The 115,160-nt window shown below is 32.1% G+C and overlaps 8 protein-coding genes, 2 long non-coding RNA genes, 1 other non-coding gene and 1 pseudogene across 18 annotated transcripts; 3 read left to right on the top strand and 9 right to left on the bottom strand.

The window, feature by feature from the left end:
- The first annotated feature begins 536 nt into the window (after positions 1-536).
- Positions 537-19,775, top strand: MOR1 (ARM repeat superfamily protein). 3 transcript variants are annotated; one of them, XM_088097901.1, is made up of 54 exons: positions 537-903; positions 1,077-1,182; positions 1,295-1,418; positions 2,710-2,789; positions 2,874-3,051; positions 3,146-3,210; positions 3,744-3,826; positions 3,938-4,023; positions 4,142-4,255; positions 4,934-5,053; positions 5,512-5,614; positions 6,132-6,268; positions 6,565-6,630; positions 6,725-6,842; positions 7,022-7,062; positions 7,433-7,504; positions 7,603-7,713; positions 7,819-7,924; positions 8,432-8,544; positions 8,655-8,742; positions 8,828-8,928; positions 9,647-9,754; positions 9,843-9,948; positions 10,019-10,098; positions 10,178-10,327; positions 10,450-10,525; positions 10,621-10,745; positions 10,839-10,949; positions 11,022-11,171; positions 11,279-11,353; positions 11,440-11,521; positions 11,599-11,708; positions 11,785-11,883; positions 11,981-12,055; positions 12,142-12,237; positions 12,328-12,429; positions 12,536-12,637; positions 12,812-12,994; positions 13,068-13,179; positions 13,445-13,521; positions 13,598-13,677; positions 15,193-15,252; positions 15,439-15,496; positions 15,626-15,748; positions 15,829-15,906; positions 15,998-16,156; positions 16,261-16,419; positions 17,051-17,148; positions 17,235-17,391; positions 17,473-17,589; positions 18,208-18,303; positions 18,492-18,563; positions 18,672-18,954; positions 19,058-19,775. In XM_088097901.1, exons 1-54 carry the CDS (start codon positions 744-746, stop codon positions 19,330-19,332), a joined length of 6,006 nt encoding a protein of 2,001 aa, XP_087954027.1. In that variant the 5' UTR covers positions 537-743; the 3' UTR covers positions 19,333-19,775. The 3 variants fall into 3 exon arrangements, with proteins under 3 accessions (XP_087954027.1, XP_087954026.1, XP_047149304.2); XM_088097900.1 differs by having other exon boundaries at positions 538-903; positions 11,629-11,708; positions 15,370-15,496; XM_047293348.2 differs by having other exon boundaries at positions 538-903; positions 15,370-15,496.
- Positions 19,776-20,526: 751 nt separating this feature from the next.
- LOC124821462 (vacuolar acid trehalase) lies at positions 20,527-23,629 on the bottom strand. The gene is made up of 8 exons (XM_047293351.2): positions 23,432-23,629; positions 23,108-23,181; positions 22,757-22,798; positions 22,360-22,401; positions 21,630-21,713; positions 21,135-21,222; positions 20,911-21,008; positions 20,527-20,828 (listed from the first exon to the last, which is right to left on the bottom strand). Exons 1-8 carry the CDS (start codon positions 23,583-23,585, stop codon positions 20,811-20,813), a joined length of 600 nt encoding a protein of 199 aa, XP_047149307.1. The 5' UTR covers positions 23,586-23,629; the 3' UTR covers positions 20,527-20,810.
- Positions 23,630-24,148: 519 nt separating this feature from the next.
- On the bottom strand, positions 24,149-27,928 carry LOC124821455 (serine carboxypeptidase-like). Its single transcript, XM_047293332.2, has 9 exons — positions 27,599-27,928; positions 26,876-27,044; positions 26,657-26,776; positions 26,253-26,396; positions 26,003-26,156; positions 25,294-25,382; positions 24,768-25,026; positions 24,540-24,673; positions 24,149-24,468 (listed from the first exon to the last, which is right to left on the bottom strand). Exons 1-9 carry the CDS (start codon positions 27,889-27,891, stop codon positions 24,340-24,342), a joined length of 1,491 nt encoding a protein of 496 aa, XP_047149288.2. The 5' UTR covers positions 27,892-27,928; the 3' UTR covers positions 24,149-24,339.
- Positions 27,929-31,830: 3,902 nt separating this feature from the next.
- On the bottom strand, positions 31,831-38,973 carry LOC124821456 (uncharacterized). Of its 4 annotated transcripts, none has more exons than XM_047293340.2 (6): positions 38,695-38,973; positions 38,412-38,492; positions 36,965-37,282; positions 36,383-36,470; positions 32,937-33,003; positions 31,831-32,125 (listed from the first exon to the last, which is right to left on the bottom strand). In XM_047293340.2, the coding sequence occupies exons 3-6, from the start codon at positions 37,125-37,127 to the stop codon at positions 32,030-32,032; spliced, it is 414 nt and encodes a 137-aa protein (XP_047149296.1). In that variant the 5' UTR covers positions 37,128-37,282; positions 38,412-38,492; positions 38,695-38,973; the 3' UTR covers positions 31,831-32,029. The 4 variants fall into 4 exon arrangements, with proteins under 4 accessions (XP_047149296.1, XP_087953440.1, XP_047149292.1 ...); XM_088097314.1 differs by lacking the exon at positions 38,412-38,492 and adding an exon at positions 37,527-37,770; XM_047293336.2 differs by lacking the exon at positions 38,412-38,492.
- A 4,015-nt stretch (positions 38,974-42,988) lies between these two features.
- On the top strand, positions 42,989-43,061 carry TRNAE-CUC (transfer RNA glutamic acid (anticodon CUC)). The gene has a single exon. It is a non-coding gene; the product is annotated as a tRNA-Glu (tRNA).
- A 55-nt stretch (positions 43,062-43,116) lies between these two features.
- LOC124821457 (Papain family cysteine protease) lies at positions 43,117-45,221 on the bottom strand. The gene is made up of 4 exons (XM_047293345.2): positions 44,692-45,221; positions 44,135-44,254; positions 43,717-43,960; positions 43,117-43,632 (listed from the first exon to the last, which is right to left on the bottom strand). The coding sequence occupies exons 1-4, from the start codon at positions 45,157-45,159 to the stop codon at positions 43,331-43,333; spliced, it is 1,134 nt and encodes a 377-aa protein (XP_047149301.2). The 5' UTR covers positions 45,160-45,221; the 3' UTR covers positions 43,117-43,330.
- A 1,414-nt stretch (positions 45,222-46,635) lies between these two features.
- LOC124821463 (uncharacterized) lies at positions 46,636-47,754 on the bottom strand. Its single transcript, XM_088096028.1, has 2 exons — positions 47,001-47,754; positions 46,636-46,887 (listed from the first exon to the last, which is right to left on the bottom strand). Exon 1 carries the CDS (start codon positions 47,720-47,722, stop codon positions 47,018-47,020), a length of 705 nt encoding a protein of 234 aa, XP_087952154.1. The 5' UTR covers positions 47,723-47,754; the 3' UTR covers positions 46,636-46,887; positions 47,001-47,017.
- Positions 47,755-51,741: 3,987 nt separating this feature from the next.
- LOC148194655 (uncharacterized) lies at positions 51,742-54,776 on the top strand. The gene is made up of 2 exons (XR_015781333.1): positions 51,742-52,053; positions 54,573-54,776. It is a non-coding gene; the product is annotated as an uncharacterized LOC148194655 (long non-coding RNA).
- A 637-nt stretch (positions 54,777-55,413) lies between these two features.
- Positions 55,414-58,595, bottom strand: LOC148194654 (uncharacterized). 2 transcript variants are annotated; one of them, XR_015781331.1, is made up of 6 exons: positions 58,451-58,595; positions 57,452-57,787; positions 56,822-56,892; positions 56,696-56,738; positions 56,402-56,479; positions 55,414-55,970 (listed from the first exon to the last, which is right to left on the bottom strand). It is a non-coding gene; the product is annotated as an uncharacterized LOC148194654 (long non-coding RNA). The 2 variants fall into 2 exon arrangements; XR_015781332.1 differs by lacking the exon at positions 58,451-58,595 and having other exon boundaries at positions 57,452-57,476; positions 57,661-57,694.
- Positions 58,596-70,969: 12,374 nt separating this feature from the next.
- LOC124839866 (uncharacterized) lies at positions 70,970-71,924 on the bottom strand. Its single transcript, XM_047315802.2, has 2 exons — positions 71,384-71,924; positions 70,970-71,096 (listed from the first exon to the last, which is right to left on the bottom strand). The coding sequence occupies exon 1, from the start codon at positions 71,898-71,900 to the stop codon at positions 71,415-71,417; it is 486 nt and encodes a 161-aa protein (XP_047171758.1). The 5' UTR covers positions 71,901-71,924; the 3' UTR covers positions 70,970-71,096; positions 71,384-71,414.
- Positions 71,925-93,794: 21,870 nt separating this feature from the next.
- LOC124830978 (protein indeterminate-domain 4, chloroplastic-like) lies at positions 93,795-97,760 on the bottom strand (annotated as a pseudogene). The gene is made up of 4 exons (XR_015781634.1): positions 97,604-97,760; positions 97,290-97,456; positions 96,485-96,881; positions 93,795-95,049 (listed from the first exon to the last, which is right to left on the bottom strand). The product of XR_015781634.1 is annotated as a protein indeterminate-domain 4, chloroplastic-like (transcript).
- Positions 97,761-103,603: 5,843 nt separating this feature from the next.
- LOC124830980 (transcription factor MYB1-like) lies at positions 103,604-104,869 on the bottom strand. The gene is made up of 3 exons (XM_047304864.2): positions 104,712-104,869; positions 104,510-104,639; positions 103,604-104,414 (listed from the first exon to the last, which is right to left on the bottom strand). Exons 1-3 carry the CDS (start codon positions 104,845-104,847, stop codon positions 103,841-103,843), a joined length of 840 nt encoding a protein of 279 aa, XP_047160820.1. The 5' UTR covers positions 104,848-104,869; the 3' UTR covers positions 103,604-103,840.
- Between the last annotated feature and the right edge of the window lie 10,291 nt (positions 104,870-115,160).

Genomic DNA, 115,160 nt, shown 5'->3' with positions numbered 1-115,160 from the left:
TTTAATTAATTGAAAGACTTTTAAGTTCTTATATGACCTTTTATTATAACAAAGGTGAAAAAAATGTATAGCAGGAACAGTTACAAAAATCAATAGGTTATAAATCATTAATCTTATATATTTATATTATATATATACATATATATATATATATATATATATATATATATGTATTTGACTGTTGATTTGAAAAAAAATAAAAAATAAAAACCTTTTTAATGATTAAAGAGAACGGAATGAAAATATGAAAGAGGATGACGGTAAGATATAACTGCCAAAATTTCACTAATAGAGAACAACTAAAAACAAACTCTCCTTGTGTGATGCTGATGTGTGACTTATGAGGGAGATCTCAATTCAAAATTGGCGTTGAGTCGACACGCGCACGAAAGGAATGTGGGTAAGGAAAAACGTAAATACCAATATACCACCATCCCCGTCCCAAGTGCCCAAGGAAAACCAATTAAATAAATATATAAATAAGAAAAAAATCCAAAACAAAAATCCCCTCTTTCTCTCTCTGTTGTGTTTTTGAAGCAAATATACAAAAGCCTTTGCACGCTCATTCACCGTTTCTTCTACATTCCCCACCCCCCTTCCCTCGCCGGCACTCTCCCAAATCCAAAATATCACCAAACACACACGGAAACAATCACGAACACTCTTCTTTCTCTCTATAGGATTCGGCGGAGATCGATAGGTTTGAGACCTGAGGATTGTAGTTTGATAGGAGAGAAACAACAATGTCGGAGGAAGAGAAGTTGTTGAAGGAGGCCAAAAAATTGCCGTGGGAGGATCGCCTCTTTCACAAGAATTGGAAAGTGCGCAACGAGGCGAACATCGATTTGGCCTCGCTCTGCGACTCCATCACCGATCCTAAGGACTCTCGCATCCGCGAATTCGGTAGGTGTTTTTTTCCTCTTCGGTTAGGGTTTTTAAGTTTTCGATTCGTTTTTCGATCTCCCTATGGTGGATCTGGATGCGGTTCTCTGCCGAGTTATTATTTGCTAAGGTGCATTTTCGTTTGGATCTTGATGCTTGGTTTTGTTCCTTGTTTTTTTTTTTGAATTTGGCAGGACATTTTTTCAAAAAGACAGTGGCGGATTCAAATGCGCCGGTGCAGGAGAAGGCGCTGGATGCTTTGATTGCTTACCTGCGAGCTGCGGATGCCGATGCCGGGAGGTGAGGATTTCGCTGCTTTTGGTTTTTGGATTTTAATTTGTTTGCATGTTTTTGTTTCAAAGAAGTTACCGTTCGTGTTTAAATTTAAATTTGAATTTGAATTTCGGAGTAGGTACGGGAAGGAGGTCTGCGATGCGGTTGTGGCTAAATGTCTGACGGGAAGGCCAAAGACAGTGGAGAAGGCTCAGGCAGTGTTTTTGTTATGGGTGGAATTGGAGGCCGTGGATGCGTTTCTGGTACCATTTATTTAGCTTCTTTGCTATTAAACGGCCTTCTCCTTTTTGTTTGTGAGGGAGGGGTTTGTCTTGTGTCTAGCCGAGTTGAGATTGGTCATGCATTTTTGTTTCAGTTGTGATGTGTGTTCTGTTTATGTCATTATTTTAAACTTGTGTTGGCAATGATCGCGGACATGAAAGTAGTATTCACGAAGTCCTAATCGCAGTGCTTATTCTTTTATGCTTTTTCAAGTTCTTTCGAATGCGATTTTTATCTTGCTTGCTTTCTGCCAGTTATAGCATTCATGAGCGGACAATTTTTGAAGTTAATGGGTACTATATTGCCTCTCAGTTTGTTGGTGATGAAGAGACCGAAGTTTATGTGTTCATCTATTTGATTCTTTCGAATTTTGTCTTTCTTTGGAGCCGCTGGGCAGTGACACAACTTTCCCCCTCTATCTCTCAGTAATTGGTTGTTTTCTGGTGCTGTTTTAACAGTAACCGACACCAGGGATTTAGTTACAGTTTTCATATTGAGATTGTATTCTTGATGTTTTCCTTTAGTTTTGATTGAATGGATGATTTACATTGTTTTTTTTTTTTTTTTCTTTTTTGCAAAATACTGTATTCTGAATGTCATCATGTCTACTAAAATAATATTTTGAATTTTACTGGTTAGTGTTATTTATTACTTTTATCAAGGGTTTGATGTATGGAAAAAATGTCATCAACTAATAATAGGTAAAATCCTTTTTAAAAATAATATATTATTTATGGGTCCGTTTTCTTTTATATTTTCATGGTTTTATCCTTGAAACTATTTTATTTTTTATTTTTTATTTCACTTAGCTTTGTTTTACAATTTCTTTATCACCAATTCTGGAAATGTTTTACATGGTGAGTTCTGTTTGGATTTGACTAGTCAATAGCAGTGCATTTACTAGTCATATTCTTCCTGTTTCTGTTTCTTTCTCTTAGCTGTTGGTAATTTTATCATACACTACGTTACATATGCCCCCTCAATTATTAGGATCTATCGAAATTTTAATTTATATAAAAATAAATTAAGATATGGTACATTAAAAAAGTGCAAATTGTTAGTAGGAAAACCCTTTATAATTTAATTATGTTCTATGGGTCCAAATATACATTTTAACATTTGTTTTAATTCCAACGTTTGGTGCCTCAAACAATTAATTTCAAATTTGGTTTCCAATGTGGTGAATTATTTGGGGTTTATACATTAATAATTCAGGTCTACTTATGATATTATTCCTTTCCAATAATTTTTGAAGGCTTTTGGTAATTTTAGGATGCGATGGAGAAAGCAATAAAAAACAAAGTTGCTAAAGCGGTGGTACCTGCAATAGATGTTATGTTTCAAGCTTTAAGGTTTGGAATCTTTGTTGCAATATCTATTATAGGTGTTTTCTTTTACAGATTTTATAGAATTATTATTATTTTTTATGCTGCTAGTGAATTTGGAGCAAAAATTGTGCCCCCCAAAAGACTTTTGAAGATGCTTCCAGAACTCTTTGATCATCAAGATCAAAATGTTCGTGCATCCTCTAAAGGGTTGACCCTCGAGCTTTGCCGTTGGATTGGTAAAGATAGTGTAAAGTCAATTTTGTTTGAGAAAATGAGAGATACAATGGTAAGTTAGAATGGTTGTATATTTTTTCTAGTTTTATTTTATTATTTTCTCCTCCATAAAGAAATCATACACTCCCTTTTTCCCATTCTTGTAGAAAAAAGAGCTAGAAGCAGAACTTGTAAATGTTACTGGAACAGCAAAGCCAACCCGTAAAATAAGGTGGATGCTTGATTTTAATACTTTTGCTTTGAATTTCTCCTTACTGAGTGTTCAGTACAATGATAGGTTCTTTCCGTACTTACTGGGACACGCATGACTTATGTCCATATTCTTTTTACTTCATTTTATTTTTGTATTTATTTTTTTCTATTTGAATGTGATAAGTGATGTGTTGAAGAGTGAGTAATCGAAACTTAAATTAAGAGGGCATCTTACATAAATTTAGTACCATAAAAAAGTATGGAGCATTTTTGAGTTCTACAAAGCGCTTTTGTTGCATCCATATCAAATTTTGAAGTCAAATATTTGATGTAAGTCTAGGTTGTAGTTCCTTCCTTTTCTAACTTTACTTCATAAGGTTTTACCAACAACAGATGGCGTTAGCCACTGGTCTGTGACCAACTTTCATCAAACACAACCTTTTGCTTATACCACTGGTGTTGATCTTTTTTAGTTAAATATGTTGATGTGAAACATTTATTGGCTTAACTGTATTAATGCCATCCTAATCAAATATTCCGTCATGTTTTTAGATCTGAGCAAGACAAGGAACCTGAACAGGAAGCTGTGTCAGAGATTGTGGGTCCTGGCCCTACTGAAGATTCTGGGAATGATGGTATGCAAAATTTTGTATCTGGAGTATGTTTTTCTTATTTTTAGACATTGTTGTCTTTCCTCTGTAATACTGATTTATGCCTTTTTTTGTTGTAAATGCTTTCATAATTAGCTCCTCAAGAAATTGATGAATATGAACTTGTTGATCCTGTTGATATATTGACTCCTTTGGAGAAGTCAGGATTTTGGGATGGAGTGGTCAGTTATCTGCCCTTTCTCTTAGATTTTGTGCTCATTAACTATTGTACCTTTACTTTTGTTACATGCTTTGAATCTGCCTAAGTTTGTTGTTTACTTTTGTCTCGGTAATGTTCAGAAAGCCACCAAATGGTCTGAAAGGAAGGAAGCTGTTGCTGAGCTAACAAAGCTTGCATCAACTAAAAGAATTTCTCCTGGTGATTTCTCTGAAGTTTGTCGGACCTTAAAGAAGGTATCTTGTACATGTTTGTGTTTTATAGAAATGATGCATCGTGGCTTTTTCTGTACAAAGCTTTGACATTGTTTGGGTCTACATTTTCACTCAAATATTTGTATGTTTCCTAGAGACTTTTAGGATATCTCATGTGTTGATGCATAGTTGACTTTCAGAAGTTAAAATGACTGGGTTTGGTTTTTAGTTTTGCCACTGACATGAATTTAAAAGTATTGGGGCATAATTTTCAGTTAAAGTTCGTCTACTGAAGAGTTACCACTTCTATTAGTTTGTGCCCTCTTTCATTGAAATTTCTTTCTGTTTATTGCTGGGCAATTTCTTCCAGGCTTTCTCCCTGTTTTGTGGAGGTTAGGATTTGCTTATGTAAATGTAAAGTCCAATATTTTTTAAACATCTTTGTGCTCAAAGATGCATTTGCCTGTTTGTATTGTATCATATGACTATGACTATATTGTAAAGGGCAAATGTTGCTTTATATTTGTGAAGTTGGTAGTGGTGCATTTTGTTCTTTTCTTACTCTGAAGTTTAATTGTTTATGTGAATCATGGTCATTTTTGTGACCAGGGACATAGTTGACTTGATATTGATTTTATTTTATTTATTTATTTATGTATTTTCTTTGTTACTGATGTATTTTTGTTTGCTAAAAGTTTAACTGGTCGTTCTTGCTTGCAGCTGATTACAGATGTGAATATTGCTGTTGCAGTTGAAGCTGTTCAGGCTATTGGCAATCTTGCTCGTGGATTAAGAACTCATTTTTCCGCGAGTTCTCGCTTTTTATTGCCTGTTTTGCTTGTAAGTACTATCCTACAGCCAAATGTACGAGGGGTTAACAAATGAATGCTTTTTACTTTTCGGTCCATTTACTTCATATTCTTCATTGGTTATTTGTTACATGTAGCAGCAGTAGTTAATCTGTATTCCTTCCATTTAATTCCAATAAAGTCATTATCTGTTTTATTTAAATTGGTTTATCTGCAGAAATGGTAGAGAGTGTGATCTTTCTCATTTTGACTTGCTCATCACCTTAAATTTCTGTTACTGCTGTGTCTTTTGAGGAAGTCATTGATTTTGTTTAGGAGAAGGTTGATTGTCTTCTGTTTTGTATGCTGTTAGAGGTGTTAACATCAGAAAGGTGCTTCTAGTTTGCAAGGAAATTCCTGTTAAAGTAAATAGTGAATTGTATTTATACACAAATTAATAATTCACTCTTCAAATATTGCTTGCTTATTATGTTTCTTTGTGATGAACAGGAAAAGTTGAAGGAAAAAAAACCTGCTTTGGCTGAGGCATTGATACAGACTCTTCAAGCGATGCATAAAGCTGGATGCATCAGCCTCATAGATATCATTGAAGGCATGTTTTACATCCTTGATTTTTTTATTCAACTTGATAGTCTTTTGTTTGAAAGGTTATAGGTTAAATAATTTAGTTGCTTGTTTTAAAGAATCTCATCTCTAGCATTATTTTTTGTAAATACTCAACTTCTGTGGCCTTGCCCTGCACTGTTTAGTGCTTTTCCTGGTGAAGTTTATTAGTCCCAAACTGACTATTATGATATTTATCTTGCATCACTAACCACAGATGTCAGAACAAAGGATTTTTGGTGTTATTTTCCCCTTAGATTCCGTATCCTCTGCAAGACATGATGTAAAAGTCATTCAATATTTTCTTGTTGTTATTTATTTAGCTGTAGATTCACATCACTTTTTTAACTACCCTTATTAAACACCCCATGATTTAGATCGGTATGTTGTTTTTGTAGTCTGTTGTAAGTTATTGTTTGTATTTCTGTATGTTGACCTTAAATAATCGTGTCATTAGTGTTTTATGTTTGCTTCTTCTTTAATGTATTATGTGTAATCTGTTGCAGATGTTAAGACAGCCACAAAAAACAAAGTCCCTCTTGTGCGATCGTTATCCTTGACCTGGGTGACATTTTGTATTGAAACAAGTAACAAGAGTGTTGTTACAAAGGTGCACAAGGATTATGTTCCAATCTGTATGGAGGTCAGTTTGCTCTTACTGTTTAATTTTATTTAGCGGGCTTGTTTTTGTTTTTTTGGTGGATTTTAAAAGTTATTTTAGAGTCTTTGGCTCAGCAGTTTTAGATATTTTTAATTAAATATCACTCAAAACACGATTTAATAAACTGCATGACAACAGTTGTGATTATTTGCCTTGTGTTTAGTTCTCAAGTTCTGAGCTGCTGTTTATTCTAGAATACGATTTATTTCAATTCTGTAAAAAATACACTGTAAATGTATGTCTTACTTTTTTTAAATGCTAAAATATGGATATTTCAGTGCCTAAACGATGGCACTCCTGAAGTCAGGGACGCTGCCTTTTCAGCATTGGCTGCAATAGCTAAGGTAAAACTTGTTTCAACTACATCTTTCTCTTTGCTTTAGAATATGTTTTTGCTGTTGAGGTTCTGAACATTATTTCCTTCACTCTGTTAAATAGTTGGTTGGCATGAGACCTCTTGAGCGGTCATTGGAGAAACTTGATGATGTTAGAAGAAAGAAGCTTTCTGAAATGATTTCAGGTTCTGAGGATGCTGTGCCTGTTGGTTCTTCTGCAGGTTTGTACTTTTTATTTATTATAAAAAAAAATAAATGTGAAGAGAAAAAGCAAGTTTTGGGCTTTTTTTGAAAGACTAGGGCTTTCCTAATTTGAGTCATTCTCTAATTTGTGATTTATTGATGTTTAATGTGTAAATATGTTTGTTTTATGCTGTGACACTTGGTAATGATGTTCCAGCTTCTGTGCAAAATACCCGGGCAAGTGCATCTTCTGCGGAGGTGGGTTTACTTTTCTTCAATTTAGTTTTTAGCTCAAGAAATCTGACTTCAGTTTCATTTCATTCATGTGTTGCTCCAAGATTTAGTTGGATTATTTGTAGTTTGGAAGTTTTCCCTGCCCAGTTTCCCTTTCATGGATCAATCCATCTCCCTCCCATAGGTTTTGAGCAATCATTAAAAAAAATGCGATTCCAATTTTTACCTTAAATATCACATGTAATATGAATGCTAAATTGCTAGAATAGGTTTTGGACATGAATTTGAGAACCATGTTAAGTATTAGAGAATACAAACTTGTGAATGATTTAATTTCAAAGTTGAATGTATATATTGGAGAACAACATTTATATGTCACTTGATTTGCTTACAGACCTCTGAAAGTGCATTTGTCAAAAGGTCAGCAGCCAGCATGCTTAGTGGAAAGAGACCTGTTCAGTCAGCTGTAAGATTGTATCTTGCTATTTATTTAAAATATGATGATATTATTATTGTATTTCTGATGAATGCAAGTTGATTTGTTAAATATTTTGCACATTCTAGCCTGTCACTAAGAAAGGAGGAGGGGCTGTAAAGTCTGGCACAAACAAAAAAACTGATGGAGTTGCACAGGTGAAGGCTTCAAAATCAATTGAACCACCTGAAGATGTTGAGGTAAATTGATGTCTGTCTGTTCTCTTTCTATTTGATCTGAATATTATTTCTGTTTCTTTGATAACTAATTATATTTATTTAATCTGTGTGTCTAACATTATGCAGCCTACTGAGATGAGTCTTGAAGAGATTGAAAGTCGAATAGGTTCTCTTATACAGTCAGATACTATTGCTCTATTGAAAAGTGCAGTGTGGAAAGAGCGTCTAGAAGGTTGGCAGTCCCCTACTTGTAGTGACTTTGTTTATTTTTTATTATTCATATTGGGAGGAAGCATGTTGGTAAACAGGGTGGGGGTGGGTTGTCTGGTCGATGATTTAACCTCTGAATCATTATAACAATGTCTATTATGACGAGTTGCTCTTTTGATGGATCGGTTTTATCCTGTAACATAAGTTTTATTCTGAGCATAGAACTAAATTGCTAGTAACTAATCTGTTGTATTTTAAATGGAGTCTCAGTTTAAATTTTTGTATAAAGTGTAATTGTTTTATTTTTAGATTGTCCATTTGGTAATGTGAAATTGGGCCTGCCATATCCGCACTTGAATAAAATCTATCCTGCTTTCCTTGTAATTTGAAATATGGCCTGCCATTCTCTCTGGTCAGAAGAGATGGGAATGAAAGATAACAAAATATTGTCTGTTTTCCTTGTAATTTTCTGCTTTTGCCTTTATGAAGCGCTTGATAAAATAAGGCTGCTGAAGTTAGATTTTTGCAGCCATTTCTTCACTGAAACAGCAGGTAGAAAGCTTACAGGACCTCAACCAATCAGCAGAAATTTTGATTCGTTTACTCTGCACTTTACCTGGATGGGGCGAGAAAAATGTTCAGGTTCTAAAATAGTTTCTTTGGAATTTAAAATGTTCTATTTTTTATGGTTTGTTGTGAAACATAGGAAGGAGATTTTAAGAGGGCCCCTTAGCTTGTGTTTCCTTGTGCAGGTTCAGCAGCAGGTTATTGAAGTGGTCAATCATATAGGTTCGACTGCAGCGAAATTTCCAAAGAAGTGTGCAGTACTTTGTCTTTCAGGTGGGTAGTTTAGCTATTACCATTAATAAACTGTGTTTACTTTAGGAATGACTATTCTGATTTGCGACTTGTTTTTCAATTTTAGGACTAAGTGAACGTGTGGCAGATATTAAGACACGTGCACATGCTATGAAATGCCTGAGTACTTTGTGTGAAGCTGTTGGTCCAGGATTCATTTTGGAAAGAGTAAGCATGGGTTGCCCGTGATAAGCATATATTTTAGTTGTTAGGGCAAGAGTGTGCTCCTAGCCATTGAATCCTATAAACATACGAGTTGTTAGGGCATAAGTGTACTTTTGTTTTTTTGTTTTGAATATGGTAAATAAAATTATGTTCTATCAGCAACTCTTTTTGTGTTACACTGTTGAGTGTCGTTGTTTGCACTGTTGTCTGTGACTAGTGTTAACAGTATAAACATATATACAAGGTGAATTTAGTCAATTATGCTTGTTTTTGTGAAAGATGGTTCGCTTAGCAAAATGATATCACATGTATATTTTTTTTTATACCAAATTCTTTACTATCTGGTTAATCAAGTTAAGTTATATATTTCAAAGTTGAATCTCATAATTTCTTAGTAATCTTAAATAATATAATTTTTTCGAGAAGCAAGACAAAATTTTAGAGTTAAAAATGATGGTTGTGCGTAGTTTTAAAATATTGTAAGTTTGTGACTGTAATACCAGTCAAATACCAGTAATTAGCTTACGGTAGAACAGTTTTAGTGTAGCGGTTTAATTTTTGTAATTAATTCCCGTTATTAAGATGGTGCCTGAGTCTGGATTCAATTGAAGTTCAGTTTTTTTATCTTGCATATTATTGATTTTGGATGCATATTATTGATTTTGTTTATCTTGCGTATTAAAACATAATGTTTTGAAAACTTTGTTTTTTTTAATTGTAGCTTTACAAGATCATGAAGGAGCATAAGAATCCTAAGGTTCTCAGTGAGGGAATTTTGTGGATGGTTTCTGCTGTCGAGGATTTTGGTGTCTCTCATATTAAGCTTAAGGTGCATTATAGATGTTTTATTTTTTGTATTTTTTGTGGAATGTTTTGCTTAAAGTTTCCAACTTTTTAATGCAAATCTTATTATGCAGGATTTAATTGATTTTCTTAAAGACACTGGGCTGCAGTCAAGTACTGCTGCTACTAGAAATGCATCAATTAAGCTCTTGGGTGTTCTGCATAGATTTGTTGGTCCAGGTAAATTTGTGTTTAATATTTTCTTCTCAAGTATGTTTTGAAGGCTCTAAGGAGCTTTCTCTTCTTGCAGACATTAAAGGGTTTCTTACTGATGTAAAGCCTGCACTGCTTAGTGCCCTTGATACGGAGTATGAGAAGAATCCTTTTGAGGTATGTTGTGTTTGGTGAGGTATGTTGTAAGTTACGTCTTGGTTTTCCTAGTGTTGTCATATAATTTCGACTGCTTCAGGGAGCATCTGTAGTTACCAAGAGAACTGTCAGGACTTCGGATTCCTCTTCATCTGTTGTTGCTGGTGGACTTGATGGCTTGCCTCGTGAAGACATCAGTGGAAAGATCACTCAAACTCTTCTGAAGAGCTTGGAAAGCCCTGATTGGAAGGTTTGTTTGATAAGAGCATGCAGTTTGCTTTTAATTTTGTATTTATGGTTGTTTTGGGTTTTCAGTTATTAAGGAAGTATTTTGTTGCATTGTTGCTTCTAATTTTGCTGTGCATACTATAGGTTCGTATGGAGTCTGTTGATGCTGTAAACAAAATATTGGAAGAGGCTAATAAGCGCATTCAAGCAACTGGAACTGGTATTTCATCAACCTTTAGCCCATTAAATAAGATGTGTGATATATTTTCGACTTGGTTTGTCATTTTATTTGTTTTTAACTGGCTTTTTTACCAGGTGAGTTATTTGGAGCTCTCAGGGGACGACTCTTTGATAGCAACAAAAACATCGTCATGGCTACCTTGACAACAATTGGCAATGTTGCATCTGCAATGGGGCAAGTTGTAGAGAAGGCCAGCAAGGTATGAGGATTCTGTTATGCCTTCATATTTTTAAATAATTGGTACTGTTCTTTTGCTGTTTGCTACGTGACTTAATTTCAACGGTTTGTCCAGGGTATTCTGTCTGATATATTGAAATGTCTTGGTGACAACAAGAAGCACATGAGAGAATGTGTACTGAATACATTAGATTCTTGGCTGGCTGCTGTTCATCTTGATAAAATGGTCTGTCGTTATCCTATGTTCTGTTGTTCTGTGTCCATAGTATCAATGTCCTGAGTATGGTTTTTGTTTTAGGTTCCATACATTGCAATTGCTTTGGTGGACTCTAAAATTGGTGCAGATGGGCGTAAGGATCTTTTTGATTGGTTATCTAAGCAACTTTCTGGGTTAAGTAGTTTTGCTGAAGCTGCACAACTGCTGAAGCCTGCCTCTTCTGCAATGACAGTACAGTCTGGTTACTCAACTTTCTGATTTTGTGGCTATAATATTTCTCAAATTAGTTCTAATTTATACTATTCTTTTGAACAAAATTTATGATGGCTTATTCTTAGGATAAATCTTCTGATGTTCGCAAGGCAGCAGAAGCTTGCATTAATGAGATACTGAGAGTTAGTGGACATGAAATGGTATTTGTTTTAAAAGACTGCTTTTTTCTTCCCTTGCTTCCTTAGTATTAATGTGGTACCCAAGCATCTTTAATTTGTTTTTCCAGATTGAAAAAATAGTTAAAGACATTCATGGACCAGCACTGACTCTGGTTCTTGAGAAGTTGAAACCATATGGAGCTTTTCAAGGTATGTTCTCATTCTTCTTTGTTAATCATGGTGAGTCTGTTCTTATTTTTATCTTACCTACACAGTTATTTTTTTAGAGTCATCTGTGGTGTCCAAATCGGTTTCAGTGGGTGCACCAGCAAAATTGAAGGGGGGGAAATCAACTGCTAATGGTGTTTCAAAACATGGAAATAGAGCTGCATCTTCGGTAGTTTTTTCTTCTTTTTTGTTAATTTCTTAGATTTGTTTGGATTTTCTAACTATTTATTTCTACATCTCAACAGAGAGCTGTGGCAACAAAGGGCACTAAATCTGAACCAATATCTGTTCAAGATATAGTGGTTCAGTCTCAAGCTTTGTTAAATATCAAGGATTCAAATAAGGTAATGTTGTTTGAGGTTGGGTTTACCAAACTTTACTTGAGATCTTAAATTTATACGTGCTGCTGGACTGTGATCTTCATGATTGTCTTACATGCAGGAAGATAGGGAGAGAATGGTGGTTCGAAGGTGTAAGTTTGAGGACCCACGTCCTGAGCAAATTCAAGATCTTGAGGTGGGACTGTTTGTTGAGGAATACGTATACATAACTCCAACTTTCTATAACTATTGAATTATATTAAAAGTGACTGTAATTTGCAGAATGATATGATGAAGTATTTCCGAGAGGATTTACATAGGAGACTCTTAAGTGCAGATTTTAAGAAGCAAGTTGATGGACTTCAAATGCTACAGAAGGTGTTGTTCTTATAACATTCTCAATAACTTCCATGCTTTTGCAGTGTTTTTTATTTACCGGAACTTACAAACTGCAATTGCACTTTTCAGGCCCTTCCTTCCATTGCTAAGGAAGTAATAGAAGTTTTGGACATTCTTCTGAGGTGGTTTGTGTTACAGTTTTGCAAATCAAACACAACATGTCTATTGAAGGTTTCTATTATTTTTAATTTTGTTGTGATGCCAGTTTCCTTCTTTTTTTCCTTTAATTTGAAGATGTATGGTGTCAGTTGTAACTTTATTCAATTTAATTGCTCAGGTGCTGGAATTTCTTCCAGAACTGCTTGACACCTTGAAGGAGGAGGGTTACACTCTGACAGAATCTGAAGTGGCAGTGTTTCTTCCATGCCTTGTAGAGAAGGTTAATATTAGCAACTATATTTGTAGAATGTTATTATTCCTGCTAATCTTTCTAATGGTTTAGTTGATTTCATCTAACTTTTGTTTTAAACTAAGGTACTAGGTTATATTAGTGTGCTTACTTTGGTGTTATAGATGGAAAAGTAGAAGTTAATTTCTTATTTTAATGTTGCAGTTAGGGCATAACATTGAGAAAGTACGAGAAAAAATGCGCGAGCTGACCAAACAATTTGTTGCCATATATTCAGCTTCTAAATGTTTCCCCTATATATTAGAGGGTTTGCGTTCCAAGAATAATCGAACTCGAATTGAATGTGTTGATTTGGTTGGATTTATTATTGATCATCATGTTGCTGAGGTATTGTTTCTATTTTTTAATTATTTTCTACTCTTACTGTTTTCCTTGAATACTACTGACATTCTGTGGACAGATTGGTGGGCAGCTAAAATCATTGCAAGCTGTTGCTAGTTTGACAGCAGAACGGGATGGTGAAACTAGGAAAGCTGCATTAAATACACTAGCTACTTGTTATAAGATTCTAGGTATGCCACACCCTTTAGAACTATCTCTCTATTTCTCAACGTTCTTGGGAAATAGCCGTGCCTTCTGCCTCGTGATATAAAGCACATCTGTTGTATTTTGTTAGATTGGGTTGTTTTTCCACTAGTGTGTAAATTGCATGTGCGGCATGTCCTCCATGTGTGAAGTGATCCACTTTTTCAGTCGCTGAACTTAGATGCTGAATTTTTATTCTTTTCTTCACACCTCCTATAACTTGCTGAGTTATTTTTCAATTTTGGTATGCAGGTAATGACATCTGGGATTTTGTTGGAAACCTTTCAGATGCTCAAAGAAGCATGTTAGATGATAGATTCAAGTGGAAGGTCCGTACATCCTTTAGTCATTTGTCTCCCTGTTATATACTGAGTTCTTGATGATTTTGGTTGTGTACTTTACTAGGTACGGGAGATGGAAAAGAAGAAGGAAGGGAAGCCTGGTGAAGCAAGGGCCATTTTAAGACGCTCAGTCAGGGAAAATGGGTGTGTCCATTCTTTCCAATCTGTTCTGTATTTTATGCTGTTCAGTCAATGCATTTTTTCCTTCTAATTTGTTCTATGATGTCTTGATCCTGATTATTGTTTAGAAATGAAAATATAAACATGACTTAATTCCTTTTTGTGGGCATTTGCTTGTTGTTGATATCTTTTGATAATTTTATCTACTAAATGAGGCTGGGTTCCTATTTGGTGTAGCATAAATATTTTGGGGGAAGGTGCACTATGATTACGGCTGTTGATATTTTAGGATTTGATGATTTGTTTTGGTAAAAACATCGAAAAAATATCTTATTTATATTGAAAATGTTATGATGGATGTGCGTGATACAGTTCCTTTCAAGGAAGTATAAATGAACATAGTAACTACACAATGACTTTCACATCGGTCCTATCAGTTGTTTTGAGATACCTCTTTCATGATTTTACAGTTCTAGTTAAGCAAAACAATTTAACTTTTGTACAAACGCTCAAGTCAAGGTGTTTGAACTTAACTGTAAATTTTTTTCCCATTCAGCTCACAAGGACTGTTTTATACCTTGACTCAATCCGTTTAATATGAAGTTAACTCCTTTATAAAATGTTTTCATGAATCTATATATATATTTTGTACATTTAGTAGTTTGAGGTTATTTAGTACTAATGTATTGCACTTTATTAATTTGAAATGTTGAATTATTTTGTTAGTAATATTTGGCTATGCCTATATGTTATTAATAGGGTTCTTAATATTATTTTTTGTATTACCTAAGAGTTTGAGTCAACTCTATGCGATGAGCTTATGGAAGCTTCACAAGTTATGTAAATTCAAGTTGGACAATCTTGAATTGAGTCCTATTATCCTAGCTTATTATTGTAATATATATAATGCTTTTCGTGACCTTAGAGCTTGTCAACTGCCAACTGATCTACCAATTTAATAAAGTTAGCACTGTACATCCGGATAGAATTTTCTCATAGAATGATGGTTGTGCAAGTGGCTATCAATATCCATAGTGCTTTTGCACCATGTGTAGGATTACGAGTGCTTTCGAAAGAAGATTTTTGAGAATACATGGATGGTTTGGTTGGTTCAAGGCTTTCCATTAGCGAATAAAATTCTGGTAGATGGGAGTTCTAAGTTGGCATGTTGGTATTTGAAACAAGGCAATTTATAGGAGCTATGAGGAAGTATAATTTATTTGTGATTTATGAGAAACATGATGGGTGGGTGTTAAACTGGTTTCTTGTTGTACTTCTTTTTCACCTTGAGCCCTATGTATAGACTTTTTATTTCTTCCCTTCATATCTCTGATGTAAGAACTCACATGTGTATACGCAACATGAATAAGCTAAGAGATAATTATGGCTTAAGTATCCTTTCTCATTCTCAAGTGTGGGATTAGTTAACCTATTTCCTGACCTGGACTGAAGAGTTTCTTTTGTCGGGATTATTAAACATAAAAAGTTAAATACAGATGTTTGACAGTGAATGTTTCCTGTTATTGCTTCCATTACCAGGTCTGATGTTGCAGAACAAAGTGGAGAGATGTCTAGATCTCTTGCTGGTCCTATATTGAGGTATGGTAAAAGTTTTACCGACATTCATTCATTTTCTCCTCCTTATTAATGGGAAATTAACCCTGCCCCAAATTATCCCTATTTTTTATTATTCCATATCACTCATGTTGATTTCAGGAAAAATTATGGTCAACCTGATAGTAACATAGAGAGACAATTGATTTCCCGTTCTTCTGCTGTTGCTAGTGGACCCCCAGATTGGAATGAAGCACTTGATATAATTTCTTTTGGATCTCCTGAACAGGTGAAATAAACTAAATAATATGCTATACATACATACATATATATACACACATCTTTTGAGATACACCTTTCGCTTTCTACTCTTTTGAAATTGAAGGTTGAGCTCTGATTTTTTATTTTCTTGTTGCAGTCTGTTGATGGAATGAAAGTTATTTGTTATGAGTTAGGTCAGGTCTCTAATGACCCAGAAGGTATTGTTATGGATGAACTTGTGAAAGATGCAGATAGATTAGTTTCATGCCTTGCAAATAAGGTGAGATAACTTTCCAGACTACTTTTCTCATTCAGGGAATGATTTTCATGTTTTTTATATTTTCTTATTATTTTAAATAGGTTGCAAGAACCTTTGACTTCAATTTGACTGGGGCTTCGTCACGATCTTGTAAATATGTGCTTAACACTCTCATGCAGGTACTTTTTTTATTTTGGCGTTATAATTTGTATCATCTGATGTCTTTTAATATAGCTATTTGTGATTGCTAATTTGTTTTGGGAAATACAGACTTTTCAGAATAAAAGATTAGCACATGCTGTAAATGAGAGCACTCTTGACAGTCTCATTACTGAGCTGCTTCTGTGGCTCTTGGATGACAGGGTTCCTCATATGGAAGATGGAAGTCAATTGTTGAAAGCATTGAATGTGTTGATGCTTAAGATTCTGGTTAGGAACTTTATCTCCCCCCATCTGTTGATCTGCAATGGGAGGCATATTATGCTGATGTATTATAGTGCAGGTCTTTTAGTAACTAGTTATTGTCAAAACAGGATAATGCAGATCGTACTTCTTCCTTTGTTGTCTTAATCAATCTTTTACGGCCGTTAGATCCATCCAGATGGCCTTCACCAGCATCAAACGAGTCACTTGCTTCCAGAAATCAGAAGTTTTCTGATCTAGTTGTAAAATGCCTTATCAAGCTTACAAAGGTAACATGTGCAGCCATCGGCAAAATGGTAAAGGATATGAACATAAAACAAACTATTTTGGTTTTATGAAGATAATTAGGCTAATGTAACATAACTTATTAGGCAAGGTTTCTGGACCGAGCAATTTGTTATTTACTCTAGGGTCTATATAAGGTTATTATATTTCCTTTTTTATTTAAACTTCCACAGGTAGCATGAATCAATGATGAATAGGAATTTAAAGTACTTTTGACTTTAAACTTTTACTTATGTTTCTAATAGAGACTACTACGCAATTTGTGGTGATAGCATATCTAAGATTGGCTACTATGCTTTTTAATATGATAACCTTGTGAAGAAATTTTGACCCTAAATTTTACCATTCACCATTCCCCATATAATTGTTATAATATTTTATTTGGTTGATGATTTAACAGTATTAGTTTTTGGATGATTATATAATGGGCCCAAATATGTAGTTAATATATATTGAATATTCAATCATTAACAAATCCATTAACCAATCTATTGTTCTTCCATGTGATTCTATTGATATTTATTTACGCTCTTTGAACTTATATAATTTGTCTTGAATAGTTATTAATTTAAGTTTTTTGGTTCAGCATTAACATGTATTTTGTTTGTGCTGCAGGTCCTTCAGAGTACTATATATGATGTTGACCTTGATCGCATTCTTCAAAGTATCCATTTGTACCTGCAAGACTTGGGAATGGAAGAAATTAGAAGAAGGTATTGATTGATTGGTTAAGTTGTTATTTTTTTCTTATAAAATAATTCTTGAATCATTTCTATTTGCTAATGTTACTTTTGTACAGGGCTGGTGCTGATGACAAACCTTTACGAATGGTAAAAACTGTTCTGCATGAACTTGTCAAGCTTCGTGGTGCAGCGATAAAGGGTCATCTTTCAATGGTTCCTATTGATGCAAAACCTCAACCCATCATCCTTGCATACATTGAACTTAATCTTGAGGTATGAACTGAAACAAATTAATCTGATTTATTGTTGAAGTAGACCCATTTATACTCTATTTCTACTACCTTTTACTTTTAGACTTTGGCTGCGGCAAGAATGTTGACTGCATCTGGACCTGGGGGACAAAACCATTGGGGAGATTCAGCAACCAATAATTCAGCCTCTGGGACCCATTCTGCTGATGCCCAGTTAAAGGTATAGTTATGCTTTATTTCTCGGTATCTTGTGTACTATAACTTCATCCAATGTTGTAAACTTGAAATTCTACCTAGAATTGTTATTTGAAGTTATAAAACGCAAATACATTATAATACAATATATTAATAAGTAGGACATGGAGCAACAGATGTAATTGTTCTTGAAGGAGAAGAGAAATGTGAGGTGTTTTTAAAAAATTGGGTGATAAGGCAAGAATGATCTGTGTGAATCTGTCTGCTTGCCTCACAAGGGATCGATAATACCATTACTTCTATTTAACTCCCACTTGCCATATATTCCGTTGGTGAGGCAGCACAGATGATTCTCAACTTGTACTTATTATCCTAAAATTTAACTTGCAATCCTGGCAGTAACGGATATATCTAAGTGTTTCTAATTTATTCTGTTTTTTCTTGTGTTGTCATGTTCTAATATCCTATTTTGCTGCTACTTAACTTAAAAGCCTATATTTCACAGTTGACTCTGTTTGTCTTCAAAATTTTATAATTTATACTGTTTTTTCTTGTGTTGTCATGTTCTAATATCCTATTTTGCTGCAATTTAACTTAAAAGCCTATATTTCACGTTGACTCTGTTTGTCAAATAAAATTGCAGCAAGAGTTGGCTGCTATATTTAAGAAGATCGGGGAGAAGCAAACTTGCACAATTGGTCTATATGAGCTATATCGGATTACCCAATTGTACCCTAAGGTAAGAGTTAAGGGTATTTTGATTAAGAGTAAAGATAACAGAAATAGCGATATATTTTTCTGGTTTAGAGTGAAAATGGATGATAATAATAATAATTTTCAGATAGGATGTAATGTGATGGATTTAAGTAAATGTTCAGCCTATACGATTTTTGCGTATTTGATTAAGGTTCTTGTGCTTTATCTTAGGTTGACATATTTGCTCAGCTTCAAAATGCTAGTGAGGCCTTTCGAACTTACATTAGAGATGGTCTTGCTCAGGTTGAGATTATTTACTTTTTATTCACATGTTAATTGAGCTTCATTTTGTATTTCTATGAGAAATTCGGAGTATTTGACGATTGGCAATTGAATTTAACGTTTTGGCAGATGGAAAAGAATGCTGCAGCTGGAAGAACTCCCTCGAGTTTACCTATGCCTACTCCTCCACCAGCATCTTTAAACATATCTTCCCCTGATTTTGCACCTCTCTCACCTGTAAATGCAAATCCATTGGGTGATGCTAAATTAAATGTGAAACCTGACCCAACAAATTTTAATTTACCCCCATCATACAGTGAGGAGAATAGGCCTGTGAATGCCATTACGTCTAGAGCATTAAATTCTGACTATACATTAGGTGACCAAAGAAATGATAGATTTATGACAGGAGGTATTTTAACATAATTTTACTTTAACATAATTTTACTTGTTTTGCACCAATTTTTACATTGAAGAAATGATATTGACTAAGAGAAGTTACATATGAACTGCAGTAACCAGTGGTACGTTGGATGCAATCAGAGAGAGGATGAAGAGTATGCAATTAGCAGCTGCTGCTGGGAGTACAGAATCTGGTGGTAGGCACTTGACGAGTGCAAATGACAACTTGAATCATGGAGTTCCTCCTAGTCAGATTCCTCACACGGTAGAGCATGTTGGTACGGAGAATACTTTGCACGGTGGGGTACTTCCTATGGATGAGAAGGCACTGTCTGGCCTTCAAGCGCGGATGGAAAGATTGAAAAGTGGTTCCCTTGAACCTCTTTGATGGTAAAGAGAAAACATTCCTCACTATTATCAGATTTCATTGATGCACTGGCGTACAGCGTGTCGTCATATAATTTTCAATACGGTATAGATGAATATGTATAATCCTTCAAACTATTGAACATTGACGTTGCAGAGCATAGCAGGATTAAGTTGCCGTCCATTTACCGCCCTTGCAATTATTTCACCTCATGCTTTGCCCTCTTGCTCGTTGTATATTGTAGTGGAGCTTTGTTTTTCTAACAGGAGTTAATGTAGATTGCGTCAATTTAATGCAATTTTACAGATCATTCCTTACTGATGCTGAGATTTGCTTGGTGTTTCGCATTAGCTTGTTTCAGCAAATTTTGACACTGGTGTTTCAATTCAATTATGCAAAATGAATTGTAGGACATCACGTTCAATGTCCTTGAATTTGTTCATTAATAGTTTGTGCTTGCGAAAGTTGCTGTGCTATTTTTTAATAAATGTGAATGCATATTTTTTAATAAATTTAGTCTGCCAGTTTTATTTTACAGTAAATTTAATGAAATGTGAACAACTCTATTATTTGTTGCGATGAAGACATTATTTATCATTGAATTGGGCCCAAGTAAATAAAGTGCTAAAATATTTTACAAAACCTAGAAAATGAACTATCAATGTGGGAAGTGGAGAACCTTCAAAATTCATTTTAACTCCTATGATCGCTGCCAATAAATAAAGCCAAAATCTTCATGGTCGTCTTATACATGTATTCTGGAACGTTTAATTTATATTTCTAATTATACATTTTAGATTGAATATTTCAATCTGGAACAGAAAATGAAAAACAAAGATTCACCGAACATGCAATGCAAGAGCACCTTCCACCAGCCACCCACAAATCACTAGCAACCATCACTAAGCATTACAAGCTCAGACTCTGATTGGTCACAACACAATAAAACCACTACAACACCCACCAATGCCTAATTTCTGAAGGGTGTAGTTGGGGAATATGAAGGTGCAGGAAGAAGTTGCCTATGTTGTGTTGTGAAAGTTAACTCTCTTTATTTCAGATTCGAGAAATTGTTGGTTCAAATATTGAATGATATCTTCTTGAGCAAAGTTTCCCGATTGAATTTTGTGGATGAGAAACATTTAATTTTTACAAGTTCAGAATATTCTCTTAACACGACTAAATACTTTTTCAACTCTTATTGGTCAAACGTCATCCAAAAATTGCTTAAAATTTTGTTCTGCCTTATGGCTCAACTTTCAGTACAAATTTATGAGTTTTAGAATATACAATTTACCACAGAATAAGATTCCATCCATATTTTCCAGAAGTTACTACTAACGACAGAATATCCAATTAAGTACTATGTAAAACAGTTGGGAACAATAACAAATTTTCTACACTTAAATTCCTATCGTGATTGAGATTTATTAGTGTAGATTTATCAGACCAGGTTGCTTTTCCCATTGCTTCCTTGGATTAAATGGGAATTCAGATTTTCATAACTCTTCTCCAGTCTGCAGTCATAAAATATTTGTTCCTGTTGATCATAAGCTCATTGAAAATGATAAAGAATTGTTCCGAAAAAAAAATACATACCAACGTCTCATGGTCCCCCTTTACTTCTTCTATCAATTCCTGCAGGGGTTTATTAGCACTGTTAGGAACAAGTGCAGCAAATGCAGCTGGTTTTAGTCCTGCATAACAAACATTTCAAAACCATAGTGAACGTGTGAAAAATCTGCCGAGGATGTTCAGAAAGAAAGATTTCATCTTCAACAAACGCTAAGGAACAATTGAGGGTGTGATCATATTTTTGTTACCAGTTTCCGGAAAAGAATCTATGAACATCATCATCTCCTCTCCGCTTAAACCAGACAAGAAACATATCCGGGGAAGTGACTTGGCTATCTGCAGGGTACAAAATACTGAACATGAAGAGATTTCAATGTAATTCATAAATTAAGGATTGCCATGACCGAATGAAATATCAATATGTGCCACCTTAATCCTTCAGTAAAAAGTATTTTGTCCAGGTGAAAGTTCCTTAGTGAATTAGAAGCATGTTTATTAACATATATAGAGCTGCAAGGTTCAAGATTCTTATGCTCACAAAATTAGAGGTGGTGAGTTCTCCAGTTTTGATACAATAAAGTCTACATGACAAACTGCAAATACATAATGAATATGTATGAAATGGTAGGCAGCGATAACAAAGGAAAAACTTTTTCTTGTTACTTATTATCACTTTATGAGTTCAAATTCTCGACGAGTGCACAGAAAGATGTTAGATGAAAGTAATACATAAATATTTATACCTTGACCTCTTCCAGACTCTGTTGTGTTGTATGCATTGCCTCCCAAAGTGAACTTGTAATCATGTCTTCTGTGCAATAGATGACCTGCAATGCAACACATTATACTCCCTATTTATTTTTTCAATTCTTCTTGAGATAGCTACGAATGCACCTTGTAGGTAAAAGAGGCACAGCATGGATTATATAGTTATGACTTTGAAACAATATTTGGCCATTTAAGTAGGTGTTTTAATCAGACCTCTCTTGGGGCCAGGTTTCTACCCATTACAAAATACTTTTCAATCTCAAATGACATATTCCCATGTTGCTTACTCGGATGTAACAAAAGAATAAAATTATAAAACTATTCGGTATCAGGTCGAGCACAAGCTAGTTATTCTGCATATGTATGAAAATTTTGCCTTCTGATCAAAATGGTCCTTTGTTTATCAAAAATTCATCTTTTACTAATTATTGATCCACAACATTCCCATCAACAAAAGGCTGAAAACTATTTGACTTTTACAAGAGCAGCCAGTTATATTATCCGTCCATTTTGTAGATTTGTTGTGTCAAGAAATTACTCATTAGAAAGAATGATCTTTTAGTCTACAGCAGGATAGTCTGGTGGAAACAATAATAAAATAATCAACCCCGCCCCCTTCCCCTCTTCATTTTCTTCCAGAATATTTACCCCATTGATTTTGGTTTAAAAAAAAATGGCCATGAAAGAGAAGAAATGAGATGTTACCTTGAGGAATTCACCATCTAACTCTTTTAAAAGCTGTTGGATCTGCTCAATATCAAGATGGACATTATACTATTAAATGACATTAATGCAAATATATCTAAAGTAACATATGACTGTATAATCATCGTAAGCTGATTGGCTATGTTACTATAGTAATTTACTGACAGCTGATAAATTAATGATACATTACAAGGTATATACAGGATTTTCAACAGTGGCAACAATATCAATAAAAGCTACTCATCGATGATATTTTGGATCATCAAATTGAAAGCACAAACAATAACCAGAGCAAAGGTTGATTAGAAATTCAAGTACACTGAATGGCCACTTAAGTAAAGAGATAGAAAGTAAAAGAAACAGAAGGCATCGTATATATTTCAAGACATGAATCTACCTTCAAAGCTTCATCTGCTTCAAAGCCCAACAACAATAAGGCCTGCAGAACAAAAGAAACGTGGGTTTGACTAAATATAAAGTCAGAGTCAGATTACAAAGTTCTGACCCAAGTCAAGATAGAGTGAAAAGAACATACACAAAACTCACTCGATTAAAATTTTCTAAGCCAAATAAATAGGAATCAAGGCTTATCAGAGACACTAGAAGATAACTTTTGATTTCAATGAAAAGTTCGTTACTAGGCATTTTTTATGAGTGTGTATGTTCAAAATTATTTTATCGTGGCAGTGACGTGAAAAGTTATAATAAGTGATTGAAAACATGTTATTCAAAACTAACCATGACTTACAGGTGGACCATATATAGGATCCTCTGCATTCAAAGGAACGAATTTGGAGTCCTCAACCACCTCATTAGGAAGACCTGCACGATAGAAAAACATTATATAAAAGACTTGTAGTTCGTAGCGCCCTCTGAATAAAATAATTTTTTCCCCTCAATATAGAAGTTACATAAGTAAGCTCGGAAGCTCGAAGTCCAAATCTATACTACGCGATATAGAAAGAAAAAACAAAAATTTAACATCACTGGTGGGTAGGAGTGTTGATTTGAAGAACTGCACAATGCCCCAATTGGGTATTAGAGAAGACAGTGATAAGATTGTAAATTTTACCTTCATAGGATGCTCTCCGAATATAATGGCAGAACTTAGAAGAGTTTGAAGAAGAAGAATAAGACACTGAAACTGGAAAACATGAAGGAGGCATTGATACGTGATAGCGCAACCACGAATTTGCTGATAATCCAATGGAAGTAGCAGATGACATGATTTTCCTCACTACTTTCCAATTTCTTCCACTATGACTCTTACACACACAGCTGATGATAACAAATATATATATATATATACTCAAAATAATAAGAAATTATTGATATATTTAAATTAATTTCTAATTGCAATAATTTAATTTAATTTTTATTAAATTTAATTTAATATATTAGTTATAAAGATAATAAAATTATTCCAAGAATAATTAAAAGAATAACTCTTCCTCTTATGTTTGATTTCTTTTTAATTAATCTATTATAATGAATAACTCACTGTTTAATCAGCTAAACCAAATAGATTTATAATTCAAATTGATACTAGTTTCTCTCAATTATTCAATTTACATATATTCCCATATTTACTTACTTGAACAAGTACCTAAAATTCGTGTAAATTATATCCAGCACGAAAACTTTTATAAATTGAAAGTAAAATTATATTATTCAAGCATTGAATTTCATTTTTTTATAATTCCCGATGAATGTTTGAGAACTAGATTCAGTTTCCCAAAACTGGATGAAATCTTAGTCTTTTCTTTAAATATATAATAATTTCATCATATAAAAGAAATGAAAGTTTTGCAATGGATTGGATCCGTGTGCCACTCGGCAATGTGTAAGCACTGAAAATCCCACGGATATGAAGTTTGAAGTGTAAACCGTTTAGATCTCAACATTTTACATCGCACGGCCTTGATTCACTCTCATTATTGCATCATATTTTTGTAGAACTAATTACAACATAAGTAGTGATTACATCTCTGCAACCAATTTGTCAGCATCATCTCCAGATTCTGTAAGTGTTCCCTGAGTCCACCTCTTGAGCATTTCTAAAGCAGCCTTTGGCTGATCCATCGGCACCATGTGACCAGCATCATGAACCTGTAAAATATCAAAGTGAGTAATCATTTTGTGCGTGTGGGGGGTTGGAGGTGGGGAAGAGAGATACATACCTTTAGGAAACTTAATGGTCCATAGGTCTTCAATAGTCCAGCTTCAGAGTCATCAACTGTGAAAGGAACTTCGGGTGAGGACACGAATTCTTTCTGCCCTGACCACTCCATCGCATGAACCCATTTTGAATTACCTAATCATTGAATTCATACCACAAGGAAAAAGAACATTACACATTGCATTGAAAACTCTATAATGTATGAAATTTTAAAGGCACAAGCACTTACCAAGCCAGTTGCAGATGAGATCATATTCCCCAGCGTACACAAGCATATTGATTCCTTCCTCAAGAAGGCAAGGAATACCAACTTCAAGATTCCTCATCCAATCCACTAGCATAGCCTGATAAACTGTGGAACTACAAGACACAAAAGAAATATCTCCAACTCCTAGTGCATCCCGAACAGATTTTATGCTTAAGAATTTTTCCAAGTTCGAAAAATCATAGCAGAGGCTCCCCTCACACTTCTTCCTGATGTCATAATACTGCAACACAAGAAAAACTTATGAAATTCGCTCAAGAAAATCAAAATACATCTTCCCTTCGAACTTGACAACAGACTTTGTAGATTGAGAGATATATTAACATGGTATCAGAATATCTATCAACAAAAAAGCCGGTATTTTGACCATGCTTCATGCTTAATGCCCTCCCAAGTAATTCAGTAGAGTTAATTATATTCCGCAAACAAGTAAACTAAGGTACTAAAAACATCTAAAACTCGCAGAAGAGGAAGCAACTTTGTTACCCACATTGATATTGTCAGCATGTGACACGATGGAATTGAATATTGTATTACAAACAAAATATGAAGCCATGCACGCAATTGTTCCATCAGTACCTGAAAGGATTTTTTAAGCAAGTGAGAACCACTTAATTCTTGGTTCATTGATCAGGATTATGAAACTTGCTTAAATGCCACATGATTGCTGAAAGTTAAAATCCACGAAAATATTATTATATGTTGAATTTTAAAAGTATTTCATACAAGGATAAAATCACATAAAGTGACATGAGTACTGTGGCTGTTGGTCTCCCATTAATCCATTGCATATTATTAACGTGAAACTCTAAATATGATTGGAGAACTTCCTTCTGATAATTCATAATAAAAAAGTAGTATGCACTTAAACAAACAACAACAAAGCCTTTATCCCACTAGGTGATTTTGGAAAAAAGTAATGCATTTATTGTCAAGATAGTTATTACATACTTCTGAAAATGATATGATTATCCAGTTTACAGTATTGTAGGATAAGCTGTGGACAATACACAATTCTAAAGCACAATTTTATATAACTGATTTACGGAAGTCTTTAGTATTCGTTAAAATAAATACATGAATATTTATGGCATTTCTCTCTGTTTAATTCAATTATAGCCTTAGCTTCTAATTACAAAATATAAGAAACACAAAATCCAGTGAAAGCAGAGCATGCAACAAAATCACATGTGAATTACCACATAATTTTATTGCCAATTCGCAGGCTGGGACCATCAATTTGTTGATGCGATCATAGTCAGTCTTCTGAATTATGCCCATGTCCAGTGCATAATCTGTGTATGCTTTATACTGAATCGCCGGATCAGTAAGCCCATTACCAATGGCAAATCCCTGTTTAACCACTTCCAGTTAGCCAAGCAAGTCTACTCACCTTTCATCGTATATCTAAAACTTAAGAAGAATAGCTCACATATCAATGTAACAGACCTTTAGGTTTATATGAATCCCTTCTTTAACTTTGTTTCCCCTATGGACTCGAGCTGCAAAAGCTGGAATATAATGTCCAGCATATGATTCACCGGTAATGAAAAAGTCATTCTCTGCATACTCAGGATGTTCAGCAAAGAAAGCCTGTAGGATAAACAGAAAACTTTGCTAAGACAAGACATTGCTGATGAAGCTAAGCGAGGTGTTTAAATCAAAATTCAAGATAACGACACATTGCTTAGTTTTGGTCTTCTAAGAAGAGCCATTAAGAAATGCTAGAGAATAAAAACATAGGAGATACAGTTTCTGTTCCAGAAAAGAAACAATAAATACAAGTCAGGCAACCAAATAAGTAGACACTGCATTAATGTTGTATAACGAGTGTTTTGAGCTAACACAAGTACCTGTAAAAAGTCATACAAGTCATTGCTCACTCCTACTTCATCATGACGAATGTCACGGTTGTCCGTACTGTAACTAAAGCCAGTTCCAGTTGGTTGGTCAACATAGAGAAGATTGGACACCTGAAAGGTCACCAGGCAATTTATCAAGACCTCATACAAGATAATCATAGGAAAGTAGGAAAGGCGCAGTTGAAAGGCAACAAATGATATGAGTATTACCTTGTCCCAACCATAATCATTCCACACAAGGGACATATTGTCAGCAATCTTAAAAGGGCCATTTTCATAAAACAAAGCCAATTCACTGCTACAACCAGGTCCCCCAGTCAACCAAATAACAACAGGATCCTTCTTGCTGTTCCGTGATTCAAAGAAAAAGTAGAACATCCTGCACCATTCAACCCAAACCCAAAAATAAATAATAAATGCATACCAAGGATTTGCAGCATTTTCCCCGGAACAATCATATTTCACCGACATAAAAGAATTAAGAATATTTAATTCAACCATTTTCTTTTCCCCTCTTCATCCTAATATAAAGTGCTCTAAAAAATAGTTTAGAATTATGTTCCAAAATTAATTTAATAAGCTCTCCAGAATAGCTCATGAAACTAATTAGAACTTATATGGAAACAACTAAAAACTTATCTACAAGTTCTCGAGGTAAAATGAATTAAGTTTTCTCCACAGGATAAAGCTAACCTATATAACAAACGTGTTTTTCGCGTATTAAATAAGTCGTTTAGACAAACGTAACCATAACTAAAAGGGTTAATGTTTTTCTTGTTTTGTTTTCCTGAAAAGAAAAATAAGGTTAAACAACAAATGATACTATCAACAATAAACTGGGGTTTTACCATTTAACTCAACATGCACGTAAGGTACAGTGAAAACATATACATTCAATCAATTTTTTATTTAAAAAAAAAAAAAGAAGCAAACCTGGCTGCATTAGAATGGGCAATAGGATAGTAACCAGCGGAATGAGCCAAATTGTCGAGTGAAACGCCAGACTGTAGAGTCAACAAGTTTGGGAATCTGAGGGGTTTCTCGACGAGTTTGTTGGCGTGAGAATTAGGGTGGCGAACGATGTTGACATCTTGTGAAGGTAAAAGGTTAAGGTCTCTGATCTTCGCCGGAAAATCAAATTGGAGATCCGCGCCGGAGGGAGAAGGAAGCAGCAGAAGAAGGAGAAGAGGGCACAGGGTGAAGAAGCAGCGGTTACAGTGTCCCATTTTCTTTCCCACACTTTGTTCTGCGAAACCCAAATTCAGGATTGTAATAAAATGTGCTTGCGTGCTGTGAAAGTTTCGCTTTCAAGGACATGTGGCATCATACAACCATACTTTACAACCACCCGTCTTTAAACGTGCCAAACTACACATGCATCTTACCTTTCTACTCCATTCAAGTATGTATAATTTTATTACTTTTATGAGTAATTAATTCAAATATATAAAAACAATAATTCAATATACATATATATATATATATATATAATTATACAGAAATAATATTAAAAAAATATGATAAGTTATAGAAGAAGTAATATTAAATGGAATTATAAAATTTCATATAACATAATTCATTTTTAAATCAAATATAAACATAAAAAAAAGTCTTTAGATTTTATTTTCAGATATATGTATTGATGTTAGACTATGGCAAGTTGTATATTTATAGTGGTAAAATAATTGTCCTCAAGCTATTACACAAAATTAATATGTCACTCATCTATGACAAAGAAAATCAAACTATAGACTAGAACCTTCTGCTACTCCTCATTACATAATCTCCTCCCCTGTTTGAGATGGAGTGATTATTAGAGTGTCAGGATAACTTCAAATGTTGAGTCCCAACATAATACATTACTCTCCTTGAAACAACCAACAAAAATTTCTCCTTAGAAACCCTTCTTAAACCATACTTTCATACATTCATAACCTCATACACTACCACTCACAACTCCACATGCATCTGCAACTCCCATCTAACCTTAATTGAACTCATTCAAGTGTTCATGACTCAACTTAAACTCTATTAGTCTTATTTTCACATGAACTTCTAACTATTCATTCATACTCATCCCTCATCACAATTTGATAAATTTAACCTCTAAACAAGTCCTAAATAGCCCAAGAATAGACTTTAAACATCAAGATTCTCCATTTAATCTTTATCTCAAAATCTCACGTATCAAAATTTCTATTTCTATTTAGCACTAAACTAGCCTACTACTCTTATCAATTTCTTACTCCCCAATTTAACATCCTTCCTTTTTGTTAACTAAAGTTTTATACAAATTTTAAATGACTCTAATATCGATCCCAAACATCAATTATTACTCCAACTTCGCTCCTCTAAAACCAAACTCTCAATTTAGAGTAAAACAACCCTAAAACACTTTCCTCTTCATTGCTATAAATTCTATAATGGATTATATCTTCTCTAACTTCAAACAATCAACATTAAAATTTAAACAGTTACCAATTCCCCATCAAATATACTCAACATCACTCAGAAATCTTCAATCAAGAACTTATTAAACAAAACATAAATCTCACAAACTATCAAACATACATTCATACTTCTTAACAAAAGATTAAAACAATATCAGCTTTCCTTACTTAGTTGGGAAACTCACACAACACTAAAAAGCAAAATACTCTTGTCTCAATTCAGATGACTCTATTTGTACCTACAGACCATAAAATTATAATCAGGATAAGTCTTTAAAATCACTAATCGACAAAGAACTAGAAAAAAAAAAGATTAAATGACACGTGTATAAATTCATTTACATGTGTCTTAAACTAAAAATAAAAGAAAAAGAGAGTAGAAATTGACTTACTTTATATAGAAGACGGATTGAATGACATTGTAGATATCACTGATCATCTAGATACTTTTAGATAGTAAAAAAAAATGATTCAAGAGTTAGAAATCTTAAATAAAAATAAAACTCTTTTTATATTATTAAAATTTTAAAATTAAAATAAGTTATCTCCTTATTTAAAACATCTATTAACTCTAATAGGTTCTTAAAATTAATAATATAAAAACATATTGAAAACGTCTTAAATGAAAACGTATTACTTTATCTTTTATTTATAACTTCAAAGTAAATTTATTAACAGTAAAATATTATTATGTTTTAGTTGAAAACGTACCTGCTATTCCAGATGGTTTGAAAGGTTAATATAACTTCTTTCTATCGTGTATGCAACTTCAAAGCATTCGTTTTAATGCATTTTTGTTTGATTAATATCTAATCGTGCTTTACCTTACTAATCTTCTTTGTTTAAGTTACGTCAATCAGATATTGATAACGATATTGACGTAACTTTTTATCTGCTGATGGCGTAACAAAATTTTTGTGATGTTTTGCAAAAAATGTTTGCCATGGTCCATGGGGACTGCAACTTGAGAAATTTTCTCTCTTCAGCAATGGAATGTGCAACATTTATTTAGAGTTAACGGAATAATTATAGTGTACTTAAAACCAGTGGACATATTTTTACTAAAATAATAAAACAGTTAGTATAAGTAAAAATAATTATTATGAAAGATAGTTAGGATTAAAATAGTAAAAATACATAAGAATTAATTGTTTTTACTATTTGTAATAAATAACAATTGCTAACAGTTTATTATTTTACCTTCCCTCAGACACAAATGGAGTTTTGAAACAAATAGAAAAAGAAACAACGACTTTAATTTCAGTATATAAAGATTTTTTAAAAACTACAAAAAGTCATTTTAGATATACTGTGCAAATCATCGTGTTGTACTGTAGATACCATCTGCTATTCTAATTAGATTCTCCCTGTTGTGAAAGTAGTAAAATGGTTTTTAAGTTTAGATGGGAAAATAAAATACCGGAATTTATCCATGGCTCTTTTATTGTGTGTTTTAATAAATATTTTAGCATTTATGTAGTCAGCTTCATCTGAATGATCTTAACTGTATAAAATCATTTATTTTACTAAAACTATGTTTAAAGTGAATTGATTTGTGTTTGATAATAAAAATTGTGTTCGGAATATATTGTTGATACTTTTTAAATAAATGTATTGGAAAACAACGATGGGAACGGATTAATAAAGTAACACCAAAAGTATAAATGTATTGTTTCTTAAATTATTAAAATGTTTTTAATTTATTGAATAGCCTAAAAAATTATATTAATTTTTATTTTTATTTTTAACTTATTTTTAAAGTAATTATTTTATTTTTTTTATAATTATTTAATTATCGTTTTATATTTTTATTATATATTTGTATAATTATAATTTATTTATTAATATTGGATATTAGAAAAATGTGTTGTTTTAATATTAAATATTTAACGATATTTATTTTCTAAAATACAAGGAAAAATAAAATTCTACTTTTTTCTTGATGAAAATGAAATAAAAATTTCATTTCACACCACTTAGATATAAGAGTGAAAATCTATGATGTGCAATATATGTTTCGAACACAACACGTATCTACTAAGATAGGTTTATTTTGAAAATAATAAAATAAAATTTGATATATACATTAAAAAATATATAATAATTCTTAAAAATATAATAAATATAAAATTATTATTATGTTAATTTAAATTAAAATCATATTTATTAAAGATGTTAACTTAAAAATTATAAATATAATCATAATAAAAATATTATTGTTTTATAGATTAAATACTACAGTAATAAATATTAATAAAGTATCATAAAATATTAGACCCAGATACATTTTGGACTATGTAACCCAAATTAAAGTATTAAGACATCGAGAATAAATATTTATTTGGAGAATGAAGTTGAAATACATAAACTCATACTCAGCCCACCCGGTTATCATCTCTAACTGCGAGCAATGATCGTCAAAAAAATGTATATATTTAACAATTATTTTTCTCCAATAAAGAATGTAGTATTGCTTACATAATTTTTTCCCTAAAATAATTGTAAAATGTTATAAGATGTAAATGTAAGAATAACTTAGTATTAATTTTATGATGCTACTACAATAAACAATAACAATTTTCAAATTGCATATATATATGTTAGATCTTTCTAATCATAATATTATGTGTTTTACAAAAGTTTAGATATTTCTTCTTTGCTTCCACAAAAAATTAATGATTCCACCATCAGAAATCCTATATCTGTCACCGGAAGTCACAACAAAACACAACTGTGGCACAATTGAATTTAGAAATCAAAAAGTAGCATTGATCAAACCATCTATTTAATGCATGGATTTGAACTTGTCTGTTTGCTGATGGATCATGAGATACAAATAATATATTTTTTTATGGTGGGTGTGTGTATATATAATGAAATTTGTCATTAGATAAATGATGCAAAATAATAACCATTAACCATTTCTACATATAAAAGGATTAGATGCTGAGGTTAACGCGGAGAACATAGATGGTCTCCTTCTACGATCATGATCAGTGCACGCGGACACCTACAAGAGCAATGGAAGTCATTGCATATTAGAGGCTTTACACAGTTCTTGTTTCATTGGACATTTAACCAAAACTTCCAACAATCTAGTCAAAGAAGCCTTCATCATCATGCCAAATATCGACTAAGAAATCTACCATCTCCTGCGTAAGTCACCACCAATCCACCAATTTTGTTTCAGTGCATGGAAGGTATATTATGCAACAAGTCTTTTTAGCTTCAAATGAATTACTATAAAATGGAATAGCTGGTAAAGCTACAAAACGAATGAACAAGTATTGAGTTAAAATTACTGATGCAGGTGTAAATTGGTTAAGAAAAATTGAGAGCATATCCAATGCAACAGTCTTATTAAACCTTCTCATGAGATCTTATTTTACCTTAAGTGGGTCTCTACATACTACATTTTTAAAACACTCTTACAATTTTTGTTCCAATGAAAAAATCTTATAAGATATGCCCTTTAATGTTTCTTTGAATTTCAAATTTTACACCTTACATTTTACCAGTCTTAAATTTATACCCCTCGCGATATCATATCAGCATGTTTGGATGAGAATTTCTAAGAAGGCCTAAATCTTAAATTTAAGACTCTAGCTAAGACCTGTGCATAAGAGATACTTTGAGAAATTGAAGTTCTTTGTGATTCAACAATTAAAACAGTGGCAAGAGAGCGTTAACTTGATTGTTGACATTATAGTTCAAGCTTCGAGATTTGCATGCTATAAATAGACTTTTACATTATGACATCCATTTGAACACATACATTTTTTATGCATTAGATTAGATTCTTTCAGGTAAAGGAATCTTACAGGTAAGGGAATTGGCTCTGCAAAAGGTTCGTTAGTTGAAAGCAGCTCTTCATAAGACGTTGACCAGCTGACATAAAGATGTTCAAAACTATTAGAGTTGTTTAAGAAGCTAAGTCAAAACTATTGAAGCGCACGTTATAGGGGTTTTACAAAGCAATTGGTAATAAAACACATTTTTTTTCTGTGTACATTTGTCCCTATTATAGGACTAAACATCCCTAACATGTATTGAAGAGAATTTATATGAAAAAAATATATTTGTACACAAAAGAAAGCATAAGAAAAGAAAGTGAAGGCACTCAAATTCAATAATTGATAGAGATAGTATATCTCTTCTTCAGTTTTTCTCATGTATAAACAAATTCTGTTAATTTTGTTTTTCTGTTGTTGGTTCGTTTCTTTTGCAATGCTTGAATATGCCTATATATTCAAGCTAATCTTTGTAAACAGTAACAAGATTGGAATATACGAATACTACTTCATTCTTCTCTTTTCTCTCTTTTCCAATACACTCACATGGTATCAGTTTAGCAAGCTTCCGCTATTCTTTCTCTTAAACCTTTCATGGCGACTCATCCTCTTGCTTGATCATCTAGTCAATCGTGCCACAGTTTCTTCCCCTAATACTACTCCTATTGACACTGTTTCTGATAATTCTCAAACTACAGCTCCTAATATCAGAAACCTCTACTCAGGTTAAAAACAAGCCAAGTTACTTAGAACATTACTATTGTGGTTCTGCTTCAAATTCGTTTTCTAATTCTTCTACTCCTTACCCTATACATCATTTTGTTTCTTATGATAAATGTTCCTCTAATCATGCTTCTTTTTGTCACAACATTTTTGCCCAAGTTGAACCTTTTTCTTTCAAGGAAGCTGCTCAAAGTGACTGCTGCAATGAGGCAATGGAATAGATGTTCTCAATCAAAACCATACTTGGACATTAGCTCCTCTTCCTCCTGACAAGAAAGCCATTGATTGTGGATGGGTTTATAGAGTCAAAGCAAAGCAGATGGTTTGGTAGATAGATACAAGGCTCGGCTCATTGCAAAGGGATTTACACAAACCAAAGGGATAGATTACTTTGAAACATTCTCTCCAATTGTCAAGTTGACTTATGTGAGACTTGTCCTCGCGCTAGCTGCTGCCAAACACTTGTTTATACAACAGCTAGATGTTGACAATGCATTTCTTCACGATGATTTGGACGAAAAAATCTACCTGGATTCTGATTCTGATTGGGCTTCCTAAGCCACCACTCAACGCTCTATCTCTAGCTTTTGCATTCTCCTTGGCACATCCTTGATTTCTTGGAAATCCAAGAAACAAACAACTGTCTCAAGGTCTTCATCAGAAGTTGAATACCGTGCTTAGGCCTCCCTCACTTGTGAATTTCAATGGCTTTAATACATCCTTCAAGATCTTCATCTCTCCATTACCACACCTTATACAACATTTTGTGATAGAAACTCTGCTATTCAAATAGCGAAGTCCCACTTTTCATGAGAACAAAACACGTTGAAATTGATTGCTATCTTATCAGACAGAAGCTTCCTGATGACCTTATACATCTCTTTTCATATTCCTTCAGCATGCCAGCTAGCTGATGTTTTCACAAAATCTCTCCCTCCTGCTCCTTTCCATGATGTTGTTTCCAAGCTTGGACATCAAAATCCTTACACCCAGCTTGAGGGGGGGCTGATATAGATAGTATATCTCTTCTTCAGTTTTGCTCATGTATAAACAGATTCTGTTAATTCTGTTTTTCTGTTGTTTGTTCCTTTCTTTTTTACAATGCTTGGATATGCCTGTATATTCAAGCTAATCTTTGTAGACAGTAACAAGATTGGAATATACGAATGATACTTCATTCTTCTCTTTCCAATACACTCACAATAAGTTCAGATTCCATGTGGATTCTCAGTTTACAACTTTAATTTCTTTTAATGATCCCCTTGGAGCAATCTAACCACTGGTATTTAGGTCTGATGCAATTTGGAAAATCAAGCCACATTCTTGGTATAACTCAGGTGGAATCGGACTATTGATTTATGCATGCATGTTTCTCGTTGCAGTATTAGCTATAGATGGCATGGTATAAGTGCTACATGAATGAATTACTAATAGCCCTAGCCAAATACTGGGTTTGAGTGTAATAAACTATTTGGACTGATATTTAAGTCTTGAGATTCTCCCAATTAATAGTGTTTGGAGTTGAACCCTCCTTTGGTGTTTAAGTTTTAATATCATGTTGTTTTTCTTCAATCCTCACTTTATCAAAGAGTATAAATGAAATTATGCCTTACAACTTTGTTAGTATTTTTTATTTGATTTCCTTTAGAGAGAAATTGTAGTTTTAGGGAAAATGTCCACAGATAAATCTAAGTTTTATTACCAATTGGTTTGTAAATTGCTATAATTAGATTATAGAAATTGTTAATAAATATATAATCAATTGTGATCTATATGAATGAATAATTAGATTGTATTTTCATGATTCTGAAAGTTTATACAAAGGTTGTATATTTCATCAATTCAATCTTTATGAGCGAGATATATAAAAAAAAAATCCATAATAGTCTTAAATTTAGTTCAATATAAATCAAGTAATAAGTATTTTTATTTCTTTCATGAGTTGCCTATATACTGTCAGTTATTCGTACATCAGATGATTTTTAATTATTAACCACTGAACTGCATTTCAGGCATGTAAAAACAAAAGGTACATTTCAGATTAAGTTATGTAAACTAATGTAAAAAATCACGTAAAATTGTGAATGGAATGTCTTAATGATTATTGTAGTAAAACCTATCCCAAAAGAAACAACATAATTTTTTATTTTTTTTAGAAACTCTATTCATGGATATTTGTTTTAGAATTAGTAACAGCTAGTTATGACATTCTAATAATGGGTGATGCTCATATAAGTCAACTTCAATCCACTTTGAAGTTTACATCCAATTTAGTAATTTAAAACTTATTATTACATGTGCCAGAAAAATATGTAAAACTTAATTACACGTGTCATTTATTGTTTATATATGAATTAGGTAAAATGTAAATGAATTATAATAGTGTAAGATCAGAAAAAGGGGATCAGCTTATATGAGTTCTTCTAATGCCAGAAACAAGACATATTGGAAAGGACAGGTGAGGAATAGGGTTCATCATGGAACGGGTATAAAAGATGACAAGGAAGAGAATAGTGATTTCCTGTTTCTTAAGAATGAATGAAGAAACTCTAGTTTTTAAATAAAATTGCAAATTATCTATAAGAAACTAGAAAAATGTGTGTGAAAAAACCCTCCTAACGCATTATTATTTCATTTCCTTTCATAAAAAACATAAGATAAAACACGTTCCAAAACTTTCATTATAACTATACTCTAATAACAATGATTGATCATTCTGTGAATGAAAAAAGGGAAGTTGGCTTTAGTTATACCTAATAATTTGATCTTTAGCTATTCTTGGTGGATGCTGAGACCTATCACCAACCCATTTTCTTCTATCCTCATGCCAAGCAATTGCAGCTGCAGATATATCAATCCATATTAGGTTTTAAGTTACAGTAAAAAATTAAAATATAAAAAGAAAATAGAAAAGTATATATAATAATGATTTGAAGAATTAAATAAATTAAAAAAAAAAACCTGACAAATTATGAGAAAGCTAGTACTATTTCATTATTTGCTTCTTTAATTCTTACTAGGCGAGAAAGGTATTTGAAGCTTGTTTTCTCTGATTACATATTTGGAGTCCTCATAGATATAGATCGGAAAGATATTTCATGGATCAATCTCCTTCCATATTCCTCAAGTTATGTTATTTCAGCTAATAAACAAAATTATTACATACCATCCTGGTAACTAGCATGAATAAAACAGCTACCAACAAGCTATATGGGATGTCTGGATAGTTTAATACTTTTCAAGTGGTAAACTAGAGCTGAATAGATGAACAAACAATGGTAAAGGAAAATGACCATTTATTTACTAGACTATGAACATTACAATGACAAGCTCACCATGATTAACAAAAATCGAAGTTTGCTTAAAATTTTGCTTTCCATTGGAATGAGAATTTCTGTGAGCCTTTTCACTGGATCTTTTCACTTCATCTGCAGGTTTAGAATGCTTCAAAGTTTGTTTCCCATTTGAATGGGAACTTTCAGCACAGAACTCCATCATATCCAAATTAAATGATATTCCACGCAATAATTATACGGTAAATATTAATACTTGTTTCCTTCAAAAGATTAGAGGTACATCCAAGCTTCCTAACAGTTATTGCAACTTTCATGTCACAGGTTTTGAAAAGAACTGGTGCTCATCTGTCACTGTTGCTGCATAATGACGAAACAACTTTCAAAGGAAAATCATTGGGAAAGTGTAATTTGTGTTTGTTGTACAACACTAATAAAACAGGAAAAAGGAAAAAAGAAATCAACATGTAAAAATGGATAAAATTGAATGAAGTGTAAATTTCACAATTTTTTTACAACAACATTCATAAATAACTTCCTTCAACAGTAGTTTTCCTCACCCATTGCTTTAAATTTGCACCAACATTCATAAAACTTATCTTACCCCAAACCTCATTTTCTCTGATTGGTTCCACATTATATCTCATCTCTAATGTGGCATCAATTGCCTGAAGATTATGATAATTTGGAGCATTATCAAGGAACCAATAGGTGACAAAACCTCTGCGTGATATGTAAAAGTTGAACACTACACATAGTAATGCTCTTTTACTATAATGTATAAAGTGAACCTTTCTGAGTCATCAATGGCGTGTAACAATTTTTAAACAAGCCAATTCACCCTGTACCTGCTTTGTTTTCCGATTTTAGTCAGTAATCGAAATGAACAAATGACAGAAAGTACAGTCTCAAAAATTCAAATATAATGTAAAACAACCTGAACATTCAATTCAAGTTATTCCAGATACATGAGCATCATTCCCGAAATCCAAAAGTAAAACAACCTGAAAATTCAGTGAACCAAGCATTCCCCCACTCTCCAACCTGATACCATACAAAACCTGATGCACGCTTTTCCTAATATTTCAACTTCAACTGGAATACAAGTTTGATACTCGGATCCTGATAAGTAACCCAAAAACTTAGAGAACCCACTTTTAGAAACTAACTATTAAAAGGGGAGAACCAGGCACCTAAATCCTTCAACGGGTATCCTATATTACTCTATGTGGGAATTAGTTAGCGCATAATACCCAAATTCCGATCAAAAACAATATCACGAAACGAAATATTTGTCCATTAATTCATTCCACTTCCCTTCCAGATCTGAAATAAAATACATTAGGTAAAGAACACATATATGCTACTTCTAGATCCCAAATCTTCCTGACTTGAAATACCCACATTGCTTTTATATAAACAAAAAGGAAACAGAAATTTAGACAAACCAAAAACCGTATATGGACAACATCCCGTAAATCAATTTTACCTTCATCACTGTATACCGCTCAAAACTTGTGTCGGTTTTAAATGGACAGTTAATACAGCTTCATCAAGAAAGCAACATAACCTACCAAGAACACAAATTACAAAGCTAACAACAACAAAAAAAAAAAGTAAGAGATTCCCTATAATTCTAATTAGGAGACAAAACCAAACAACATTGTCCCTCAATGAGGAATGCATTGAGGAAAAGAAAAACAGCACCAGATCTGAATAAAAAAACCAGCATATGAAACATTAAAAATAACAAAAACAAAAACAAAAAATACCCGTATGGTGGTTGAGTGACGGTAGGTGGTGGTCGCCGACCAAAGAAATTAATCGGAGAAGAATCAGAAGCTAAGATTTTCAAGGTCCAATTTAGAAACGTGGGTCTCAGACTCTACAGGCATTCAGCTACAACAATTAACAGAAGAACATGCATTTTCTCTACTCTCTACGTTGTCAATTTCTTCTTGCGGACATGTGTCTGTGGCGACATGCCACCAGTTTTTTTTTTTTCTTTTTACCATTGTAATTATTTATTATGATAAATTCTTAGAATATTTCTTTCAACACTGAATTTATGATAATTTCTCAGAATGTTAAAAATGAAAAACCTTTCTCTTTTAAAGTAGTAATTTTATTGCATGTATTATTTTTTTTATTTCTCTCCCAAATTAAAATGATTATTATAAATAATCAGAATTATCCCTTTACAATAACTTTGTTTTCACATGGTAGAGTTTGGATAAATTTTTGCTGTTTCTTATTTATACACGTGTAATACAATATGACTACAATACCCCTCCACCAACCATTGATGACATGAAGGTGGACAAGATTTGAAAAACCATTTGAGGGGCTTTTAGTCATTTGAGGTCATAACAATGAGGCAACAAGTTCAGCTCCTAAGAACCACACACGTTTCCTCTTGTTACGTCTTTAAAGTAAAATAAATACATGGAAAAGGATAATTTATATTAGTTTATCTTTTTAAATTCTGTGTCTATTGAATACATTTATGGTTTCTACAATTATAAACTATTCCTTTTACCTGTGATATAGTCGTTTTTATGTTGAATTATAATAATAGTTAATAATTAAACCATGTTGTTGGTAGATATATCAATCACCCATCATAACTATTTTATAGTGATATATTTTTTAGTTTATAAAATTTTACAGGAAAATATAATTTTTTAAGAGAATTTTGATATATTTTGACTTTTAAAAGCCTTAATCATTCAATTCCTAACAGGGAACAGTTTGACCTATAAAAAATTAAAATAATTAGTTTAAAACAATTATATTTATTTAATTTTATAAGTTTAAAAATTAAAATATATCAAAGTTTTTTTAGAGAAAATAAATTTTAATTTCGTATCAAAATTTAAGAGACTAAAAATATATTTAATTTTTTATATTAATATAATATATTAATTAAGTTTTTATATCAATTAAAATATATATTTAATAAATATAGACATGCGATAAAAAAGAATAAATATTCCAAAAGAATGTACTGCGAGCAAGTAATTATAAAATAACGTATAATAGGTTTGAGCGATAATAAATTAAAGATATAAAACGTATTACTTCTAAGTTTTATATAAAAAAAAAAAAAAAAAACAAGATAATGAGTATAAAAGATGGGCCAAAACTGTTAGTATTTATTGGATAAATAACTAAAGACTTAAGATTAAAATTACAATTGGTATATTTTAAAATAAAATAGCGATATTTTATAGAGTAATAGTATTTAAAATGTTTTTAAAATATAGGACAACATTCACTCGTTTAACAAAACTGGCAATGCCAAATACATATTTCAAAAGAATTTTTAATAATTAAAACTCAGTTGCATTAATTATTAGGGTAGAGGAACATAGTAATTAACTACAAAACTTTTTGCACAACTCAATGAACGATAAAATAGAGATTTGAAAAGGATCCAATTTCAATAACACATTAAATAACGTTGAAAATGAAATACATTTGTCATAAAACCAAACCTTTTCAATGACCCATCAAACACATTAAATACCTCTTTTTTATTAAAGAATTAATGAATCGACAAAATATTAGGAAAATGTCTTCCAACAATATTTTAATTAATTTTACGTAACAAAATATATTATTTTACTTTATTTTTCTACACCAAATGCTAGTTTCAAAAATAAAATTCATAAACATGATAAACTAATGCACGCATTCAAATACTTTTCAATAGTAAAAGAAATTAATTTTTATTTAGACCTTTAAATATTTCCATTTATTTTATATATTAATATGATATCTTATCTAAAAGTTAGATTTTAGGTTTAATCTCACTTTAAGTTCCTATTTTTGGTCCAGAATTTTAAATAGGTCATTTTTTTTTCGACATCTCAATTAGATCCTTATTTTTGTAAAATTAGATCAAATAAAGGTTTTTTGTCAAACTGTTCAAACACCGTTAAGTTGGATGTTTCGTGACATGCTGACACTGTAATTTTTTATTATGCGGCATTAAAAACGCGACTGAATTGTATTTTTAAAATTGAATTAAAAAATGAAGTGTACATAGTGGAAATATAATTTAAGTAAGGGCAAAATTGGAAAATCAAATTAAATTAAGTGTTGAATTGAAAAATCAAATTAAATTGGAAAATCTTCAACCGATTGGCTCCCTTGCTTCAGCCGTTGAGTGTCCTCCTTCTTCTTCACTGCTCGGCCTCGCTCGGTAGCCTCACCACCTTCAGTCGTTCGGTTCCCTTCTTCTTCTCCCTCACTGCTCGACGTCTTCCTACATTCCGCCGATCGGTTGACTACTAATAATATCTTATAACAAGCTGTCGACAAACCTTAATTCCCTGACCTAGTCAATGTCGCTGTCAACCACGTTGTTCCGTCACCATCATCCTCATCGAACCACAAGTCGTTGTCGCCAACCTCCATGGTCGCTGGACATTCATCTTCATCACCTCCAAACCTAGAAATCAGAAAATCCCAATTGCCATGTAATCCTAAATCACAGATCCCTTTCTTCTTCCTTGCTAGCTTCGCTACAACCACCGGTTAGTGACATCATCTCCTCCATCATCGCATCAGAAACCTGCATCAAATAGAACCACATCATCATCTTCGACTTCCCATCTGAACTACATCAGAACAACCCACCAAAACCTAAATTCATAGTCAGCCACCACACCGTTCAACCACAGCAGGAACACCATCAGTACCTCGTCAGTCCTCCGTTCACCTTCAATGCATCTCACAACAGCCACCAACACTGGAAAAACCATTGTGCGCTCGCATCATCCTCATTGAACCACCTCGCGAGCCACGCGTGAAGGCTCCATCACAATGCGAACTAGATTTCTACACCAGAGTCGCACCACCACGAAACAAAACAACACCATCGCGAGCCCCAAAACTCCTCCGCACAAACCCTAATCGCGAAAGATCACCACGCCAGAAAGGAGATCGAAATCGCAAGCCATCAAGGGAGCAACCCAAATCGCGACGAACAAAAACGCGAACACCTCAAAATCAAACTGTTCTCTACAATTGAAATCAGAGAAAGGAGCAACCTTTAATTTCTTTTTTCCAATTTACCTTCAATTTTTCAATTACAAAATACATGTGACAATTATGTATAAACGATACGTCATCTAAGTCGAAAAAAAAGAAGACCTATTTGTAACAAAATATAAAAATAACATAAAAACCTGTAAAATTAAAAATTCCATTGCCGGGACTTGAACCCGGGTCTCTCAAGCGAGAGCCGAGTATCTGACCAACTAGACTACAACGAATTGTCGAATGCTTTGAAATGCTATAAGTAAAACATAATTTAATAGCATCCTACAAGATTCTAAAACCAAATAATGGGATATATATATATATATATCTTTTTTTTTCATTTATAGGGAAATACACCAACTCATGTTAAATTACTCATTTACTTAGTTTCTAAAACACACTCACCTCCTCTATAGATTATATTAAGTGACAACTTTAAATTTTCTGATGTATTATATAATCTGAAATTCAACTCAACCTAATAAATCCACAATGTAGACGAAACTGACAAGTATACAAATGATTATTTTGATTTATTGAAGCGGTATGAATAATTATATTGAAGATTAAATGGCCCACTTTAAGTCCCTAAATTTATAAATATTTTGCTTCGAGGTATGATGAAAATAAAATAATGCAAGCGCAGTAGATGAAAAAGTTTATTTATTTAAGTAGTGCCAGTCCAGGAGATGAAAATGAAAACAGTGTTGGTGTGAAGTTTATCACCGTTAGTAATTGCAGATTCCATGTATAAGTCCTAGTCTCATACTCATTAAAACACAACTAAGTCATTAAAGTTTTTTCATTAATATTCAATTTAATTTAATGAAATTAGCAAATTTTCATCTAATTACGTCAATTTTCCAACCATGTTTGTTCTATCAGCTTGTACTTCAATCACACGAACACATTAACTAAAGTAATAAGATCAGATGTGAAGAGTAAGATGGTGTTGTTTCTATTAATAAATATAAATAAGTAATTAATATATTTTGAATATGGAAGCTAATTCATCAATCCGTTGTAGTCTAGTTGGTTAGGATACTCGGCTCTCACCCGAGAGACCCGGGTTCAAGTCCCGGCAACGGAATCTTTTTTTCTAATTTCCCGCACACATTTTAAAATTGCAGAATTTTCTCATCAACTCCAACCAAAATTCTTGTAACATAGCAGACAGATAACTCTTGACATGATATGCTCCATTTTCATCTTACAAAGATCTTATCATAGATAGAACACACATTATCATACATCACATGTCTATAAACTACAGTACATATGAAAGTTTTTTTAAAAAACTTTTATAGTAGTAAAAATAAACACTTTTTTGCATAAGTAATACGTAGCGAAAGTAGGCAGCTAATAGGAAGCATAACTCTGTGTAGTTGTTTGTGTTTGGGCAACCATTGCAGCAGACACCATTGTGTTCATTCCACAGATGGCATGCCCTCGGCAGAGCATGTAATACCCATCTACTCCCCATCTCTTCCCCCAGGAATTCTTGATGATCCAGTATGGTTTGTTGCCAAGCCTCAGAATTGAGAACCCTTTTGCTCTATATCCCACAAGCAACACACCATGGTTGAGCCATCTCTTGCTGCATATGAGAGGGCATGACACACCCCCAATGTATGTTTGCATGAAAATTGCGTTCAGACCAACTACACATCAAAGTTCATAAATGTTAAGACATACAGATATTACTAACATTAAACATTAAGGATTGTTTTATTAGGGGGACTTACTAGCAAGTGGACCGTGCTTGACTAAATATGCAGCAATTTGGTTCTCATCCACAGGAATGTTGGTGAAATTTGTGATCCTAACAGCTGCTTTCACCGGATCAAACTTGCATTCACCTTTTTCCCCTGTGTAGGGGTATGAAGACTCCTCCTCCAACCCTCCAGACTCCAGCAAATACTTGTAAGCATTTGTCATAAGACCTCCATTACAGCCATTGTCACATGTAGTCCTTTCTGTTATGTCGCACTTGGAAACAGAAATTGAACAAAAAGTTATCAGGGGCAAGATGGATTCATGTAAAGTAAAACCCCAGTTCAGAAATGAATCGGGATGCATAAAATTTGTGACATTCATTTATATGCATTGAAAAGTGTTGAAGAAAGCAAGTTACATAGAGATAAGCATCTAACAGTCCTTTACCTGGTTGTCACAGTCTACCAGCTGTTGTTCACTAAGATTGAGGAGCTTTCCGGTGGCAATAAAATTGGCTCCTTCTATAGATCCCGTGGTGCTGAAAGCCCAGCATGATCCACATTTACCCTGTTTTCAAATTATGCGAGCCACTTAAAAAATGGAATATTCGTAAGACAGATTAATTAAGTTTAAAAAAGACTTTCACTTAGAAACGGAAAATAGTCATACAAATCTGATCACAAATAATCATACAGTATTGTTAACTTAAGAATCTTCAGGCCCTACAAAACTTGTTTTAAGGTTAGACCTGGAAAAAATGTATGGGCATACCAATTTTTCTCCCATACACTTTTATTTTTGATGTAATTTTTAATAGTGACATTTTAACTAATTGTTCGTAGCTGGAATCAGTAAGCTAAAAATAAAATAAAATATTAAATACTTCTAATAATTAGTGAGTAGTGAAAAAAAAAATATACCACTTTAAAAAATCATAACAATGAAGAATTGTAGTTAGTCGTAGAAATTAAAGCTAAACTTGTCATGTATGTATGTATACGTACCTGCATTTTAACTTCGGTGACAGCCCCTTTTTCTCGCCAATCGAAATCCTCCGGAAGTCCATCCATCTCCAACGGCGGTGCCACACCGCCGGCGCCATTATTCAACAGGAATCCGCCATTGACACCGGTGTAGTGGCGTTGAAACTCGTCCTCGGTGAGATCGGAGAACTGCGTGACGCCGTGGATGGCAGTGGGGTCGAGCGCCTGGTTCTCCGCCGCTCTCAGCATATTTCCTGCGAAAATCTCCAAACGCTGTAAATACTCTTCCCGTGTGGAGTAGTTCCTCCCGTAATTCCCCATGAAGACTCTGAACCTCTTCTCCGTTCGCAGAAGTTGGTTGTCCTCGAGCTTCAACTTTCTGGCTATGTCTTGAACCGTGGTTTGGCGAGCAGAAGATAGGGTTAGAGCGAAGAGGAAGAGTGAAAGACGTGCGAAGCACGTGAGACCATGACCTCGCTTTGCCACCATGTCTGCGCGTGCTGCCTCTGCCTACTCTGCTACCACGGCTCTTCTTCTTCGCGTTTTTATGGGTCGTCCTCCGTGAATATGTAATTACATTTATAGCCTTCGAAGGGTGCTGTTGGAGAGTACACGGCGGTGTAGGACAGGGGTATAAGTGTAAATTGAAAACGCATGGAAAGGTGGCAGCATGCAGTAGTTAGGCTCAACATGCAACGTGACACGTGGATAGGGCTTAGAGTCTTAAACCGTGAGTAAGACAAAACATCATCTTTTTCTAAACGTGTTTCACTTGCACCTTCAATCTTTTCATCTCCACCTCCATTTTTTCAATATATCCTTCATTTTGAACAGTAATTATTAAGATAACGGATTTTCTATTCAAAACTTCAGTATAATAAAGTTTAAAGAATAAAAATGTATTTAATCTATTGTTTCATTATGCTATATAATTTTTATTGGTTTAAAATTGGAGACGATGTACATAAATTATTTTTTGAGCTATTCAAAACTCAGAATAAAGCCAAGATAACATACTATAATTCAAACAACTTATGATAAAAAAAAGTAAGTTAAAATATAAATTAAGTGAATTTCTTTGTGTATTAGCGACACTGTTCAAATATTGATTTTTAATAAATGAACCCTTGTCTTCGGACTTTGTTTTAAAATAAAGTTTTCTCCAGAAAAATAGTTGAAACAGATTTTTTATTCTCTTTCAATAAAGTTTGACGTATGCATTTATGTTTATGATTTTATCTCTCCCAATAAAGTTTATTGAGGAACTTCTATCATAATGGTTAAGGAACCCAACAATGTACTAGATTGTTCTGATGCCTTCAAAGATGTTTATTTGGTACACATGATGTAGTACTTTAGGGACAAGGAATTCACATACATAGCTAAATTTGCTGAATAATGATCTGAGACATGAGAAAATTGGCTGGGAATAAAAGACTGGAATGAAAACTTTGCTCAATCAATGTGGTTCGATCTTGAAGGCACAGAAGGGCCACTAAAAGAGATTGGGCCAGAACGCACGCAACAAAGAAGTTTGGTGGTGCTGTATCTGAGGGGATTTTGGTTTTACGTGAGATTCTGGCTTTATGTAGTACAAAAGCTCTTTATTAAAACTAATAAGATATTATAAATCTTATTTTTATTCACTAACTCATGCATAACTTAAACTTAAAACTAATTTTAACTTATATTAAATATGACGCAGAAGACGCAGACAGATTAAATTATTACACTCAGGCGAGGATTCCAGCGTTAATCACGGAGATTTTGTTCACGGATATATATATTTTCCTCACCAAAACGTTAACGTACGATGGGTATTATTTTACGTTTATTAAAAGTTCAAATTTTCCATTCAAATATGCTTCCGAACATAGCATTAGATACAATATTGGTAAACGATAATTAATTATAACCGTAAATTATTAATATAACGAGGAGTATAAAAAGGGTGAGAAACAGGGAAAAGTGAATCCCATGGGAAGGAATGATTTATTTGGTGAGGTTGATAAAGCAGACTTTGAAAATTACAAAAGATTCATACAAGTGCAGACACATGTAGAACACATGCCTTACAACTGTCTAATAATAGAAGAAAAGCATAATGACTATGGAAGTAAAGACGGTTCTTTAAACAATTGATGAACATTTATAATTCTCGGTGAATCTGCAGGCAAGAAGTGCAGCTTCCCGTCCATGGCTTTCAGATTTAAGATCCTACAGAAAACACGTATACAGTGTATGAGTCCACGTGACAGCTTACTGAGAAAAGATTTCACATACTGATGATAGAAAAGAGAAAGAAAATGTTGGAAGATGTTATTACGTACCATGTAGTGTGAAGTATCTAGTAGTGGTAAGGAGGAGGAGGGGATTTGTAGTAGTAGTGGGGTGGAGGTGGAGAATAGACTGGAGGAGGAGGAGGAGGAGGAGACTTGTACTTGTAAGGCTTCTTGTGAGGTGATGGTGGAGGAGAGTGGTAAACTGGGGAGGGGACATGGGGAGGGTAGGTGTGAACGGGAGGTGGAGGGGAGTGGTAGACTGGGTGTGGGTGAGGGTAGGGGTGTTTGTGCACCGGTGGAGGAGGGGAAGGGTATTTGTATGGCTTCTTAGGAGGAGGTGGAGGAGAGTGGTAGACTGGGTGTGGGTGAGGGTATGGCTTGTGCACTGGTGGTGGTGGAGATGGGTACTTGTATGGCGTCTTTGGTGGTGGAGGTGGTGGGGAGTGGTAGACTGGGTGTGGGTGAGGGTAAGGGTGTGGGTTAGGGTGAGGATGAGGGTGAGGGTGGGGGTGTGGATGAGGGTATGTGGGGGCTGGAGGGGGTGGTGAAGAGTACTTGTATGGCTTCTTTGGTGGTGGTGGTGGAGATGGGTAGTGGTAGGGTGGCGGTGGTGAAGGAGACGGTGGAGGTGGAGAAGGGTAGTGGTAAGGTTTCTTGGGAGGTGGAGGAGAGGAGTAGGAGTAGTGGTTGGCTGAGATTTCAGATGGGAGGCTGAAAAGGATTATGGCAAATGCAAGAGTGATAGTGGCAGAAGCCATTAGGGACCCCATTTTCCTCCAAGGGTTTTGGTTGCTCTAAAAGGACCTTCTGCATCTCCTTTTATACTTGTTTCGTTACCATTACCTCCGATCTTCACCTTAGTTAATTCTCAACTTTTTTCACTTTTAGACTCACCTTCTTGGAAACACGATCAATTATCTGCAATGCTCTGTCTTTGAACTCTTGCTTTCGTGACATTGACTTCAGATCCTTTCGCTTTTGGAATATTGATTCACTTTTCATACTTACGTGCCTTTTTTATGAATTTTTTTTTACAGATCTCTCGTCAAAATATCAACTTTTTCATAATCTATATTGTCTTTTTAATATATTCTTTCTATTATGTACGTTGTTGAAGTAAGACGGTGGTTAAATTTGGATATATTATGGCTTTGAATTAATTTTAGTCTTGTAGAAGTAAAAAAGAAAAGTAATTGAGTGCAGGGATGCCAGTCTGTATTAGTCAGAAAATGCTGACACGACCTTTATTTTTCATTTTGTGTGGCAATAAAAGACAAACAATTTGATTTAATTATTTATTGTTTCTAGCACCCAAACATCACTCGGTCCAACATGCACGATTTCTGGGTATATGTTTTCGCCAACTTTTTATTTCTTATATATTTCTTAAATTGTTTTTATTTGAAACAGTGAGATGGATTGATTGGGCTGTGTCACTTGAGAAACTTAAATAAAAATATGGACTTTTAAAATATTTTATATGGAAAATGATACTTAGACAACAGATTTTGACAACATTTCGACACAGTCCACGTGTCAGCGAATGAGAGGGCCACGTTTACAACGAAAAAAGCTGCTGCGTTCTGAGAAAATCTGATCAAACCTGCTTCAAATTTGACGTGGCGAGGACGGGCACGGGCAGCTTGCGTTTGTGCGTTTCAAATTTCAAATGGTTTTTTATCACTTGGTAGAGAGAGAAGAGGCGCGAACAACCAAAACCCCCATTTGTGTGACCTAGACGAGAGAGAAGCGCGAAAAGGGTGCACGAGCGAGAGAGAGAGAGAGAGAACGAGTCCTAGCCGGAGTGCCGTCGTGCACAGCCCGTTCCGTTTGACGGCGCCGCAGCTCCGACGTGGAACGCTGTTCGCGAAGACGGCATGGTGTTTCCTCCCTTCCGGCCCAGCGACCTAGGGAGGCGTTGAAGGTGTCGCTTCGTCCCAGGTGGTTCCGTCCCTGTCCCGGAGTGCCGCCGGAGGTTCGCCGGAGTCTCGCCGGAGTGTGGGCTGTGAGGCGGACCAAAAAGAGGGGTTTTCCGCACTGTGAGTTCCACGGACAGCTTAGGCAACCGTATCTGTTCCAACCGCCACACGTGGTCTTCACCCAAGGTTGGTTTGTTTTTGCATTTTTCACTGGAATGAAGGTTGAATACATGGATGATGTTGGAAAATGGATTGGATTTGGTTTTGTATGAAACGTCTCCCAAGTGGATGTTGTTCTGTTTCTAATGGTTATACAAGTTCTCTGCTTAATGTTACATTTTTGCTGTAATTGTGTTGGATTGGTAGTAATGGACCTAGTTGGCTTTGCTGTCAAAAAACTTCAACCCAATCACCCACTTCATTCGGGTTTCGTAGCAGTAATGTTGGTTTAGGGTTTACAAGTATGTCAAATGAGGGAAAACAAACAAGCCACCCCAAAATAACAGTCATGGACGTAGTTGGCCTTCGTGTGCAAAAAGTGAAACCCAGGTACCCAGTTATTATGCCTAAGGTACCAGTCCTGTTCCTGTAGCATGAGTGTTTGAAAATGTTGTATTGTGTGGCACGAATTACATGAAATAATGTTAACATGAGTGTTCCCAGATTACTCAGAAGTAGATAAAACGAGGGTAAACAAACAAGCCACCCCAAAATAACAGTCATGGACGTAGTTGGCGTTCGTGTGCAAAAAGTGGAACCCAGGTACCCAGTTATTATGCCTAAGGTACCAGTCCTGTTCCTGTAGCGTGAGTGTTTGAAAATGTTTTGTGTGGCACGAATTATATGAAATAATGTTAACATGAGTGTTCCCAGATTACTGAGAAGTAGTTAAAATGAGGGAAAACAAACAAGGTACCCCAAAATCAGAGTGATGGACGTTGTTGGCCTTGGTGTGCAAAAACTGGAACCCAGGTACCCAGTTATTATGCCTAAGGTACCAGTCCTGTTCCTGTACCGTGAGTGTTTGAAAATGTTGTTTTGTGTGCCACGAATTATATGAAATAATGTTAACATGAGTGTTCCCAGATTACTGAGAAGTAGATAAAATGAGGGAAAACAAACAAGCCACACCAAAATAAGAGTGATGGACGTAGTTGGCCTTGGTGTGCAAAAATTGGCACCCAGGTACCCACTTATTTTCCCTAAGGTACCAGTTCTGTTCCTGTGCCATTAGTGTTAGAAAATGTTGTTTTATGTGGCACGAATATGTTAAAAAAATGTTAAGAAATTGTTCCCAGATTACTTAGAAGTAGATAAAATGAGGGAAAACAAAGAAGACACCCCAAAATGAGAGTGATGGACGTAGTTGGCCTTGGTGTGCAAAAACTAGCACCCAGGTACCCACTTATTTTGCCTAAGGTACCAGTTCTGTTCCTGTGTCATTAGTGTTAGAAAATGTTGTTTTATGTGGCATGATTTATATGAATTAGTAAATGACTAATATTTTTTTGTTCTCTTTTTTTTCGTGGTTTAACAAATGCTGACAATGTTTGTTATGATTTCCAATTTGTTGTTTTAGTTGATTGTGTTGGTGTAGTGTTATTATACATTGAATTCTGTGTTATTTTGATTTGGGGATTACTGTCATGTTGGTCACCTCCTGTCTAGTTCAAATATCTGGCATTTCGTAAAGAGAGTTTAAATTAAATTCATTGTGCTTGAATATGAATACTATGTATTAAGTTTCCGTTTTCTGTTCATTCACACCCCATCCGTCTAGCAGTTCCAGCAGCACGCCCATGAGAAGCTTGGGAGCTGCAACGTTGGAAGCATTCACGTCCAGCTGCATCAAACAGCAGCAACGACAACACACACCGTCTTCAAGTCCAGCCGAATTGGATGCACATGTTGAGATGGGAGAGAAGTGGAAAGCTGACACAGACCTTGTTTATTCCAGCATGGGCAACGATGGTGTGCAGAACATGCAGAAGTGTAAACAAAATGGAGGGCCCCACATGGCTTTATCTGACAGAGAAGCAAAAGAGTGATGGAAGAAATTCATTAAAGGTTGCTAATGGGAGACAACAACATGGCAACCTGGCTGGAAACGCACGAGGCAGCACCAGAACGAGACTTGAGAATTTGGCTTTAAAAGAGTGAGAGGCCGTGAGTGAGAGGGTTACGCTTGGGAGGAGGCTCTCGGTTCTTCTCCTCCAAGTTCAGTAGATTAGTTTTGAACTCCAGATAATGTAATGTAGTGAGATTGTTGTATGAGAGTAGAGGTGCCGTGAGGTGCTGTGAGGGTCATAGGGAGTTCCAGCCGAGGAGAAGTCACGGCAGTAGGAGCTGTTGGTGATTGGCACAGTAGACGTTTACCATTTTGAGGTGTACGGTTCGAATTTAATTTTCTGTATTGTAATGAATTTTAATTTGAATGAACAATGTCATTTAATTTCCTGTTACTGAATTGTCAATTTTATTCTACTGATGCGATTAAATTTCTTCTGAAATCTGATCTGTGTTGTTGTGTGTCCGAGCGTCCAAATGAATGACCGAGCGTTCAAATGAAGAGTGTAAGACCCAAAATAATTACGATCAATATTATTTTGTTTATATATAATTTAGTTGTAAGAATCTCTTGTTGTGTGACAATATTCATAAAATCGTGTGTTATTATAGGATTATATTAGTTTAATTATTCGGCTATATTACATAGTAATGTTCAAAGTTCACAATGACATCCGAATAATTTATACCACTTGATTGAATATCTAAAAATTCGATTTTTTTTAAATTGAATATTCAAATAAGACATAACACAGAGACATCCAAACTTATAAACTTTCATTATTGATGCAAAACAATTTCTCCTTTCCCCACACACAGTAGGTAGTCTACTTTCCATCGTAGAGTTGAAATGTCTTTTGGCTTCATTATCAAATTTTCTTCGAGGCTATAAAGAAGCTACTTCAATAGGTTCCCTCTTTTGAAACCATCCGACATCGTAGGCTGCTGAGGACAAGCATAAAAACCTATCTTCCTCTTCACTGAAATGATAACAAAAGTACTAAGTAAATTAGGGAGAATCGTGAGGTTGAGTGGGGTTTCTTGGTTGAAGAAGAAAGGAGAATAGTTGGGGACTTAGAACACTCTGAAATTTCAAGATCTTTGCTGGAAAAGAGGTAGGGGCAGCTAAACCATCTCTTAGATATTACAATTTCATATTTCATGATCATGAATCTAAGCATATTGGAATTTATTAACAATAGCTATCTGTCTACTTTTGTGAATCTTAGTTTCCTATTGTTTTCTATTTTTCGAGTTACCTCAGTAAACTGTCCAATTCTACTTCCTTTACCGTTAGATGTAGCTAAATATTTGATATATGGGATATAAGACATATTAAATTGCTTTGACCGTTCGGATTATTATTTTATCATCTGTAGTTAGAGAATTAAATCCCGCATGTTGGATCAATTTGATGACTGCTTTATTTCTGCTACTAAGTCTCTACGGTAAAACATACATTCCCACCTAGTGAACCGTTAGATCGACCTTAAATTTTGATATATGGACCATAAGATATATTATTTTGCCTTGACCGTTCGGATCGTTATTTTGAGGCCTGTACTTAGAGGAATAAGTCTCGCATGATGGAATAAGTTAATAATCACCTTATTTTCTGCTACTAAGTTCCCTCAGGAAAACATAAATTCTTGTCAATTTAACCGTCGGATGGATCTGAAATTTTGATATGAGGTTCCTAAGACATAGATTTTGAATTTGACCGTTTGGATTATCAATCAAAGTTATAAAGTAATAGATATAGATTTCGAATTTTGAGGTAGCCAATTTTTCCAGCATGGTTTTATGCCTGGACCATCTAAGGAGAAATTAAGAGTTTCATCTCATCAACCGTGAGATTGATTTGAAATTTTTACTATAGGTTGTAGACATGTATAGGTAGGGAAGCTAAACCATTTTCTTTACTTCAACATGCATGATAGTGTAATTTCTTCACATGTAATTATAGTTTACCTCATGAACTTGGTTGAAATACACATCTTGACTTTGAAAGTGTGAACTAGATTATATTGAATGAATGATATAGCTTGATAGAAGTGTTGTTGACTTCAAAATGTGAAAGAAGAAAGAGATCTTGATTCTCAATATGTTGTATGCTGCAAATTCCTTTTTCTCTCTGTAATTGAGGTGTTGTGGGATACTCACGGTAAGCTTAAAAAAAAAAATAAGTGAAGGAAATTGTTTTCCTTTGAATTATTGATCCTCTCCTTTTCAATGAGTCATATCTTAATTTTAAATTATTTCCTTATAAAACTTGATTGTGTTTTTCTTTAAAATTTGACCTTTCTAACTTTGGATGACCAAACATTACGTAAATGTTCAGAAGAAGATAGGTATGGGAATGAATTTTTAATTCCCTTTTAATTAAACATGTCCAACCTTATCTCTCAATGTAGAAAATTTTGTAAGTTGTCAAAAGATGTGGGTCCTTAAGTGTAGAGTATAATACTCATTCAATTAGTAAAAATAGAATTGAGTTGCTAACTCATTCTGTAACGTAAACCATATGTTCAATCTTAATTAGAAGCTTGAATTAAAGAGAGATTGAAAGTAAACTCACCTTAGAAGATTAGAGAAACATCAATTTTGAAAATTTCACTGCAGTTAGTACAATGGTCCAAAAATTATGAATTTGGTGTCCAATGAAAGTTCTTTCAATCTAGATTCCAAACCGAAAAGAATCATCTCATTTGGAGTTATGTAAATAGAGTTATTACCAAAATAGTCAGCCAAGGTCATTGCTGAAACTACAGAAAAACGTAATTAAAATGTTGATGTTAAATATTTTACTGCAGCTAACCTTAAAACCCAAAAATTTCGATTTTGGTGTCCTATGAAAGATATTTGAATATAGAATCCAACAAAACAAGAATCAACTCATTTGGAGTTCTGTAGAAAGAGTTATGAGTAAAACACTGAGTAAAGGTCAGAATTTATAACAAACAGTCTTGAACAAGATTTTTGGATTTATCTTAAATTGTCATTTGGATAGTTTCGTAAGGTATTTAAAATAGTCTTGGATGATTATTTAGTTTCATATGGGGAAGATTTATGCTTATTCTCGGTAGTTAAAAGAAAGGAAATTTCCTTTTTGCCTGAGTAAGGCGATAGGAGGATTCGAGTCCTGTTATTTTCCTCTTACGAGGGAATATGGATGTCTTACCTTAAGTTTCTCTCTCGTGCTGAGTATTGTGCTTGGTGAATAGATGTTAATCACCAAAGTTTTTACTCGTAAGACCTTGAAGAACAAGGAAGATATGTCCGAAGTTGCGGGTGAAGGACAACTCTTATCCGCGGTTCATATGAGGAACCGGTGTTGATGAAGGATAGAGCCGAGATAGGTTCAATATCTGCGTGTGAAGGGCCAGTGTCCATTAGCTTTGTGTGAAGGATAATAAGTCTATTATTCATGTGTAAGGAATGGAAAAAGAAGTGAGACTTGTGAACATTTATTTGTATACGATATAATATCAGGAGATAACATTTAATGTTACTATTTGATATTTGAGCTATGAAAATAAGTTTATTTATAATGTATATCTATTTGTAATTGGTTAGCTCACCCTATTTATGTGTCTACGATGATTGTATAACTCGTAACGTTATACGAGAGTAGATGATGTTTCAGGTAAAGTTGAAGAAGTTTAGTGCGAGGATGCGATGGGAAAACCTCTATGGGATTTTAGAACATGTATTTTAAATTGTGAAATGTGTGGTTTGTAATTTTAAAGAGTTTTAATATTTAGTTTGTACTTCAATAAATACTCTTGAAACTTTGGCGATATTATTGTGTAATAATATTAAGTGTTGTGACTTCAAATGTGAATCAATGCTTTGTTTTTTAAAAAAAAAAAAAAAAAAAAATTACTGTAATACTCAAAAAAAGGGGTGTTACAAAGAGCGAACGCTCATTAAACAATATAACCGAACGCTCACTAACACATTACATGACCGAACGCTTCACATAACATGACCGAACGTTCACTAACACATAACATGACCGGACGTTCATATGAAGACCGAACGTTCATTAAAACATTATGACCGAACGGTTGACTCTCTGTATGAGCGAACGTCCTAAAGGTATGCATGGACGAACGTTGGAATAAGTACGAATGGTGGAGGACGAACGTTCGTGAAAGTTAAAGGACGAACGGTTGCATGCACAGTTGATGGCGAACGGTCGCGTACGATACAGGAAGAACGTTTGAAAGGGGAGAAAACGAACGCGCACGGTGCAGGACGAACGCTAATAGCCACGAACGGTCCGAAAGGCAGAGGACGAACGGTCCGAAATCGACCAACTAAAACGTTCGTTCCTAAAATTACAATCAAGGACGAACGCTCTTTTTTTTTTTTTTTTTAATTTTTATTTGACACTCATGATGAAAATAAAATAAAATCTATTGGTCAATCCGGACGAAATTGGGTGTTGACACTAGTCTATACTGCATTAATTCAAATCATCAATAACTCGTTAAATGGATTTAGAATCTTAAACAAAAGATGAACATTGGGGCACCTATTGCTGCACCAAATTCAATAAACTGGCCGTAAAAGGTTTTCATATGACGCTACAAAAGCGTACATTAACATAATTACAATTTGCTTCTTAGGAGGACCACGAAAGTCACTATTGACTCGGTGTTCAAGAATCCATATAACAATTCCAATCACAAAAAATGAGACAGTCGTAGCACACCACATATCTGCTGTAAATGGTTGATAGGACGAGCGTCCTATGCGCGCTGGACGAGCGTCCCCTCTGGGCGACAAGCGTCTGGGCGAGCGTTCTCCGCTAGCTGGCCGAACGATCTCCGCTCTCTGGACGAGCGTCCACTTTCTGGACGAGCGTCCTCTTCGCGCTGGACGAGCCTTCTCTGAGCGCTGGCCGAGCGTCCTCTGCGCTGCGCGCTGGACGACCGTCCTGGCTTGCTGTTGGATGGGCGTTCTCTTCTCGATGCTGACAGCCAAATGATGCGCTCCAAGTCTTTGACAGTATCCAATCCTTATTCTACTTCGAAATAAACAAACAAAAGCATCAAAAAATATTTAAACAGTCAAAATTATACTTATATCAACAATTATATACTTTTCATGAGAATTAACACTAAAACTTACTCAAAAGCACAACAATTTAAGCAACAAAAACAAGTAAAATTTACACCTATCACTCCTCTCAGCCAAAGGTGTTAATTATACAACTAATCACCCTGCATGTTTTTATGCCACCAAAGATCTATAAATTGACGTACACATATCACATCTCTTGATATAGTTTCCAACAAAAAATATCACAAATCAAAATTAAATTTTAACAAACAACTAAACACACATCCAAATCCACATCTATGTTTGGCACCACTTACTGTAAACAAAGGCTAAAAGATTTCAGGATAAAAATTGACAAACCACACGAAAAGATGATAAAGGAATGTGTTGTACCATTGTCCTGATGCTGCAGAGCAATAAAGCCTGGTATTTGGATCATAATAATAGCCCAAACTGCTGCTATAATAGTACCTGGACCATCAAATATTGATGTCAGAACAAGCTTATAACAGCTCTTTTTGGTAACAGAATTCATTAGAAGAAGAAGTGGGTACAAACCCTCAACTTTTGCCACCTCCTTAATACCATAATGATTTTTTTTTTGGTTTTGAAATTTACAACAAAGATAAATAATGTCATGTATATCAGACTATTTCCCAAAATTTACATGGAAGAGAAGAGCCATACCCAGAAGATTCATCATACACATAATCATTTTGCAATGCTCCACCTGAAAGAAAAGTAGAACAATGTTAAGTAAATACTAATCAAATAAAAATCAGTAACAAAGACTTTGGAGGCCAATTTACCTACCCTCAGTGCCAGAATTTATGGCGTCCGATGAAGATTGACTAACTGTATTATTTTCATCTGTAGATGGCTTACTGTTATCATCCTCGTCAGCAAACATATCATAATCACCTTCACCAGTGCTAGAGGCTTCTCCACTAGCCAAATGTTGATTTGATGGACCTTCTTTTGCCCGGGCTAACTTCTCATATCCTTCTGAAAAGGGGAGAATGTAGAAGGCATAAGCATTAAGCAGTTAATACCACGAAACTGGCACCCTTCACTCGTTCTCATAAACCTAAATATCGACAACATCATAGAAAGAAGAAAGAAGAGCCAAGGAAAAATTGACAATTAATAACCTGCCCCAAAATCCAACACTTAACTAATATGGAGGCCCAAAGATAGTTTCTCCAAACACTAAGAATAACCAAACACCATGTATGATATTGATAATAAAACAATAAATTCTATCTTGCATCATGACCATAATAACAACATAAGTTGAATAGTATTATAATAGTAAAACCAAGTAGTTAAATCAAATAAATTATAAAATCAAACAGCATATTACATCATGTTGTTAACAATGTAAACATAATGAAACAACAAAACATAATATAAGTAGAATAAAGCATAGTGTATAACACTAACCCGCTTCACGATCAAAAACCTCTCACTTTTCATGATAAACATATGCGAAAAAGGTCAAGGAGCCAAAGTTAAGCATAATGTAGGCATAGCAACTAAAGATACAGTGAATCAAAACAAGTCGCATGACATAGAGTCTCATCAGCCTATCTAAATGATTACATGTTTACACAATGCATAATATCTACAAAGCCCGGAGGGATTAACTCAACTGTATTCACCATTCTCCATCAGCTTCATAGCATCCTGAGTTAGCTGGTCAAATACAACCTTAGTCTCAGCAGACATTTTTGCCTTTCTGTCACTGTTACCTTTTAGCCTTCTCAAGGCTTGCAAAACCTATTGGAAGAATATCGGTTAATACTGCCCAACTAATGAACCTCAAAAAACTCTTAACGAAGTAGATATATGATATATAATTCCAGCCTAGTCAAGTATAAAGATTTACAAGATATAAAGAGAACATGTAAATGAACATGATATAAAATTAATAATTGCAGTTAGATACAAGCCAAATATAACTTTAAATATTGTTTCTTATATTTTTATCTTTATGAACACCATTAATCCTTTATTTTGAAAAAATGGCAATTAACAGGCTTTCTCTGATAACGGTTTAGGGTTGCCATACTCAACTCAAGTTAAAAGTAAATTTGCATACGCAACTATGGAGTCAACAGCAGATTCGGGTTCTCTTATTTTCTGTATTTATTTGTTCCAACTTGAAAAGCACAATGTCAAAATTACACATTCCTTACACGTTCAGATTTGAGAGTAAAATATTTTTAACTGGATAATATTTTTTAAGGATATGAACTACCCTTAGCAAGAAATTCCACAACTCCTTGGCCACATAAAAAACCAATGATTGCCTAAACAAATGGATGATCTACAACTACTCTGGAGTGAATTGGAAAATAAATATTGTATTTTACAATGATACTTCAGTAGAACAAAGAAATAAAAAATCAGAAAATTAAGAATGATAAAATACATACATACCGTTTCCCCAAGTTCAAGAACATTTGCAATCCGCCTCTTCATGACGGCAATATCTTTAGAAGAAAGGTCCGGCGGCACTCCGGGACAGGGACGGAAGCAGCTGGGACGAAGCGACACCTTCAACGCCTCCCTAAGTTGCTGGGCCGGAACGAACGGAACACGATGCCGTGTTCGCTTCGACCGGTCGACGTCGGACCTGCGGCGCCCCTGAAACGGAACGGGCTGGAGGCGTTCGATCTCTCCGACACGGCCTTCGACAGTGAACGGCGGCACTCCGGCAAGGACTCGGTCTCTCTCTCTGTTCGCTAGTGAACCCTTTCTCCAACTCTCTCGTCTAGGTCACACAAGTGGGTTTCTGTTGTTCGCGCTTCTCTGTCTACGAAGGTCGAATACCATTTGAAATTTGAAACGCACAAACGCAAGCTGCCCGTGCCCGTCCTCGCCACGTCAAATTTGAAGCAGGTTTGATCAGATTTTCTCAGAACGCAGCAGCTTTTTTCGTTGTAAACGTGGCCCTCTCATTCGCTGACACGTGGGCTGTGTCGAAATGTTGTCAAAATCTGTTGTCTAAGTATCATTTTCCTTAATTTTAGTCTTGTAGAAGTAAAAAAGAAAAGTAATTGAGTGCAGGGATGCCAGTCTGTATTAGTCAGAAAATGCTGACACGACCTTTATTTTTCATTTTGTGTGGCAATAAAGACAAACAATTTGATTTAATTATTTATTGTTTCTAGCACCCAAACATCACTCGGTCCAACATGCACGATTTCTGGGTATATGTTTTCGCCAACTTTTTATTTCTTATATATTTCTTAAATTGTTTTTATTTGAAACAGTGAGATGGATTGATTGGGCTGTGTCACTTGAGAAACTTAAATAAAAATATGGAGTTTTAAAATATTTTATAAAATTATTTTTTTAACTTGCTTTCCATCTTCATGCATAATTTCAGAATCTTGTACTTGTCTAAAGTGGTACTACATGGTATAGAGGCACACAAAAACTACCTATTTTTCATCCCTCCCTGTTATCAATTGAGTATTTATTTAAACTATTTCCGCTAAAAAAACTATAATAAGTTTAATCTTTACATGTTTTAATGATTTCAGAATTTTGTATGATTTAATAAATATTTTTAGAAAAAGTAAAATAAGAAACCCAAACATTTTTGTAGGCTAAACTTCTTTAGACAACTTTACAAAAAAAAAAATTATATATATACAAAAAAAAAGTTTTTAAAAATGTACAAACTAATTTGAAGGAACTCGTTTTAGTTTTTCCCTGAACATGGTAAGAAATTTGTTAAACAATTCCTAAGTACTTTTTTTAATCCATAGATTGTTAATTCACGGTTTGACAAGAAAAAAACATATCAGAAACGAATTTGTACGTTACATTTATATAATTTTTCACAATGAGAACGAAAAGAGAAATAGAAAAAAGAATAATATAATTTCAACTATATATTATCACACAATTTAACTCCTAATAACATGCTTAAAGAATCGATACGTTTATGAATTGTAATATGGATGAATATTTTCAGTTTGTTAATATCAGCAAATTAATTAATTATTATTTTGGTATAAGGTTTTTCATATTAATTTTAATATTCGTAATCCTTAAAACGGTTGTGGACTTTGGTAATATGGATATTTCTTCTATTATCATTTATTGTATATCTAAACTTACCTAAATTACTTAAGTTTGCCACACAAGCCACTTACTGCTACTGGGACTTGTCACTTGATATTAATTTTATTAAGAGTTTCTATTAGCAAGTACTTGTCATATTTAAGATATTTATACAATTTTATATTTGACATGAACAATCCTTTTTACTTTTAAATTATTTAAAATTATAGTAACACTTGTTGATATAAATCCATAAAACGCCACTACATAATTCCTAAACACTTGGTTTTAAACACGCACAATAAATAAACATATCCTAATTTGTATCTTTAATAGCCAATCTTTTATATAAAAATATACAAACTTGCGTTTATTACGAGGAGAACAAAAATTAAATTGTTTAAAATTTGACCAAAGTTCAATCTAGAAGTTAATTATGTAAAAAAATAAACATAAAAACTAAGCTAAATTTTAAATCAATTTTAAAAATAAACATAAAAGCTTAGAATAAGATTCCACAATTTTAAATCAATCTCACCCAAATTTTCTATTATTGGCCAAGTGGAAGTTCTTAAAATGTGCATTTTTATTTATTTATTTCTTGACATTGTGAATTATTCAATAGAAATGGTATTTTATGCTCCATTCCCGAAAGCACCAATTCACGTGCCATTGTTATGCATTTCTACCTATAACAGCTTACTGGAGTAGGCCAAGACTCATGAGTTATCCAATGTAATCACTGTTTTCTATTTTTCTCTTTATTAGGGAACTTCACAAGTTTTTACTAAATGTAATTAAATTAATTTTAAACTTATTTAATTGAAAAACGTTTGATAATAATCTTATCATTTCTTGCTTTTATTTAGGTAAAATATATATTTTTCTTTAATTCTTGGTCAAAACTATAGTCTCCTTTGAAAGTTTAAACTAATTTTGATATTTCATTTTAGATATGTTTCTAAATTAATATCAATAAAATATATATTAAAAATATAAACAATTTAAATACTACATCAGCCAAATTTCGCTAAAAAAAATTAAATCTACATATTTTAAAATTAAAAAAGAAAATGAAATTAAAAGTTTTAAAGAAAAATTAATTTTAATTTTTACCAAAAACAAAAATATATTTGATTATTTTATTTATAATAATAATATAATTAAGAAGAGTGTAAAGGTTTACCAAGTACACACGCATTTGAGAAAATATTTAACATATTAATAAGATTAAATTATGGTGCAATGACAAAACATTGGTCAGATCTACCTATCTATATACCTAGCCAACTTGATAAAATATTTAATCTATATTTACAATTTTTTCTTTTATCTTCATCCATGAATTAAATTTTAATGATTCCAAAAAATAAATTATTAATAGTTAAAGTAAGTTTATATTACAGTTAAAATTACTTACTGTGAATATAAAAATACATCTTATATATTTAAAAATATTTATTTGTTATAAAGTTTACTTACTATATTTTTTATTTTCCAATGCAAATTATAATTGTAAATTCATTTATATAGGAAAAATATTTTCTGTTATAGTTTCTACTTATTATAGAACAAAAAGTAAATATTTAATTGTGCAAAATAGACACGTGAAATTGCTGAACTTTCCCATTTATAAAGTGGTAATGCATGTGCATTTGTTCAGTCTGATGATCAGGGTAGGTTCTAGCTAAACGTCACATCTTACTGACAACCAAGTTTGATTGAGGAATATTATAATATAGTCACCTCTGAATTATTAAAATATTATGTATATATAATAATTTTTTAACTCTCTTTTTCCAAATTCTTATTGAGTTAAAACTAATAATTTCTTATTTGTTTGAATCAAGAGTGAAACGAAATAAATAAATAAAAGTTAAATTATTTTTATTAAAAGAAGTAAAAATAAATATAATTAATGTAATAAAATCAAATTTTGGTGCATAGATTTTAAAAAATGTGAAATTATTTGTTTTAAAGTAACTTCATGTAAAAGTAATTTGAAAATATAAATTAGAGTTAAATAAAAGTTTAAACTAAAATAAAAATGTTATAGAATCAAAATTCATATTAGAAACAATAAAGTAAAATAAATTATTTTAAAATATAAAAAGTAAAACAATTAATTGTATTTTATTTATTATTTCAGTATTTTTTATGTTACTTATTTATTTTTTTATGGTATCGAAAACAAATATATTAATAAAACATTAAGTTATTTTATTTTGATTTATTATTTTAATATTATTTATTCTAAATATTATTTTTTATAATATATGCTGTTATGTAGTAAGGATATTTATGTAATAACATAAATATCTTAGATATTTTAGACAGTTAAAATATCAGTCAAAGCCACTAACCACACTTTTAGGTAAGGTGGTTATTATTATTTTGCTTATAAATACAGTGACAGGACCCAAGTCCAGGTACGTTCTCTTTATGCTCTAGAGATCCTGAATAATATTTCAGAGCAGTATCCAATTGCTCTCTTCTGAGCTTCAGCCCCATAACTCATATCTGACTTGAGCGTCGGAGTATCTTTGCAGGTACCTCCCTCTCCTTTGACGAACATGAAGAACAACAATTGAAGAAATGCAAGCATCCCAGACAGCAGAACACGCGTCCTAGACAGCCAGGAGCAACGCAGGAAAATGTACACCGAAACATTTTGGCGCCCACCGTGGGGCCGAATGGCATCCCACTGAAACTGCAAGGAACGAAGACCAGCGTTCAATCTTTACATCATTGCTTCGGAGGAACATTAGGAATTTTCAGTAAAGCGAAAAATACATCATATGGTGATCTCTATGTGGAAGTTCATCAACAAGATAAGTATTATATACTGACGCACTTCTTTTATATTATAATAATATAATATATAATCTCACCCTCCCACGATTCCATAATAATATGATCAGGCAGCACGAAAAGCTCGCTTTGCATTTGTTTTATTCCATTTTATTATAGTTTATCATGCTTAAAAGGTTTAGAAGACATTCCTTTTAGATCAGGTGTGAAAAGCTGCAGCTTAGAAATTCAACATGGCTCACGCCGCGATTTCTGCAATTTAAGAGCTATCTTTCTGAAAAAGGCGGCAGAAGCAGGAACAATTCTCGGTGATTTTCTCCCACAGCAACGATGTTGAATGCGACGCTCATCTTCATCCGAAAGGAGTCTCTCTCCATTTGAAAATGCATCAATCTCTGCCCGTAGTCATCACGAACGAGAATCGGTGGCCCGAATATCGTCAGCGGAGGCTCGGCGTGGCGACATGACTTTCTCCGACGGTGTCTCTCAACTCCATCAACCTCCTAGTGCGGAAGCTTCTTCGACACAAATTTAGTGGCCCTCTGGTCACACTTCTCGCCCTCTCTTCCCTACATAAAGACGTCGCTGGCAAACCCTAGAGACATGCGGTCTTCGACCGCGGCTTGACAGCCATCACCCCGTTGTTGGGAGCTAAGCCACTCCTTGAAGGCTCCAACCGGATCCTTCTCATCATGGACTCTTGTTAGGGCTCTGATGAAATCCAGTCAATTATAACCTCGAAGAAGGGACCATCTTGAAATAGTCAAATGCATATTCAACAAACACTTGTTGGAAAAATTTCTGAACGGCCAGGCCCAACCAAAATTCCAGAGGTTCCTCGATCAGAAAAGAGTTTCCAACGCCGGCCACCGTGACGCCATTACAGTCCACACCAGCACCTTCATTGGTGCCACTCCTCAGATCCCAAAGCTGTGAACCCCCCATGCGGGTCTCGTAACAAAGCCACCAAACTCATCTTCCATCAGCAATCATGCACCTATGCCGTCATCACCATCTCCATGCCTTCAGCTTCTTCCTCACCAAACCACAATGTCACGATCCAATTATTCAAGAACGGGTTGAAGATTGCTGCAGGGACCATGACGCTTCGGAGCAGTATCTACTTTCACCGTCTCCTTTGTCGGTGAACGCAAGAAATCCTCATCGGAGAGGGCTGCTGCCTTCATCGTCGCCACTGCGAAGATCAAATCCACAATTCCAATCAATTCCAATCAATGAAAATCCATTTACAACAGAACCCCAAAATCCCCAACGAGAAAAAACTCTGACCAGGATTGCACAATCCGCAAATCAAAAACCCTAAATCCCCAAATTGATCTCGGTTACAGCCACATCAGCAGACTCGCCGTTTGCGCAGAAGATTCCCACACGAAAGATCGCATCGCAGACCCATTCTCCACTCTTCCGCAACAATTGCGCCATCCACGCGTGATTCGGTTCGGCCTCCACGTCATTCAATCCAAATTCTATTCCCCCAAATTCAACCGTTCGGCAACTGGGATCCACCAGCGTACGGTTATTCCACCAGACTGACGCTCGGTTACGAAACTTTCATGACGTTCGGCCCTACTCGTGATCAGACATTTGACCTAACGGACGTACGGCTTCACACATCCAGCAATCAGCTTTGCCAAGCGTTCTGCCTTTCGGCTTCAATGACGCTCGACCATCCATGGCCACGAGCGTTCCAGCGTTCGGCCGTTCGGCCACACCGACGTTCAACCAGCTCAGCCACGCGTACGCCATTTACGTTCGTTCTGGAACGTTCCTCATGGCGTTCGTCCTGGAACGCCCCCAAGCTCTGCCAAACGTACGCCAACTACGTTCGTCCTGGAACGTACGTCAATTACGTTCGTCCTGGAACGTACGCCAACTACGTTCGTCATGAAACGTCTTGTACTCAGCCTACGTCACTGACGTTCGTCCACGCACTCGGATTTGAACGCTCGACAACGCCATTGGACGAGCGTTCGAGCAATCAGACGTTCGTCCTCGCCCTTGGATTCGCACGCTCGACACTCAACGTGGACGAGCGTTCCAGTTGTCGGACGTTCGTCCTCGCCCTTGGATTCGCACGCTCGACACTCAACGTGGACAAGCGTTCAAACAGAAGACGTTCGTCCTCAACCTTAGGAGGCCAACGCTCGACATTCAACGTGGACAAGCGTTCCAGCTATCAGACGTTCGACCTCGCCTTCTTGAACGAACGCTCGACAATCATTATGTACGAACGTCAAACAGCCGGACGTTCGACCTCGCCTTCTGGAACGAACGCTCGACAATCAAAGAGTACGAGCATTCACACAGCCGGACGTGCCACCTAGCCTTCTGGACCGAACGCTCCACAATCAATATGGACGTTCGGCCTAGAGCGTTCGTTATTTCGCTGATCATCACCGCTCGGCCTCGCAGTTGGCCTCTACTGCACGAACATACCTCAAAACGAACGCTCTATCATTCGAACACCACGGTCATTCGACCCAACCCATGATCGGCCAGACGATGTCAATGGCGTTCGTCCTGAACGTCCATTACTCAGCCCCAGGTTTGTTCCGCAGTCCGTCGCCTCAACAGGTCGGCCATCAGACTCAACAACGTTCGTCCACTCGGATCTGCAAGCGCTCGTCCATTCAACTACAGCTGATGCTCGCTTTGGTCGTCATTAACGTTCGGTCCAGAACGTTCCACCGTTTGCTCGTCATTAACATCCAGACACTCCACTCCAATGACGTTCGTTATATTGGCATCAACGTTCGGCCATTACATTTCTCGGACGTTCGTCCTCAAGCGTACAGCATTCGGGCTAACGGACGTTCTGCCATCAGGTTTGCAATTTGACCAAACGGTCTCACTTATATACTCAATATTATTTCTTACAGTGCAGATAATCGTCTCTTGTGCATAAAAGCGGACACCTGAGAGCCGTCCATACTGAAGCACTTCTCAACCTGGTAGATATTCGCCCAAGAACACCCAGGTGCATAAAGGGATACATTCCCGCTGGCCGATGTTCGCCCTAGAACACCCAGGTGCATCGAACAACACATGCATAAAGGGATACACTCCCGCTGGCCGATGTTCGCCCTAGAACACCCAGGTGCATCGAACAACACGTGCATAAAGGGATACACTCCCGCTGGCCGATGTTCGCCCTAGAACACCCAGGTGCATCGAACAAAGGGACACACTCCCGTTGGTAGATGTTCGCCCCAGAACACCCAGAACATCAACCGCTCGACAATCCATGGACGAGCGTTCAAGCAGTCGGCCGTTCGGCCTCAAAGGTGTTCGCCCTTTGGTTTCAACCGCTCGACAATCCATGTACGAGCGTTCAAGCAGTCGGCCGTTCGGCCTCAAAGGTGTTCGCCCTTTGGTTTCAACCGCTCGACAATCCATGTACGAGCGTTCAAGCAGTCGGCCGTTCGGCCTCCCTTTGGTTTCAACCGCTCGCCAACTCATGTGTATGAGCGTCCATTCAGTCAGTCGTACAGCGTCAACGCTCGACATCAACGCTCTACAATCAAATGTCAACGAGCGTCCACTCAGTCAGCGTTCGACCTCAACGCTCGACAATCAAATGTCAACGAGCGTCCACTCAGTCAGCGTTCGACCTCAACGCTCGACAATCAAATGTCAACGATCGTCCACTCAGTCAATCGGTCGACCTCAACGCTCGACAATCAAATGCACGTCAACGAGCGTCCAAACATCGCTCGACATTCCGTTTCAACGAGCGTTCCATAAGCGCTCGCCAATCCGTATCAGCGAGCGTTCAAACATCGCTCGACATTCATGATTAACGAGCACTCAAGAAGTTGGCCGTTCGGCCTCAAATTTGTTCAACCTTTTGGTTTTTGCCGTTCGTCTTCGCCTCCTTTTTGTCCATCAAATTCCTTACTTGCACACGCTCTCTAATTACAGCGAAGACAGCCTCCATCAAACTCATAAGTCCTAGAGTTACCACGTTCATAAAACGGAACGGTTAACTCGGACTTGGGGGCATGTTATGTAGTAAGGATATTTATGTAATAACATAAATATCTTAGATATTTTAGACAGTTAAAATATCAGTCAAAGCCACTAACCACACTTTTAGGTAAGGTGGTTATTATTATTTTGCTTATAAATACAGTGACAGGACCCAAGTCCAGGTACGTTCTCTTTATGCTCTAGAGATCCTGAATAATATTTCAGAGCAGTATCCAATTGCTCTCTTCTGAGCTTCAGCCCCATAACTCATATCTGACTTGAGCGTCGGAGTATCTTTGCAGGTACCTCCCTCTCCTTTGACGAACATGAAGAACAACAATTGAAGAAATGCAAGCATCCCAGACAGCAGAACACGCGTCCCAGACAGCCAGGAGCAACGCAAGAAAATGTACACCGAAACATATGCGTATACTTATAAAATATTAAATTGATTTACTTTATTTTAAATTGTTGTAATCATTTATGTTATAATGTTATTAATAATATAAATATTAATAAATTATTTTGTTAATATTTTATTAATATTTACGTAAGAATTGGTTATATTAAAAATATAATTGATTATCTGAAAAAAGTTTAATATTTAATATTTTTTAATTTTTTGTTTTGTGTTTCGCTTTCCTTATTTTTCTTCAAATACATCTTCATAAACAAAAAAAGGTCATCCTAAACAAAAAGAGGCATATAAAACATTTTGTTGTGTCTGAGTTGTTAATTAGGTCTTTCTTTTTATCTACTTCTGGTTTTATTATTAGAATTGTGTGAACTAGATAACACAAGAAGAAGTAAAAGACACATTAATAAAAGAAGTTAAACATGCATACCAACATTAAAAAAATAAGTTATAATACAAATTTTAGTAGAATAACGCTAAAAACATTAGTAATATTGATTGCTTTCAGAAGAATTTAAGATGTACATGCTATATTTTTTAACTTGAGTTAAAAACTTTGTGAACTTAATAACAAATAAACTTTAAGTTTATTTTACAGATTGGCTTACATGTAATAATTTGATCACATTTTTAATTTTATTATATTAATATTGAATTTACTTGATTTTTTATGGAATTTATTTATTATTCTTACCATGGTTTAGAATTATGGAATTCGTATTTCTTAAATTTAGAAATATTTCTAAATCAAACATCTATGGAAAAAAATAAAATTGTCTGAAAAGATAAAAACGTAAAATCTTTTTAATAAATCGTTCCATTCAAATGTTTCAGGATGAAAAGAATTTTCAAAACCAGTTCAATGAGATGGGTTAGCAAATGTTACGGAAAAGTTCAATGCAATAACAAAGTTAAACTATTAGTAAAAGTTGAGTCAACCGTTAGATGAAAAGACAATGATATTATTACAAAATTCAACCATTAAACGTACATGGTGGTATCAGAGTATCATTTTTATTAACATAAAACCATATGATATTAACCCTCTCCTTATTTTAAAGATTGTATACTCATGTATAAGTTTATAGCCCTCGTTGTAAGCAATTTAAATATGTATTTGTTTTTTATAATCTTTGTATCTAAAAGTTTTTACTTATGGTCATTTTTCGATTTTATGAGTATTTATTTTTATTTTTTAGTTTTTATCTTAGATTCAAAGCTTTAGGTTTCTCAATCTTAGTTCCAGAATATGATAATAAATAGGATAAGAAATAATATATGTTTATAATATATTGGAATTGGTTACCTATCTTACTATTTTTATTTTACTACTTTTAATGAGTCTCTACTTGAATGAGTCTTAGGAACACATTAATGCCATTCTTAATCTTGCTTAAGTCGTTATTTAGTCAACGTGACTGGTTTTAAATGTTTATTATTGTTTGATTAGTTACATATACCTTTTGTTAAGGTGTTCTCGATTATTTCTAGTACTTATAGTTAATATTAGTACTTTTATAAAACCCTGCATTATACTTCTAACTTTGTCTGATATTTCTCAAAAAGAATGACACTTCTCGACTTTACATGATATTTCTTAACAATACTGGTATTTATGGGCAAGAGGAACCTCTCGATCTTGCTTGATATTTATCGACATTGTTTATAGTAGTGGGTCTTCAAAAAACATTAAGGGATGCTAAAATGTTATTTATAAAGACCAAATATAATAATTTAAAAAAAAACATTTTACTTTTTATACTAATTTTTATGTATGTAAGAGAAAATTAGGGGTGAAAGCCCCCTCAAGAAACATGAAGCTTAGTCAGTGATTGTCTAATACTGCTTAACAAGATCAATATGTTCATAATTTATTAATTCATATTTTGCTTTTGACTTTAACATAGTAACCTATCAAACTCAAGTGTATTACAATGAGTGTTGAAAAAAAAAATCTTTGTAAGCATGTCTTGATATAAATATGGCATAATTACATTTATATTATTTGAAGTATCTTTCTTATTTATGTATAACAATGAAGTTTTTTTGTCTATCTAGTAGTTTCCTGGTATGATCTTAAAAGTATTTTGAAATTTCTTCTTAATTTTAATCTTTTAATTAAACATAAGAAATAACCATTCATATAATCAACTTAAATGCAACATTAATAAGAGTCCATTTTTAGAATTAATATGAAATTTAAAAAATCTTGCCTAATTCATCATATAAAAAGTACTTGAATATAAATTTATAAACTTTTATAGTAAATCGAGCAAAATATATATTTTTTTCTTTATGAGAGTTTTTCGATGTTATAAGTTATAAGAAATCGATTTAGGTAACCTATAACAATGAACTAATAACTTATTATTCACCTTTCATGTATAAATATATTGAATTTCAGATTATTCAATCTTCTAGAAACACTTGACTATAAGTAATTTGTAAACATAGATATCTCTGTCCAAAAGAAAGATGTATCTTGTATCCTACATTTATATTAATATTTTATAAAGTACTGTTGATTATTAGACTAACTATATTTTTTATTCATGATTTGTGGACAACTATTAGTCATCGTTTCAAGACAATGCATAATTGTTAGGTTTTGTTCCTTCGTAAGAAGAATTAACTTCATATAAAATCAATGTTATAAATGTAAATGTTACTTTTTTTAAAATCATATACTTATTTATATTAATACTAACCTATATCTTCAATTTAATTAGAGTTAGAGGTAAGCCAAAAGCAACATAATACAAGTATTATATCCAAATATTTGAATTTGTTGATTTTAAAATCATTAAGATATGTTTTTTTTTGTCATATGTTCCTTAAGGAAAAAGATTCATCTAAACGTGACTATATATTATGTTATGTCTAAAATAAAAATAATCATTCAAGTTATAATTAAAGATAATTAAACAGTGATAATATATATATATATATATATATATATATATATTTATATTTATATATTTATATATTTATATACATGACGTTTAAAAATCACATCAAACTTAAGACAATAATATTCGTATATTATGAAGTTGTATTATTTTTTAATATATATTTATATATTTATATACATGACGTTTAAAAATCACATCAAACTTAAGACAATAATATTAGTACATTATGAAGTTGTATTATTTTTTAATAATTCAGAAATTCATTCTCTATAATAGATAACACTATAAAGAAAAAAGTATAGAAGTGATCACCTTATATACTGAAATAATAAAGTTAATTAATTTAATTATTTGAGTTATTTGATAATTAATAACTAAGCATATTCACTTATGATCGCCATAACTATCATCACATTGATTAGCAAAATAACCATTTATCATTATCAACACGCCCTCACTGCCATAATTAATATCACCATCATGACCCTTACAGTTCTCCATTATGATTTATGGATACATCTACGCAACATAAACACTTAATTGACACTTATTGTCATTTTTGTCATATCATTAATAATATTAATACTTTTTTTTTTTGTCAGTGTTCAAAGAGAATGTTCATAGAATATTTATTTTTTATATTGCATTGCCAGCCATACGCGAACAGACAACTTCAAAAATTACACTGATGCAGGCGAAATGAAGTAAATGCATGGAGGGAACAATACCTTATAATATGATAGAACACACTAAAAATAGAAAAAGAAAATTCATTCTGAACAATAATCAAACACCAATGAAAACATATGAAAAGTTTCCTCTTTTATTCTATTATAATTTGGAAGTGCTTCATCCAGTTCATGGTTTCCTCTGCTTTTAGATCCTGGAAAAAGACGTGTAGGGCTCTATCAGTTAATGTCTAAAACACAATCAAATAAGTAAAGATTTTAAATGAAAAGCTTAACAAAAAATCACAGAAAAGATCAAAGAATGCTTGATATCTATAACATGCAGAGGTATATATAGAGAGAAGAGAAATATTATACACAGAAGGAGGACAAATGATGAATCATGTGAAGAAAATATAAGAACGGGGTAAGGAAAGTATAAAAACAAACATGTTATGTTTGGCAGAAATGTTGAATTTGAACGTGGGCTATGAATGATTACCGTATCGTGTGGTGTAATAGGAAAGCAGTATTTAGTAGCGATAAGGTGGAGGAGGGGAAGGGTATTTGAATGGCTTAGGAGGTGGCGGAGATGAATATTTGTATGGCTTATTGTGTGGTGGTGGCGGCGGTGGTGGTGGAGAGTGGTGAACTGGGTAAGGCTTCTTTTTGGGTGGTGGTGGTGGTGGAGAAGGGTATTTGTAGGGTTTCTTTTTGGGTGGTGGTGGTGGTGAGTGGTGTGGGTGAGGTGGAGGGTACTTGTGCAGTGGTGGTGGGGGAGATGTGAACTTGTGTGGTTTGTTTGGCGGTGGAGGAGAGTGGCGGAGTGGATGAGGAGGGGGTGGGTGGTGGTGCAGTATTTGAGATGGTGGTGGTGGTGGATTGGGATGGTGATAGGGCTTCTTGTAAGGAGGTGGTGGGGGAGAGACATGCTGGTTTCCTGAAATTTGAAATGGGAGACTGAAGAATAATATTATGGCCATTGCAAGAATGAGAGAAGCAGAGGCCATTAGAGACATTATTTTCCTTTAAGATGGTTATGTTGAGAACCCTATTTTATACTGTCTTTGTATACCATTTACCTTTTATTTTTTTTCCTTCATACATAGTACATGCATGCATGAATTGCCATTCTTGTTATTGGTTTTTTAGGAGCAACTGTCCCAAAGATTTTTGAAACGGTTGTGACCCTAAGTGTTTTTGGAACGTTGGATTTAGATTTGGATTTCATAGGCTGCGTCTTAATTAAGAACGAAACCACATTTATTTTTTCTCTACCTCCCAATACATATATAGCATCGTATATTTAATTATCCTTGATTCTAAGCTTCTAGCATTGACAAATTTCATTCCCGAATTTATTTATTTTATATTTTCTTTTACCTCTTTTCACGCCTAATTTTAAAAAGTTAAAATAATTCCCATGTGAATTAAACTCATTTTTTATTATTGTAGTACATTTGGTGGATATTTTCAAAATAATCAGATTTTTTTTTACATAGGATGAAGCATTTACGTATTATTGTTTGTGTTCAACCGATTATGTCTTTCATAAATCACTAGTAAAAATATATGGATGAAGCAGATTTGGTATCGGTTATGTTGCTATCGAGGCATAAAATGATGCGGTGAGATTTTTGTAATTATCGTAAATATATTGTCTCAAATTACAGATAACCAATGCCTAAAAGGTCTATGACCTTAGTTGTTTAGAGAATCGAGACAATAGAGACATAAAATAATTGAAATATATATTTTTTAATTTTTTTGAAAGACTGTAGGCAGCGATTCCTAAAAGAACCGAGACCATAAAACTTTTATCGTCTCAGTTAATTTTACAATTGAGGTAATAACATGTATTTAGGGTTAAATGTCGCAAACAGAGTATCTTACACATTTGTAATATCTTTTGCACCGCTACTCTCTCTCCACGCTTTCTAGACCATCATCTTCCATTTCTTTTATTTTTTCTTTCATTTTTCGTTGATTAATTTTTCTACCATTGTCTTTCATTTTTATCGATTAATTTTATGCACAAGTGTTCTTTGGATGTTTATTTCGTTTTATTTCAGCATAGAAGCCGCCTTCAACCTTCAAGATTAGTTTCGTTTTAAATTTTTGATGTTTTCATTTTGCAAAGTTTGAAAACATACAATTTTTTTTTTCTCGTAAAAATAGAAAACAACGTTTTCTAAGATATTTGGAAGGATTAGCTTACTATACTTGCTACCAGGGTATCAGAAAACGGTTAATCGAAATAAAAGTTAGAATTTTTTAAGTTTTGTAATGCAAATATTTTTACAGGTTTATTTCTGGTTCTGTTTTATATACATGTTATGGAATGTTTTTATAAAGAAACAATTTTTTACTGGTCAACACAACCTTAACGTTTTATCATTAAAAAATGAGTTAATTATGTTATATGATTTATGTTTTATTACAACAAATCGTTAGTTAAAAAAACATAAGAATGATACGTTAAAAAAGTATAGTGATAATTTTAAAACAAAAGTAATTTGACTCTTTTTGTTAGATGTAATTTTATCCTTTTTTTTAGTCTGATGTAATGAGTTTCATTTATATCAGTAGTGTAGACAATCATGAGTGCGGTGAAGATTCTATTGGTCATTAAAATAATTTATTTTTTTCATTTTGTGGGGATGTTTTTTTTTTGAATAAAAATTATGTTTGATTGCATTTATATTCTGTTATTCATTAGTATAAAAATGAATTTTATAATGATTTATTATATTTATTATAATTCACTTATTATACTAAGTAAAATAATAATAAAATTGTAAATATGATAAAAAAAAATTGTCAATTTCAGTGATAATTGGCATAAAAAGACAAAATAATGACAATTTGTAATAAAATAAAATATATTTTATGTAGATTATTAGTGTAATTGTCATACTAAGTATGAGCGGTGATAATTTTGTATTAAAATACAAGTAATATTATATTTAATTTAGAAATATATTTATGTAAGTCTATATTTATAATTAGCATAATATTTTTAATTTTCTCTTTCTCGTTGCACTTCACCCTCTTCGTATTAGTTGTTTTCGTTTTTGCATTCTCCTTGTTGCTCTCTGTAAGACCCATAAAAAAAAAATCTATATATATATATTTATAGTAGTAAATTTTAGTATTTTATTAGTAATAATAATTTTAATGGATATAAAATTGTAAATTTTGGATATAAAATTATAGTAATTTTAGAAGGAGAGGTTCAAATTTTTGGTAACTTATTTAGTAAAATTTTTTTAAATGGAATAGTAAAAAGTAAATAGTAAATAGTAAAAAGTAAATAGTAAAAATAAATTTTCAGCATTAAGATTCCTTAGCATGGAAGAAAGTAGTAGGTAGAAATTAGGATCAGATTTGGTGAGAAAATGATTGAAATATTATTTTTAAATAATATTAAAATAATAAATAATATTAAAATATTAATGAATAGTAAATTTTTTTTTACTATAAATAGCCATGGGAGGGAAGGGTATTTTGCACCAAGAAAAGAGGAATCAAGTGAGAGCTTGAGAAATAGAGAAGAAAGAGTTAGGGAGAAATTTTTAGTTGCAAGAAGAGTAGAGGTTCTGAAGGGTTTCGGGGAAACAAATTCGGAGCAGGAGATTAAGTCTGGAATAGAGGTAGGGGAGCTAATCCTTCTTGTATATGATTTTTTTATCCATGTTATGATAATGAATATGAGTTATGAGTATGTTAAAATTTTGGTAATGGTAGTTATCTATTCACTTATATAAATTTAGTTTTCATTATTATAATTTCTTATTTTCGAGTTACTGTTGTGAAAATTTTCTATTAATTGTTTTCACCGTTGGATTTAGCTAAAATTTTAGTATGTGAATCCTAAGACCTATTATTAAACTTTGACCGTTCAGATTTGAAAATAGAAGTCTGTACTTGGAGAAATAAATACTGCAAGTTTGAGTAAATTAGTCACCCTGTAGTTCTGTTACTAAGTTGTCTCGGTAAAAATATAGATTTTGACCTATTTAACCGTTAGATCAACCTCAAAATTTGATATATGATTCTTAGGACATATTAATACAATTTGACCGATCGGATTTGTAATTGAAGGTCTATGTTTAGAGAAAGAAATTTCGAAAGTGTGAAACAATCGGATGAACACTGTATTGTTGTTCTTAAGCTATCATGGTACAAATTTCATATATATTTCATCTACCGTTAGATTGAGCCCAAAATTTAGTATGTAATTCATAAGACATATTAAGTCATTTTGACCGTTCAGATTTGTAATTAAATGTCTGTGATTAGGGAAATTAGTTCCGCATTTTGAGTATAACCGAAAACCACTTAAAATTCTGCACCTGAGTTACCTCGGTAAAAACCTCAATATCTATCTAGTTAACCGTTGGATCAACCTGAAATTTTAATATGTAGTTTATAACAAATAGTGAATTTTTGTGACCATTCAGATTTGAAATCGGAGTTACCGATTTAGAGATATTAATTTCGTATCTTCTCAGGGATCTCAATATTGCTAAATTTCTATTTTTTTGATATCTATATTAAATTTCGGTGTTAATATTATATGCTGTTGTTTAAAATCTGTAAATAAGAAATTTGTTAAAAACTAGTTGAGGAACACTTTGGCTAAGGAAAGACTTGGTACTTAAGTTGTCCATTGTGACGCACCTCTTTCCTGGAAGTCTACTCGACAAGTTTTTGACTTAAATCCTATTGAACAGATTTTGTACTGTTAAATTATTATGCAATATATGTTGTTGGAATGGAAATGTATGATTAATTCATGTTATTATGGTAGATATGAAATTATGAATTATAATTGTGATTATTGCATTTTATTATATTGCAATTGAGTTTATGCGTCTGAACATGATATGAGTATTATGGGGAGATTTTGTAAGGATATAATGTGAGTTGAGGAATATGAGTATGGTATGAGTCTTGTGGAGAGATTCAATAATGTTATGGTATTTGTGTATATGTTGATGTTGAGAGTCCCGTAGTTGGGGGTTATCCTGATACTCTAATAATTATCTAGTCTCAAGTAGAGAGGGATGAATTATGTGGTGAGAGGAGCAGGAGGTCCTGGTCTATGTGCCTGTTTTGGACATAGTGAGGGGACTATCCTTGTGGGTGGTATGGAGGGCAGGATGTCCTGGTCTATGTGCCGGTTTTGGACATAGTGAGGGGACTAACATTGTGGATGGTATGAAGGGCAGGATGTCCTGGTCTATGTGCCGGTTTTGGACATAGTGAGGGGACTAAGAATGGCATCACAAGTGGGGAAGCTTTCGTTGAATTACTCAACAACATATCGTCGGGGATAAGTGTATATTGGGTATTGTGAAATGAGTGTCTATTGGGTATTGTGGTGTCTATTGGGTATTGTGAGACGAGTGTCTAATAGGAACTGTGGTATGAGGGTGTCGAACATAATTATTATATGATGTTTATATCAAGGTAATTATACATGTTTTATAAATGATTTGTTGCATGTTAGCTCACCCTACTTGTTTGTGTTTTCTTTTGTGTTTGGGTATGTGCGATGATCGTATAATTCGTTATACGGGAGCAGATGAAGGAATGTCGTCTGAAACAATACCAAGGAAGAAAGAGATCGAAGAATAAGTTAGAAGAATTCAAGTTATATTTAGGAGTTTATAGTTGAAATCTGAGTTTAAAATATATCAACTGTGAATTTTTAAGTGTGAGATTACGGGATGTTACCGTAAATGTAATGTTACAATATATAAATTATGAATTATCCAATGTGGGATATTGGGATGTTACATTAATGGTATCAGAGCAGTTCGTCCTTAGGATGACCTCTGTGTTGTGGGTCTTCCGTGTCTTCTCTGTGAAGAATTGAGTCTAAATGGTATAATTTACCATTTCCTCCAAATCTAGATAGTAGAGTATTATGTCTAACTACTCATGACTTTTACCATAGATGATTTTCCTTTCTTAATTCTGAGGGTTTAAGGAAAGATATTAGAATTAGTTAAAGCCTTGATAGGAGATATAATATTAGAGTTTAAGTTTCAAAGGATGAGTGAAGATGTTGGTGTTTAGAAGTAAAATTTTTAGAAGTTTCTAGAACAAATTAATAGATGAGATATCTTAAGTTTCACAAAAAGGAGTTGAGTTCAAAGGCTAGATTAAGAGAAGCTTTGGATAAGCATGAATGTAGCAAGGTTTGAGAAATCAGTTTGGTTTAGTATATCAGTAACGTTAGAAGTCAGAAGAGAAGGAAGTATTGATGAGAAACAGAGTGGCATTGTGTGAGATTGGTAACATGGATTGATGTATCAGCGATGATTGGAATCTGAAGAAAGAAAATGGTGGAAGATTTGAAGATAAAGTTTAAAATAAAAAGGGATAGGAATACTGAAGTAGATTAAGAATAAATCAAATATTAGACAAAGAAGAGTAGATGAGAAGTTGTATAAGGCATAAAGAGGATTGAGAGAAAGTTTAATAGGAGGAGAAATTTATAAGTTAAGAGAACACGAGGTCTTTAGAGAAGAATGAAGTATTGGAAGGATTCTAAGCTAAATGGATGATTAAAAGGAGATGGTTAGATTTTTTTCAGTAAATGTATTAGAGATAAGATTTGAGAATATGTGATTTTTGTATGAGGAGTAGTGGAGAAAATCCAGGTACGAAAATTTTGGCTTTCGACTTATGCAAATATTTGGTATTTTTGATAGGATTAAAATGTCATGATTTACGGTTGTAAATTTTATTGATTTTGGGATGTTAAAGTTAGTAGAGGTAGTGTAGGTTGAATTGATATTATTATGAACATGGCAAGATAAGGAAGAAGAAGAGTTTGGAAATAGATAAAAAGGAAGGTTGCAATACTAATGTGATTAGGGAATTAGGAATAATTAAGAAGTTGTAGGTTGTGATTGGAGCAATTTCATCAGGCATAGTTATATGGTAGTATTCAAACCTCAATGGTGATGTAAAGGATAGGTAAAGATTTATGTGTCGCACCTTGATCTCTATCAAGTGATGTGTGTGAGTGAACTTGTTGATACTTACTTTTAGTTCGCATAAGATAAAAATTTTAGATTTAGTTAACACTAAATATCCTGGGGTATGGTTTTGATCTCGGGAAGCACGTTATAATTGAGGTGGGTTGTGGTTGATTGCCCTGATAATCTCTCTAGATCGTTTAACTTATGTGGCATAAGTGGTTTATTTAAATGAGTAGGTGCAGTATTGATAAGGAATCTAGTTAGTTTTAAATTCGGCCTTATTGAGATTAAAATAAGTGGTTTCAGAATTTATAACATTGTTGATTGAGTGATCTGTTGAGTCTTATCAGAGATATGCAATTGTTAGGTACTGGATTAGAGACAACATTAAGTTTGTGAATTCATATTAGCTTAGGATGTGGGAAGGTATTTTGAGGACAAGGTTTATATTCCTAAAATTTGGAGTTTATAAGTTAATTCTTGAAGAATGTTTTAACTTAGACTAGAAATGTTTGCTAGGAAAATAATTACATGAAGGTTGAAGTAATTTGGAGTATAATCTTGAAATAAGCTTGATTATTCTAGTTTTGTTAAATATTTCAGAAGTGTTTATCAGGGAAAGAAAATAGTGGTTCAACATTTAGTGTGGGTTAAATAAAAGATGAGGATCAATATTTTAGGGATATCTGACCAATGCAAGTGAAGGATAGACATTATAGTCTAGGGTATGATCGAAAGGATGGTTTGGTTCAAATATGTTTTTAGAAGTTTATGGTCTTCAAGAATTGTGAGTTGACTGTTGTAGTTAAGGGTGAAGGCAGTATTACCGAGAATCAGATAAGTTCATCAAGGACGAGTGAAGGAAATGATGCATGATCTTAAGTGTGGAAGGGTTTATATGGATGTTATAAAGCATACTCAATATAGGTATTACTTTTGGACAAGTTCTTGATAAATGAGTATAGAAAAGAAAACATAAGGATGAATTATTTAGTAATAGTGTTTTGGACTCCGTGTAATCATTAGAGTAATTAGAAATTTTACGAAAAATAGAAGTATAGGGTAAGGTGGAGCAATCTAGTATAAAATTTTGGTAAACATAAGTGGCTTTTGGAGGCGTACGATTTCTAGGAGTGGAAACTGTGTTGAGAAAATATAATGGAAAGTTGTTACGGAAAAAGAATGATTCTTAGAGTTTTAGAGCGTCATGGAAGTCTTAAATAAGGATCTCTAAGGAGAATCACTTTCTGATTATAGTAGGAATGAAAAGTTTTCTCTAATCTTGTGATTTATAGTTTATGAGTGATGAGTTCTTTTAAAACATTAATGGATTATTTTGAGACTAGTGAGGAAGGTTTAATGATGGTTGTGATAGGGCTAAAGTAAGAGTGTTTGGAAGGTTTATGATTTTAATTTTTGTGAGTACATTTCAATTTGAGATGCTAGAAATTTTATGCACAAAATAAGTAGAGAAATGATTCAGGTTATGAGTGTGAGACTTTTCTAGTTGAATGCGTTCAGATGAGTATTAAATTAAAAATTTTTATTTTCGAATTTTCGAGGACGAAAATTTTTGTTGTTGGGGAGAATGTAAGACCCATAAAAAAAAATCTATATATATATATTTATAGTAGTAAATTTTAGTATTTTATTAGTAATAATAATTTTAATGGATATAAAATTGTAAATTTTGGATATAAAATTATAGTAATTTTAGAAGGAGAGGTTCAAATTTTTGGTAACTTATTTAGTAAAATTTTTTTAAATGGAATAGTAAAAAGTAAATAGTAAATAGTAAAAAGTAAATAGTAAAAATAAATTTTCAGCATTAAGATTCCTTAGCATGGAAGAAAGTAGTAGGTAGAAATTAGGATCAGATTTGGTGAGAAAATGATTGAAATATTATTTTTAAATAATATTAAAATAATAAATAATATTAAAATATTAATGAATAGTAAATTTTTTTTTACTATAAATAGCCATGGGAGGGAAGGGTATTTTGCACCAAGAAAAGAGGAATCAAGTGAGAGCTTGAGAAATAGAGAAGAAAGAGTTAGGGAGAAATTTTTAGTTGCAAGAAGAGTAGAGGTTCTGAAGGGTTTCGGGGAAACAAATTCGGAGCAGGAGATTAAGTCTGGAATAGAGGTAGGGGAGCTAATCCTTCTTGTATATGATTTTTTTATCCATGTTATGATAATGAATATGAGTTATGAGTATGTTAAAATTTTGGTAATGGTAGTTATCTATTCACTTATATAAATTTAGTTTTCATTATTATAATTTCTTATTTTCGAGTTACTGTTGTGAAAATTTTCTATTAATTGTTTTCACCGTTGGATTTAGCTAAAATTTTAGTATGTGAATCCTAAGACCTATTATTAAACTTTGACCGTTCAGATTTGAAAATAGAAGTCTGTACTTGGAGAAATAAATACTGCAAGTTTGAGTAAATTAGTCACCCTGTAGTTCTGTTACTAAGTTGTCTCGGTAAAAATATAGATTTTGACCTATTTAACCGTTAGATCAACCTCAAAATTTGATATATGATTCTTAGGACATATTAATACAATTTGACCGATCGGATTTGTAATTGAAGGTCTATGTTTAGAGAAAGAAATTTCGAAAGTGTGAAACAATCGGATGAACACTGTATTGTTGTTCTTAAGCTATCATGGTACAAATTTCATATATATTTCATCTACCGTTAGATTGAGCCCAAAATTTAGTATGTAATTCATAAGACATATTAAGTCATTTTGACCGTTCAGATTTGTAATTAAATGTCTGTGATTAGGGAAATTAGTTCCGCATTTTGAGTATAACCGAAAACCACTTAAAATTCTGCACCTGAGTTACCTCGGTAAAAACCTCAATATCTATCTAGTTAACCGTTGGATCAACCTGAAATTTTAATATGTAGTTTATAACAAATAGTGAATTTTTGTGACCATTCAGATTTGAAATCGGAGTTACCGATTTAGAGATATTAATTTCGTATCTTCTCAGGGATCTCAATATTGCTAAATTTCTATTTTTTTGATATCTATATTAAATTTCGGTGTTAATATTATATGCTGTTGTTTAAAATCTGTAAATAAGAAATTTGTTAAAAACTAGTTGAGGAACACTTTGGCTAAGGAAAGACTTGGTACTTAAGTTGTCCATTGTGACGCACCTCTCTTTCCTGGAAGTCTACTCGACAAGTTTTTGACTTAAATCCTATTGAACAGATTTTGTACTGTTAAATTATTATGCAATATATGTTGTTGGAATGGAAATGTATGATTAATTCATGTTATTATGGTAGATATGAAATTATGAATTATAATTGTGATTATTGCATTTTATTATATTGCAATTGAGTTTATGCGTCTGAACATGATATGAGTATTATGGGGAGATTTTGTAAGGATATAATGTGAGTTGAGGAATATGAGTATGGTATGAGTCTTGTGGAGAGATTCAATAATGTTATGGTATTTGTGTATATGTTGATGTTGAGAGTCCCGTAGTTGGGGGTTATCCTGATACTCTAATAATTATCTAGTCTCAAGTAGAGAGGGATGAATTATGTGGTGAGAGGAGCAGGAGGTCCTGGTCTATGTGCCTGTTTTGGACATAGTGAGGGGACTATCCTTGTGGGTGGTATGGAGGGCAGGATGTCCTGGTCTATGTGCCGGTTTTGGACATAGTGAGGGGACTAACATTGTGGATGGTATGAAGGGCAGGATGTCCTGGTCTATGTGCCGGTTTTGGACATAGTGAGGGGACTAAGAATGGCATCACAAGTGGGGAAGCTTTCGTTGAATTACTCAACAACATATCGTCGGGGATAAGTGTATATTGGGTATTGTGAAATGAGTGTCTATTGGGTATTGTGGTGTCTATTGGGTATTGTGAGACGAGTGTCTAATAGGAACTGTGGTATGAGGGTGTCGAACATAATTATTATATGATGTTTATATCAAGGTAATTATACATGTTTTATAAATGATTTGTTGCATGTTAGCTCACCCTACTTGTTTGTGTTTTCTTTTGTGTTTGGGTATGTGCGATGATCGTATAATTCGTTATACGGGAGCAGATGAAGGAATGTCGTCTGAAACAATACCAAGGAAGAAAGAGATCGAAGAATAAGTTAGAAGAATTCAAGTTATATTTAGGAGTTTATAGTTGAAATCTGAGTTTAAAATATATCAACTGTGAATTTTTAAGTGTGAGATTACGGGATGTTACCGTAAATGTAATGTTACAATATATAAATTATGAATTATCCAATGTGGGATATTGGGATGTTACACTCTCTTTCTCGTCTTCTCGTAATCTTTCTTTTTGTCTCCTTGTATCAGTTGCACTTCACTTCTCACTTGTTCTAATGACTATTGTTCTTGCTCTTGCGCTTTGCACGTCGTCCTCACTTTCTTGTTTATGGTTTCTGGTAAACATAAAAATTGTGAGTTTTAAATCCTTATCTTTATTATTATTTTCACTAATGATTATTGTTATTGGGAATGTCATTTAACATGAACCCTAATCGCTTTTGTGCTTTCATATAAAAATTATAGAATAAATAAAATAAAAAGAACACACATATTTCCTTTGTAGCGCCAATTAAGGATAAAAAATTATAATTCAAAAAAATTAAATAAAATATCAAATAAAACAAGGATTTCTTAATTTAAAACTATGAAAATTATATCATCCATATCATATTCAAATAAAAACAAATTCAAATAGTAAGAAGGCATAAAATATTTATTTGTAATCAAGTGATTTCACCAATCACATGGAATGATTGTTTTTTATTTACAGAAAAAATATCTCATTGACTTAATGATAAAAGTTAGTCAATTAAATAGCGAAAATGGAATTGTCCTTATTATACGTTTGTGTATGCTATATACTATGCTTAATTATTAGAATACGTGATTATTTTTAAATTATTATATCACTTTGGTTTCATATCTATGTCCTCATATTCGAAGGCTAAACCTAGGTAGGCATCAACTTGAGTTCTTAGTTGTCAACTACGACGGTCGTATCTTTATAATGCATGACTGCATATAACTTGCCCTCAATCTCACAATTACACAAAACAAATAAAATATTAACACAAGTCATTTAAAAGCATCTTATATGGTTTAAATTCGGATCCGCTTTTTTAATTTGAATGCAAAAAAGGTAAAAAAATCCTCTTTTTATTTTAATTTCATGCGTCAAGGTGGAGCGTAATTTCAGATAATCAAAATTTATCCGTTTTATTTGAATATATAACTTATAATATTTTTTATATTAATTTAATATTATGTAATTAAAAGTATAAATAGTTGATTTAATATAATAAATATTAACATATTTCATTTTTAGTATAATAAAAATTGGGAAATGCTGAAGATTTGTTCCCCTCTTTGAAAACGAGATTAATATAAGTGAAAGTGGCATAGCAGATCCTGATGGATCTAAAGTAGAAAATGAGTTTATAAGAGAGAGATTGGTGTTTTTCAAGGCACCTCAAAAAAGCATGTCGGTTGATTTTAACAAATTTCTCAAAGGATGTCGGTTTTGACATTAAAATAAGCATCATTTATAGAATCAAATCTGCAATTGGTCATTTGCATGTGAGACAAGCAGGGCACCCTTTCATCATCACGAGCCGTTATCAATAATTTTCTCATAAAATACTAGAGTAGGTGGTGACTAATCTAATGCCATCTCTCTCTTTCTTTTTTTCTTTTTTTTTTGTTTGACTCCTTCTCAAATAAAAAATAAATTATGGATTTGAGATCACTAATTTCTCTGAAATATTCCATTTTTTTAGTTAATATAAAGTGCATAATTTTAACTATTGACAATTTAAAAAAGAAAAAAAATATATATATATATATATATATATATATATAATCAATTAAATTTAGATACAAAATAAAAATTTATTCATGACTTAAAATTTTAGTACTTCTAAACTTAGAAATAATTTTTTCTATGGAAGTCGTTCGGTATGTAATCTAAACTCAATACAAGAGTAATAAATGCATAGTAAATGCAATCATCTATCACTTACCTTTAACTTGTATGTATGATTTTTAGCATGAGCTTGATATTAGCGAGATATTAATCATGATCCAATATATCAGCCCAATACCCCTATTTACCAATTACCTTAATTTTTGTAGGGAAAGCCGGACGTCCTACCTATAGTCGTTCGGTCATACGCGCATACTCTGCCGCGTTCAATTACCTTAGTATGTTTTTGTTTTCTGAGGATGTCTAGTTTGCCTAACACTGGTGTGTTTACGTGACCGTGTGTTTTATTGTAGGGTGATTTCATAAACGAGCGTGTTTAATTATAGGATGATGTTATGACCGGACGTGTTTAATTATAGGACTATGTCAGAATCAGTCGGCCCACACAATACATAAATAAATATGTAATTATTAATTTAACGATATTAATTTATTTATATATTAAATAACGTTTTAGATTAATATTTAGATTAATATTTTAGTTTGAATGTATTAATTTAAAATATCATTTCATACGTTAAAAAAATTTAAAAAATTAAATTAAAAGAATTATACCAATTTAATTTTAAAATTTGAAGGTGAAAGTGCTAGATATAGTTATATTTAGCCGATTACATCTGTGTGGATCACTCAACCAACCCATCTAGACGAAAGGCTAAAGAAGTTTTTGGAAATGATAATTGGATTAATTTAGCAAAACTAAGTAATTGTTTGTATAAAAGTATTGTAATAGTCCTTGTATTTGGTGATGCTGTGCCGACACGAGTTCTTGAAAACTTGAATGGTGGGTCAAATTAAGGCCGCGCATCTTAAAAGCTTGATTACTGTCTTTACATCTTTATTTGTAGGAAAATAATTTAATCATTTGTAAATCTTCTTTATGAAAAAAATAAGTTCATTACAACAATAATTGTTGCGTGTGGTGGTGATTTAGATTAAGTTATATTTACTATTTATTATATTCTTTAACATATTTATAAGCATTCATTCTATCATTTAGTAGAAAGGTAATATTTATTTTTCGGATACACTGTTGAAGAAGATGAAATTGTGGAAACTGTGTATCTTCCTTTCTTGGATTTGTGAAGAAATAGGAGAAATGATTTAAAAGAAAGAAGGAAGAATGAGAGGATCTTCAAGATAGAAAGAAGATTTAAAAGTATTCATTATTTACATATGCTACTTTTACGAAAATATCTTAGTATTTTTATGAAAATCTCATGATGCAATTATCGTTATTTTAACATGTACAGTGAATTAGATATTTGTCAAGTGAAATGTAACCTTCATCAAATTATAAAGAAATTAACATATAATTAATAAAATAGATTAGTTAACCTATTGAAATATAAAGTTAATTTAAAGTCATTTAGTCGTAATTATAAAAACAAACTTTATATACAAGATATTAGATCAAAACTATATACAGATAGTTAGTCTAAAATATGCTAAACATCATATATTTCTTCATCCAAAGCTTGTTTCACAAATATCTCATCGTTCTCTATTTACATCCATCAAATGATCATAATCGATACACGAACAAAACATACAATCCAAATACAAAGAAAACAAGTAAGGTAAGATAATGTTAACAAAATATCATGAAATGATTAAGACATGAACAAAAATAATACACACTTCATTTTTAAATTCACTCAAATTCATCCTTCACTAGTTTTCATATTTATCTTCATGAGTGAATAGAATCTAAATCTTTTAATATGATAAATATTAAATATAATTTTGCTCATTCCAGAAAAAGTATATTAATGTAAATGGTATTTACACTTCAAAAAATGTCATGAGTCTATGTTGATAGAATTTTAGGGATTGATGTAATTTTGACTTTTTTTTTATAATTTTTATTATGTTTTTAATAATAAAAAAATCGAAGGTTGTATTTAGAAAAAATACGGGAAAAATAAAGAAAGTGGACTGATTTGCATAAAAAGGTTCATGAAAAACATATCATTTAATGTTATTTTTTACATATTTAAACAAAGACAAGAGTTCAATTTGAAAATAGTATACGAAATCTAAATCAAAATGATTTTCATGGACTAAGTTTATTTTTATTATTTTTTATGCAATTTTTCTATATTTTTATTCACATATATAATGTATTTTAATATGCTTGGCTCGTGTTTCAGGTTCTTAATCTTCTTGAAATCATATCGATCAGTAATATGGTAACGAGTGAAAAATAAGTCTCAGGTGGAAATTTTAAAATAAATGTTAGTAGGAATTTATGTGAAATATAGAAGGTGTTACATAATTTTACCTATAAAAAAATATTTGTATTAGAACGAAAGATATATGAATTTTGATAAAAAAAACTAAATTTTTTATTTATAAAACTTTTTAGACTATATGAAAATATTTATTTGTATTATAATGAAGGGTATATGAATTTTTATAAAATAATTATATTTTTTATTTATAAAAACATTTTAGATTATAAGGCTTCCTCATTAAGATAATCTTTGAATGTATTTCCTCAAAAATATTCAATAAAAAAATCCCATAAATTTTAAAACTCTATACGTAAATAAATAAACACTTATCTTACTTAGTTTCTTGGATTATGTATCCTCTAACGTGAGTGAACTTTTACTCTAATAAAAACTTGATTTTAGTTTAATATAATAGGATAAATTTTTTTCCTTTCCATGTATAATATTGAACATAAATTTAAATTATAATAGTAATTTAAATATAAAAACTACATTTACTATTCAAAAATACATTTCAATCAGTATTTATATCTTAATATTAATTTTGTAAAATTTATACAATTCATTTACACTTTTAAGATAAAGTAAGTATATAAATAAATAAAAATTTGTATAATTTTATTTATATTAATTTATATGATACTACGGACCATAATTTGTTATTTAACATATTATGTTATATCTGTTAATATTTATAATTAGCGTGACACAACAATTTTAACTGTATTTTTTGTTACAGTATTAAATAATAATTATTCAAATATTTTTGAGATATTAATTATATTTTTAAAGTATTATATTATTTTTATAATATAAAATTGGTTATATAAATATAATTTAATATTACAAAAATTAGTAAAAAATAAATTTTAGCTAAATTATATGCCAATCTTTTTTATTTAACATGATATATTTTACATCTAATGATTATTTAATTTATTGGTATATTTTTATCTTATTATATTTTCATCACATCATAGTTTTATTTTGTTATATCATATATTCTTCTATTTTATTCTACCGTGTTTACCAAAAAAATTTAAAATTTAAAGCAAAAATTATTTACATGCATTATTTTCTCTAAACCCATTGGGACGTTTTTAAAAACAAATAAATTAACAAAAATTGATATTACAAAAGAAATAATTCTCAGTCAAATTTTTCTAACATAGTCAATGTCTTTTAACCCTTGCTTTAGCCATTTTAATTTCAAGTAATTGTTTTAAAAGAGTTTAAATTAATACAACACTATCAAAACTACCAAAACTACTATGAGTGTTTCATCCTACACCTCTAACATCTCATCTTACACCTCTAAAAATTCCATTTTTAACCTTTTGACATATCTACTTTCAACTTTTCTAAAAATTTTATTTTTTAATAAATATATTTTTATTTTCTTCTCTCTTTTATTAAAGGCACTTTAATAAATATTTTTTTATTTTTTTCTCTTATTAAAGTCACTCTACACCACCTTAATAATAATAATCTAATTTAATTTAAAATTTAAATATTATTTAATATAATTTTATATTTTAATAATTATTAAAATACGATTTATATTATAATAATAGTTATATTAAAAAAAATAAAAATAAAAATAAAAATAAAATAATAATAATAATAATAATAAATAAATAATGAAATAATAATAATAATATAAAATTTGATTTGATATATTAATATATATTAAAGTATATTAAAATATTAAAATAAATTAAACAATTATTAAATTTTAAATAGAACAAAATTTTTAAATATGTTAACAGTTTTTTTTATTTAAAATTTAATAAATATTTAATTTAACTTAAAATTATAATATTATTTATTATATTTTTATATTTTAATAATTATTAAAATATAATATATATTTTTATAATAGTTTTATTAAAATTACTAAAAATAATAATAATAATAATAAAAATAAAAATAATATTTAAAATCACATTTAATATATTTAAATATGTTAAATTATATTAAATTATTAAATTAAATTAAATAATTATTAAAATTAAATAAAAAACAAAATTTTAAAATATTCTTAATCGGATATATATTATCGGATTTATTAACAAATTTTAAATTTATTTTTTATTTAAATTTTAATAATTATTTAATTAAATTAATATTTTAATATAATATAATATATTTAAATATTTTAATGTGATTTTGAATATTATTTTTATTTTCATTATTATTACTTTTATTTTAGTTATTTTATTTTACTTTTTAATAAAATTATTATAAAATATAAATAATATTTTAATAATTATTAAATAAGAAAAATATAATAAATAATATTATTATTTTTAATTAAATTAAATATTTATTAAATTTTAAATAAAAAACTATTAACATATTTTACGGTATTCAATAAATAAGTTTTAAAAAATTGTTTTTATTTAAAATTTAATAACTGTTTAATTTATTGTAATATTTTAATATATTTGAATATATTAAATCAAATTTTATATTATTGTTATTATTATTTTATTTTTTATTTTTATCATTATTACTTTCATTTTAGTTATTTGATTTTTATTTATTTAATATAACTATTATTATGATATAAATCATATTTTAATAATTATTAAAATATAAAATTATATTAAATAATATTTAAATTTTAAATTAAATTAGATTATTATTAAGATGGTGCACATGACTTTAATAAGAAAGAGAAAAAAAATAAAAAGGTATTTATTAAAGTGTCTATAATAAGAGAGAAAAGAAAATAAAAATATATTTATTGAAAAGTAAAACTTTTGAAAAGTTGGAAGTGCAGATGTCAGAAAGTTAAAAATAAAATTTTTGGAGGTGCAGAATGAGATGTTGGAGATGTAGGATGAAATACTCACTTACTCTTTGCAAGGGGTGTTGCTCCCTCCACCACCACAGCCTTCTCCCTCCACCTCTCCTTTACTATTTTGTCCCTCAGTAAAATTTTATTTTTAGAATTATTGTTTTTTAATTTTACTCATTTATAACATATTTCACTGATAACCTACGTAGTTCCTTGTATGAGTAAAATATTTTTCTGCAAAGCTCAGTGATCGTGAAAAGAATTATCAAGCAATCTTCCTCTTGCTTTTTATCAAGCAATCTTCCTCTTGCTTTCGGTGCAGTACGTGGTGCAGTGCGTTTGTGGTGTAATGTGCTTGTCGTGGTTCCTCTCCAGGTACGTAGTCATAATCCTTCCAATAATCCTAAACCCTAAACCCTAAACCCTTCCAATAATCCTTCCAATAATCTTTCCAATAATCCTTTAACCCTAAAACGTAAAATGAAAACGAAGCCTAAACGGATGACATCCTTCAACGGACGTCAACATCCGTTTAAGGCAAAACGGATGTCGACATCCGTTTCGCCTTAAACGGATGTTGACATCCGTTGAAGGATGTCATCCGTTTAAGCTTTGTTTTAATTTTATGTTTCTGTTATTATTTTATTAGATATTTTAATATTTTGATTTATTATTTTTGAATATCTTTTTAATGTATTTTAATAATGTATATTTATATTAGTTTATATTTAAATATTTAAATATTAAAATAATAAAATAATAAAAATAAAAAATTTTAACTTTAAGGATATAATTGGAATTAAAGATAATTGGGGAGGTGGAGGGAGAAGGCTGTGGAGGTGGAGGGAGCAACACCCCTTTGCAAGTTCTCTTAACTATGTTTGGGCATTTGTTTTCTGCACCCTGATAATATTTAGCTGCACCCCCGCACCTTTTAGAATTAGCTTTCAAGTTTCCTAAATTGACTTCCAGAACATTTGAAATGATGAATTTTTTTGAATCATATATAATACCTTCCAGAACATGCTTTAAGGAATTGGAATTTCAAAACATGTTTTTTTGAAACATATATAATATTTTTCAAACCGAGCTTTCTTAAATTTGATTTTCGGAATACATTTTCCAGAGAGATACATTTTGAAACAAGTTTCCCATAATAAAATTTTTAAAACAAACTTTTAAAAATAATTCAAATCTAACTCAACTTTACCGAATCTATTTATAAATAAAACTTGAATTTATTTATAGAATTTAAATTTATTTTACATATGATTAATATAATACTTTTGACACATTTTCTCACATTAAGACGTATATATTTTAAAAATGAAATTATTTACTAATAATGATCAATCTGGTAACCAATGACATAATAAACTCTATTATTTTGTCCACCAAATCTTCTATATCACTATTAATTTCTTTAATTCTATACATGAATGAGTGATCAAATGTGTGAAAACAACCCCAATTGTTAGATTGCAAACCATATCTTTAATTTTTTTTTTCTTCTCTCATTTGTTTGTTCATTGAATATAACTAGCCGTTGTGCACCCGATAATCTGAATTTGAATAATACATGAGAAGTCGAATATAACACGTAAACTGATAGTTTCGAATTATACTGAATTGATTGGATTTGTTGAATTGAGTCCTAAAGTGACCCAATCTTGCTCACCCCAAGGTGTAATGAGAAAGATATTATGAATTTTGTTTACCTCACTGCGAGGATAAAAGGTATGTTTCTTTGTTTATTTCAAAAAGCAAAAGCTTCACTTTATTTGGACCTAAATATCGATAAACTATTATCTTAATGGGCTTTAAAATTAGTCTGACTTTTTTCCTGCACTCATATTTCACATTCTCAATTCCTCTATCTTCCACCCTCTTTCCAAAATTAGGGTTTTGTTATTGGATACTAATGCATTGAATGTAAAATTGTAGGTATGTCACGATCCATTGCATTTGGATGGAGTTTGCTTCAAATAAGGTGAACATCTACACCCTTACAAATAAGTTCATGCCCACATCGTCCTTTTATTATATTTTCCCAAAGCCTTGTTTTTTTCCTCACATTATTTCAGGCAATGTGACAACACAAGAAACACATTCATTCCCCAATAGGTAAAAAAATGGCCACAAAACATCTTTGTCTGACATTTTATAAATAAAAGTGATGTCTTTGCCCCTTAAGTGATGTGATAGATAATGATTATAGAAAAGAAAGAGATGTAGAAAAGTGTAAGGTGAATGTAAAGTTAGAATATGAAAATAAAAGGACAGATAAATTCAGTAAAGAGGAATTAGTTGGCAATAAAATAGAATAGTCTTTTGGTTGAATAAAGATACAATTCTTTTAAATGGTACGATTGGATTGATTTAATAAGAGATATTATTTGAAGAATGTATTATCTCTTCACTCTTTAACGATTAGATTTGGAAAATTGAGTCTAATGACTTGGGTTATCAGGTTAAGTAAAATAAAACATGTAAACTCGATCCTCCCACATCTAAACGGGCTAATTGAAAACAAAAAAATTAAAAAATAATTTCAAATTAGAAAAAATTATATATTTACTTACTTTTTAGAATTTAAATTATAATTAAGATTGATTTCAATTTTTAGTTTGACATATAAATTTTACGATATGTATTTGTTTTAATAAAGTATTACTTTTCTATTTTAAAATGGATTGGTATGATATAAGTTTATTTAGAATACAAACTAAATAAACATTACAGAAAAACATAAATTATCACTATTTTTTACTGACAAAATAGAATTTGTCAATAAATATTAACTATTGATGAATAATTTTATTTGATTTAACAATTAATATATTCATTAAAGAAAATTTAGTTATCTATCAATATTTTTTGTTTAATTGATATATTTATCAATAAAATTGTATTTAAAGTTATTGACTTAATTATCAATAAAATTAACTTAATTATAACGAATTTTATTCATCAATAACTTAATTACCAACAAGTTTTATTCGTCAGTAATTTATTCGATAAAATCAAATGTGTACATTTCAAATTTTGTTTCCCAATTTTAGTAAAATTTCATGATCCTCTCCATTGTGAATATAGTAGTCTTTCGGACAATGCTGACAATATCAATAGAATAAAAATAATTTCTAATTAGTGGATTCTCAAAAATAAAATTGTCCAACTTTTGCAAATAAATATATAACTGATATAATATTATATTGACAGGTATATTGGTGCATATATGTTATAAAACCCCACTGTCAAAATTTGATACCTGGGGCAACTCCAATGCATTGCCCGCTACTTTTTGTTTTTGAAAAAGGGAAAACAATTCATGCTTACATCAATTCACGTGCAAGTGGACAAACAAATAGATAGCTTTGATATGCAAGTCAGAGTCTTTTGTTCATGAATGATTGAGTTAATCACAATGGGGACACAGAAAACTATTCCTATCTACTTTGTATGATTCACTGCATATCATAACATAAATATATATTGCATGTTCCGTTTTTTCTTCTTATTCAAAACCAATATTTTTATTACTTAAAATGCTAACAAAAGTAGTAATCTTTTCAAAATCCAACAACCAGAACTTGTACCCAAAGACTAAATCCGTATGAAAAATCTCATATTTCTCATACCAAACATATTTATGAGATTTTGAAAAGTTTGAAGGTGCAGTGAGATGTTCAGATGTTATTGATGGAAAGGAAACATTATAAAAGATAATAAGGAGTGGAATAAGGAATTGGTTTGGTGTTGAAGAAATATCCGAAAAAAGGAAAAATGGAGAGGGGAAAGTGGTAGAGTATATATAAAGACGAAATGAGATGAGTGGGTTTGATAGTCACGGACGAGGGATTCCCATATGAGGAGGCAAATGACATGAGGTGCGACAAAAGTGTCACAATATCTTTACTAATAATTACGATAACGAACATTTGCAGAGACTATACTGTCTCTGTTGCATGATGCTGATGACCACTGTGTATATATGTTCAGCCACCACACCTTTATTCATTTACTTAACGCCACAAATATCTTTCACCAAATTAATATTGACGTGAGACCTAACCCTAATTGTCAGCAACCACGGCATTGCCCTACAGTGCATGCTAACATGCAAACACCTCAGAGAGAGAGAGAACAACTCATACCAATGTGAGTTTCAAAAGTGGTCAACATGCTCAGGAATATTTCAAAATCATGGCTAAAAAGGGTCGTCTTTAAGCAAAGGAATGTCAACAAAAGCACATGAAAATGTGAACGCCGTTTATCAACTTGTACTAACCATTTTTCTAATTTATATTTTAATCTGTGTGAGGGATTAGTAGATTATGTTATAATTAATTGATTGTTGTTAAATCAATATTTTCAAATATTTTATTTTTTTGAAAGAGAAAGTAGTTTTGGCGTCTGATAAATAACATTTTATGTGTAAGAATTCATGATTTGCGTGCTGCCATGCACGTTTATACTACTCTTGGTATCTTGGTCTTATAATAACATTTTCTTGAAAAGTAAGGAATTAGGTATGTGTAATAACAAATTCCTACTGCTTTATTTTTAAGTTTTGTGTAGCTTTAGTGGGTATGGTATATGTTAATTATAGCTAGAAAACAATGATGAAATTGAAAGGAAACCAGGCTTTGTCGTTTCCGTTGGAATATATCGAATACGTGAAGATTCTCAGCATCCTCGTCTGTTGAGCTTTGTGCACAACCTGGCTGGCTTTACCGTGTTTTCTTTTCTGTCTCAAATTAAACTTTTCATGAAATTCAATGAAACAGTGAATTTATTCAGATGTCTATCACTGTCAAAGAGAGAGTACTGAATACAAAGGGATCGATGTACTCAAGAAAAACATAAGAATTATAATTTATAGAATCGAAATCATAGTTAATATATCAATTAGACTTCTTTTCATAACAAAATAACCTCAAAGCAGTTTTAAATAAGTCCATAAATTCTGCCTAATCTTTTCCTTATTACAACGTTGACTTTCCAAAATGATGATTTGGCTGTGCTGACTTCAGGTCAAGGTCCAAAGAACTGAGAACCCATGACACGTTGTTGTTGTTGTAGTTGTTCTCTCTGTGAAAATCCACCGTTCATATTTCTCACCATTCCTCCAACACCCAAAAAGTCTAAGGTCAACTTATCAGAACCTCCAAAGTTAACGCTAAGATTCTGGGGCAACTTATTGTTGGACTCGTCCAGGTTGTGAAACCCACAAAGGTTGTTTTCGTTCCCTTGCATGTTCCTAAACAAGGACGTGTTTCCATTGGCGATAGAGTTCATCAACCCTTGAAGACTGTGGTGGTGGTGACCATTTTCAGCTTTGGGACCATTATTGCTACACATTCCTCTAAGTAAAGAAGAACCGTTGGAGGTTGTGGTCGAACCCATTTGTGACGCTTTTTGAAGCAACACAGTGGCAGACATATGAGGGGACGATACGTTTTCTAATGAATCACCAAAGAGCGAAGAAAAACCCGAACCAAGATGGTCACTTACTGCAGGGTTGTTATTAAGATAGAGTGGTGGTGGTGTTGTTCCGTGGTCACTACCGCTTATGTTGTTGAATTGATCAGAGATAATGGTGCTAGTGCTATTGCTGCTAGGGAAGAAGCTGAGGTTGAAAAGATTGGAATCAGGTGCAGCAACTGATGAAGAATCGGAGTTGTTGGTGTTGGCATGAAGATCAGTGAGCTGCATTAGGCCATGTAGTTGTTTGTTTGAGAATATTGGTCCTTGTTGCGATTGGTGTTCTTCAAATAATGTTTGATTGGTGCTGTCATTCATGAAGAAAGCTGAAGAAGGCATTGATTGTGGTGAGTGTCCAAATGAAGACTGATTTAGAGGTGGAATCAAGTGCTCAAACTTTACAGCTGCACCAACATTTCCAAGGCGCAAGATGTTGTTAGAGGTTGTTTGGTTCTGATTTTGAACTTGGGAAAGTTGATTACCCACTTGGGATAGGGTTAAACTAGTGTGGTTTGTGCCAAACAGATGAGTCCCCAAAGGGTTCGAGTTACTGGGGAATCTTGCACTCTCTTGTGCCAGCGCATCACAGAACGCCCTATGAGTGATGAAACTGTCACGCCTGCATCAAAAACATATTGGAACAAATCAAGTTATACGTAAATTAACCACATTAGATGATAGAAATTGAGAATAGAAAAGCTGAATTTATTACGTCGAGTATCAAGTTTGGACTCAAATTATATATATTAGTTATAAGTATGCTAAACTGAGAATAGAATGTAATAATCAAACTGTTCCTAATCAGCTCAATAACAGCGAGTATGCCACCGATCAACACATAAAATTCTTAAACAAAACCATATATTTACTTTAAGAACGTGTATGGGTAACCTAACACCGTCCAACCTAAAGAATTTTGGAACTGCTGAATCCAAAGATAGTTAAATATAAAAATAAATAAAATAAAAGCATAATAGGAATCATATTTTCTTTGTCATTGGAACTGCAAATTTGAAAAGAAAACTACAATGGAAACAGAGGGCCCAGGGGAGCATTATATATACCAAAATATGATACACACAAGAAATCCAAATCGAACTGCCACTTTAAGGTCTCTCTCATTGAATAAAAGAGAATTATTTTCAGGTTTTGATGATAGTCAATTATCATAAGAGCAAACATGGGGCCAGTTCAATAAATGCAAACAACCTCAATAGTTGTCTATTTTCTACGATGAGAATTCGTTTCAAAACAGTCGTACAATACAAAAATTGCCGATAGAAGGGGCGAATTAATGCAGAGAATTTGTTTAGCGATTGCATAATAAATAATGGGGTGGCAGTGGTGACAATTATGCAGCTCGGACCCATTGCAAGAAGATAAGTGTATTTATATTTGAACCGAGCCAAGCCGAAAGAGAACAAAAGGCAGCATCTCCAACTCATGTGAGAACAAACCCAGTATCACTGTGCCTGTTGCCTTTGCAAAGTTGTTTACCTACACGTGAATGGGAATAAGGGTGGGGGCACTGTTCCCGAGGAACAAAGTTGAACTTGCTTGTTTTTTCTTCTCAAAGCATGTCAATTTTGGTACCCCATTTCAACAGGGTACTCACGTGCGACCAGTCTTCTGCCATTACTCCACTAACACCCAGACACAAGCTAACAGGGAAATCAATGGAGAAAGCTCTTGTTCACATTTTTAACTTCTCTTTCGACTGTTTACTCAAGCTACATCCTTACATGTTATAATTGACTTAGTCCATTCTTTGTGTAACTTTCTCCAGAGAAATTATTATCAAATAAAAAATTCTTTCAGTGAGGTAATAAAAAATCATCATTATCAAATAAGCTAAATTAGAAATTAGCAAACATACTTAGGTTGCATTTAGACGTGCTTATAATAAAATGCGTCAAGCTTCAAAGCTTTTACTACTGCGAAAAATTCAAAACCCTAATTTTTCATAAAGTTGATGGTGTGTGTATGATACACACACACATTAGATGAGGAATGTATGAAGTGAAGGAGAAAGTAAGATAAAAATGGGTTGTTACCTAGAAAAGAGAGTGCCACAGTCACATCTGTACTCTTTAGTGCCACAAGTCTTAGAATGTGCTTTCCAATCAGATTGAACAGCATATTTCTTTGAGCACTTTTCACACTTCCACTTCTTCTCACCATGCTTGCGAGAGTAGTGCTTCTTGATCCCAGTGAGGTCTCCCAAGGCCCTTGAAGGATCATGATGGACACAGGTGGGCTCGGGACAAAGATAAACCTTTCTTTTTTGCTCTTTTGTACTCTTCTGCTTTAGCTTCCAAGGAAGGTTGTGTCCTCTTCTGTGAAGCTGTAGGTTTTGCTCCCTTTGGAATCCTTTATTGCACACCTCACATATAAACCTGTTTGTTGCCATTAGGGTCTTGGGAGATAGTTCTATCACCTCTGCGTCTGGATCTTTTACCCCCATAAAAATGACAAACAACAAATTATTAAAAAACCCTTTTGCTTCAATCACTTGCTCAAATTGAATACGCACAAGAAACAGAAGAATAATCTTTCTTTTCTGACCCATGTTTTAGAACCACGTAGGCACTTTAACAGTAATCATAAAAGAAATACAAATTTTAAAAAATCATTAAAATTTTTTCACTTGAACTTTCATGCTACTGAGACTCGTGGAGAAAGAAAATCCAACCATGAATTGAATGTCTTCACAGTAAATTAAACAAGTCAATAGCCCTTACTCATATTCATGATTTAGGGTTTTGTTGTGTTTGTTATTGAGAAAACGAAAACAAGGGAAAAAAAACTGCAAAGTATATGTGTGTGGTTTAAGTGATGAAATTCAACTAAGCTACTTGCTTGGTGTTCCAGGTTGATTCCTCCGTTTCTTTTGAGGCACTGCGATTGGAGCCACAGTGGAGGGTTGATGGTGTGCTGTAATCTGAGGGCTTTCTTCTCTGATTCCCAAGAATGGAGTGGATGAGGAAGCTGCCGACATAACTGTTGTGCAAATCTGGAACTAATATCTGAATCAAAAGTAAAACCTATCAGATATCCGAATATCCTTCTGCTGAAAGAAAAAGAAAACCTCAATTGTATGTTTCCTTGTTGCTTGGAAAGAATAAACAAAAAGAAAGGGAAAAAGAAACTACAACAGAATGAAAAAAAAAGACCTGAAGTATGTTTGATTTTTTCCCTGCTTTCTTTGTCTGTCAGAAAAAAAGAAAAAAAAAAGAAACTGAGAGAGATTAAATCACAAAAGATACCGAGAGGAAAGTATCTTAGGAGACAGAAGCAAACAGGAGACGAAGAGAAGAAAACAATTCACTCTGAATACCTAGTTATCTCCTTGCTATTGTTTTCTTATCATAAAATTTAGCTACTACACTCCCTCTTGTTATTTCTCAATCATTTGGTGTCATCTAGACAGGAGAATAATAATAATAGTTAATAACATGCTAGGTTGTCCTCGAAAAGGCATGTATAAATCAACTGATATGTATCTCTTTTGATCTATGTGTCTCTTCTTTTCCCCTCTTCTCCTCATGGTTGTGCATTTTGTGAGGGGAAATAATTAAGGGTGGTAAAGTTGCCAGCGAAGTGAGGAAGGTAATTTATGTCACTGTTATACTGCTCCTGCACGGGCTACTGTGTCCTTAGCAGATGATGGTCTGGGGCCACCGACCCTCTTAGCCTTCAACCTCACCTTATCTCTCCTTCTCTTATTTCCTATCTTTTTACCAACAACCAGACAACATTCGTCATTTTTTAGCCAACAACTAATTCGTTTATACAACTATTCTTATTATCATCATGTCTTACAATATACTTTCTTTACCATGCTTTTTACAAAACTTTCATCTGTTATCATACGGTCACTGTAAAATTGACAAAAAATGTTCTTGGATTTTTGGTTGGTGAATCAAAATCTTGTGGTAATTCTGGGACAAAAAGGACTTGGAACTCTTAAAAACCTAAGCGTGTTAACCAAGTAGAGACAGCGCTTTCTTGTAGATACTGACAATATTTGTGTTGCTCTCTGATTCTATAATAATGGTAATGGTATTTTGAACTGTTTGGTTGAAGAGATATTTTGTTGGTGATGATTAGTTTCTTGTTCCTTTTGTAAGAAAGATATTTGGTTGGAAAAGTGTTATCGGTGTTGTGACCAGCTTGATTTACTGAGTGTGTATGAGGATGATGTTTGCATTGACAATGCTAGGTTGAAACATTCTTTTCCTTGGTTGTACAAAGTCTCTGTTAAAACAGCTGCTTCGCTTGAAGTTGAAAAGGGAATTTGGTCTGATAGTTTGGTTCTGGAGATCAATACAAGAAACTCGTTGCTTGTCGGTCAAAAACTAATGCTATGTCACAAAAGCCAATGCAAATTCGTATGTAACAGCCAAGCGAAAGCTACGAAGATGGTCACAAAAAATCTACGATTCCTTTTAAATTTTCTAAACTTTCACAAAATATAAAGAAAATTAATAGATAATTTATAAAAAATAACATTTAAGTATTTTATTTTTATATATAAATGTCAAATAAAAATAATTGTCTATGATGTATATTAGTTAATTAGAAAAAAAGTAAGCTCTCGAGAAGGCAATTGTAAGACGATTTCAATTTTCCCTTTCAAGTGAAGATGTACGTGACGACTTCAATTTCATTTTAGTATATTTTTATGCAAGTGGATACTTCCATTTTTTCGTATGTTTTTATATTCAGTTAGTTTTTTTTTTCTATCTAGTAATTTAGGTTTTTTAATTTAAATTTTATAAATATAATGTTGCGTTTTTTATACTTTAAAAGAAAATTAATTAAATTTTAAGTTATAAATTTTATAAATTTCAGTATTTTTAATTAAATAATTTATACTTCATTAAGTATTTAAAATATTTTTTTATTTTATTCAAGTACCAATATCGATAAAATAATTTTATAAAAATAAATTCTTTTTTGAATGATGTGATCATTGAATAAAAAATTAATTAAAAATATTTAAAATGATCGAATACTTAAAAGTTTTGAATTTGAAAGATTCGTCACTTGTGATGTGGAATTGCTAGTTGGTATAATTCATTATAATACTATTTTCAACATAAAAAACTTAAACTTATAATATTTTTGTTTAATTTTGTGATTTGTATTGGGTGTAAGATTCTGAACATTTATCTATTGGAAATGTATTGGTATTGGAAAGAAATGAGAGATGATGATGATGATAATGATGGGTATAGGTGAATTGACATTGGAATGAAAATGAAAGATGAAGAAGGATTAGGTGTGGACCATGTTGTGTGTGGCTTAGATTTGGATAGAAGCTTAAAACTGAGACACATGATATGTGTGGGGGTAAGTACCTAGATAAGGACCCTCTTTTTAACACAGAAAATAGATCAACAATTATAACTCTTCAGGGATTTTGGCTTTACCTACATTTCAAGTTCTCTGCAGCCTTTTGTTTCCATTACCTTCTATTCAAACCTCTCTATGTTGGAAGTTCACATTCCTTGTAAATTTCTTTTTTTTTAAGTTTATTTTATCAAATTAAATTAGTCTACTCTTTATGTTTAAGTTTTTTAGAATCAGTAAGATTTTTTATTTATTCCATTTATTTTATTTTAAATTAAATTTTAAATTCATTTCTTAATATTTTTTTGTAATATAATTATAATTGAAAAAGTATATTCAATTTGAAAACTGTATTGAAAACTATATTGGTCACAAGCTCGCATTTATTTTTCTAATTATAAGTCGGTCTGTTCTTATTTCGTTTTAGTATTCTTTATCTTAATAAATTCTGCATCAGATAAATGACTTAGAAGATAAATAGGTCAATGATCAATTCAGATCTTCATAAGTAAAAGTTCACGAAACTATAGTTATCCTATAAATAATATATTTTTTAAAGTAAATAATTTATATTTATATTTATAAAACTTTTTGTTATTTAATATACTTTACTAGACATCAGAACATCTTTTACAAACATACCATCACTCATATATGAAAGATAAGTATCGAAACGAGAAAGAAGAACACTTAACACATAAATAAGTACAAAAACTATTTATATATTCCTCCTTCTCACATTCTACCATAACTAATCATCACAACTAATGCATATGAAAAAAACTATAATCCAAATTTATTTATAAAATTGTTACTAATTAATCATCTCTTTTACACTGTATTAAAAAAAATATTACTATCCCTCTTAAAATAACTACATTTTACAGCTTTTGGGTTGACATTGATTTAAGTGGTCCTTTTATAACATGCACATAGAATGTGACAGAAATAAATGAATGGATTTTATTTTATTTGTATATTATTAAAAGGAATTAAAAAAGTGATATATTTTAGTTTTTGTAAGAAAAAAAGCTAAGAAACAAAAAGGAAATATTCCCTTCGGTTTCCACTCGTCAAACCTTGCCTCAAACTCTAGAAAATTGACAACTTAATCCTACATGCACTAGAAAATGATAATAACCCTTCAATAGACATGTTATGAATTTTTTACAGGTATAGTTTATTAGAAAATGAAACACGCACACACTAAACTAATGTATTTATAAGATTTTATTAATAATGATAATTTTGGCAAACTTAACGAATTTCAAAAATAGAAATACAAAATTTTTATAGTTTATTACATGTCAATAAATTAATGAAGTCAGTATGTGAAATGACCAAATATTATCATAACTAAGGCATATTAAGATGCAAAACAAACGTTTTCAACTCAAGTGACATGGTTTAATTTTAAAAATGAAAATAAATAATAAAAGTATATTTTAGTCTAAGCTTTATATGCCTTTAATTATTTTGACTAAAGATAAGAATGAGATTGGCTAATATCTTTAGACTTATTTTATCCCTTAATTTGGTCACATAGATAAATTGATTTCCAGATATATCACTTTAAAACCAGTCATATTTTGAATTTTGTTTTCTGCCAAGATATTTCGTAACCACTCTACTTTTTGAAACTCTTAATGCATGAATTGGAATAGGAGTTCGACCAATCAGCCATAGCCCTTTTCTTCCTGCAGCTCCATAATTGCTCACACGTAATTTTTAAAATAACAAATTTATCCTTCGTAAAAGTGACTTCCACAATAAACATTTCAGAATGAATTTCCTGGAAAAAGTTTTTCAAAACAGATAAAATTCATTTCAGAATAAACTTTCTAAAATAAGTTTATATGATACATTTTGGAACGAACTTTTATCTGAAAAAAGTTCTTTTTCTTCTTCTTCTTTCTCTACAATGGAGAAGGAAGGTGCAGCCGTGATGACAAAGCAAAGCAGTGGTGATGACGAAGGTCAACAATAACATATTGCAATAAGTAAGGATATTTTAGTCTTTTTATTGTTAGAATGGGGTGGAGTTAGTAATAATGAATATGCAGAAAGAAAACGATTCCACGATATATTACCCTTGTCTAAGCCCATAAAAAGTACAATTCTTCTCGTGAAGCCCCCTATTTTGTTACAAAAACTCTCCCACAAAGCAAAGTGTATGACAAGAAGATTTGTTGAGACACTTATATAGTTCTATTAACAATATTTTGTTCAGATACACATCAATCAAGTTTATCTTTAAACAAATTATAAAATACAAAACAAAAACTTGTTAAAATACATAATTAAATTTTACTGTGTATCTCAATAAATTGTTGTCAAATTGCATAACTAAAACTTAAAATCTTATCGAGACTTATTTTTATTATGTTCAGAGTTGTATCAATCTTCAAATAATCTTTCGTTAAAGAAAAAATCTAAAATGGTTGTGGCTTGTTAACAATTTTGGGGTTTCCAATAACAATAGCCACAATTGATTAACAAAAGCAACAAACCCATTAGAGACGGAAAGGTAGACTAGGCCGACATCTATATGGGCCCAATTAAGTATACGTTGAGTAAAGCATTTAAAAACTTGATTTTATTTTTATTTACTTTTACAAACCTAATATTATTGAAATTAAGACGAGAACGAAATAATTTATATTTAAAATATCTCTTAGAAAAATAATTTATGATAAAATATAACATATAATTTTCATTATAATATAAATCTTTCATTTGCCTTCACTTTTTTAACAAATTTAATTTTAAAAACAAATTTAATTCTACTCACTGCAAGCAAACATAATTACTTTTCTCTGTAATATTTTGCTATTTTAAATTGGTTATTAAATTTAATAAATAATTAATACATTTTTCTATGGTTAAATTATATAGTAAATCCTTACAACTTTGTTACGATTTTAAAAAATCCTGTATATTTTCATAAAATTTAGTATTTGTTTAATTCTGGATAATAAGTTCGTATATACTAATGATATTCAACAATTCATATTTTTTTTATTGAATTAGAAATACAACTCAAAAGTCTGTGCCACAAAAAGAAGAACCAACACAAAATTCATTTGATAGGCATCAGAGTAGAGCTTGTTCTTATATTTAATTTTAGTTTTTAAATAGGTTACCAAAGCTTAGTAAAATTCAATAGTTATTCATGAATCGAGTCATAGTTTAAATAATTACTTATATTTTGCAATAGCTACAGAACATATTTTAACCTTTCAATATATAAAATTATTTAAATATATAGCTTAAAAAAATTGATATTTTTTTTTACATAAAAGAATAATGTTTTCATAATGTACTTATATAAGATAAAAAATATTTAGTCCAAGAGTAACATTTAGTAAAGTTATTTATTTTAGTCCACTATTAACAACCAGTATTTGAAAGTGTTTTAAGCTTTACTAAAATTCGTTGAAATTTAATTTATTAATTTTCACAACAAATACTCATAATACTGTAGAACTATTGCTTTGTTTAAAATAAAATATTTAATAAACTATAATTAATCAAAATGCGTGAAATTTATTACAAGGCCGTATAAAAACTCAGGAATTACACCACCTTCGTGGTTCTTTATAGAGTGGTGTCATGATATTTGATATTTGATACTTAAACTTTTCTCTTACATTCGATTTATAACTTCATAAATTATTATTTGAATATAATACTTTATTTTGAAAAGCATGTATGAAATGAACGTAGATAAAAAAGGTAGTATCAAAAGAAACTCCATCCTTCTTTACACTAAGAGCAACAGTTGATAGTTTCAAAACTTTCATAGAATAACCCAAAATTGCAATGTATTGCCGGAAGCATAATTCTCCCTTGTAACACACAACTTATACATCTTCATAAAAATCACAATACTTAAGAGATTTTAGATCTGTTTTTGATTCAAAATTAGAATTTCTAATTAGTACCAACATTTAAATTCAACCTTTATTGCAGATGATACCGAAAAGAAATTCTAATTTTGATTAAAGAACAAAATCAAAAGCACTTAAAGTAATGTACCTAAATTTTGTCCAGTTTTAAAATGAAGAAAAGCCCATATCCATGTCCATATCTTGCTCTTGTGAAAAGTAGGTGTCGTGCTTCCAATTCTCGTACCAGGTTTCTTCCACCATGGAATCATCAAGCCTCCAAGTCTGATCTTCAAAAATATGTTGGGGTATTTCAACACAAGCATACCCATTGAAGCGACAATCATCCTCGTACGACATTAAAAAGTCACCGAGGTCAAAGTCTTGAAGAACACCGGTGAAACAGTGGTTATGTTCATCCTGTGGCATGGAAGCAGAAGGGTTATGGTCCCAGGTCGTTGCGATGAAATTCATCGTGTTCACCGAATCATTGCCTGGCATCATAACCTTGGTACACCTCATTGATTTGGGTTTAATCATCATTGGGTGAGCTGATTTTGTAGGATCAAGAACATCACCCAAGGAAGTTTTGGAGGTTAAGTTGATAGGAACGTTGCCGTCATGGCCAACAACGTCGTTTTGACTGTGCCTGTGCTCTACCTTCTTTCTCAAATAAGTATTCCAGTAGTTCTTAATTTCATTGTCTGTTCTCCCTGGTAATCGTCCCGCAATGAGAGACCATCTGTTCACCAAAAGAATATGAAAAGAATATTAACTAATATATTACGTGACAAAAAAAAAATGGAAGAAATGCATGTATAATATAAATAGATGTACCTATTCCCTAAGAGTTTGTGTAATCTGATAATGAGATCTTCTTCATCAGAAGAAATGTTTCCTCTCTTAATATCTGGCTTTAGATAATTCAGCCATCGAAGTCTACAACTCTTGCCACATCTTTTCAACCCTACAGAAATAGAAACGATCAGTTTTCAAAGTATAATACTTTTGAAACATATATGGCGAAAAAAAGTTATACCTGCTCTTTTGGAAAGCTCTCTCCATTTACCTTCTCCGTGGACTTGAACGTAGTTCATAAGAATTTTGTCTTCTTCAGCAGACCAAGGACCTCTGTTCATAGCGTATTGATTCTCACAATTTGCCTTTCTTCCCATCTTCTCTATTTCTCTCACTCACTCTCTTTCTCTTTATCCTTGGATTCTGAAAGGTCTTGCTCTAAATGCTCCTTAAATACTCGCTCACTTTTCTTTTATTTATTTAAATATATTTCAGATATCTGTGCTGTGTGGTAGATGAATCAACCGAATCAGGATCACGATTATAATAGTTCTATTACCTTATTTTTTCCCTTCAAATGGGACCGAGTGGACTACCATTCATAGTGGAGTTTTCCTTAAAGGGGAGAACAGTAATCCGAAAGGTGATATAGTATAATTTAACAACATAAAAATTTCAATTTTTGGTCATATTAACTGAAAAGAATTTAAAACATGAATTTGTTAGTTTGTGAAGAAGAAGTGAAACCTTCAAAATGGATTTAAAATTTGATATTTACACTTATATATTATTTTATTTGATATGAAATTTCTAACACAATTCTCTTGTCAAGATATATAGATATCATCTCAAATATGAAATTAAATTTATATATATTTTAAATTAGTTTTATTTGTAGTGAAGTGTTGAAGGACTTTAATATAAAATATTATGGATAAGGAAAAGAGTGGGACAAAGTTATGACAATGAGATATGGAGAAAAGGATTGGGCATCAAGCCTCGAAGATGGGCAACTAAGTGGCTGAAAAATCAGAACATGGTGGTGAGTTATTATAACACGGGTCCCTCCAATCTGATTTTTACAACACTCAAAAATCAATAATAGAACAAAGATCATTGCACTTCTCACTGTTACTGCAAAGAATCAACGTAGCATTTGAATTCTGAAACTGTTATACCATTTGGGTCTGTGTTGTTTGTTTAAAGAAAGCAACGGAGTCTAGAAAAAAACAAGAGCGAACTAGATCGGTGCTGTAGAATGATAAGGAAGAGAAAAAGGAAATGATAAAGAGCCGTGTAAAGAATAAAGATTCCCTCTTTTTATGATAAAAAAAGTAGAAAGGAAACTTTGTTTTTTCAAATATTTTTTTACTTACCATTTATCTTCTTATATATACAAATGCAAATTTCTCAACCTTTCTTTTAATAAATAATAAAAATAAATAAAAATATATATTTATTATCTCTCGTTTATTTTCATTTTCTCTCCACATCTGAATAAAAAATAACATAAAAGCTAATGTTCCTGTGCGCTACGAAAACTGATGACCATCTTAAATATAGATTTTTTTTTACGTATAATATTAACACAATTGTACTTTGTTAACTTCTCATTGATATCGTAATCCAAGTCAAACTGTTATTTCTTTTAGAAAAACCCTTAATCTCTTGTAAATCTAAGAAGCTGGCTTGTACTATAAAATGAATTCGTTAAAAATGTAAAAATAAAATTTAAAGTAAAACTGTTAAAAATAAAGTACAAATTGGTAGTTCATTTTAGGTTAAAAGTTTATTTAAAACTAAAAGTTTCCTTCTTTTTTGTTTTACATGTGTAACATATTTTAAAAAGCTGTGTAGTTAGCTTTTGTGGAAAAAAAATAATCCCCTTTTTTAGAAAAATAAGATCCTTATAACTCTGTCCTTTTCTTTTTTAAGAAACAAACGTGTTTTAGTCAAACACTCGTCTAATCTTTGAGGGGATTAATTTGATGCAAAAATATTTAGATAAGTACAATACTGACACGTGATATTTAAAAGACCAATATATACAACACATGCAATTTCAGATAATGGAATTAAAAAAAATAAAATCCACACTCCTCTGTATTCTAATTATAACTTCATGTTAGCTACACATGACAAAGTATTTTCTACAAGACAAACTGTTCAAGAATACTCGTTAAGGTTGTACTACTTTCTCTTAAATTCCTCATGGAACAATTGTTTTAATGACTTATTTCCATTTTTTAAAATACAAAGGTTTTAAAAATCCTAAAAAGTTACTCGTTAATTTTTCTATATATCGCCTATTTTATCTAAACTAAATTGAATGTATTTCTCTAGAATTTTTTTAAAATTTCAAGTTTGGTTATAATTTGCTAAACACTTTACAAGTTTCTCATTAAATATTAATTCTTAATTTCAATTCTTTACTTTAAATTTTGTGTTCTACTCTGATTTACATTTTTTTAAATTTACATTTTAATTTAAATAATATAATTTTATTCTATTTTGTGCTTCATTTCAAGTTATATTTTGATTGAGTTTTTATAGCTTGTTGAGAATAGGGCTTGTTACGCTGAGCAAAATATTGAGTTGCATTGCACGTTGATTTATATTTTAATTCAATGATCACAAAGCTGGTAAATTTAGGGAATGAGGTGATAGCTGATTGGATTAATAGCTTATTTAATATATGATAAATTTTTAAAAAATAATTAAAATTGTGAATAATATGATGATATAAAAAAAGATTATGAATATTTTTTTTAGCAATGAATTGTATGATTTATAAGTGATATTAACGTGTTTTGTGTGTGACTTAGAATGAATGACTGATTCATTTCATATATAATCACAACTAGATGGCGTGTCACTAATCATACCTTTGTAACTGTGGTGGTATCTTGATTGTAATATTTTTTTTTTCTTTGAATGTGATATATATAGGATATAGATATATGTACCCAACCAACTTTCTATTTTATACTTTAATTCTTAATTTATATATTTGTATGCTATTAATTATAATACATATGTTTTTACTCTATGATTTATATGATGGTCAATTTTTTAGTTTGAACTTATGTTGTGTGACATGATATGGAAATCTAAACAAATAAACAAATACTTAATATAGAAAAGAAAAATATAACAATGATAAGTTTTTATTTATTTATATGTTATATGCGTATGTGAGTTCAAATATCATACATCTCTAACCAATCAAAGGGTCATAATGAGAATTATAAGCTTAAGATATCATATTTATTATATATTTGATTAAAACAGGTTAATATCATGTGAAATTAAAAACTTTGGATCTTAAATAAAATCCTATTATTATAAGAACAATTTTTTTTTTTAAGTTTTAAAAAGTTAAAACATGAATAAATTTTTGATAAATTTGAATATTTTTAATTGAGTTTTATTAATTTCTTTTGTTTATTAAGTACTCATAATTTTTATATTTTTCAATTAAATGTTTGAGTTTAATTTCTTTATTAATTGGGTGGTATGATTACTATCTTGCATCTTCATATTTATTCATTTTCACGTGTTTAAAGATGTGAAAGTATGTCATTAATATAAAATAATATAATGATTAATATTTTTAAAAGATGTGAAATTATGTTGTTAATATAAAATGATATTATGATTAATATTTTATATATTTTATTGAAAATGTGTTGGATAACAAACTTGTTACATTTTCTAATGACTTCTACATCATTACTTATAATAACTAAGTATTATGATGATTTTCACATCATGACCTATAGAATTATCATGACTTATAGAGATAAAAAAGTGTTTCATCACTCCTATTAGTATGATCACTTTTGTTATGAATAATTGAAGTCAGTGGTCATTTTATATTAATTATAAAAACTCACATAAAGAAATAATAATTATGTAACTTTTAAATATTCAAGAGATAAAAAAATGTTAATAGAAACTAAATTCAAAATAAAAAAAATTAGAGAATTGAGAAGTTATTTAAACTTTATATATTTCACATTATTATTTTAGTGAAACTCAAAAAATAAAATAAAATAAAGAGACCTATATAAAATAAATCACATAATTGATTCTTAAATTGGAGATATACTTACTAAATAAATCAAATCAATGTTCTCTTATTAAAGAAATCAAATCAATGTTTGGAGCACGAAGTTCTCATTTGTTATTTAGAAGAGATAGTTTATTCATAATTTATTGGAACAATAGAGAATCGGATCAAATCTTTCTTTTGTACATCCTGAACTCTTATCAAATGATTGAATCAACATGTTTCACCCATACTTATGTCAGATTCAACTAAAAGTTAAACGTTGATTCTTTTATGGGAAGAAAAAGTTAAATTGCTGCTTTACCGGAACCCAGGGTAAATTTTTATTTTAAAATCATCAATACAATAATTAAGGGTCAAATGATGAAGGATTAAATAATGAAAACACTGTATAAAAAATGATTAAACCTTAAAAGAGTTTAATTAACATAGTAAAAGTAGTTATATAACTATATAACGGCACTATACGTTAAAATGTTTACCCTTCCTTCTCAAAATCTCACTCTTAATTCCATGTTTAGTCTTTTACGCTACTGTTTTACTGTTTTTGTCTTACAAATGAAAAAAACCATCGCACGCACATCGATTGTACTCTGGTCGGTAATTTTCGAATTCTTAACTTTGTGGACATTTTCTGCTTTGCTTTTTTTTTTTTATCATTCAGTTTGCTCCTTCCTCCAAATATGTAGACTTTTTACTTCTTTCTTTCTCTCTTTATTTCTTCTTTTATTCCTTTATCAGTCTAGTGTAAAAATTAAGGCTTTAAAAATGTAATTTACGATGGTCATGGTCAAAAGCAACTCTTTTGCACGAATTCCTTGTATTTGCGCGTGATCGATTTTATCGATGATGTTCTAAAATTCCAACTAATTCATACCATCATTGTTTCTATTGGGTTAAACTGAACGTAAATTCGACGTGTAATACCTTTCTTCCTTTTCTACCATTCTTTAGGCTTTTTAATGTTTTTTCATTTACTAACGACATATATATTGAAGAAAGTAAAGACCAATTAAGTCAATTTAAGTTTAATTAATTACTTGCACAAAGAAACTTTCCTTATCTGAAAGATATGACAAGAACATTAGAAAGGAAAAAAAATACAAAAGACTGAAATAAAAGTAGAAAAAAATATGGAGTGAGCATAGAACAGGGTGAAAATAAATAAATATATTATACAAAACACATTTATAAATCAAGTGAAAATAATTCTCTATTCTAAATCAAATATAACATGTGATAACTGTTACGGTTAGAATTGAACTTTAAGCCTAATTCAACCCAAACATCACCCTAAAAGCCGATTTTGTAGGGTTGAGTTAGGCTTAAAGTTCATTTCTAACATGGTATCAGAGTCATGGTTAGAGCCTATCCTAGAGATATTTGTTATTTGTTAGGCATATTGTTCCATCCGCTATCGGGCCGCTATCGGACCGCCCAGCGTGAGGGGGTGTGTTGAAAGCCCCACATCGACTAAAGATAAGACCAAGTCATACTTTTTAAGTGGGTGCAAACCTCACCTTAGAAGCCGGTTTTGTAAGGTTGAGTTAGACTTAAAATCCACTTCTAACCGTTACCCTACTTTCTTGAAAAATTACTATTATAGAAATGATATAATACAACATATAATCTTTTATAACATATACTAACATATGCTGTCAGAATTTAAGAGATATTAGACATGAATTCTTTTTTTTTTTTTGGAATTTACTTCAGTCCTAGAAAATTCCAGCTTTCTACATGCTTCATGGTTTATACCACAGAGAATAGTATATTCTACATGGTTTGACCAATGTAAAACAACAAATGTAACACTATGAACCTTGCGACGAGCTTGGTTGAACTTCATTGGGAGAATTATGAAATTTCTAAAACATGGTTGCAATAATGAAGACTCCAACCATGTCCTCAACCAATTCAATAATAAACAAGTCATGTTTGTTATTAGAGATTCTTAGTTGATTAAGAGTAATGTTAATTTATTATATATAAGTGAAAAATAAAACTTAAATCTATTTTTCAATATGGTATATGATATTTATCATAATGAAGATTATTTGGTCATCATGTCATTTGTTATTTATAAAATTGAATAAATTTTTTCATAAAAATAAGATGAATAGTTGGTTCGAAGTAATAAGTATTAATATATTTTATTTTTAGTATAATAAAAAATTATATCATTAATATAAAAACTTTAATTGTGTTTAATTTTTTTTAGTGATTACGTATTTAACTTTTAATAATTTTCACATGTATTTATTAAAGAGAAAAGTAGTGTTAATAAATTAATCTTGAAGAGAATCTTGTGCCATTAGAATGTAGTTCTCTTTCTTTTTCTTTTCTTATTACACTAAACAGAAAATATGTTAATACTATTCTTGTAACATATTAGAACCTTGTATTGAACTAACTATTTACACAAAATTTAAATTTAAAGAACAATCACGAGTCTTATATTAAAATAATACTTTTGTTTTTAAGTAACTTTTGTAAACAATTTGGAAGAGTCTCCATTCAGTTGGGTTCTCGCACATGGTGACTTTCGTGACTAAGTTGTCTGGTTCATAAATAATGCACCTGTTAGGGGAACTCACACGTGATTTATGCTTACAGGAAAATATATTTATCTTTTCAATCTTTTGCCTCCAAAAAATAAAACCTGATATTTATCTTATAATAAGTCAAGATTCTTAATTAGTAAGATAATTTTCAAATTTACTTTATATTCATGCTTATATTTATTGACTTTATATCAAACTGCTTTTTACGTGTTCCCACCATCGTGATAAGAGGAGAAGCTCATCCCGTGTGACTATAAAGTATATTCCGATAATAAATATATCCCAAATAAAAAGAAGGAAATTATATGTTTATTATTGAGATTCTTGGTTCCAGGAAATCAATTATTAGTTACCAATTCCATTATTTTTAGTTAATTTCATTTCGAAATTACGGATGTTGCACTAATATAGGAAAGAGATTTGTTGTTCATTATTTTCAGAGTTCTATTTTGATTTAGAATCAAAATATATAAAGTGAGATGAAAAAGGAAGGGTTTAGAGTTTGGTTCTTAACCGAAACATATAATTAAAATTAAAAGAACCAATGTTTATATATGATATAAAAAAAATATTTTTTTAAATGTAAAAGTAGAAATGTGTTTCGAACAATAAGATGTACACTGAACAATATTTAAACAAAAGAAGAAAAAGAAGACATGAGCAATGGACCAAGGTGATGACATTTTTTCACAACAAAGTTGTATTATGTATATGTACAACTTAATCCTATACTTGATTTTCTGAAAACACGACTCAAATCCAAAATTTCGAAATAGGATTAACCTAAATAAGTAAAAAAAAAAAACTCACTAATTCATATATGTATTACCAAGAATATCTATAAGTTGATCATTGTCTTCTAGATATTATATATATGATCATATCTCAATAAAATGAAACATAATTTTTATTAATTTTATTTGATCTTTCATATTATTTCCGGGCTAAATGCTTGTAATTATATATAGTTGCTTTTGTTCTCACTTTCTAGAAGCTAATTCTGCTATATGTTTCACCTTAGGATAAAAACAAAATACAGTCCATGTAAAAATCAAACTAAAATATTTTGGTTTATTCTAAAGCAATATTACCATGGACACTTGCTAGGGTCACACGTCACATTCCAAACTCTTTCCCATTTAAAGTCCAGCATGTATTAGTCTAATATAATAATGAAAAGTTACACATATAAGATAGCGCAGACCCTATTTTTGACGCATGTCCCCATCAGTTTGAAAACTCTTGGCAACTATATTTGTACCCTTTATATCCTTCTGCCGCCTGCACACTGAAAGGGACATAATTTTTCACGTTTTTTGTTTTCAATTATGTACTGTATATAGGATATATGACACACTAATTATTAGATAAAAGTTTATTTATGTCACCATTTTGTTTAAATTCGTATGTGAAATACTACTTAAGACAAACATAAAGAACACAACAAGGTTAGAGAGACTGATATTATGCAGTAGTTTTTGTATGAAGTGAATTTTGTGGCTACTAATAAAATAAATTTACTTTTATTTAGTAAATGTACATTATTTGTAAATAGTTAACTTTAAGAATTTTAAGGACACGTTTGAACGCTTGATGGTCTTCCTTCTGTGAAAACAAATATGGAAAATTTGTTGAGTAACTTAATCACAGGTAATTTAACTAGTATTTGTTTGGTAATGTAAAAAGAAGAAGACAGAGAAAAGCAAAACAAGAGTAACAGAAAAGGGACAAGATCTTGGTAGCCAGCCTCGTGGTGCCTCCGCGGAGGAGGGTCCTAGATTCAAACTCCGAGGTATCATCATTTCCATTTCGGTCCCACTTATGTTTTATAGTGTAAATGTAACTTTCTTCAGGGACCTCACTTTAGTCATATTCACTTTACCAATATACACTCAAACTTTTATCTCTCTTCCACTGTTCACTACTGTGTAATACTAATAACTGATAATACGTCTAATAATCTGTTTTCTGTTTTCATCGTTTAAGAATGTTATTCTTTAAATGTTATATACTTCCGAAATGTGTTATAGTGTATAAGTAAGAAAACGTGGATGAATAATAATGCTGTGGACTATCAAACGTTCTCTCTCAGTTCAGAAGTCGTCAACACTATGCATGGCTGCATTCACATCTTGTCCCCGAGAAGTGTAGCAAAGCTTCAAAAGCAAATTTCAATCAGCTTCACCAAAGCTCATCTTTTAACGCCTTTCTTATTCCACCTTCAATCAATAGCACCACAACATTCTTTTCGACAAAGACAAAAACAAAAACAAAAGATATTCACATTTTAGTTAGGTCATCCTTATTCCCATTCAAAAGCAATTAGTTGGCCCTAAAACGTGATTCTGTGCCAGAAAAAAGGTCATAACGGAATCATACACAACCACAAAAGAAATTATTAAACAATAAATATATAGCTTTGTACGTAACACCGAAGCTTCAAAGCCCTTGCAGATAAACCAACCAGGATGGTGGGGGATTTCTTTAGAATAAGCATAAATATGTAACGATAACTAATACCTTTTGTTTTACTACCTGTTTTCAAATCATGTTTATGAATTTTGTTCTGAAAAATTAAGTGTAATGGTAATAAAAGAATGAAAAAAAACTCAGGTCCGGTAAGCGATGATTACAGCTCTGTACCTATGTATGCGTGTACAGTTCATAATGCAGAATAATGGAAATGTGATTTTACGTGCTTTGCTGTGAAAGCTGTTGTCATTGTCGTGAGAGTGCTAAATGACTGAAACCAAAAGAGAATTAGCCATGATTATGAAACTTGAACTGGGTAAGATTATCAGATCATTACAAAAAATTAATGTTTTCTCTCTTGATATTTGGCCTGAGATAATAATTCAACCATTGGAGTCTGAGTCTGCAACTGTTTTCACGTAGTTTCAAGTCCCCTCAGAAGGATCACCAAACAATATAGAATGGAAAACGAGAAAATATTATATAGAAATCATGAAGGCTGTGTCATAAATGCAGAAAACACTCATTATAAATTCCCTTTCCCCATGAACTAAGAACGTAAAAAGAACATGTGGAATTTGTCTTTTCAGCAGATTAAATTGTGCTGTTCATCATTTGTTTTGTCACTTTTGGTTTTGGCCCTAGTTGTATATATCTCTTCTCACCTTTCCATGAATGGACAACATTTGTAAACGTTTCATTTTAACAAAAGAGTAAGGGGTTTGTTGTCATTTGACTAATTATTTAAATTAACAATTTGATCCAGTTTATGTTTCTTATTTCTTACATTTCAGTTTTATCGATTTTCGATTTTTTTTTTTGTTATTTTTACTATTTAATTTCCATGTTAGTTGATTGAATTCATGTCCCAGTATTTAAAATCTTTTGTCATATTTAATGGTATTGTAGTGGACTTCATATGATTGATAATGGATGGAATGCAAACTTGATTGAGATCGCAGACTTTGCATGCCATTCTATTTTTTAAGAAAATGGCCAGTTGAATATGTATTCTGACTTTGAAATAAGATATAACCTTATTCAAATAAAATGGTTAAAGCATGTAGAACATAGATGTGGTAAGACTTTGTAGTTGTTCTTTTAGGAATTTGTTTTGTAAGACAATGCTGAATAAAGGAACTTTTTTAATAGCTTTTTTGCTTCTTTTTTTCTTTTCAAATGTTATTTTACTTAGTATTTTCAAAATGTTAGATTCTAACTCTCAACTTTTATATTTGTATTTGTTGGGTCTATCAAGGAGGAGCTTAACCGGGGGAGATACAAACACCAATGAGATATGAGATCATTACTCATCTGAGCCAGTCACCAAAACAAACCGGCGGTTCTGAAACCACTGTTGGGTCTATTGAAGAAGAGGTTAATCGAGGAGATACAAATACCAATGAAATATGAGCTCAACCATATAAGGGATTGACATCACTCTTTAAACCTTAAGACAATGGGTTAATGAGTCTTTCATCTTTATATAGTGTTTTATTCAACATGAAACTTAGACTCACACTTGGATTCCCAACAGTATTCTTATAATATTCATTAAATGTGTGTTTTATTCTTTTGAAAT

Source organism: Vigna umbellata, chromosome 8, assembly GCF_029865625.1.
Source record: "Vigna umbellata cultivar VRB3 chromosome 8, Vumbellata_1.0, whole genome shotgun sequence".
Lineage (NCBI taxonomy): Eukaryota > Viridiplantae > Streptophyta > Magnoliopsida > Fabales > Fabaceae > Vigna > Vigna umbellata.
This window is presented reverse-complemented; position numbering and strand designations above follow the sequence as displayed.

What these genes read in the sequence shown, in the direction of transcription:
- LOC124830980 (XM_047304864.2), bottom strand. Translation starts at nt 104,847, where the DNA reads ATGGGAAGAAAGGCAAATTGTGAGAATCAATACGCTATGAACAGAGGT. An exon ending in AGAGCTTTCCAAAAGAGCAG is followed by an intron (nt 104,640 to 104,711) that starts GTATAACTTTTT and finishes CTATTTCTGTAG; the next exon opens with GGTTGAAAAGATGTGGCAAG. An exon ending in CACAAACTCTTAGGGAATAG is followed by an intron (nt 104,415 to 104,509) that starts GTACATCTATTT and finishes TTTGGTGAACAG; the next exon opens with ATGGTCTCTCATTGCGGGAC.
- LOC124821455 (XM_047293332.2), bottom strand. Translation starts at nt 27,891, where the DNA reads ATGGGACACTGTAACCGCTGCTTCTTCACCCTGTGCCCTCTTCTCCTT. An exon ending in GCCCATTCTAATGCAGCCAG is followed by an intron (nt 27,045 to 27,598) that starts GTTTGCTTCTTT and finishes TGAATGGTGCAG; the next exon opens with GATGTTCTACTTTTTCTTTG. An exon ending in ATTGGCAATAAAATTATGTG is followed by an intron (nt 25,383 to 26,002) that starts GTAATTCACATG and finishes AAATCCTTTCAG; the next exon opens with GTACTGATGGAACAATTGCG.
- LOC124821456 (XM_047293340.2), bottom strand. Translation starts at nt 37,127, where the DNA reads ATGATGGAGTTCTGTGCTGAAAGTTCCCATTCAAATGGGAAACAAACT. An exon ending in GCTAAAGATCAAATTATTAG is followed by an intron (nt 33,004 to 36,382) that starts GTATAACTAAAG and finishes TCTTTATGTCAG; the next exon opens with CTGGTCAACGTCTTATGAAG. An exon ending in CAGAGCCAATTCCCTTACCT is followed by an intron (nt 32,126 to 32,936) that starts GTAAGATTCCTT and finishes TTGCTCTTGTAG; the next exon opens with GTGTCCGCGTGCACTGATCA.
- MOR1 (XM_047293348.2), top strand. Translation starts at nt 744, where the DNA reads ATGTCGGAGGAAGAGAAGTTGTTGAAGGAGGCCAAAAAATTGCCGTGG. An exon ending in GCCTGTTGGTTCTTCTGCAG is followed by an intron (nt 6,843 to 7,021) that starts GTTTGTACTTTT and finishes ATGATGTTCCAG; the next exon opens with CTTCTGTGCAAAATACCCGG. An exon ending in CTTGCTGGTCCTATATTGAG is followed by an intron (nt 15,253 to 15,369) that starts GTATGGTAAAAG and finishes TGTTGATTTCAG; the next exon opens with GAAAAATTATGGTCAACCTG.
- LOC124821462 (XM_047293351.2), bottom strand. Translation starts at nt 23,585, where the DNA reads ATGTCATCTGCTACTTCCATTGGATTATCAGCAAATTCGTGGTTGCGC. An exon ending in TCGGAGAGCATCCTATGAAG is followed by an intron (nt 23,182 to 23,431) that starts GTAAAATTTACA and finishes TCTATCGTGCAG; the next exon opens with GTCTTCCTAATGAGGTGGTT. An exon ending in AGATTCTTTTCCGGAAACTG is followed by an intron (nt 21,009 to 21,134) that starts GTAACAAAAATA and finishes TTTGTTATGCAG; the next exon opens with GACTAAAACCAGCTGCATTT.
- LOC124839866 (XM_047315802.2), bottom strand. Translation starts at nt 71,900, where the DNA reads ATGTCTCTAATGGCCTCTGCTTCTCTCATTCTTGCAATGGCCATAATA.
- LOC124821463 (XM_088096028.1), bottom strand. Translation starts at nt 47,722, where the DNA reads ATGGGGTCCCTAATGGCTTCTGCCACTATCACTCTTGCATTTGCCATA.
- LOC124821457 (XM_047293345.2), bottom strand. Translation starts at nt 45,159, where the DNA reads ATGGTGGCAAAGCGAGGTCATGGTCTCACGTGCTTCGCACGTCTTTCA. An exon ending in TCACCGAAGTTAAAATGCAG is followed by an intron (nt 44,255 to 44,691) that starts GTACGTATACAT and finishes ATTTGAAAACAG; the next exon opens with GGTAAATGTGGATCATGCTG. An exon ending in CAAGCACGGTCCACTTGCTA is followed by an intron (nt 43,633 to 43,716) that starts GTAAGTCCCCCT and finishes TTTGATGTGTAG; the next exon opens with TTGGTCTGAACGCAATTTTC.